This window comes from Microcebus murinus, chromosome X, assembly GCF_040939455.1.
Source record: "Microcebus murinus isolate Inina chromosome X, M.murinus_Inina_mat1.0, whole genome shotgun sequence".
Classification (NCBI taxonomy): domain Eukaryota; kingdom Metazoa; phylum Chordata; class Mammalia; order Primates; family Cheirogaleidae; genus Microcebus; species Microcebus murinus.
In genome coordinates, this window is record NC_134136.1 from 92183945 (window position 1) to 92309104 (window position 125160).

The following is a 125160-nucleotide window of genomic DNA, read 5'->3' on the forward strand; positions in this document are numbered from 1 at the left end:
TTGGAGCCTCTTGTGCTGTCAAGCTGTAATTTTCACAAGTGGAGCCCTAAAGCGCTTTAATATTTTTGTTTGCCAGAATTATTCATTTCATTTCTGTATGTTTGGTAGGTGAATTTTCTGCAGCGTCTTAAAAAATAATGCTGTAACTAGTTCCTTACAGCATTTAAAAAATAAAAAGGCCAAAAACAACCATGAAAAAATTAACTGAATAGATAAAATATTTAAATTAGTATCAGAAAGCTTAAATGTAAGCAACACCTAAGTCATCTCAAGCACATTCAACAAGAAAAATTAAAAGCAAACTAGATAAGAACGTTGGATAATGGGGTGCAGAGGTGGATCCTGTTTTTATTTTAAAATTTGAAATTTTGTTCATTAATTTTTTTATTATGTTTTATTTCTTTTTTAAATTGCATCAAAATATTACTGATCCTTCCACAGAAGTTAAACAGAATTACCACAGGACACAGTAATTCCACTTCCAGATATATACCCCAAAAGAATTGAAAAGAGGTACCCCAAAAATATTTGCACATGGATGTTGTCAACAGAAAAGAAGCCAAACTCTACAATTTAAAGAGGTTTATTCTGAGCCGAATTTGAGAACCATGGCCCAAAGCCACGTCTAAGAGTCCTTGAGCAAGTGGACTTGCTGTGGTTGGGTTATAGTTTCATTTTATACATTTCAGAGAGACAGGAATTACATGTAAAGTTATAAATCAGTACACGGAAGGTGTACATTCATTTGGCCCAAAAAGGTGGGACATCTCACAGGTTATAGGTGGGTTTAAAGACTCTTTGATTTATAATTCATTAAAGAAATGAAGCTTTGTCTAAAGGCTTAGAATGTTTTAAGATAAGGAAGTCTCAGCCTGAGCAAGAGCGAGATCCCATTTCTACTATAAATAGAAAAAAATTAGTCAAACAACTAAAAATAGAAAAAAAAGCCTTCCACTCGGCTGTTCTGCGCAGGGCCGTAGGCAGCCATGGCGCCCAGCCGGAATGGCATGATACTGAAGCCGCACTTCCACAAGGATTGGCAGCGGCGCGTGGCCACGTGGTTCAACCAGCCGGCCCAGAAGATCCGCAGACGCAAGGCCCGGCAAGCGAAAGCGCGCCGCATCGCCCCGCGCCCCGCGTCGGGACCCATCCGGCCCATCGTGGGGTGTCCCACGGTGCGGTATCACACCAAAGTGCGAGCTGGCAGGGGCTTCAGCCTGGAGGAGTTAAGGGTGGCCGGCATACACAAGAAGGTGGCCCGGACCATTGGAATTTCTGTGGATCCAAGGAGATGGAACAAGTCCACCGAGTCCCTGCAGGCCAACGTGCAGCGGCTGAAGGAGTACCGCTCCAAGCTCATCCTCTTCCCCAGGAAGCCCTCAGCCCCCAAGAAGGGAGACAGTTCTGGTGAAGAACTCAAACTGGCCACCCAGCTGACTGGCCCCGTCATGCCCATACGGAATGTCTACAAGAAGGAGAAGGCCAGAGTCATCACAGAGGAGGAGAAGAACTTCAAGGCGTTTGCCAGTCTGCGCATGGCCCGCGCCAACGCCCGGCTCTTCGGCATACGGGCAAAGACAGCCAAGGAGGCCACAGAACAGGATGTTGAAAAGAAAAAATGAAGCCTTTTTGGGACTTTTCAATAAATCAGGAGAGAAGCTGGAAAAAAAAAAAAAATAGAAAAAAAAAAATTAGCCAGGCATGGTGGAGCATGCCTGTAGTCCCAGCTACCTGGGAGGCTGAGGCAGGAGGATCGCTTGAGCCCAGGAGTTTGAGGTTGCTGTAAGCTAGGCTGATGCCACTGCACTCTAGCCCAGGCAAGAGTGAGACCCTGTTTCAAAAAAAAAAAAAAATGACAAGGAAGTCTATTAATCAGACTTCCAGACTTACATCCAGGACCCAAGTGATTTATTATATAAATTGAAGATCTGCAGGTTTGTCTTGTATAACCTTAGGCCTGTTAGTGAGTTATTATACAAAGGATATCTCCAAGAAGGGAGGGGGACATGATGAGGCATGTCTGACCTCCCTTCTCATGGCCAGAAACTCAGTTTTAGGGTATCTCCTTAGGCAAGAAGGGGGTCCATTCAGTCAGCCAGTGTGGGAGAACCTTAATATTTTCTTTTAGTTCACAACGTTTATAGCAGCACTATTTATAATAGCCAAAAGGTGGAAACAAATTATGGTATATGCATACAATGACATTTTATTCAGCCATAAGAATGAATGAAATACTGATACATGCTACAACATGGATGAACCTTGACAACATTACGCTAAATGAAAGAAATCAGATACAAACAGCACATATTATATGATTCCATTTATATGAAATATTTAGAATGGACAAAGCCACGGAAACAGAAAAGAAATTTGTGGTGCCAGGGGGTGGGAGGAGGGGGGAGATGGGGAGTGACTGCTAATGCATACAGGGATTTATTTTGGATTGATGAAATGTTTTGGAAAAACATAAAGGTGGTGTTTGCACAAAATCAGTGAACGCCAACGAACTATTCCCTTTAAAACTGTTAATTCTATGTGAATTTCACCTCAATTAAAAAATACATATACAGGTTGAGCATCCCTAATATGAAAATCTGAAATTTTTTGAACGCCTACATGAAGCCACAAGTAGAAAATCACACATCTGACCACATGTGAGGAGTCAAAGTCAAAAACTTGTTTCATGAACAGAATTACTTAAAATATTATATAAAACTATCATCAGGCTAGGTATATAAGGCTTATATGAAACATAAATCAATTTCATGTTTAGACTTAGGTCGTGTTCCCAATATATCTCATTATGCATATGCAAATGTTCCAAAATCTGAAATCTGAAACATTTCTGGCCCCAACCAGTTCAGATAAGGGACACTCAACCTGTATTACTGATGTTGATTCAGGAATCGAGATTTTTGGAGCCCCCTTAAATTTTGTGCCTGAAGCAAGGGCCTTTCTTGCCACTCCAAGTCTTGGACTTGTTTAATTTTACTCTTAACTGGAAATAAGCAAGGTAAGAAGTTGAAATAATCTTGGGCCACATACAAATCGATGGTTGAGTTCCAAGTAACACAATGACTCATTTTTTTTTTTTTTTTTTGGAGACAGAGTCTCACTTTGTTGCCCAGGCTAGAGTGAGTGCCATGGCGTCAGCCTAGCTCACAGCAACCTCAAACTCCTGGGCTCAAGCGATCCTCCTGCCTCAGCCTCCCGAGTAGCTGGGACTACAGACATGCGCCACCATGCCAGGCTAATTTTTTCTATATATATTAGTTGGCCAATTAATTTCTTTCTATTTATAGTAGAGACGGGGTCTCACTCTTGCTCAGGCTGGTTTCGAACTCCTGACCTCGAGCACTCCGCCGGTCTTGGCCTCCCAGAGAGCTAGGATTACAGGCGTGAGCCACCACGCCCGGCCCACAATGACTCATTTTTGACTTAAAGTCAGTTGCAGCACGTGCCAGGCAACCCTTCCCATACAACATAGCAAAGGTCCAGTTACCCGGATCCTTGCTCGTCATCCTGACATCCTGATACACCGGACAAAACGCAAACACACTTTTTCTCCCCAGTGAGGTTGTTGGAAAAAGTTTAATCAGCTACAAAAATGTGTAAGTAACAAAGGCCACCTCCAGAGGGAAAAGAAAACTACCCCCTTGGTTCTGGTACATGGAAATATGTATTATTAGATTCCCTTTGAGGCTTTTATATATAGCACATGCTCGGTGGAGAACAGAATGACTCTGTAAAGAGTATGGTGACGACTTCAGATAGTTCCTTCATCTTGAGTTCAATTTCTTCAGAGGCTTAAAAAAAGAAAGAATGTAAGTATAAGCAACATCAGAAACTGAAAATACAAGTCTTTACAATAGCTCCAGCTAACCTCTGCCCCATTTTGGCTTGCTCCTGAAAATCTCTTTGTTTGAGGCAAATGAACACGAATATTCCACCCCTTGGTGCAATATGAAGACAGCTCACACTAGAGCCATTATCTCTGCACAAGTCTTCCAGAAGCTGCTGTCTCTGCTAAAGAACAGCCTATCCAGTGCAAGGCCTGCCATAACCCCCAGGGTAATCCCAGGCAATATCTGCCTCTGAGCATAAATTTAATAAAGCTCCCCAGGCTGCTATCCTCTGTAAGAGCACATTATAGAGCCACGGGGAAAATAAGGTGCCCTTGGACACCAAGCCTGTCTCTTGCTTCTTCCTACAAAGAAATAAAATACTACTGTATTTTCTACAAATCCGTGGAAATCTGCTTTTCTGAGTGACCTACACCAGGGGGTCAGCAAACTTTTTGTAAATAAAATTCTATTGGCACACAGCCATGTCCATTTATCTCTGCATCGTCTGTGGCTGCTTTCCTGCTATACTGTTGAGTAGTTACCACAGAGACTGCATGGTCCACAGCCTAAAATATTTACTATCTGGCCTTCCAGAAAAAGTCTGTCAGCCCCTGACCTAGACTATTACAACTCTAAGCACAACAGCCTCCAGGTAGGCAGTTATAGGTGTACTTATATATTTATTCCTGGCCTCAGGTACATTCCATTTTCCCCCAATACTAATTCTTGACAGCGCCATGGGCTGTCCCGTCTGTCCTGCTAACTGTGCCAGTCACTTAAGAGCATCCCAAGGGAGCAGGATCCTGTGATGGCCACCTCTACACCAGTTTGACAGCTTGTCTATAAAACAAACAATACTCGAAGATTCTACCTTACCCTTGCAGGCAGTCCCCATTCCTCCAAGTCGCGTGTTAGTTTCAGTTTATTTCCAACTCAGCTAGCCTTGGCTCTGAAAAGCTGTCATCACTGGCGTCACTGTATCTATCACTAGATAAAAAGAAGAAATAATTTAGCAAGGTGTAAAAATAAACCCCGGACAATTATTCAATTTGCAACCCCAAACGCATTCCATATTAACCCCCACTCAGAGAAAACACTAAGGAATATTCTTTTAGCACTTTCTAGTCACTACGGGAATAGGTTAGTCCAACTACACACAGCAGCTTCCTTCTTCTGGTCAGAGAAACAAGGCATTTGCTTTCATCGGCCATTGGAAGTTACTTAATTCAGAAAATTTTAGAAAGCATTTCAATTTAGATCGAAATTTATAATCTTTTGAAGACCACTGGTCATTTCTAAACTTCAACAAAAGTCTTGACAGCAGATTGCTCTCCTGCCCCCTTCCCTATTGTTTCCCTACCAGGGCTGTTCCATTAACTAATTGATTTAAAATGAAAGCCTTAGTGGTTGGATCCATTTATTTTCTGTGATCTGCTCTTGTCATACTAAGGCCTCAGTCTCAGTCTATATGAGAGATTGAGCATCACCCGGTCCTACTCCTACTGATCTCAATTTGTTCTTAAGTGCAATAACAACATAAAATACTACCTGGATCTTCATTTTATTTTCATTTTTCCCCCTTCTGATGCCAACTGTTTCCTTTGGCAATGAGCGGGTTCGGGACACGCTACCTCAAAATATGGCACGTTGGCACATCCAATATTTAAAGCTGAAGGGATTTGAGAGACAGCATGTGCAGGAAGGCCTCTCTTACCTCCCCCTGCCCTTGCACCCCTGAAGCAGGTCCTAAAGCCTAGGAAGGATTTTCTGACCTTCCCTGAAACAGGGCAGAAGAGCCTCAGGTGAGAGGTGTCTTTCCTAAACCCGGAAAAAAGGAGTGTCCTTATCTCTGAAGACACAGAAGAGAATATGGACAAACAGGCCTTCCTTGGTTTCCCCCAGTTTATTAGCATTAGATCATACTCTTATTGCCCTATCATATTTCTCCATGACTCTCCACTCTTCAAATCTACTATAGAAACACTAGAGTTTACCTGTTTCTTTGAGTCTTCATTCCTTATTTAGACTCCTGTGCCACAGACCACTTATATTAAATAAATGTGTTTGTTTTTCTCTTGTTAATCTGCCTTTTGGGATAGGGGCCTCAGCCATGAACCTGAGATGATCAGAGGAAAAACTATTGTTCCTCCCTTATGTCAACATGAAAGAACTAGAAACGGTAAGCACAGCTGTGTGTCCCTGACTACATTGGTCAAACACTAGCCATTTTTTTTTTCAGCGGCAGGTTGGGTTTTGTCTGTGTGTTTAAGAACCACAGCGTCCCCCTAGACACAGATCGTGCTTGCCTCTGTGTTTGAGGATCATGGACGCTCCTCATCATGGAGGAACTGGTTATCTCAGGCAGCAAATTCCACAGAGGGCTTGAACTTGGTGGTCATGAGGGCTCAGATATGCATTTTGGCTCCAGACCCAGAAAACACCCAGCAGTGCACATAAAAAAAATGTTAATGTACTCTCCAAACTTGCCTTGGAATGCTATCTGCATCAGATCATATATTCATTATGATTTATAGGTCCATGGCAGGAAAGTTTTCCATTCCAAAAACGTTCTCATAGGTCCAAGGGTTTGAGAAAAAATTTGCACAATTATGCAATTCTCAAACTTGGAAATATATGGGGATGCTCTGATTACCTTGAGTCATATACAGTATTCAAGATAGGACTGATTATTGACATACATGTTACCATGTTGGGTTCCCTTAGAAATACACCTTCTCCATGAGATAGCTTTATAATGTAACTTTTGTGATTTAAGCCATGGGCTCTGTTTGGGGTTCCTCTTGCTCAGTTCCAAATAAATCAGCACACTGATCAACTCCACTAGAGCTCTACTGATTTATGAAGATGATATTGCCAGGAGACGTTTCATGCCTGACCTTTCTAACTTTGGCCAAGCTTTTGCTGACTTATAGCAATAAAAGTCTGAATTCCATAACAGGTGAAATTCCTATTTTGTTCTGTTTTTTAAAGAGAGGATAGAAACAACTGGAGAAACCCTACACTAGAAAACAAGCTAGAAAACAAAGATTTTACTCTAAACACACTGAGTGAATATCAGTAAATGAGTCAAACCATAAACTACAATCTATTTTCTGGTTCACACGCTCACTCTCCCCCTGACTTTTGGACAAAATAGTGAAGGTAGAGGGGCACTAGAGTATGGAGAGGAGATAAAAGGTTAAGAAACGACAGAAAAGACAAGATATGTTAGATAAACATATGAAACACATCCTTAAAACCAATCAAGTAAAATATAGCTCCTAGTTATACTTTAGTTCAGAAGCATCACTTCTATTACATAGGAATAACTGAAGAATATTTTTTAAAACCTGGCCCCCAAAATGTTCATATATCCTTATGCACACAGTCTCCCTACTCAAATGTAGAATTCTTCCTGGTTCTATGCAACATTTCATGTCACAGAATTAACAAAGCAAGGGGATTTGGAAGTTGCATTCAACTCTCTCTCTGAGAAGAAATGAAGGTCAAGGGCATTCAAGTGACTTACCTGGCATACAGCTCATTCAAGGTGAGGCCAGAATCCCCATCATACTCACCCAGGCCACAAGTTGGGGTTAAAGCTGCAATACAGCAGGGCAGCAGGACCCAAGGGGGTATGTCCCCTAACACAGGTAACAAGGGTCAAAAGGCCAAGGGAACTTCATTTCCTTGGGTGTCAGATTTTACACCCACTTCCCCCACCACCTCTAAGCCTGGGGAAGAATAGAATGGGCTCATATCTTCCCCCTCACACTCCTGGTTATACTATTTATTAGCCACAGACCTTTGGACAGGTCACTTGACTCCTGAGAGTCTAGAAAAAGTGGCAATAACACTACAAACTAACCAAAATGTTTATAAGGGCCAAAAAGAAAATGCATAAGCTTGCTTTGAAAACTATATAAAAATATAAGCTGTTGCTATTTATGGGGATTACATATTCATAACATGGTATCTCCCAAAAAGTCATGGAAACATAAAGAATCAATGAAAACTACTAAGTGCATGATTTTCAGAATTGTTTCCTAAACCAACTGTAATTTCCTACCCACATTAACAAGTGGGCTTGGGTGGGTCTGTTTCTAACCTAATGGCTGTCATTTCCTATTTGATGGCTGTCTGCCCCAAACTCTGCCAACACATCAAAATGGCACAGGCTGAGTCTAACAAAATGAGGCTCAGCTTGAGTTTATTCATGTCCAAGGTTAATGACTGGGTTCACTAATTGCCTTTCATACGTGTTCAGAGACCAGGGTAGGACAATAAAATACACCACGACACTCAAGAACAGAATTATCAAAATAGGCATCACTGCTGAACTTGCTGATTTTAGGACATTCATCTGCCAGCAAAAAACAAGTGCTAGAAATAAAATGAGGGTTACCATGTGAAGGCAGAACAGCAGTGGCTCTTGCACATGCAATAAAATGTGAGTGCCACTCCGAGCTGCCTGTGACTTAGGGGTTCATTTCTGTTTCACACAGAACAAACAAAAGATGTCATCAGCTAGATTTATCTGGGTGTATTTTCATTCAATTCAAGACATCTCAGCTCTATCTTAAGACTAACCTGTCTTGGCCGGGCGCTGTGGCTCACGCCTGTAATCCTAGCTCTTGGGAGGCCGAGGCGGGCGGATTGCTCAAGGTCAGGAGTTCGAAACCAGCCTGAGCAAGAGTGAGACCCCGTCTCTACTATAAATAGAAAGAAATTAATTGGCCAACTGATACATATATAAAAAAAAAAAAAAAAATTAGCCGGGCATGGTGGCGCATGCCTGTAGTCCCAGCTACCCGGGAGGCTGAGGCAGAAGGATCACTCGAGCCCAGGAGTTTGAGGTTGCTGTGAGCTAGGCTGACGCCACGGCACTCACTCTAGCCTGGGCAACAAAGGGAGACTCTGTCTCAAAAAAAAAAAAAAAAAAAAAAAAAAAAAAGACTAACCTGTCTTTTTTAGTAATATTTTCCACATACATAACACACACACTCAGGCACACAAGTTCTCCCTGGAAAGAATTATCAGATATTAATTAGGGTCTTGCATGTTAAATTTTATGAAGTGCCACAAAATACAGACTCATTCGTGTGTGTGTGTTGTTACACTTGAGGAGGGGAAAGTTTTAAAATTGCACTGTCCAATATGGTAGCCACAAGCAACGGTGGCTATAGAAATTTAAATCAATTATAATCAAATAAAATTTAAATCCATTCCTCCCTTAAACTAACCACATTTCATGTGCTCAGTGTGGTTAGTGACTGCCACATTTGATAGTGCAAATTATAGATTTCCATCAGTGCAGAAAGTTCTATAGGATAGTGATGATTTAAAAACAAATAAATAATGATTTAAAGTAAACAAACTACAGTCACCATGCAATGGTCCTCATCATTTCCTAAAAGGGTTTTTTTTAAAGGTCTGACCACCTATCGTTAATTAAAATCACAGCAAATATCTCTTATGCATGCATGTGCCCCCAAAATCATGGAAACTCTTTTTTAAAAAGCTATTTCATGATACCATTTCTTGCAGGACAGAAATCAAAATCACCAGCAGCCAACACATTGGAATCAATATCCCTACAACACCAGCTCCACTGCTAAGATGTGACCACCATGGTCCACATGCAGTTCTTGACAAGCAAAAGGCTTGTCATAGCCAAGTTTGTTTGTCAAAGACTTCTAATTCCTAATAAATTCTCAATATAAAAAAAATACATATTCCAAGGCGCTAGGGAAAGAGTACAGTAACGCCTCATACATCCCACCTTCTATGCTACCCCAAGGCAGCCATTAAACCATTTCTTGTCCATTAACAGAAAGAGGTGGTTGGAATTTAAAATTTTTGTAATGACACAGTTAGGATTCCCAGCATGCATGAGTTCCTATAACATCAAAATCCATTACATGTGAAAAAGCATGTTTTAAAAACAGGTTGCCATGCACACAGTTTTCCCCAAAGCATTGTTACCGCTATACTTACTTCCTTCGTAAAGGGCCCCTGGAAGCCATAAAATATAAGAGCAACGAAATAAAAACTTAGTTTGCTTTGAATGAGTTTTGCATTTCATAGTAAACAGTAGCATACAACCCAGGCAGGGTGTTAAAAGCACAGAAGTCTGTATTTGCTATTAACTCCATTCCTGGCTGGGACAACATTATCAACTCTGCAGTGAACCATGATCAATAAAGAGCGCCTTTTACCCAACATTTAAGCCGCCAGGGAAGATGTACTCAAATGTGGCTTATTAACAATAATTTCCCAGAAAAAAAAATCTCAAGGTATAGTGTTAAAGTCAAACAATCACAGGGGGAGACTGTTTTAAAAGGTGTTTAAAAGAACTGTTCAAAAAGAAAGCAAAACAGAATCTTTTTTTTTTTTTTCAATTTCCATTCACTTTTGCTTAAAGTGTAACACATTAGGGGAAAGTGGTATTTTGATAGCGCTTTAACACATTAACTGACATGTGAGTTATATTTAACTCATGCTAGTTTTTAACCTGGGGCCTCGTGAAGCATATGTAACTCACCTGTCTCTTGACCTTGGGAGCCAAGGTAATTATTTTTCAAGTTACAAATAACTCACACACAGAAAACAATACAAAATAACAAATTTTTCATTAAATTAGAAAGGATCATTTTGTTTTTAAAGTTTTTATTCTACTTTTCTAATAAAACACCATGGCCCCAAGGAAAAAAAAAATTTTTCTAGCATGGCAGTCAATGTGTTAACGTTTACAAAGCACCACCGAGACTGTTCCTCACAGCAGCCCTAAGGAGGAGGACCAGGCAGTTTAGGCTCAGTGACTTGGATACTACTCAGTGAGTGGCAGACCCAGAAGTCCAACCCATAATGTCTGTTCTACTCATCCATACTGTCCCCACAGAATAAAATATTTGCACTATATATTCCAAGAATGGCCCCTGGCAACAGCAACTCTGCAGCCCAAAAGCCAAAAGCAAGGTGATTCTAAGTTTGAAGCAGTGCTAGAAACTAAATGTTGATTCATGCAGGGGAAAAGAGCAGCTTACTCTCCAAATTCAAGCGAAAGCAGAGCCACCTAACGTGAGATATAGAGAGTGCCTTAGAGAGAGTGCCTTAGAGAGATATAGAGTGTGCCTTAGAGAGAGAAATGCAGCCTCTGGGAGTCAGTGGAGGAAGTGCTCTCACTTCCCAAGCCAGCCACGAAGTCTGTGAACTGGTATCCTAATAGGATGCAGACCCCTATTCCCCTCTCGCTAAGTAGTTCAGGAATGTATATCGACAGCCAAGCAACAAAATGGCACGGGGCGTTCAGGGGACGGCAAGCTGCTCCATATGGATTTGTGTGCATTTTATCCTATAAATCAAGGGAAGCCATTGAGTGTTTTTAAGTACCAAAATAATGTAGGGAGATCATTCTAACAGCAGAAGATGGATTAGGAAGAGGAAAGCTGGAGGCAGAGAGACCAGGTAGGAGGCAAGAGACAAAGGAGACCAGAAATAAGGCAAAATTAACAATAAAAGCATCATCATCATTCCCATTTAAGTTCTTCCCATAGACCAGGCACTGTGCTAAGTGCTTTACATTTTAGTGAGAAACATAACCTCCATCTCTGCCATGTCAAGTGGGGACTTTTATCAGCCCCCTTTTATAAAGAAACTGAAGCACAGAACAATGAATGGGGTCACAGCCAGCTGGAAAATAAAAGAGCCGGTTGGAACTTGGCTGACTTCGATAGAATCCAGACTCCAGAATCTATCCAGGGGTCCTCAAACTTTTTAAACAGGGGGCCAGTTTCAGTGTCCCTCTGACCGTTGGAGAGTGCGCACTGTGGGCCCAGGATGAGTCGTCGGCTGCTAAGCAGGACAGGCAGTGGTAGCAAAAACACCCGGAGGGCCGGATAATAATGGGCTAGGCGGCCTGCATGTGGTCCGTGGGCCGGAGTTTGAGGATGCCTGGCTATGCTCTGAAGCCCAGGCATACTCCCTTGCAGCCTGGCAGAAAACAGGGGGAAGATGGGGTGGATTCCAACAACAGGAATCTCCAAGACCTGCTGACTATGAGCTACTGGGGGTGGGGGGACGAGGGAGGAGGAATCTGAGCTTCCCCACGGGAATGCAGCCAGGTCACACGGTGTGGACCATGGGATCACTTGCAGGAAGATGTTTACCCTGATGTTAGTTACTCCTAGCAACCTGGGAGCAGCCCTTGAGTGACCATGGAAGAGAGAACAAGCTCTAACGCCAGCAGCATTCCCGACGCTGCTAGGACTGTGTGCTTGCAGGTCTGTGTCCTTTCCAAGACTAGGGGTCAGTAGCTGAAGATCCCTGGCAGACAGTCTACGAATGGGGGCGTTGGAAGTATGTTTGGGCAGTTTTCCAGGAAGTAGTCCCACAACTTTCATCACAATCTCGGAAGGTTGACTGTTATCTCCCAAAATTTAGAGAATAATAATATTCCCCGAGGAGTCACCCGTGACAGGGAATGTGTTCCTATTCAACTAGCACTTGCTCCTCTAGCACCCAGCACAGTGGTGGGGACAGAATAAGTTGTAATCCAGGTGCTGGGCGGAGTAAATGCTCAAGTATGCACCCATTAAACATTAGGAACATCATACAACTTGGAAAACTGCAAATGAGGTGTCAAGTTCAAAATACAAGCTTCTGTAATAAATAAGGAATTTATATTGATATTTTGAGAACATATGAATAATATCCTGTTTCCCACAACTATCATCTGGTGGTTTTGGCATCCACCGATGATCGTATTCGAATCAAGTATTACATCAGGGGTTGCTTCTATATATATATTTTTTAAAGACAGGGTCCCGCTCTGTCACCTAGTGTGCAGTGATGTCATCATAGCACACAGCAACCTCAAACTCCTGGGGGCTCAAGCCATCCTCCCACCTCAGCCTCCCCAGTAGCTGGGACTACAGGTGCACACCACCATGCCTAGCCAATTTTTCTATTTCTTGTAGAAATGGGGTTTCACTTTTGCTCAGGCTGGTTTCAAACTTCCAGCCTCAAGCAATCCTCCCACCTCAGCCTCCCAAAGTGCTATGATTACAGGCTCGAGCCACCAGAGGGCCTGCTTCTACATTTTTCATTGGCTTTTTTTCTTTTTCCTTTTTTATTTTCTGAGTATCATTATGGACAGATGGAATTTCAAAAAATAAAATGTGTTATAATCTAATATTATCATTTCTCCTCTTGATGTTCAAATTGCCCAAAATAAGGCCAGTAGGGGCCCTTTTAAGTTGGCTTCTGTGATCTTGGGGAATAAAAAATAAAAAATATTCCCCATTCATTCTCAGCTGCTCCTTGCTTTATTTTATTTATTTACTTATTTACTTATTTATTTTTTAGACAGTCTCACTCTGTCTCCCTGGGTAAAGTGTCATGGCGTCATCATAGCTCACAGCAACCTCAGACTCCTGGGCTCAAGCAACTCTCCTGCCTCAGCCACCTCAGTAGCTGGGACTACAGGCACGTGCCACCATGCCTGGCTATTTTTTCTATTTTCAGTAGAGATGGGGTCTCTACTGGGGTCTCTATGGGGTCTAACTGCTGCCATTCTGTAGGTAACAAGGTGAGCTGAGAATTTGGCTCACTGGCTCTAAATCCCAAAATAATATCCTTATTGCAACTTCACAGGCACTAAAACATAAATGTTCTCCACTAGGCAGAATGCAGAGACTGCAGCTCAGATATACTTGCTCAAAGCCAAGGATATTTACACTCCGTACATGTGCCGTACAGTTGAATATCATCAGAGCCAATTTCTGGGAAAGGAAGTCATTATTCTAGTGTTCATATTCCTTGTCACATTTGTTTAGGGTTGATTACAAGCAGTAATCTTGTTTGACAGAAATACAGCCCCAGCTCAGCTCACATTAGAGCCTGCCATCAAAGCGGTCATTTGCTTTTCAAAGCTCACTAATCCCATGGAGCTGGGCAGGGAGGAGTTGAAGTGCAAGGCTCCTCTGGAATCCTGGTGTCTGTCATTGGATTAATTCATAGTCAACATTCTTAGTTGGCAAACCCCCTGCAGTGTGTCAAGATCAGACTAAACTACATCCATCCTTCCCTGCTACCTGCATTTATTACTTTAATGGGTAATAAACAACCCCTGTGTGAGAAGGAGCCAGGGAGACAAAGATAAATATTAATAAGATGCTGGCTGCCCTTAAGGAATGCACCAGTTTATGGTTGATTCATAGGACTTCTCTCAGTTCCGTGGAAGCCTAGTTGTCAGCTGTAATTCCAATGCCTGCATCAGAGTTTTGTTAGGGGTCTTTCCTTACCTCCGAAATACATTGTATCTTTTTTTAAATTTTGAGACAGAGTGTCACTCGCCCCGCTAGAGTGCATTGGCATCAACTTAGCTCACAGCAACCTCAAACTCCTGGGCTCAAGCGATCCTCCTGCCTCAGCCTCCTGAGTGGCTGGGACTACAGACATGCGCCACCATGCCTGGCTAATTTTTTCTATATAGTTTTAGTTGGCCAATTAATTTCTTTCTATTTTCAGTAGAGACAGGGGTCTCCCTCTTGCTCAGGCTGGTTTCGAACTCCTGACCTTGAGCGATCCACCCGCCTCAGCCTCTCAGAGTGCTAGGATTGCAGGTGTGAGCCACCGCGCCTGGCCAATACATTGTATCTTGCTTAAAAGTCTCTAGCAATCAGTCAGTTTTCTCAGAAACGACTGGGGGAGCTGTACTCAGAGACCGCCAGCCTGCAAGCAGGAATCGGCAGGCCATGCAGCACGCATGTGGGCAGTCCACGCAAACCAGACGGCATTCGTATCTGAGGTGGTGCTTGCAAATAGCCAGATGGTTGAGTGAATTATTTCTCCCAGCCATCTAACTTGCTCTACTGTCACCCTCCTTCTTTCAGTGTGAGAACCTGAAATAACGGAGTCTATAAAGCGGCTGGGGAGGGTCACAGCACACATCTGACATGGGACAACACTGGAATGTCTGATATGCTGTGCAAGCCATGCAGCCTGAGGACACAGGAAGCTCTCCTTCAGAGGAAGTCTCTTATGCAGAAGCACGACACATGGGCCAGATAAAGCGAGCTGCTCCACTGAAGCAGAGAAGAGCCCAGAGCCTCCTCAGCCTGCTCCTCGTGGCGGCCCAGACTCCAGCTCTGCGGGCAGTTTCAAAGCCAGTGCACTAGTTCAAGACTGCAAGCGGTGACCATTAATTCAATTAGACGCACAACATGCAAAATATGTAAAGTTGTTCCCATAAGGAACACACAGCGAAAGGAAATGCTAGAGGGCTGTGCGATTCTCCTAGCAAGTTATGCCACAAATAAGTAGGCTTGTGTAACACAAGTGCACACACACCCCATGCACAGACCCTGGCAGCCCTCAACTGCGATACTACAAGGGTTGTTTGCTAGCATGAGCATTGGCAATGGTAATCTTCTAAACATTTATCTAATTATTGTGATAATAACCCCTACCAGCATCTATGATATTCTGGCTAGTCCTTCCACTTTCGAAGTTATTACATGTAATATTCTTTTTTTTTTTTTTTTGAGACAGAGTCTCACTCTGTTGCCCGGGCTAGAGTGCTGTGGCATCAGCCTAGCTCACAGCAACCTCAAACTCCTGGGCTCAAGTGCTCCTTCTGCCTCAGTCTCCCAAGTAGCCAGGACTATGGGCATGCGCCACAATGCCTGGCTAATTTTTTCTATATATTTTTAGTTGGCCAATTAATTTCTTTCTATTTTTAGTAGAGATGGGGGTCTCCCTCTTGCTCAGGCTGGTTTCGAACTCCTGACATTGAGTGATCCACCTGCCTCGGCCTCCCAGAATGCTAGGATTACAGGCGTGAGCCGCCGCGCCCGGCCCATACAATATTCTTGAATGAAAACAAGTAAAGATAAATTCCCCCCAAACTAATATTTAAGTGTAATGAAATTTCAGTGAAAATCCCTAAGGAATTTTTAAATTCAAATCTGATTTTAAAAATTGTTGTACAGTTTGCCTGGAAGAATAGCAAAATACATTAAAAATGTTAATAATAATGGGAGTAGGGTGGATTAGGTCTTGATTTATAATAATGCTATGATAATGAAAAGGATGGTAAAGGTTCTGATATAAGAGATAAAATTATCAATGAAACAAAACAGAAATCCCTGAAACAAATGCAAATTACCCGATTTACTAGCAATTTCACGGGGGTAGGGGGTGTGGGGGGGTTGTCTGATCCCTACCTCACACATTTCTCTGAAAATAAAGTACATATACTTTATAGATTTAAACTATAGAACAGGAACCACAAATGTGTTAAAGGAAAACACCAGGGTTATTATTTATATAATCTATCCATAAGGCATGATACTAAAGGCAGAATTCATAAAAGATTTGACTACATAAATTTTTAAAAAAACAAATAAGGACTCTATAAAGTCATTATCTAAAACTCTTTAGGAAGAATAAAAACTACCACTAAAAACTTAGAAGAAAAGCAAAATCATTTGGAAAATTATTTGCAACCTAACAAAGGATTAATGTCCTTCCCATAGAAAGAACTTACCAATCAGTAAGAAAAAGAATACAATAACAAAATGAAAAAAGGGGGCATAAGCTGCGAACAAGCTATGCATAAAACAAAGAGCCAATAAACATATAAAATATTCATATATATTTATCAAAGAAGCAACAAAAGAAAATCTCATTTTCTACTTAGCAAAATGACCAAAATTTCTAAAATAATACCCAATGTCAGCATGATTTGGGAAGCTGACCCATTACTGCTGTGGGCATGATTATATTATTTTCACTAAGAGGAAAACAATGTGTTTAAGAAGAAAAAAAATGGATTCTTCACTTTTAAAACACAATTTCTAGTTCTATGAAATTTTCTGAGAAACCTAAGATGGTAGTAACTGTGCATCTTAGGTCATTGCTGGAGCAGTAAGCTGGTTACCTGGAAGAGAGTCTGCAGCCCTGTTGCAGGTAGGTGTTTAGGCTCCCAGTTGCCGCTAGTAACAGCCCCAGGTACGGAGGGGAAGGCTTCAGTGGCCTCGAAGAAAACTCAGGATGGAACTGGACGCCAACAAAATAGGGATGATCTGAAATAAGAACAACCATGATGCGATTGAAACAGACAGATATGAGAACTGCTATAAAGGTCTTCATGTCTTTGAATAAGAAAACTCATGAAAAAGTAAGATGACAATTTAACATGTTATCATCATAGTCAGTTATTTTCATGATCCACTTCTGAGTGGAATTCCAAACTGTAAAACACATCTCCCTTAAAAAGAGATCCGGAAAGTTCACCTGTGGAAGGTGTTAGAGTGAGCAAAGCCAAGCAAAAATTTCTGAATGGCAAGAATTCTGCTTTCCCAAAATCTGCCTGCTTTTCAAAGACACTTTGAAGACTTCCATTGGCTCTATTTCCATGGTATCCCTGGGCCTTTAGGCTAACCCTGGGTCATTATTTCTTTTAGATGGCTATCGGCCATTTTCTACAAGGTCTTCAACTTTCCCAAGGGAAGGGTCCCCTGGGATAAACCAACACAATGCGGACCCACTGGGCTACCCCTGGGGCTACAAGAAAGACAACTGCTTTTCTAAGTCACAGCTTTAAGTTGGATATGAATCAAAGCACCATGAAACAGAGGATTTTTTTTTTTTTTTTTTTTTTTTTTTTTTTTTTTTTTGAGACAGAGTCTCACTTTTGTTGCCCAGGCTAGAGTGAGTGCCGTGGCGTCAGCCTAGCTCACAGCAACCTCAAACTCCTGGGCTCAAGCGATCCTCCTGCCTCAGCCTCCCAAGTAGCTGGGACTACAGGCATGTGCCACCATGCCCGGCTAATTTTTTGTATATATATTTTTAGTTGGTCAATTAATTTCTTTCTATTTTTAGTAGAGACGGGGTCTCGCTCAGGATGGTTTCGAACTCCCAACCTCGAGCAATCCGCCCGCCTCGGCCTCCCAGAGTGCTAGGATTACAGGCGTGAGCCACCGCGCCCGGCCCAGAGGATTTTTTTGATAAAGTGATTCAGAGCAATGAACCATTCATTCAAACATTCTGTCCCCTGGCTATGACTCAAACTAAAGATAATAAAATATAATAAGTTTCATAGGGGGAAGTAAATCTAACTTTAAAGCTTTCAATGAGCTTATCAAATCATCTAAAAATCCAATATGGAATTCAAAATCACAAATTCCCATCACTTACCACTGAGGACCTAAAACTACTACTACAGTAATAAGGAAATGGTGATCAAATAGAAATATCTACTCTCCTAAGATTATTATTTAAAGCTCTGCTTGGCCAGGGGATGGTGACTCACACTTGTAATCCTAGCACTTTGGGAGGCCGAGGCAAGAGGATTGCTTGAGGCAAGGAGCTCAAGACTAATCTGAGCAACATCCTGAGACCTCATCTCTACAAAATAATAATAATAACAACAACAATAATAAAAACAAAAATTGCTATATAAAATGGTAGCCACTAGCCACACATGGCTATTAAGCACATTAAAATTAATCGGGCATGTGCTCAATGGCCACATGTGGCTAATGGCTACCATATTGAACAGAGCAGAACAGTTCAATCATTGCAGCAAATTCTATTGGACAGCTCTGATCTGAGAAAAATCCAGTGTAGAGATCCTCTACATCTAAGAAGCAGCCTTTTTGAATGAGAGGGACACTCAGGTATGAAAGCTTGGTGAAGGGAATGAATGTCACTTTCTTTCTCCCAGGAATGTACCCCCTCAAGAAAAGAAGAGAAATCATCCACACTTAGAAAAGAAATTAAGCAATGTGGCTTTAAATTCAAGATGCAATAAATCTTACAGCATAGCATCTAGGGATGTCTTTGAAAGAAAGCAGACAGTAATTGTGTTTTTGTACCACTACAGACAGAAGCTGAGCAATGGATATGTCACAGCCAGGGACAGAATATTTAAATGAATGGATCATTGCTCTGAATCATTTTATCCAAAAAAAAAATCTTGTATGCCAACGTTTGAGGAGAGCCTAAAAAGTTTTTATTTTGATGATGTTCTATCCGTCAGACAAAGTACCTTTAAAATAATGCTCTTCCTTGCTTTAAACCAAATTCTGACATTATACTAATCTCAGGCTTTGTTGTTCTTCTTAAAACCTTTCAAGAACAGTGGAGATTCACGGATATGCTTCTCAGGGGTACCTAAGATCAAAATCTTCTGGGAAATTTTTCCTAATAAAATGAATTCCCTTGCATTCAGCTTTTAAAAATTGCAAGGTTTTACAGCAGCTCTCATTTCTTTCCAATCCACATGAAATTCGAAAGTATCAATGGGAATCTAAATCCTTATGATGAAAGGAGCTTCTAAGTATTTGCTGACAATAATGAGAACCAGGAGAATTAGAAGAAAATAAGCACTTGAACAAAGCAAACAAATAGTAATTTGCTTAAGAAATTCTCTGCCTTCTCACATGCTAGAAAGATTTAAGAGGGTTCGATACCAAACAGTGATACACACTTTAATTCTAAAGGATGAGCATTTCCATCAGAAATACTCCTGGAAATACATCCTTACTATTTTAATTCAAAACTCTAGGCATGAATTAATCATTTTAGGTGGAGTGTGAAAACAAGAGGAACATAGGCAAAGAATTTATGAAGAAGAAATTAAAACAAAACAAAACAAAACAAAAAAACAAAGAAACAATAAAATTCCACAGGGTTGATGGCAGAAGGAAGGGACGACCTGGGTTTGCTCCAGGCCTGCGAGGGCCTAGCTGAATGGCTCTAGACATGTTACTTAACCTCTTTGCACTCCAATATCCTCAGTAAAGCACGAATAGCATCACCTGCTTTGTTAGGTACATAAGGCATGCAGAGTCTCTAGCAAGAGGTCTACTGCAGGGGTCCTCAAACTTTTTAAACAGGGGGCCAGTTCACTGTCCCTCAGACCACTGGAGAGTGCGGTGCACATTCCACACATGCGCACTGCGGGACGAGTCGGCTGCTAAGCAGGACAGGCAGCGTCGGCAAAAACACCCAGCAGGCCAGATAAATGTCCTCGGTGGGCCGCATGTGGCCCGAGGGCCATAGTTTGAGGACGCCTGGTCTAGAATGGTTCTCCACCAGGGCAAATGTGCCTCCCCCGGGCATCTGACAGTGTCTGAAGATGTTTTGGGTTGTCACTACTTGGCAGTATAATACTGGCATCTAGTGAGTAGAGGCCAGGAATGCTGCCAAATACCATACAGTGCACAGGATGGCCCCAAAATGAAGAATTGTCCCACTCCAAATGTCAATGGTGGCAAGAGTGAGAAACCCTGGACAAGGAGATTGATGGTACCTTAATGGAAGTAATCAAGAGGAAGAACTAATTAGGAGGGCATGTAAATATAGTTTTAAATAACTTGAGAGAAGGCCGGGCATGGTGGCTCACGCCTGTAATCCTAGCACTCTGGGAGGCCGAGGCGGGCGGATTGCTCAAGATCAGGAGTTCAAAACCAGCCTGAGCGAGACCCCGTCTCTACTATAAAAAAAAAAATAGAAAGAAATTAATTGGCCAACTAATATATATATATATATTAAAAAAATTAGCTGGGCATGGTGGCTCGTGCCTGTAGTCCCAGCGACTCAGGAGGCTGAGACAGAAGGATTGCTTGAGCCCAGGAGATTGAGGTTGCTGTGAGCTAGGCTGATGCCACGGCACTCAGTCTAGCCTAGGCAAGAAAGCGAGACTCTGTCTCAAAAATAAATAAATAAATAAATAACTTGAGAGAGAAGTGCCAAAAGAACAGTATTATCCTGGATGGAGCTGGAGCCCATTCTACTAAGTGAAGTATCCCAAGAATGGAAAAACAAGCACCACATGTACTCACCAGCAAATTGGTATTAACTGATCAGCACTTAAGTGCACATATAGTAGTAACATTCATCAGGTGTCGGGCAGATGGGAGGGGGAGGAGGGGATGGGTATATACACACCTAATGGGTGCAGTGCGCACCGTCTGGGGGATGGACACGCTTGAAGCTCTGACTTCTATGAGGAAAAAGCAATATACGTAACCCAAACATTTGTACTCCTGTAATATGCTGAAATTAACAAAAAGAGAGAGGCCGGTCGCGGTGACTCATGCCTGTAATCCTAGCACTCTGGAAGGCTGAGGCAAGTGGATCGCCCAAGGTCTGGAGTTTGAAACCAGCCTGAGCAAGAGCAAGACCCCGTCTCTACTAAAAAGAGAAAGAAATTAATTGGCCAACTAAAAACATATATATGAAAAATTAGCCGGGCATGGTGGCGCATGCCTGTAGTCCCAGCTACTCGGGAGGCTGACGAAGGAGGATCACTTGAGCCCAGGAGTTTGAGGTTGCTGTAAGCTAGATTGACGCCACAGCACTCTAGTCCGGGCAACAGAGTGAGACTCTGTCTCAAAGAGAGAGAGAGAGAGAGAGAGAGAGAGAGAACATCCCGATACAAAAACAGGTCAAGCAGGCACCTGAAATTGTCAAATTCAAGTTAGTTAAATGAAGTGTATACATGCAGGTCTAGGCCAGGGGTTGGCAAACATTTCTGTAAAGGGACAAGTAGTAAATATTTTAGGCTTTACAGGCCACAGGGTCTCTCTCCCAACTACCATCTCTACCATGGCAGCATAAAAAGCAGCCACAGACAATATACAGATGAATGAGTGTGGCTGTAGTCAGGGATCAGAAAACACTACCCCAAAGCACTCTGAACAGGCGAATGGGAGGGTCTGGCGAGCAAGAAGCTCACTCTGACCTACCCCTGCCTTCCTGTAGAAAAGCTGGCCAGAAAGAAATTCTCTGTCCTACTTTTCCAGAAAGCAGGTCATAAGACCCTTGTTCCAGAGGGGTCCTGCCCCACAGTGGGGGGACAAGGAATGCCACACACACAGGCCAAGAGGAATCAGAACTGCCAGGGTTTCTGTCCTCAGACCATTACCATTAGGTCATATGCTTTTTGTCCAATCACATTGCGACACAGCATAAACATAGACAGTTTCCCTGGGTCTCTGGGTCTTCATTTCACAAGACTCCTGTGTCACATAAAACTTTGATTGAATAAATTTGTTACGCTTTGCTCTTGTTGACCTGTCTTTTGTTATAGGAGTGTTGGCCATGACCGTCACATAATGGGCAAGGAAAAGGTAACAGGTAACACCTTTCTGTCCCTACACTGTGTTCTAATAGGACTTTATTTATGGACACCAAAATCTGAATGTCATATAATTTTCACATGTGACGAATGGGTTTTTTTAACCACTTAAAAGTATAAAAATCATTCTTAGTTTATGAGCCATATTAAAACAGTCGGCAGGCTGGATCTGGCGCACAAGCAGTCATTCGCCAACCCCTAGGCTAGAATGATAAGACAAAGAGCCGAGACCAGCTGTGACCACAGACTTACCACGTCCTCGTACAGCTTAATGAGAAAAACTGCCTTCTGTCTTGTATGTAATAAATGTATGCTTTGTGCCTATCTTCCCAAGGCTGTCCCCCAGCCTGGCCACAAGCAACTTCTTTAGTGTTCTTCCCCGGTAGAAGTCCAATGCCTTTGCTTGGGTTCAGTTTGGTCTTACCAAGAGAACTCTGAGGGCAGCAATGAGTGTTCAGAAGCTAAATGACGGGCCCATGCTTGACCTGGAGCATGAATAATAGGGAAAGGGAGGAGGGGACAAGGTCCCTCACAAAACAGACATCAACACCAGTCACCAGGAGCAAGGTTGACACTTGGCCATTCTTCTTCAAAGGAGGAGGGCCAGTAAAGTGCCACTCAACAGTCAGCTGTCTGCCTTTCTCAGAGCACCAAGCCTAGAGGCTAGCACATAGGACAGACCCAAGGGGCTGTAGTAAGGAAGCATACTGCTTATAGAACTGGGAGACTCCAAACAATACACCATTTCATGGTAGACTGAGACTAACAGGCCCCCAAATGATTAGGATCATAAGCTGTCTGCTTTTTTTCATGAACTTTATAGTTGCATACTTATTTCAAAGGAGAGCAGAAAAGAAAGAACACGAACCAATTAGTCTGCGGTCAACAAAAAGATGGTAGCTCACCACGAAGCTTTTCAAAAACAAAGAGCCCACTTACTTGCCAGTTCAATGATTTCCATCCTCTCCCCATCCACATCCTGACCTACGAAACTTAAGTCACTCTGCTCGAATCGGTTGATCAGATTAGGGTTCACCTGGAAAAACAAGAAATGAAGGTCTTTGGACCACAGAGCAATATCAGCGTATGAAGATGTTCATCATCAATTGGGGGGGCTTTCCATTTCAGTGATCCTCTGACTAGAAGCTGTTTTCTATATTCAATGCCCAAAACCAATTTTAAACTCAGGATGAACCTGAGATATAAAGTCTAGTCACAGCACCTAAATTTGGGAGGCCCATCTTCTATCACCCAAAGATGAGATTCAAAAAGTCAGACTGTTACCACTGTTAGTATCACTGAAAAGAAGAATAAAAAATAAAAAAAATAAAAAATAAAAAAAAAAAGTCAGACTGTGACCCAGATATTCTCACTAATAACCTTGAAACTAGCTATGGCCATCCCCATATTGCTTCTTTCGTTGAGTTATGTCTACTTACCTATCTTTCCCCAGATCACAAATTTGCTTGAGAGTTTGAAACTATCTTATTTCCCTGATGACTAACCCCAATGATTGCTATGCATGTAGTTACATAAAAGCACTAAAGAAAAGCTCAGAGATATTTTTCTACTAAAATAACAGTTTGAGATGACAATTTGATGACTTGGCTCATGGTCCCTTGCTGCACTCATCTCATCACTATCCCTTTTCCTCCTTTTCAGCCTCTCCTTCACGAAAAGTGCTCTCCCTGTCTAAAATCAAAGTGGGAGTGGTGGGCAGTGGTGTGTACTTCTAATCCCAGCTACTCAGGATGCCGAGACAGAAGAACTGCTTGAGCCCAGAAATGGGGGTCCAGCATGGGCAACGTAGCGAGACCCCATCTCTACAAAGAATAAAAAAATTAGCCGGGCATGGTGGCGTGCACCAGTAGTTCCAGCTACTCAGGAGGCTGAGGCAGAGGATCACTGGAGCCCAGGAGTTTGGGAGCACAGTGAGCTGTGATTGTGCCACTGAATTCCCACCTGGGCAACAGAGCAAGACCCTATCTCAAAATAATAATAATAATGATACATATTTTTGTTTGAGACAGAGTCTGGCTCTGTTGCCCAGGCTAGAGTGCCGTGGCATCATCCTAGCTCACAGCAACCTGAGACTACTGGGCTCAAGCAATCCTCCTGCCTCAGTCTCCCGAGTAGCTGGGACTACAGGCATGTGCCACCATGCCCGGCTAATTTTTTCTATATATTTTTAGTTGGCCAATTAATTTCTTTCTATTTTTTTTAGTAGAAACGGTGTCTCATTGTTGCTAAGGCTAGTCTTGAACTCCTGACCTAGAGCAATCCTCCTGCCTCGGCCTCCCAGAGTGCAAGGATTACAGGTGTGAGCCACCACGCCCAGTTAATAATAATAAATTAATTTAAAGGTGGGGTCTCACCTGTCCTCTGCAATCTAAACCCCATAGCTTTTAATCTACTTTTTAACATTATGCCAGTTCTCATAATTTGTAATTGTTTTTCCTTTTTTAACAGTTTCAATGAGATATAATTCACATGCTATGCAATTTACCCATCTAAAGTATACAATTATTAATACAAAATTGAAAAATAAAAAAAATTTTTAAAAAATAAAATATACAATTCAGTGAAGAGGTGTGCATCCATCACCACAATCAACTCAAAAATAAACCTTGGCCGGGCACGGTGGCTCACGCCTTGTAATCTTAGCACTCTGGGAGGCCAAGACGGGCGGATTGCTCGAGGTCAGGAGTTCGAAACCAGCCTGAGCAAGAGCGAGACCCCGTCTCTACTATAAATAGAAAGAAATTAATTGGCCAACTGATATATATATAAAAAATTAGCCGGGCATGGTGGCGCATGCCTGTAGTCCCAGCTACTCGGGAGGCTGAGGCAGAAGGATCACTTGAGCCCAGGAGTCTGAGGTTGCTGTGAGCTAGGCTGACACCACGGCACTCACTCTAGCCTGAGCAACAAAGTGAGATCCTGTCTCAAAAAAAAAAAAAAAAAATAGAACCTTGGGCTTGTTCTGGTAACCACCCCACCCCCACATGACCAAGGGGACGCCATGTGTCCCATATACAAGTTTGGTCCTAATTGGTCTAAGCCAAACATGATAACCTGTCCCTCTTGGCAGATGAATGTTGCAAGGACCCAGGTTTAAGCCCACTGACGTTCAGCATTGCCCTGGCCATGGTTACAAGTTCACGGGTGAGCAGGTAATCTAAGTGGATTTCCCTGTCTGGGAGAGAGGCATGTTGCTCCAGTTGCTGCTGGCAGCCATTGGGCAAAGCAAACACACAGAAAAGGGCAGGGCCAAGAGAATCACAGAGATGACAGGAGCCCTGGCTGCACCATGCCTGGAGTTGCCCAGCCTCTGGACTGCCTGTTACCCGAGATAACAAATTTCCTCATTGCTTAGCCTGGTTTGAGTGATAACGGGCAAGGATTTCTGTTGTTTGCAGCCAAAAGCATCCTAATTGACACACTAATTAATCCTGATACAGACAACCTAAATTTCTGGAAACCTATGCTACTCCTGGGGCAAGCTCAACAATTAACTCCTCTTCATCCCTTTCATGTGACACTAAGCCTCAAGCTCGATGTCAATTTCCAAAGGTGCCCAAGCCAAGAATCAACCACGTGATACCAAGGGACACATCCCTATCCCCAGAGGCACTTGGCTCCTTCTCAGAAGATTCAAGTCCCTTTTGTCCCAAACCTGGCATAATGAAGGGCAGAGGCTGAGCATAAGGAACAGGGGACCTTATTTTGGTCTAGGAGACAGCAGTTAGAGTAGCACAGACCCCTGATATTCCCATGTTCAGGCACTTAAAGATTTTGCCTTTGGAAAGACAAAAAGAACATTCTTCCCACCCTCAGCTCCCTCCTCTGGAAGTGGGAAACTGTAGGAAATCTGGCATGCCTTCCCTGAGCCCGATGCATGCCATCTGGCTGGACACCTTTTTCGGAGGGCCTGCTTATAATCACTGGGGTTCCTCCCAGGAAGCACCCATATTCTGCAGTAATTCAGCATGAAAGCCGTACCTCGTATCGATGTCTGTGTCTTTCTTCTATAAAAGGAACATCCCCATAAAGTTTCCCTGTAAAAGATACAAGCATGAGATTAATGCTGGTGTAATCAGCTTTAGAAGCACATCCACGGCATACGTATGGAGGAAACCTCTGGATCTCTCACTATCAGAGGCCTAAAAGTGAACCAGACTACAGGGAGTGATCTAGATTTTCTTCTCATAGAACAGATGTTCTCAAACTACAGCCCTCGGGCCACATGCGACAAGCCCAGGACAGTTATCCGGCCCGCTGGGTGTTTTCGCCACCGCTGCCTGTCCTGCTTAGCAGCCAACTCGTCCCAGGCCCACAGTGCGCATGTGTGGAATGTGTGCCACACTCTCCAACGGTCTGAGGGACAGTGAACTGGCCCCCTGTTTAAAAAGTTTGAGGACCCCTGTCATAGAGCATAGTGATAGCTTCTTTGAAACCCTGAAGCAATTCTCAAGTGAACCATCACTACTGCGTGAAGGGCAGCGCACTGTCACCCAAGTCCACCATGGAATCTGGCAGATTTGACCTCCTTATTTACACTTGCCTGCGACACTGAGATGCTTATGTCTACACCACAGCTCCGGTGCAGATTCACGATAAGGTTCATTTTACAAAAGAAGAAACCAAAACTGAGGGCAGGGCAGGGACTTGGCCAGAGCCCAGCCTTGCTGGGCAGCACAGTCCATTCTTGAACCCAAGGCTTTCTCCATTCCACCAACTGCTTCTGTATTTTCACATGGTACTGGCCAAATTCCAAACGTATCAATGGCCCCACCTTTAAAATGTACCTATACTGGCCGGGCGCTGTGGCTCACGCCTGTAATCCTAGCTCTTGGGAGGCCGAGGCGGGCGGATTGCTCAAGGTCAGGAGTTCGAAACCAGCCTGAGCAAGAGCGAGACCCCGTCTCTACTATAAATAGAAAGAAATTAATTGGCCAACTGATATATATATAAAAAATTAGCCGGGCATGGTGGCGCATGCCTGTAGTCCCAGCTACCCGGGAGGCTGAGGCAGAAGGATCACTCGAGCCCAGGAGTTTGAGGTTGCTGTGAGCTAGGCTGACGCCACGGCACTCACTCTAGCCTGGGCAACAAAGCGAGACTCTGTCTCAAAAAAAAAAAAAAAAAAAAAAAAAAATTAAAATGTACCTATACTTAGTGGGGCTTGGTGGCATGTGCCTGTAATCCCAGGTACTTGAGAGGGTGAGGCTGGAGGATCACTTGAGCCTGGGAGCTGGAAACCAGCCTGGGCAATATAGTGAGACCCTTGTCTCAAAAAAAAAAAAAAAAAAAGTGCCTATCTGTTGACACTATGATTTTTTTTTTTTTTTCAAGACATAGTCTCACTTTTGCTTTTTGTTGCCCAGGCTAGAGTGAGTGCCGTGGCTTCAGCCTAGCTCACAGCAACCTCAAACTCCTGGGCTCAAGCGATCCTCCTGCCTCAGCCTCCCGAGTAGCTGGGACTACAGGCATGCGCTACCATGCCCGGCTAATTTTTTGTATATATACTTTTTTTTTTTTTTGAGACAGAGTCTCACTTTGTTGCCCAGGCTAGAGTGAGTGCCGTGGCATTAGCCTGGCTCACAGCAACCTCAATCTCCGGGGCTCAGCGATCCTACTGCCTCAGCCTCCCAAGTAGCTGGGACTACAGGCATGCGCTACCATGCCCGGCTAATTTTTTGTATATATATTTTTAGTTGGTCAATTAATTTATTTCTATTTTTGGTAGAGATGGGGTCTCGCTCAGGCTGGTTTCGAACTCCTGACCTTGAGCAATCCGCCCGCCTCGGCCTCCCAAAGTGCTAGGATTACAGGCGTGAGCCACCACGCCCGGCTATACTTTTAATCGGTCAATTAATTTCTTTCTATTTTTAGTAGAGACGGGGTCTCGCTCAGGCTGGTTTCGAACTCCCCACCTCGAGCAATCCGCCCGCCTCGGCCTCCCAAGGCCGAGTGCTAGGATTACAGGCGTGAGCCACCTCGCCCGGCCGACACTATGATTTGACTTCTAAGAATTTATCCCAGAAAACAGACATGAGGACAAAGACTTAACTACAATCATGTGCACTGCTGAACTTTTTTTTTTTTTTTTTTTTGAGACAGAATCTCACTCTGTTGCCTGGGCTAGAGTGCCATGGCATCAGCCTAGCTAACAGCAACCTCAAACTCCTGGGCTCAAGCAATCCTCTTGCCTCAGCTTCCAGAGTACCTGGGACTACAGGCATGCGCCACCATGCCTGGCTAATTTTTTCTATATATATTACCTGGCCAATTAATTTCTTTCTATTTTTAGTAGAGACGGGGTCTCGCTCTTGCTCAGGCTGGTTTTGAACTCCTGACCTTGAGTGCTCCTCTCGCCTCGGCCTCCCAGAGTGCTAGGATTACAGGCCTGAGCCACTGGGCCAGGCCTGCTCCATTATTTAATAGCAAACAATTGGAAACAAGCTGAGCATCGAGAATAGAAGGTTGGTGGATTCAATGGCAGCACACCTACACCAACACCACACACCAGGAATGTGCTGCTGGTAACCATCTGTGGAGCTGCTTGAACACACTCACACAGCTGAGGTGCTGCGGCTCAGGGCAACACCCTGGGCGGGGACCTACTAGGAGATGGTCTCAATGACAGCAGTGTCAGGTGAAACGGTGTCGGATCCATCACAAAACACCTGCAAGAACGCCTCATTGGAGCGCGTGGAGAAGCAGGATGTCGCAATGACCGAGTGAGTCCCAGCCCTGGAGCAGTCTTAGGGGACTAGATGCTATTCCCGTAGCCCCAGCCGTCCAAAGGCAGACCCCAGGCACACAGCCAAGGGACAAGGAGATATTTGTGCTGAGAGTCACCCTCAAACTACAACAGAATCAGAAGCAAGCCGGGCTCAGTTCAACAGGCAGGGGATTATCAGACTCTCAAAGACACCATGAGGCTAGAATAGGATGTTTCAAACAAGAAAGACCAAATAAATTCCTTCGTCTCGTTTGAGCTTTTGATTTGGATCAAGGAAAAGCCTATTGGTTGTATTCTCATATGACTCTTTAGGATCAATGATCACAATTGAACTTCTATTTTCAATTCTGTCCACACAGTCTGAGCTCTCTGGTGATGATATGAATGATAGTGGGTTTTGGTTTCTTTATTTTTTTATAGACTGTGTTCCACTTTTTAACCCAGGCTGTGCAGTGACACAATCATAGCTCACTGCAGCCTCAAACTCCTGGGCTCAAGCAATCTTTCTGCCTCAGCCTCCAGAGTAGCTGGGACTACAGGCATGTGCCACCATGCCAGGCTAATTTTTTTTATTTTTTGTAGAAATGAGGTCTCCCTATGTTGCCCAGGCTGGTCTTGAACTCTTGGCCTCAAGTCATCCTCCCACCTCTGCTTCCCAAAGTGCTGGGATTATAGGCTTATGCCTGGCAGATAATGAATATTTAAAATATGTGTTTTAGAAAGATTAGGAATAGTAGGGGCAGGGAACTCTATGGAGAGAACTCCAACATACCAGTTAGAGGGGGGTGGTTCAGGACAGCCTTTGTACTAAAATTATTGGTCCATAAAATTTAAAAGAAAAATGAGAAGTAAAGCCCAATAATATACAACTGGAAAACATGGAAGCATCAGGAAGTTATAGAAAAGAGAAATTGAAAGATCTGGACCTAACTTTGAAAGGATTCTAAGTCTCCTATGGTCTCCAACTTTGACATTGATGCTTTCCTCCTATAGTCTAAAATTTATTTTCTGCATCCTTCATTACAACAGATGACTTAGCAAATCCAATAATAGAGGCAGGCGACATTACCAGAGATGGTGAGGAAAATGGCACAAATCTCCCAATTAGGATATAAGGAATTCTATCTTCGAGTCATAGGGACTAGCAGGGCATTGTGGGAACTTTTGAAACAGCCCAGTTTATGATGGCGGCCTAGCTTAAGGCAGACTTTGTGTTTACTAAAGTATCTCAGAGGTGACAGGAAACAGGAGGGGAGTGTAGTGACTCTGGAGCCAGATGCCTGGCTTCAAATTCCATGACGCCATTTAATGGATGCACACTTTGGGAAAATTACTTAACCTCTATACCTCAGTTTTCTCATCTGTAAATTGGGAATTATGACAGTCCCTACTTCATAGGGTTGTTGGGAGGATTAAATAAATCAAAATGTGTGAAGCACTTAGACTAGTAAGTAAACCATGTAAGTGATTGCTATTGTTATCTTGAGACAAAGAAATCCAAATACAAAGAATGGAGCTAGAACATAAGTTCTACCAAGTAACAAACACAAAGAGTTGTGTCCTCAATTCTTGAGAACAGTGCCCAGCACACAAGCAGGTACTCAAAATTTGCTGAATGAATGAATGAAATATATACATAATAGATATGGTATATAATGAAATATGTTTTCATAACTTCGGAAATTTTCTTGTGGGCATTCAAAAATCTTTCTGGATTACTTCACTCTCTATCAAGGATGAATTTACAGGCCGGGCGTGGTGGCTCACGCCTGTAATCCTAGCACTCTGGGAGGCCGAGGTGGGTAGATTGCTCTAGGTCAGGAGTTCCAAACCAGCCTGAGCAAGAGCGAGACCCCGTCTCTACCAAAAATACAAAGAAATTAATTGGCCAACTAATATATATAGAAAAAATTAGCCAGGCATGGTGGCGCATGCCTGTAGTCCCAGCTACTTGGGAGACTGAGGCAGCAGGATTGCTTGAGCCCAGGAGATTGAGGTTGCTGTGAGCTAGGCTGACACCACGGTACTTACTCTAGCCTGGGCAATAAAGAAAGACTCTGTCTCAAAAAAAAAAAAAAAAAAAGAATGAATTTACAAAATTAATCCATTGCCATATACATCAAAAAGGAAAAACTAACATTTCCTTTAAAACTCTATGTTGAGAGTCAGTTCACAATGATGCCAGTTAAACTCTATTTGAGAACACCTTGAACACAAAATAAAACTAAGAATGCTCATTCCAGGACCCCAGTACCCTGGCACCAGGGATTCTGATTTGATTGCTCTCAGGAGGGCATGTGGGTTTTAAAAATGCACCATGAGTAACTCCGACATGCGTTCCTGGTCAAGAGCCACTGATCCACACTGTCACTGAAAGTGCTATAGAAGGACATTCAATGACAAGGCAAAATGCCAGGTGCTGCTGAAGGCAAAATGTACTTAGAAGTCGAGTAAGAGACTAAGAGGTGGATCCACCCTGTTGTTGGGAGCAGTCCTCTGGGTGGATTTATTTAGCACATGTGCCATACGGTGACCCTTAGCACAAGGGAAATCTCAACAACAATAAAATGACACCGTCTTCTTTTCTGTCCTAGTATCTTTGGAGACAAAAAAAAAAAATTCCACAGTTATTTACTGCATGTAAGCTTAATGCTCACTTAAGAAGTAAATGTCAGGCAAGCGTAAGAGAAAGATGACCCACAGAAGTGTTAGGACCTATAAAATACTCCCACGGTAGGCAGCAAGATACCAATAATGTGTGGAAGAGGGTTATCAGACACAAAACTTTCCCAAATCATGCCATCTCTTTCTCAAAGAGATTGTGTCTCATATGTACTATATTTTTTCTACCCTTTTAATGGCCCTGCCCACCTCCAACCTCATGTGAGTAATCCTAGCAACTGAACCTCATTTATTTCTTTCTCCTTTTTAGAGTAAAAGTCCCCCCCCCACCAAAAAAAAAAAAAAAAAAAGCTATAAAAGGTGGAAGGAACCCAAAATGTCCACTGAGGGATGAAGGGAGAAACAAAATGTGGTACACCCGCTAAATGGAATTTTACTCTGCCTGTTCCGTCATATACTACAACGCGAATGATTCTTGAAGACAAGGTGTTCAGTAAAACAAGCCATTCACAAAAACACAAATACTGCATAATTCAACTTCTGGGAGGTATCTAGAGCAGTTAAACCCATAAAGACAGAAAGTAGAATGGTGGTTGCCAAGGCAAGGGTTATGGGGAGTTGTTTTAATGAGTATAGTTTCAAATTTGCAAGATGGGAAGAGTTCTGGAGATTGGTTGTATAACAATGTGAATGTATTTAACACTATTGAACTGTACGCTTAGAAATGGTTAAGGTGGTAAATTGTGGCCAGGCCAGTGGCTCACACCTATAAAACCACCACTTTGGGAGGCCGAGGTGGGTGGATCACTTGAAGCCAGGAGTTCAAGACCACCCTGAACAATTTAATGAGACCCTGTCTCTACTAAAAAAAAAAAAAAGAAAAAGAAGATGCATTTTATGTGTATTTTGCCACAATTAAAAATGTTTTAGGCGAGGCCTGGTGGCTCACGCCTGTAACCCTAACACTCTGGGAGGCCAAGGCGGGAGGATTCCTTGAGCCCAGGAGTTCGAGACCAGCCTGATCAAGAGCGAGACACTGTCTCTACTAAAAATAGAAAGAAATTATAAGGACAACAACAACAAAAATATATATATATATATATAAATTAGCCGGATGTGCTGGCACATGCCTGTAGTCCCAGCTACTCAGGAGGCTGAGGCAGGAGGATTCCTTGAGCCCAGGAGTTTGAGGTTGCTGTAAGCTAGGCTGATGCCACAGCACTCTACCCTGGGCAATAGAGTGAGACTCTGTCTCAAAAAAAAAAAAAAAAATGTAAATAGAAATAAAAGATATATAGCTGCATTCTTGCCCCCAATGCCCTCTTCTTCTCACTCAACCCTCATTCAAACCCTTCCAGTCCCATCCTTTGCAACCTGGCTTTCGTTTCCATGATTTTACAGACCTGCTCTCTAAAGTCCAGCTGGTCTGTCTGCAGTTGCCACCTGAGTAAAGCCTCCTTCACCTTCTATGACATCTGCTCCTCCGAGCACTCACTCTTGCCCCCTTACTGGCTCCTCACCCTCAACTGGGGACCCCTGCCCAAGACGGTATCCTCCATTCTTCTTCTCCCACATTCATTTCCCTGGAAGCTATCACCATATACTGCCAACACCCATAGCTTCTGATCCTCATCTGGCCCCTGGTGCCACATTTCCTATTTCCAGGAGACAAAAGGAAATCGCCCATATCATCTACAAAAAGGAAAGTCACTATTTGATGGCTACCTTGTCTCTTTTTTCTAGTTAGAACTGCCTTGCTTTTGCACAAACATCTCTTCTGCACTAGTGTCTTCATCTGATTCACTTTTAAGACTGCCCAGAACTGTGCATTGTACAAATTAGGCATTTTAGGAACCAGAGCTCTCTAAGTATGTGCAAAGATTTGCTGGTGTTCGTCTAATTCTAAGACCCTAAGAGGCTGCCAGGGTGCAGATATTTGGTGTGCTTGGCTTACATTATGTTGGTAGACATCCAATATGTTTAAAATGTAAATAAGTTGCCAACACTTAAATAAATCGGGAGATTTCACATCAAACTGCAGATTTCCAGATTCTCTTGAAAATTTAGAAGACTGGTACCAGTGAATCCACGGATCTTCATGCAACTATCAGCTGTAGCAGTCACTCCTCTTTGATGGGGCACATGCTTGCCAATTTTTGCCACAGACCCCACCACTCCCTACTGCCTCACTAACCCTGGGGCCCAGTATAGCTGCTGCTGATTGTTAAGCTAAAGCTGAGGCATTCTCATACCTGGCTGTTTGCATTTACTCCCTGGCCCTACTAGCCTACCTACTAAGTGCAATGCTGATTCAGAGCCCCTATCCCTCCTTCCACCAAACTGATGGTTTCAAGACTGGCTTTCAGAAAGGGCCTAGGGGTGGGGTCTTATGTTCTCCTCCCACAAGACACTTCTGAAACCTGTGGAACCTTGTGTCCCTGCAGCTGTCAGCTATTGGAGCTGTTAGGCTTTTTCTGTCCCTTCTTTGATTAAGTTCCAGCCATTTGGTATAGTAAGGTGGTCAAGGGTCAAATCAGTGACATTCTAACAAATGACCTGGACAAGGGCCTTTCACTTACCTAAGATTCCTTTTTTGTGTGGAAAATCATGGCTAGGCCCTCAGGGTGCTGAGAGGAATAAGTGTAACAATGCAGATGATGTCTTCATTATTGCTGCTGAGAAAGCACAGAGTCCGGGCACAAGCTTTCTCCTTTCTTTCTCACTTTGGGATTTGAATATGTCATTCCTCCCATTTTTATAAAACATCTCAATTCTATGCAGAATCTAATCTTATTTTCATTATCTGCTTTTATCGCAATTGTATAGTATAAAACATCTGAGTTGAAGAATGCGAATCTTCTCTTTTAACTCTACATTGTACTGTTACATTCGTTTTCATCGCTTTCGTCTCTTTTTTTTTTTCCTATTTAGTATTCTTATTTCATTTTTAGCATCTCTTTTCTTAGATGTTATGCATTCTTCTGAGAGTCACATTAGCAGAAGGGGAGCAAAGAGCTAAGAACAGAGGGGAGGGAGAGAACCTTCCAGACAAAGGAGATGCAGGCTCCCCTTGCCCCAAGCCAGCCTCCTCCCCCCGCCCCAGTATCCTAAAGGGACCCTGTTCTTAATGCCAGGTCATTAACTGATGTTTGTCCCTGGCTTTGAGACCATAGCAGGTCAATACAAGAAGCCCTTCACACACCGTCACAATAGTCACACCTGAACAGCACCTTCTCTGTGACAGGCACTGTTCTAGAGGCCCATATATATAACTTATTTAACCCACACAAAAACCTCATGAGGTAGTCACCTTTCTTTTCTTTTTTTTTTTTAATTTTAATTTTTTTTTAAGAGATAGGGTCTTGCTATGTTGCCCAGGCTGGACTCGAACACCCTAGCTTGAGCGATCCTCCTCACTCAGCCTCCCAAGTAGCTGGGACTACAGGTGCATGCCACCATGCCAAGGTAAGTAGGCACTCTTCTTATCCCCATCATTCAGACACAGAAACTAAGGCGTGGCCTGGTGCGGTGGCTCACACCTATAATCCTAGAACTGTGAGAAGCCGAAGCGGGTAGGTCGTTTGAGCTCGGGAGTTTGAGACCAGCCTGAGCAAGAGCAAAACCCTGTCTCTACTGAAAAAAAAATAAAAAATAAAAAGAAATTATTTGGACAGCTAAAAATATATAGAAAAAATTAGCTGGGCATGGTGGCACAGGCCTGTAGTCCCAGCTACTCAGGAGGCTGAGGCAGGAGAATTGCTTGAGCCCAGAAGTTTGAGGTTGCTGTGAGCTAGGCCGACGCACTCACTGTAGCCTGGACAACAGAGTGAGACTCTGTCTCAAAAAAAAAAGAGAGAGAAGAAACTGAGGCCAGGGTAGTTACCCTGAGTGACCAGGGTAACTAGCAACACACAGCCAGGGAATGAAAACCCCTGGTAGGCAGTGGCTCCTGGGACAGGGACCTTAACACTACTAGTTCTTGTCGGTGAAGTGATTAGGACAGTGCCACTCTAGTGCCATCTGTTGTTGGAATTAAAGAAGCTATGTCAGACCTATGACCCGTCCTATCAACAAATGGTTTCCCCAGTAAAAGGCAAGAAGCGACAAGAAGAGAGCCACCTGGTGGCATGGACGTGGACTCAGGGGACAGGTAGGAGGTTCAAGAACTGGTCTACTGCTCTCATGAGGCCCTACCATGCTGTCAAATTTGTGTCACAGCACAATGACAAATTGCCATGGCATGGACTCTCAGGGTCCCTAAGTACCCATGGACCTCTTTTAAACTGTTTTATAAATCAGCTCATTAACCCAGCTGAGGTTTTTTGTGTTGTGTTTTCTATTAAAAAAAACTTCTTAACAATCTAATCGCACCAGGAACTAGACGCTGTTTTTCTATAGCCAAGCTTTGAAAAGAGATAAGAAAGCAAAAGCCATTTTTCTAGCCCCTGAAAATTTATTCTACCTTCTCCCCATTTCTTTCAAATTTTTTGATTTAACCACTCTGCATTTCCAAGGTCATGAATTATACCTGGACACTTCACACTGGGAAACACTCAATACCTTCCTAAATGGGCCTCTTGCCTTGTTCTTTCTGAACAAAACTTCTTTTGTGTTTTACAGTAAAGCAGAACCCAGTCGTTTTAGTCAAGTTCTTCTCCATAATATGAGGAAATGCAGAGAAGTTTCCCGAAACGAATGAAGTCTTTTACCTACACCAGGAGTCCTCAAACTATGGCCCGTGGGCCACATGCGGGCCACCTAGTACATTTATCTGGCCCTCCGGGTGTTTTTGCCACCGCTGCCTGTCCTGCTTAGCAGCCACTGGTCCCGGGCCCACAGTGCGCATGTGTGGAATGTGCACCACACTCTCCAACGGCCCTCCAACCGTCTGAGGGACAGTGAACTGGCCCCCTGTTTAAAAAGTTTGAGGACCCCTGCCCTACACCATTCAATCCCCATCTGCCCGGTCCACACAGCTTTCCTGGGGTCCTACATCCAGACTCGTGTCACACTCCTGCCCACATCACCCTGACCAGCTGTCCCTTGCCTCCTCCACCAGCTGTCACCTGTCTGCATCAAGTCACATGTTCCCCATGTCATCTGCCCTGATGGTGAGGGCCAGCTTCACAGAACTCTGATAGGAAATTGCCACATCCTGATCTCCAGCTGTAGGAACCCCACTGCCCTGGGCTCCTAAGTCCTTCAAGTAAGTTTTATTGTGTTCTCACCTGGCCTGCACACCTGAACAGGTGAGACGGCATCCATCTCACCAAGATCACGTGCTCATGGGAGATCTGTCCCTCCTATGCCTCCTCTGCACCCTTCTACCTTACGGTGTTCCCCTGTATCCATGAGTAAGGGCTCCCCAACCATTTTGGGGGTTGGTTTGGAAGGCATAGAAAATTCAGGGACTTTAAACTAGGTTGATGTTAGCATTCCTACTTAATGCATGTACACCAGATTGTGCAGTATTCAAACATAGGAACTGAATGGTCTGAAAAACATATTCTTTCTAGCAGGTGGCAGTTTGGATTGAAAACCACACTCAGTACAAAGACTTGCTTCCTTTCTTGGATGTCTTGGCAACATATCTTATACTTAACCAAACAAATGAAGGCTGAGGTCTATAATATTTTAGAGACACAATCAAACAACTTGTCCGCTGGCCCCTGAATGAGCTCTGAATCATGTCTGAAATTCTTTCTGCTTCATTATGTTCCATCTCTAGCCACTCCTCATTCTAGAATTCTTACTCTTCAGAGCACCCCACTTAAGACCTACCTGCTCTGTGCCACTTATCCCTGTTTTTCAAGTCATCTAATGAGCTAATCAATCAACTAATGTATCGTTACAAGGAGACAAGCCCTGTAATCTAACTTCCCAGAATAGAATGGGTTTTTATTAAATACAGATACAATTTGCATGCAATAAAATATACAAGTCTGAAGGAGAGAGCGTTGGATGAGTCTAAAAATTGTAAAATGTGGGTTTTAAGAGTTACATTTTAGGCCGGGCGTGGTGGCTAATGCCTGTAATCCTAGCACTCTGGGAAACTGAGGCGGGAGGATCACTTGAAGTCAGGAGTTCGAGAGAAGCCTGAGTAAGAACGAGACTCTGTCTCTACTAAAAAATAGAAAGAAATTAATTGGCCAACTAAAAATATATATGTAAAAAATTAGCCGGGCATGGTGGCGCATGCCTGTAGTCCCAGCTACTCGGGAGGCTGAGGCAGAAGGATCACTCGAGCCCAGGAGTTTGAGGTTGCTGTGAGCTAGGCTGACGCCATGGCACTCTAGCCTGGGTAACAGAGTAAGACTCTGTTTCAAAAAAAAAAAAAGAGTTACATTTTAGAGAGCGATTCATTCTAATGGTGGGACACTGGAGCCAGGGTGGCGTGTTTCAGTAGGCTAGAAAAGAACCCAGGAACAGTGTCCCAGCCCTGGTCTGATTCTCTGGACTGTATAAGACTTCACCTCTTAGCACAGCACTTCCGCAGCTGGAAAATAAAGAGGTTGGATCAAATGGCTTCTTTTTTGTTTTTTTTGTTTTTTTGAGACAGAGTCTCGCTTTGTTGCCCAGCCTAGAGTGAGTACCATGGCATCAGCCAAGCCCACAGCAACCTGAAACTCCTGGGCTCAAACAATCCTCCTGCCTCAGCCTCCTGAGTAGCTGGGACTACAGGCATGCGCCACCATGCCTGGCTAATTTTTTCTATATATTTTTTTAGTTGGCCAATTAATTTCTTTGTATTTTTAGTAGAGACGGGTCTCACTCTTGCTCAGGCTGGTTTCAAACTCCTGACCTTGAGCGATCCACCCCCCTCAGCCACCCAGAGTGATAGGATTATAGGCATGAGCCACCACACCCGGCCCAAATGGCTTCTGAAAGCCCTCTTGGTCTTATTCTCTCACAAAATAGGATATTTCTAGAGACAAGTGGATAAGTCAGGAGATGCTGTCCTTCCACTCTCCCTACGATGGGAATAGTCTCCGCGCCTCAGCCACACACTCCATCCAAGCTACGGTTCTTGTTTAGACCAGGATTCAGCAAACCATAGCCAAGCCGAGAGCCAGATGGGATCCCCCTGACTGTTTCTGTTTGGCCCTCGAACTAAGAATGGGTTTTCAAATTTTCAAATGGTTGAAAAAAATTCAAACACAGATTACTATTTCATGACACATGAAAATGATATGAAATCAAATTTCAGCACCCCAAAATAAAGTTTTATTGGAACACAACCATGCTCATTCATTTACTTATTTGCCTAGATCTGCTTCACATTACAATGGCTGCAAAGCCAGAAATATTTCCTATCTGGCCCTTTATTGAAAAAGTTTACTGACCCATGGTTTAGACCATTCAGAACTTTGCACAGATAGATCTCTATCTTTCCATGTTTCAGTGGTAATGAAGACTTCAGACCTGGGCAGTATACACACAAGTAAATCAACATTTGTGAAGGCAGAAGTTGTCACTTTGTAGCAATAAAAAGAAATGCAAATAAAGTACAATAATAACGAGCTCTTTTTGTTCTTGCTAATAGAGCAAGAAGAAAAATAACACCAGCAAAAAGAGACAGAAGGTGGGACCCGGTGGCTCACGCCTGCAATCCTAGAACTCTGGGAGGCTGAGGCAGGAAGATCGTGTGAGCTCAGGAGTTCGAGACCACACTGAGAAAGAGCAAGATCCCGTCTATACTAAAAAAAAAAAAAAAGAAAGAAAGAAATTAGCTGGACAACTAAAAAATATATATAGAAAAAATTAGCCAGGCATGGTGGCGCATGCTTGTAGTCCCAGCTACTCGGGAGGCTGAGGCAGGAGGATCACCTGAGCCAAGGAGTTTGAGGTTGCTGTGAGCCAGGATGATGCCACAGCACTCTAGCCTGGGCAATAGAGACTCTGTCTCAAAAAAAAAAAAAAAAAGAAAGAAAGACGAGTGGAAGCAGGAACACTGGTACAGTTAACGGCATTATGAACTGGCTCACCCTCTGACAAACCATCTGGCAGAATTATCAGTCATAAAAGTGTTCATACCCTTTGGCCTAATAATCCAACTCCTGGAAATCTATCCTAAGGAAACATTCAAAAGAACAAAATCACTGTGTCAAGATGTCCAAATCAGTGCTCTTCTAATAAAATAACAGAAACAATCTGATATTTTTATCAATAGGAAATGAATCAGCAGATTGTGAATCTTTAACTCAATTAAACACTGTATACTCAAATAATAGACATGAAGACCAGATACATGAAAAGTTATGCTACAATAAAAGACTATATAGCAACTAAGCATGATGAAGTCAGAGGATCATGGATATACAATTAATTAGGAGGTAAAGGGTTATAGATATATAATTTAGAAAAATATCTTATTTCTAGGCTGGGCTCGGTAGCTCACGCCTGTACTCCTAGCACTCTGGGAGGCCGAGGCGGGCGGATTGCTGGAGGTCAGGAGTTTTAAACCAGCCTGAGCTAGAGCAAGACCCTGTCTCTACTATAAAGAGAAAGAAATTAATTGGCCAACTAATATATAGAGAGAAAATTAGCCGGGCATGGTGGCGCATGCCTGTAGTCCCAGCTACTCGGGAGGCTGAGGCAGGAGGATCGCTTGAGCCCAGGAGTTTGAGGTTGCTGTGAGCTAGGCTGACGCCACGGCACTCACTCGAGCCTGGGCAACAAAGTGAGACTCTGTCTCAAAAAAAATATATATATATATCTTATTTCTAAGGACCCTTAAACCAGTTTTGACAATAGCAAACAACTGTCATTAGCCCTTTTATAAGAAAAAGCCTTTGCAGACAAAGATGACACACACATACAGAACTCAGGACAGAAGCAAGACTCCGGTAACACATTTCTTACAACAGAGAAAATGATCATTACCAGTACTTTGGTCCAAACCAATTTATACCTATAATCTCCACTTCAGAAAAAGTAAATCCATAGTTTTCATAACCCCTAAGGGACTAACAAGTAACTAAGAAAAAAAGAGGAACTATTCTTAGAAAAACTATTAATAGAATCACTGTAGTAATCTGGCCATTGTGTCTATCGGTATCTTTAGATTTTGGTCCTATTTCAAGCTATTCTCTTTTACTAGACAACTCTTTACTTTTCTGGTTTTCATCTAATCCAGAACATTGTAAGCACTGCCCTTAAATCAAATTGAAATGAATAGCATAAAAGCTTTCTATCAAAACTACTAATTGTTTTCACAAGCAATGTATGCAAATGTACTTCGTTCATACCATTCTTGCAAAAATGTGCTGACTGGGAAAAAAGCCTACAAAATAAATGTGCCAGCTTAGGGGGGTGGTGAGGAAATCCTACAAAAGGAATGTGCCAGCTTGTATAAATAAATAAGTGAATAAATAAAATCCTACAAAAGAACTATATTGGCGAAGGATAAAAAAAGGCTGCAAAACACTATGGTGCTATTTGTTTTTATATCTTTATGACACTCAATAGAGCCATATACAGTGGTCATATTCTTATCTCTGGTACAACATTTTGTAGAAAACCTGCATGAGACAGTATCATACAGGTAGGAGGGCACAGGTTCATAAATCACATGCTTCTTGCAAACTATGAAGCACAATTTAAATTTAAGGCAACAAAATCCAACAAATTGTTGCCTAGAGACAACCCAAATGTCTAGTGGCTGATGAATGGATAAACAAAATGTGGTATACTCATTAGTGGAATATTATTTGGCCATTAAAAGGAATAAAGTTCTGACACATGCTACGATGTGGACGAATCGTCAAAACATTATGCTGACACAAATGACCACATATCATGTGGCTCCATTTACATGAAATGTCTAGAATAAGCAAATCTATAGACAGAAAGTAGATTAGTGGTTGCCTAAGTTTGGTGACTGGGCTGGTGATAACTATAGAGTTTCTATAAGAAATGATGAAAATGTTCTAAAATTGACTGTGGCCTGGGCACCATAGCTCATGCCTGTAATCCCAGTGCTTTGGGAGCCCAAGGTAGGAGGATCCATTGAGCCCAGAAGTTCAAGGTTACAGTGAGCTATGATTGTGCCACTGCACTCCAGCCTGGGTGACAGAGGGAGACTCTATCTCTAAAAGACAAACAAAAAAATTTTTTTAATTAACAATAAAATAAAATTGATTGTACTGACGGTCACATAACTGTGAATACAATAAACCCAGTGAACTGAACACTACTAACAAATGAATTGTATGGTATGTGAATTATATCTCAATAAAGCTGTTGTAAAAATTTTACAAAACAAGCTTTGGCACTGTATTTAAGATTCATCAAAATCATCAACATGATTTTTATGTCTACCATAAAGAAAACTCCAAATCTGAATTAAGTCCTATTTCCATCAAGTTTTTAAATATATTAGCACAATGCTCTTTTTAAAAAGCTTAGTGCAATTATCACTGAATCTTTTACAGCAGATATAATTTTAGAACATTAATTTTTTTCACTGTTTTTTGTCACTTAGACAATTATTTGAACAAAGTTTCAAAGTATTTCAAAACATCTAAATGCCAAAGAATTGCAAACATCCATGAAGAGGAGAAAAAAATTTCTTATATAGTATTTATACAGAAAAATGTTAGTCACATAGAGAACAATGGCTTCTTATCGAGAGAAAGGAGGGAAATGTATTCACTTTGAAATCTTCCCTTTTTAAATTTCACTCTTGCTAGGAAAAAAACTTTATATTCCTTAGAAGCTTTATGTACATCTTTAAAGCAGAAACTTCTTTTATTTCTGGTCTATCTCTTCCTAGAGTTAAGAAGGCTTTTTTCTAAGGTATTATTATAACTTCACAAGAATGACTGGGACAGCAAGATCCCTGGGCCTTCCTCTGCAATGGCACCTTTAGCACCTGCCCTGCCCCCTTTATCACATTTCTCCCACCAGTTTTGAGGCCCAAGGAGGGCAGGGCTGGTATCTGTCCTGGTCACTGCTATATCTTCAGAATCTAGCATGGTGCATAGGATGGGCGCTCAAGATATATTTATTAGGCCGGGAGCGGTGGCTCACGCCTGTAATCCTAGCACTCTGGAAGGCCGAGGCGGGCAGATCACTCAAGGACAGTAGTTCGAAACCAGCCTGAGCAAGAGTGAGACCCCATCTCCACTATAAAAAAAAAAAAAATAGACAGAAATTAATTGGCCAACTAAAAATATATATAGAAAAAAATTAGCCGGGCATGGTGGCGCATGCCTGTAGTCTCAGCTACTCGGGAGGCTGAGGCAGAAGGATGGCTTGAGCCCAGGAGTTTGACATTGCTGTGAGCTAGGCTGACTTCATAGCACTCTAGCCCGGGCAACAGAGTGAGACTTTCTCTCAAAAACAAAAAAGATAAGGGGGACGGGGTAAGGGCATTATTTGAAACCTTAAAATTTGTACCCCCATAATATGCTGAAATAAAAATTAATTAATTAATTAATTTTAAAAAGATATATTCATTAAATTGAATTCAGGGCTTTGGAGGTTTTTTTATACATTAAGTTATTCTCATATAATATGTTAAGCTATGAAAAACCTTCCACAGAAGTTAGAATTAATCTTATAGGGAGAAGGAAGATCAGCAAATATCAGAAGGCAAGCCACAGCATGCTTTCCTCGCCCCGTGCTGGGACTATGGTCACGTGCCACTGCTCTCCTCTTCAGAAGTTCATTCATGAGTCCCTTGGACCAATCAGACATTAAACAATGAAATGGGGATGGGTTTCAAAGTAGTGGAGAGAGCCATGGATTCAAAAGAACAGCATGTGAATCAGGGCGCTCTATCCAGAAGCATCGGTGATTCACAAAACAGCCCACGGAACAGAGTGGCGTGCAGATCGCCTGTGAAGGGGAGTTCATTTGTGTTCTTCCAAGGCCCACCGGACAGAGAACTTTTCCAGGGCAAGGAATGCCCACAGCAGAGGGTCAGCCAGGGCAGGGAAGAGGGGGGCAGAGGGAGGGTCAGGGGTCCAGAGGCTGTTAGATGAGGCACAGGTGAGCCTCCACCAAGAGGACTAGCGACCTGCACAGTCATGGGAATGACACCCAACACCCGGTAAAGTAAACGATCTGGGAAACTTACTTAATATTGAATTCTCAGTTTTGAAAACAGTTCTTCTTATTCCCAGCCTCATTGTTCCTCCCAAATTGCCAGGGTTGTGTTCAGGCATATCAATCACCTTAGAAAACAAAACAAATCCAGTTTTGCCATCTTGTAAAAATGTAATTTCTTCAAATTCAATTTTTCAATTAGGGAATGATTACTAGGTAAGCATGTTCCCTAAACTGCAACATCAGATCAGACCTTGCGACGTTCCTGTTCGAATATGGCAGTAATGTATACACTCTTCACGCTGGGCTTCATCTCCGTCCCTGCTTCTCATCTTTATAAAAAAATGTATGAGAAGCATCTTATGACCTTCCTGCTGCCTTACTCATACTGGGGCCTCCCACGTGGGTACTCATGTCTCTCCCCCATAATCCTCCTCCCACTGCCTGCTGCATTCCCTAAAGATTTTCCATAAGCAAATCTGTCAGGCCTTCTGGAAAGGTGTACTGAAAGAATCTATTTATAGAAAACTGCTAAAAGGATTCCTTTTAAAAAAAAAGAAAAAGTAGTATCATCCATTCTAGCACATTCTGTAGATCAGAACCCTAAAGGGCATCCCTGATCTCTCCCTCCCCAACTTTGTCAAGTCCTATTGATGTATCCCTTCCAGATTTATCTAGTCCACACTTCCTGCACCCACCCACTTCCCTTCAGCCACTCCCCAGGGTACAGCAATGGCTCACCATTGATGGGCCACAGAACATTCTCGAAGTTCCAGGGCACCCTTGCACACTGCAGGCAGAGTGGTCTATTCAACTGGCAAATCTTACTTAGTGTGGCATCTCTCCTGCTTGAAACCTGTGACAGTGGTTTCACCCCAACCTAACCTAACCCTCCAGTGTCATCTCTCGGCCAGAGCACTGGCTCTTTCAGTTCCTCTAATGCATCTTATTTCCTCCCGCCATGAGGACTTGGCACATGCTTAGAACATCCCCTCCCATGTCCCTGCCCTCTTTTCCCAAATGAACCCATCCTCAACCCTGAGGACTGGGGTTCTCAGCTCAACTATCCAACTTCAGCATCTCTGAAGCTAGTATTTCTAGAAGCCGTAGCCCAGTCAGGATCCTCTGTCTCTGCCCTGCCAGAATCCGGCTCTTCCCCATGGCTACCTGGCCAGTGCTTTGTGTGCAAAATTGTCTGTCTCTATGAGCGGGGCACCTTTATCTTTGATCACTCCAGAGAAATTAATGAACGGGTGATTTTTATGAAAAGCCTCTTCTAGAATCGTAATTCATCTGTTTTCTCAGCTCTGTTCACTCTGATCTCATTGTTTGTTTCATCTTTTTTTCTAAGTTGTTAGAACACACTACACTTGAGTGAGTAAATCTGTTTTTGGTTTTTTTTGTAGAGACAGGGTCTCGCCGTATTGGCCAGGCTGGTCTCAAACTTCAGGCCTCAAGGTATGCTCCCATTTTGGCACTGGGATTACAGGCGAGAGACCCTGCACCCGGACAAAGTCAACCTGTCCTAATGATTACAGTTCTGCTTAAGCTTCTCTCTCTCATAAAATCTTTCTTTTGTTGTTTTTTTCCACACCCTAACTGCCACATAGTGCAATATAGGAATCTGTGACAACTGGAATTCCCTGAAGTAAAAGTTTTCCAAGAAAACGTCTGATCTTATCAGTGCCCCAGAAGAACTTTCGAAGCCATCTGAACCCGGTGACCCAAGGTCTCTCCAAGAGTCACCTCAGGGAAGGAGTGGAGAAAAAACTCAATGACCTCCCTTGTTGGATGGAGTAATCGATTTTGAAGTATTCTTGGCCCTGGCATCTCTTCCCTATCTTTTTCACTTGGCTAATTGTGGCTAGTTAAGTATTGCTGGAGTGACGTGAAATAGGGCATTAGTTTCTAGTTAATGAAGCTGAGCTGGCCTCTCCGTGTATATTCTAGGAAAGGGCAGATAAGACTGCACTACCTGCCACATATTTATGAGAAGTCCTAAGTATATTCGAAGCCTCAATTTCCACTCAAGTTTACGACAACCTGAACCATCTAGGCAGACTACAGCGATAATCTCCCTGGGTTCCTTGTTGGGAGTACACTGTAGAACAAGAGCTCTGGCCCATGCCTGTAATCCTAGCACTCTGAGAGGCTGAGGCAGGAGGATCACTTGAGCTCAGGAGTTCAAGACCAGCCTGAGAAAAAGTGAGACCCTGTCTCTACTAAAAATAGAACAAATTGGCCAGGCATGGTGGCCTATGTCTGTAGTTCCAGCTACTCAGGAGGCTGAGGCAAGAGGATCACTTGACCCCAGGAGTAGAGTTTGCAGTGAGCTATCATGACGCCACTGCACTCCAGACAGGGTGAGAGAGCGAGATTCTGAATCAGAAAAATAAAGGAAAGAAAAGAAATGAACTGTGACTCTTCAGTCCACCCTTCCTTACTGCGCTGGGTCCAACTACCCAGGAAGAGTCTTTAAATGAAGTTTATTCAGTTACTGGGAAGTTTGGTATTCAAGAAATGTTCCAGGCCAGGCACAGTGGCTCACGCCTGTAATCCTAGCACTCTGGGAGGAGGAGGCAGGAGGATTGCTCAAGCTCAGGAGTTTGAGACCAGCCTGAGAAAGAGCAAGACCCCATCTCTACAAAAAATAGAAAGAAATTAATTGGCCAACTAAAAATATATAGAAAAAATTAGCTGGGCATGGTGGCGAATGCCTGTAGTCCCAGCTACTCGGGAGGCTGAGGCAGGAGCCCAGCAGTTTGAGGTTACTGTGAGCTAGGCTGAAGCCATGGCACTGTAGCCCAGGCAACAGAGTGAGACTCTGTCTCAAAAAAAAAAAGAAAAGAAAAGAAAAGTTCTGGTAAGAACCATTGAGACTACAGTAAAATTACTCAACTAAGAACAGGAAACCTACCTTACTGCTTACTTGGGACGAACTTGACAAACACTTCAAGATGAGAAAATATTTCCAAAATTAAAGTGTAGAGGCAGGGAGGGAGAGAAGGAAAATGCAGTAGACACAAGGGCTGCAAAGAGCATCAAACACTCCTCCAACAAAGGGGAGGGAGTCCGAAAAGTCTAGAAAGAGCAATAGAAGTATATGATTTAGAAACATGGTGGTAAATACCAGGACAAAGAGCTAGAAATGTTGAGGGTGGAAGAGAGAGGCTGAGGATTACTGACTTTTCATTACAGGCTTTCCAGAACTGTTGACTTTTCAAACTTTGTACATAGTATTATAGTAATGAAAATACAAGTTTAAGGCACCAAGAGTGAAATGCAGTATTTAGGCCTTATACTAGGGTATTCGTTCACATTATCCCTGCCAATTTCATAAGTGGTAAATATGACCTGCTTCTAGAATGATGGCATACAAAGAAATCCCAAGGTGTAACAGCCATGGTGATTCTCTGATGAAAACGTGCTAGCACAGGAACCAGTAGAGAAGGCAAAAAAAATGTCAGAGAAGAGGTGGGGAACAGGTGGAAATAGGTCTCCCCTCCAAATGATACCCTGAATGTCAGTGTGAAAGCAGAAAAGTAGAGTGAGAATTGGCAGGAAAGCTGTCAAAGGAGGGAGGTGACAAACAACATGGCCGGGCACGAGCTGATACAATTCACACACTCAGGAAGGGGAAGGCTGGGCTAAAGCAGAGAACACAGTGCCTTTCTGCCCAAGTCTGCCACACCAGCTGCCTCGCAGATCCTACAAGCTCTAAAGATGACAGCTGGCTGCCTCTTGGGTTACAAGCCACCGGATTCAACAGCAAAACTCAACAAAAATGTCTTTGTTCCTTGTATTCCTTCCACAAAAAGCCTGAGAAACATCACAGTTTCAAAACGTATTTTATCATTACTGGGGTAGTTAAAGAAAAAAGAACCTCAAGTATGCTTTAGATTTAACCCCAACATTTCCCAAATACCCTCAATTTTGCATTTAAAAGGAAAACAATTCTTCCATTGCAAAAGGACTGCCTTGGTCCCCTCTAATTTAGCCTAAATATTGGCTGTCATCTGATCCCCAGATCTGTCCTTTCTTGGAACTAAGCCATATAGCCTAAGAAAAAAATTTTTAAAAAAGTATCAATAAGTGATAAAGCTTTAGGAGATGTAAAAGCACTATCTAAGGATAAATATGGCACTAATTAACCTTTACCTATATTTTCTGCAGCCCAAGATAAAAGTTTAATGAGTTCAAGACTTTATTGTGTCCCAGGTGCCTTAAAAAACAAAGTCTAAGGTAGTTAGGTTCTCTTACCAACGATGAAATTTCTAAATGGCAGTGTATATGGGACCCACCTGAGTTCCGGTAAGACTGGATTCCACCACGTTCCTTGCCTTTGAATAGTTCACCTGGGGACAGTAGGCAAGCCCACCCACCCCCCAGCAGACCATTTCCAGTCTCTTAGGCAACACACACAGTGATTCTCTCAAATTTTCCAGTGTGTTCCTCAAGTATTCCTTAGAAGGATTCCCCAACCTCTTCCTTTCCTACTGCCCATTAGGGTCTCTGTTCATTTGTTTTCAAGCCTGACTGATTTTGATTCTTTCCGATTCTGCATATTCAAGTTGTGCATGAAGTATGAAGCAGTCTTCTATCAGTGTTGTGCTCCTTGATGCTGGGTGGCACTGCTAGCTTCAGCAGCCTCTGTCGCTGCAGATCAAACCTAACCACCACCCCCAGTGGCTCTCAGGTACCGCCTCATGCAGGGGGGGGGGGCCCAGCCTAGCTGAGCTCCTTATATGTTCTAACCTGTGGTATCTACCACTGCTAGATGGGGCCACTGCCCCACTGCCACTGCTTCTCTGTTCCACTCCATGCCACCTGCTACACACAGACGGCCTCTTCTCAATTTTTCCCAAGATGCCTCTCCCGCCATTCCTTGTGAGTTCATGCCCTAGGGCCACCCTCCATTTCCTCTTGTTGTCCCATAATTAATAGCCTTGTTATGCCCACCCTACCAAATAAATAGCCTATACATTGTCAATCCATTTCCAGTTAGTCTCTGTAGGAGTCTGAATAATGCCCCCCAAAGATGTCCACAGCCTAGTCCCCAGAACTTATGAATCTGTGACCTTACATGGCAAAAGGGACTTTGCAGATGTGATTAAATAAAGGCTCTTGAGATGGAAAGGTTATCCTGGGTTATTGGGGCAGGCCCAATGTAACCACCAGGGCCCTTGAAACAGGGAGGGAGGAGGGTCAGGGTCAGAGATGTGAGGACAAAGCAGAGACCAAAGAGGTTGGAAGATGCTACCCAGATGGCTTTGAAGATGGAGGAGGGAGCCATGTGCAGGCAGCCTCTAGAAGCCGGAGAAAGCAGGGAAACGGATTCTCCCCAGGAGCCTCCAGAATATATTTGGGTTGTTTTAAGCGACCATGTTCGGGATAACTTGTTACCGCAACAATAGGAATCTAATACAGTCCTGTAGTTCACACGGCTTTAACACTCCCTATTATTTCTCAAGTGCATCTCCTCTCACACCAAATACAGGGAAGTCTCCTCAAGCACAAGGATTAGATCTTTTCCTTCTCTATCTCCACCAGAGTTCGGCACAGTGTCAAGTTCAGATCAAGTGCTCAATAATGCAATCTCCTAGTGTTTTTAAGTTCATCAAAAACTAACAGAGGAGACTCAAGGACAGGTTGGTGGGCAGGAGAGTAGCAAAGGGTGTCTGTGAGACCCATGGAGTGTCCCGAGCTGCAGGCAGGTCACTTCAGCAGACAGGAAAAGATGGGAAATGCCTTGCCCGGAGGCGAAGCACACGCTGTGCCCAGGCCGGCCTCTAACCTGAAACAGGACCTTTACTTCCCTGTTTCTGGCTTCCAAACTGTTCTGCTGTGTCACAAAGCAGCCTGAGGATGGAATCTGCAATAAGGAAAGCATTTTGCATCCTGTAAGCCTATATGTACTATCTGGTCTTTTAAGTGTGGGGTTTCTTCTGTTTGTTTTACGTTTTGTTGTTTGTTTTGCTTTGTCCCTCCATTAAAAGAAGGCTGTTCGGGTTAGAATGTGTCCCCCATATTGGAAGCTTAATCCTCAATGTGACAGTGTTGAGAGGTGGCACCTTTAGGAGGTGATAAGGTCATGACCGTACTGCCTTCATCAATAGATGAATGATGTTATTATAGCAGCGGGACCCTTATAAAGGATGAATTCAGGACGGGCCTGGGAGCTCACACCTGTAATCCTACCACTCTGGGAGACTGAGGCAGGCGGATCGCTCCAGGTCAGGAGTTGGAGACCAGCCTGAGCAAGAGCAAGACTCCATCTCTACTAAAAATAGAAAGAAATTAATTGGCCAATTAATATATATAGAAAATATTAGCCGGGCATGGTAGTGCATCCTTGTAGTCCCAGCTACCCGGGAGGTTGAGGCAGAAGGATCGTTTGAGGTTGCTGTGAGCTAGGCTGACACCATGGCACTGTAGCCCAGGCGACAGAGTGAGAATCTGTCTCAAAAAAAAAAAAAAGGATGAACTCAGCCCCCTTCCCTCTCTCTTGCCCATGTGATCATGTGAACCCTTCTGCCATGTGATGACATAGCAAGAAGGCCCTCACCAGATGCCAGCACGTTAATCTTGGTCTTCCCAGCCTCCAGAACTATGAGAAATAAATTTATTTTCTTGATAAATTACCCAGTCTCAGGTATTGTGTTATAGCAGCACAGAATGAACTAAGACAAAGACTTATATCATTTTCATCAGAAAAAGACCATTCTTATACCTCTAGATGCAAATATAACACTTCATATATGTCCTACCCATGGACCTAATGCTAACATAGAACTGTTCTCCTCAGAGGAGCCCTAGTCCTGGGAGGGAGCATGTTGCATGGTGCCTCAACTTGAATCCCAGCTCTACCACTAACCAGCAACATGGCCTTGAGCAGAGCCTTGGATGTCTCTGCAGACCAAGGGTAACAAAAGCATCCACTTGATATAGTTGCCACAAGGATTTCCTGAGGTCGTAGGAGTCAGCCACCCAGGGCAGCACAGTGCCCACAGGAAAAATAAGCCCTCCATGAGCGTGGCTATGATCAGGAGACTTCTAGAAACTCAACCACTGAGGGCAAGCACAGGCAGGCCCAGGAGATGGTGGGACTCACAGCCCAGGCAAAGGCTGGAAATGAACTTTGAGGGTTTAGGGAAGGCAGGTGCCAGTAAGGGGACAGATAAACTGTCCCCTTTAGGGACAGCTGCATTTTAGTATTCAGGATCTCTTTTAAACTTCAGGATCAAAAATAATAAAAACACATGGATAGCATTTCACCCCCATTTTGCTTTGCAGGCAGTGGGTACTAACACTCTCCCCTTTTCCCTAAGATGCTTTTCAGAACACTCTGTGCTATTGATTTCGAGCAGAAAATCCCAGCCATGGAAGCCTGTGGTGCCCAGAGCTTTTAAAATAAGTTACTCCTGGCTTTCCTAGGGAAATATTAAGTCTGTTCAAAGATCAGGCAATTGAACAGCAAGCTGATGAATAACCTTTGCCTCTCCATTTTTCTATTACCAGCCTTGTACCTGTCATTTTCCCCCCTTCTCTAGTTTCAAAATGTCCTCTTGTGAACACACCCCATATTTATCGCTTGTCTCCATATATTTTTAGTTAATGTTTCATGAGAATATCTATTGGTGGATTTTGTGTTTCTGACTGCAGGTTTACCATCACGCTTTTGAGTCTATGGGTAAAGAGAAAAATAAGAGATAAGCAACGTGACTAGCGGAGGCGAGCAAGCAAAAACTTGAGAAGTCCCACTGGCTGTTTTTCACGTTCTGCTGACATTTGCGAAAAGCATAAGTTCTGATGACATGCAGCCTTGGGCCTGTTCTAATCAGAGGCTGTGCCTTGAAACAAGAGATCTGTAGCCTATAAGACTATTAACCAATACTGCTCCAAAAGTTTTTTAGAGATAATTGTTACATATACATACACCATATATGTCGTGTGTGATATATGTCTTATTAGGAACATGTTATGTGTCATAGAATATACAGTTAATAGGATTATATATGGATACTAACATCATTTCTTCAATACAGATGCAAGAAATATAGTAACAGTGTCATTGATTTTAGCTCACAAGTAGCAATCTAGGGGAACACATGATTTAAGATGCTATTTCGACAACTGGGAAGATTTGAATTATGGGCTAGGGTTATGGCATTGTGGTTATATAGGAGAGTGTCCTTGTCCTTAGGAGATAGATGGTGAGGTGTTTAGCAGGGAAGCGTCTGGATGTCCACAACTAATTCGCAAATGGCTCCAGGGTGGGCGAAAGCATTTGTCCAGAGAAAGAGACAGCAAAGGCCGGGCACGGTGCCTCACGCCTGTAATCCTAGCACTCTGGGAGGCCGAGGCGGGTGGATTGCTCGAGGTCAGGAGTTCAAAACCAGCCTGAGCAAGAGTGAGACCCCCATCTCTACTATAAATGGAAAGAAATTAATTGGCCAACTAAAAATATATGCAAAAATTAGCCGGGCATGGTGGTGCATGCCTGTAGTCCCAGCTACTCGGGAGGCTGAGGCAGGAGGATCGCTTGAGCCCAGGAGTTTGAGTTTGCTGTGAGCTAGGCTGACACCACGGCACTCACTCTAGCCTGGGCAACAAAGTGAGACTCTGTCTCAAAAAAAAAAAAAAAAAAAGAGAGCACATATGGAAATGTCGGCAATTAGTGAATCCAGTCAAAAGGTGAATTGGTGTTCATTATACTATTCTTGCCACTTTTCTTTAGATTTGAAATATTTTTAAAAGATATTAAAAAAGAGTTCTTTTTTTTTAAATTTTTTCCCCCAGCATATTGTGGGGGTACAAATGTTAAGGTTACAAATATTGCCCTGGACCCCTTCCCCCCTCGAGTCAGAGCTTCAAGCGTGAAAAACAGAGTTCTTATTATGATTATGCACAAAAGCCTACTTCCTCCCAGGAAAATCGAACCCATGTGTAAAAACACTGGAAATTTTCTCAAATCTTGATCAAAATGCATTGCCAAAATCAGAATATTTTTGTATAAAATCTTACAACTAAGAATAAAATGCTTCTCTTTATTCCAACCATGGAGTTGACACATATTTTATATTGGTGCATACCAAAGTCAAGTAATCTGTAATAAAGAAGAATAATATATACAAGACAACAAAGACACATAAAATGATAAATGCTTAGGATTGGTGGGAAGCTTTTAAGGAATTCTATAAGATTTCACATTTGTTCTCCAATGTAATAAGGCACTAGAATTTAGAGTTGAAAAGCATCAGGGAGAAATACAGTTTAACAGTTCAATCCTCAGTTTGTAGGTGATATAATGCCAGGTCACAGAAAATTCTACAAGTGTGGAAGTGTACAAGTGTTTAAAAGCTGTTAAGTGCTTTTAAAATTGATCTGGAACCCCTTCCTGCGAGTTATAATCAGCATTAGATCAATGTCCCCTAGAAATGTCCAGCTTATTTTATGGAACTCTTTCCAATAGAAATCAGTTTCGTCTCCAAGTTTAAATCATGGCAGTTCCAAAAATTTTCAAGTATTTCCAATTGAATAAAAGTAAAGTTGAGTGTTTTCACAAGTTTTTCGAATGATTAACAAAATATATTTGGTAAGAAAAAGGATAATGAGAGATAAAAAGCAGACATGAGAACAACAAATTATGAAAAAGTTGAAAAATGACATTACTCACTAATCTTGCTTTGCCAAATAAAATCACAAATTATTGTGTATCTTCTTCCCACTTCTTCAACCTGCTTCTGAAGTGATACTTCCATTCATTCATTAATGTATTCAAATATTTAAGTGCCTAATATGTACAAGACGTGAGAAGGACTTTAATAGCTATATTGCAATTTTTTTAAACTATACAATATCGTCCTTTTGTGACGGTATTTTTTTCTGGATATGAAGAAAGTTATTTTTTCAAGCCTAAATACACAACTAAATTGAAATTAATCCTCCATATCTAAACTTTATGAAATGTGAACTGTGAGCAAATATCATAATTCCACATTGGAGGGAAAATATAATCTAAGGGGGAAAAAAAGTCCAAGCTTACTCTTGGGACTCTGAACCATTAAGCAACTGTTGAGGTGGCCCTTTATTGCATCTTGCCCTTAATTATGAGGTTCATGCAGTCTTAAGCTTGGGTTTCAAAAACCATTAATAATTACCCTTAAATGGCAAACAAAAGGAAAATGTCATAATCAGGGTGGTGTGTCTGTAAAGATTATAAAAGTCTCATGATCCTGCTCAGCTCTTTACGCTATTTGATCCTTCTAGCTGCTTCACTGCCGGGCCACCGGGCCACCAGGTCAGTATGATTTTCGTACTACCTAGAGCTCCTCTACTTGAATTAACATAACACTCTGCTTGCTTTTAGAATAGTGTGAAAGAAAATGGTCTGGAAAAAAGGTGAGCTTATGGCATCTAAAAGGTATTAGCTGTCACTTAGAAGCTAGAAGCTGTGGTCAGGTATTCTTCAACACTGTAGCTAAGGCTGGGGCAGAGTGGCTCACGCCTGTAATCCTAGCACTCTGGGAGGCCGAGGCGGGCAGATTGCTTGAGGTCAGGAGTTCAAAACCAGCCTGAGCAAGAGCGAGACCCCGTCTCTACTATAAATAAAAAAAGAAATTAATTGGCCAACTAATATATATAGAAAAAATTAGCCGGGCATGGTGGCCCATGCCTGTAGTCCCAGCTACTCGGGAGGCTGAGGCAGCAGGATTGCTTGAGCCCAGGAGTTTGAGGTTGCTGTGAGCCAGGCTGATGCAATGGCACTCACTCTAGCCTGGGCAACAAAGCGAGACTCTGTCTCAAAAAAATAAATAAATAAATAAATAACATACTAAGACAATTTATTTTACTGGCGCCACTTCCACCCTGAGTCTCTCCTCTCTTCCCCTCTCTTTTCCTTGTTCTCTCATATCTGTGCCAAGGAAATGGCCCAATAACCCTAAAATCCCCCTGACAACTCTCAGCATGAAACTCCACTTCCACTTTTTGGTAAGTTTATTTTCTTCCCAATTTACAGGACACCAGAATGAGTGCGAAAAAGTCCCCTGAAGAACTGAAGAGCATGTTTGAAAAATATGCAGCCAAAGAAGGTGATCCCGACCAGCTGTCAAAGGACGAGCTGAAGCTATTGGTTCAGGCCGAATTCCCCAGCTTGCTCAAAGTGAGTGCGCCTGCCCAGGGCCCAGAGTAACCAGACCTCTGGGTGGGAGGGGAGGGAGAGGAGGGCAGAGGCTCAGGGTGGGAATGGCTCCATGGGGGGCCATTGCTTGAGAGAGGACTCCTGAAGGAGGACTTTCTTCCACACAAGTCAGGCCACCTTTCAGAAAGCAAGCTCCCAGAAAGCAAGGGCCAGGCCTTCTAGCCCAACACCCCCTCCCCACCTCCCAGACTAGCCATAGTGAATGGAAGCGCTGGCCAGCTATGCCTGGAAGACCCACAAGTCACCATGCAAACCCACTAAAGCCCTTCAGCCTGGGTTGAGTATCTCTGTGCCAGGCTTTAGGAAAACAAAGAGGACTGCCCAATAATGTTAGCTGGCCTTGGACATACTTCATTTTTACATGTAAAAATCCCTAAACAAGACCAACACTTAAGGCCAGACATGGTGGGTCACGCCTGTAATCCTGGGAGGCCCAGGCGGGAAGATCGCTCAAGGGCGGGAAGATCGCTTAAGGTCAGGAGTTCGAAACCAACCTGAGCAAGAGTGAGACTCGTGTCTCTATTAAAAATAGAAAGAAATTAATTGGCCAACTAAAAATATACAGAAAAAATTAGCCGGGCATGGTGGCACATGCCTGTAGTCCCAGCCACTTGGGAGGCTGAGGCAGGAGGATTGCTTGAGCCCAGGAGTTTGAGCTGTGAGCTAGGCTGATGCCACAACACTCTAGCCTGGGCAACAGAGTGAGACTCTGACTCAAAAAAAAAAAAAAGAAAGGACAACACTTACGGGGGCTCAATGGATGGAAAATCACTAAGAACAAACATCAGGAATAAGGGGTTTCTGGCTAAAATGCTTGATGGGATTCTTGCTGAAAGTAGGCCAGAGTAATAAAATATAGAGGGTGGTCAGGGGTGGAGGATTTGTGCTAAATTGACATAGCACGATTCCTGCTCAACCTGGATTCTACAAGGAGAAAGAGAGAAGCCCAAGGCTGGGCCTAGCTAAGCAGGGGGCTGCCCACAGGAGCCTGACTAAAGTTTTGGTCAAAGGAAAAGAGTCTTTGTCACTTTGCAACTAAAAACCATCTTCACAATATAAGCAACTGAAAGCCTGTTACATCTGACTAAGTCACTGTTTAGCTCTAATTTCAGAAGAAGGCATTTGCCTCCAGTATCGCTGTTTCATAAATTTTGACCAGAAATATCCTTTCTGCCACTATGGCAGGTGAAAACACTCTGTTTTTAATACTAGAAAGAAAAAAATCTGAATTTAATGACCTTATAATCTGATATTTCCTCATTTTTTTAGAGTAGAAATAGAACCTTTAAAAACTGTTGAAGGTACTAGCAGAAAAAGGTACATTTTAGTTAAAAAGAAAAACAAAAGTTTAAGAAATTTTAAATTCTTAAAAAAACCCTTAAATTTTCCAAAGGGAAGAAAAATAATAATCTAAGGAAAACCTAGGAAATCTATTCAAACAAGTTGTTTTAAAAGGTATCCACCTCTAGAATCCTTAGAAAAGAAAAAAAAATTAAAAAAAAAAAATTAAAAAGTAAGAGTTGGTCAACTTTTCTATATTTTATGTATTTCCTACAAAAAGCACATAAGACTTTATAATTTGGAAAAAGGTAGGAAGATTAGCAGTAAGTTTTGAAATGGTAAGTTTTGAAAGTATACTTACAAAGTCATGTGATTAATGATAGTTCCACAAGGATTACTAAGATTTTCCAGCTATTCTCTATTTACATATCATCATTGCCTTGTATGGTCTAGAATCTAGTAAATGCATCAAGAAAATAGCACTTCATATTTATAAAACAGATGCTGAATAACTAACTTAAAGTTTGATCTTGTGATCATAGCAAAGTGTCAAGTGTCTTTGTAGAAATCTTACGGTTTAAAACACATGTTGCCAGAGAGATCTGTTGTACAACAATATGAATATACTTAGCACTACTGACCTGTACACTTAAAACTGATTAAGATGGTAAATTTAAAGTTATGTGCTTTTTACCACAATTTATACATATACAATCCAATTTGAAACTGACATAAACTAAATGGTTATTTCCATAGGTTTCCTAAGTACTATTTTGCTTCAGATAGACTCCTATCTGAAAGTCCAAGTGGTAATGGCTTTAAGATTTGAGTTTTATGGCAGAGAAAAAAATTAAGTATGCTTAAGACACAACAGAGATATCAGAAGTCAAAAAAACTGAAACATAATCTCATGCAACATCTCAAGCAATGGTTCTCCAAAGCATGGTCCTAGACCAGCAGCAATGGCACCACCTGGGAACCTGTTAAAAATACAGATTCCCAGGCTGCACCCCAGGCCCAGTGAATCAGAGACTCTGCGGGTGTAGCCAGCAATCTGTATTTACTAAGGTCAACAAGCCCATCTGGTGATTCTAATGCATGCTAAAGAGTGTGGTGGAAGCCACTGTTCCAAAGTCATTTTGCATAGCCTGGGATTTGGGAAAAACTGGAGTGGTAGCTAGTTAAGGGGTTTCGCTCTAGAGCCAATGTTTGAACCCCAAGCCCTCTGCTAACCAGCTGTGGGACCTGGAGCAAGTCACTGGCTATCTCTGAGCCTCAGTTTCCTCATCTGTAAAGTGGATCTCCCCTACGGGGTGGCTGGAAGAATCACACAGGCTGTGCCACTAAAGGCCTTGGCACAGTGCTGGCCACCAGAGAGCACTCACTGACTACTGCCTTGAGTAATATGCTGGCCCGAGACCAGGAGCAAGAGATAAAACCAGCTCCCAGAAAAACCTTGGGGCAGGGGTCCTCAACTGTTTGTGGGCCGTGGGTCCCTCAGTAGCCCGGTGGAAGAATGTTTCTAGAGGCATAAAGAAAAGAACACAAGATCACATAAGAAACCAATTATATTATGCATTATATTAAAACAATAAGTGTGTGATATAGGAAAATAACAAGGTAACCAGTTCTGTGACATGAAGCAATAGTACAGCTGAAGCTGGTTTGTCCCCCTCTGTCAGTTGCACGTGACTGGACACTCAAGCTGCCTTCCTGCAGTGCATACTCAGGTCCTCTAATTGCAGAGACTGTGTAGCAATAGATGGTTCATTTTTTCTCCCCTCCCCTATCCCTTCCTTTTTGTCTAAACCCAGGGTCCAAACACCCTAGATGACCTATTTAAAGAACTGGACAAGAATGGAGATGGAGAAGTGAGTTTTGAAGAATTCCAACTGTTTGTAAAGAAGATATGCCAGTGAAGGGAAAAACGAAACAGGATTCCTACCCACCAAAGGAAGCCCGCCTGGGCCCCGCCCTAGCCCATGTGGCATCCCCAATGTCTCTGGTTTAATTCTTTGCAATTATAATGATCTGGCTGTGAGGTCCAATTATTGCTAATAAAGAAATTCTTAGACATGTCTCACCTTGTCAAGTGCTGACCTTCATAACTTAATAGAAGTGAAAGTAACCTTAATAGGATTCATTTAATTCTACAGATTTAAAAAGAGATGGGGTGGGGGCGGGTGCAGTGGCTCATGCCTGTAATCCTAGCACTCCGGGAGGCTCAAGGTCAAGACCAGACTGAGCAAGAGTGAGACCCCGTTCTCTACTAAAACTAGAAAGAAATTAATTGGCCAACTAAAAGTATATAGAAAAAATTAGCCGGGCATGGTTGCACATGCCTGTAGCCCCAGCTACTCGGGAGGCTGAGGCAGGAGGATCACTTGAGCACAGGAGTTTGAGGTTGCTGTGAGCTAGGCTGATGCCACAGCACTCTAGCTTGGGCAACACAGTGAGACTGTCTCAAAAAAAAAAAGGGGCCAAGGCCAGGCCCAGTTCCTCATGCCAGTAATCCTAGCACTCTGGGAGGCCAAGGTGGGAGAATTGCTTGAGGTGAGGAGTTCAAGACCAGCCTGAGCAAGAGCAAGACCCTGTTTCTACAAAAAAAATTTTTAAAAAGCAGGGCATGGTGGTGCGCATCTGTATTTCCAGCTATTCGGGAGACTGAGGCCGGAGGATCGCTTGAGCCCAGGAGTTTGAAGGTGCTGTGAGCTACGATCACGCCACTGGGGATAGAGTGAGATTGTCTCAAAACAAAAATGACAGAAAGACCCAGGGCCCTCCCAACTCTGGCATACAGAGCTACAGGCTCTCAGGCTCTGAGGAAACAGCCTTCAAGTTCCACTTGCTGAGTCCGGCTGGGGGGTGAGGAGGGTGGGGAGTACCAAAGAGGGAGCACAGAAGAGGCAGGGTTACTTTCTTCTACCCCTTACAACATAGAGTTGAAGTTCAAGATGGTCCAAGTTACCATGGGCTTGAGCTGGCCTACACAGCCAGCCACAGAAATGCCTGGCAGCTGGGTCTTCGTTTCCCCTCTATCCTCACTGCGACTCGCCTCCCCTCCAAAATGCACACACGCTAGGAGCACTGGGTCCCACTGCCACTAACATTCCCTCTCAACCTTTTTATTTTTATCATTATCACCCTCTTAAGGAGCCTTGTTAAATGTTTTTCTTCTGATCGCCCCCTCAGTGAAATTTTAATTGCAAAGATGTACCATGTGCATCCTTTTATTTACTGTCTGTGTATCTGCACTTCAGACATGGAGCAAAATCCCCCTCCCACCAAAAAAACAATTGTAACCTAATTGGGAGCAACATCACACACATGCCTTTGAACAATGTTGTTCAATCTTTTTTTTTTTTTTTTTTTCTTTAGGAGACAGAATTTCACTCCGTTGCCCAGGCTGGAATGCAGTGGCACAATCACAGCTCACTGCAGCCTCCAACTCCTGGGCTCAAGGTATCCTCCTGCCTCAGCCTCCCAAATAGCTGGGAGTACAGGCCCATGCTACCACACCTGGCCCATCATTTTATTTTGACCTCATGCTCTAAGAGAGGATGAGATTCCTTTCTGTGATTGACATCAGAAAGCTATGAGATCATGTCCACGTTCAAAATGTAGAAAATGATAATACCGTTTTTTCAAACAACACAAGCCCTCTCAGTGATTATTCTGTATCACCTTACCACGAAGCTGAGAATCACTTCCTACAAAGCACTGCCTTTGACTCTATTTTTTTTTTTTTTCTTTTTAACCTATTGAACGAGAAGGTGTCTGCTGGGTCTATCAATCAAGTTGGCTGCTGTCATTTCCCCAGCAGACTGAAGGCTTTCCAAGGTGGGCCAAGGAGCCCATACTCCCACCTAACCTGCCCATAAAGAGGGCAGGCAGCCGCCTGAGCGGAAGGAGGCCTGTCCACAGGCTGGACAAGGCCAGGTTCATCGCTGGGGAGTTTGATCTCTGAGACAGGGAAGTCTTGGTTGGTGTAAGTACAGGGTGATTCCAGGGAGGCCAAAATGAGCCAGGCACAAGATAAATAGGTAGTAGATAGTGACTGGGAGGGCAGGATGGTAGGAGGACATATATTCAAATTTGTTTGAATATAGGCTAAGAAAACATTTCTGCAGGTACACACTAGAAACTAACATCAGTGCTTCCATATTAAGAAAGGACTGGGCAGATTGGGGGCAGGGATGGGAGAGCCGCTTTTCATTGGAAACCTTATTGTACATTCTGATTTTTGAACCACATGATGTATGTCCTATCAAAAAGAATAAATGAAAATTTTCACTCAACAGAGTACACTTTTTAAATCCTGTGCTGCTGCTTTTTGTGATAAGCCTCTTGGCACTCTCTTACTTGGAGCAACAAGAAAAAAATACAACTATCTAAATGTTGGGAGAAGAGTATAATAAATTGGAGAGATTTGGCAGGAAAGCACATAATTATGGAAGTTTCCCCCAATAATAAAAATGAAATTCAGTCGAAGCCATTTCAAACATTTAGAAACTTAACCAGAGGAAAAGAAAAGTAACTACTGACCCTTCCACCAAGAAACAGAGGAGATTTTTATACACAGTTGAGGGCATGTTTAAATACAATTTGTATCATTCTAACTCAACACAAGAGCATTCTCATGGTGTCAAAACCCTTCAACATTTCTAAAGACTTATTATGTTCCACTGTAGAGATACCCCATAATAGTCTTAACTATTTCCCCATTGTGGGGCATTTAGGTTGTTTTCACTTCTGATTCTTCCCAATGTTATAATGAGTACTTATTCATATTTCTGTCAACATTTCACATTTCCTTAGGAGAATTTCTGAAAAGTAAATGTCTGAGTCAGAAGGTATGGATATTTCCACGGGGTATGAAACGGACCACCCAATTGCTTTTCTAGAAGTGTGTATGGTTCATCTCTACAAGGAGGCAGGAGAATGTAGGCTTCACTCCCCTGACAGCATTAGCTGGTCTCATTTTACCAATTTTATCAGTCACTATAGTGCATATCTTTTATTTGTCGCTGGTTTTATAATAATAGGAATCCTTTACTATTTCTCCATTAAGTTTACTGTTCACTCTGGGTCTGTAAAAGATATTCTTTCTCTTGTTTAAGAAGTACAAGGCTCTTCCTGGTTTGTTATAAGATTATAAGCACCAGGATTTATTTATTTATTTATTTATTTATTTAGCGTACTATGGGGGTACTTGTGTTAAGGTTACACATATTGCCCATGCCCCCTCCCCACTCGAGTAAGAGCTTCAAACGTGTCCATCCCCCAAACGTCGCACATCTTACTCGTTTGGTTGTATATACCCATCCCCTGCTCCCCCCTCCCGACACCTGATAATTGTTACTCTTATATGTCCACTTAGGTGTTGATCCGTTAATACCAATTTGCTGGTGAGTACATGTGGTGCTTGTTTTTCCATTCTTGAGATACTTCACTTAGAATGGGTTCCAGCTCTATCCAGGATAATACAAGAGAGCACCAGGATTTAGATACTGAGCAGGGTTTCTCTCTTTTGTTTAATCAATATGATTTGTTAATTAATTCCTGGGATAAACACACTACCCAGTCATAATCAATTATTCTTTTTTTCCCTTTAAAAGAGCATCAATTATTCTTTAATGCTATTAAATTTAACATTCTAATTATTTTATTTAAGATTTCCACATCCTCATTCCTAACTAACATTAGTCTATAGTTTGGGTTCTTATTATTTGTAGTGCGTGCTTTGTTAAGTTTCTAATGTCTAGGTGAAGCTAGCTTCCCATTTTAGCCTATGTTCTAGGTATCAATTAGCCCCTCTCAGACTAAATACACATTACCTATTTCAACTCCAACGTATAACAAAGTACCTATTATGGGCAAGGCATTATACAAGATAACATGAAAGCACAAATTTCTAGACTGCTGAGATTCTAAGTCAGTTAGTCTGGGATCAGGCCAGAGAAAGAATTAATTGAAAAAGTAGCATCTCAACTGGGATTTGTAGGAAGTACCTTGAAAAGAGCATGCCATGGGCATTTGGAGAGAAAAAATACCGCAAGTCAACGCATTGTGTCCAAGTGCAACGCATTGTGTCCGAGTGCAAGGCAATTAAGTAATCCACATACGCTATGTTTGGGCTGGAAGGCCAGCTATGAGGAATAAAGAGGGCACGGCGTCAGATCATGAAAGTTCCAAGTTGCCATGCTGAAGAGTCTGCCCAAGGTCAGAAAGAGAATAGGAAGGTGTAGGAGTCACAGAGTGATAATATTGTACTTTAAGAAGAAGAGTGGGTCAAGCGCGGTGGCTCACACCTGTAATCCTAGCACTCTGGGAGGCTGAAGCAGGCAGATTGCTCAAGGTCAGGAGTTCAAAACCAGCCTGAGCAAGAGCGAGACCCCATCTCTACTATAAATAGATATATTTTTTTGTTTTTTGAGACAGAGTCTCGCTTTGTTGCCCACGCTAGAGTGAGTGCCATGGCATCTGCCTAACTCACAGCAACCTCAAACTCCTAGGCTCAAGTAATCCTGCTGCCTCAGCCTCCCAAGTAGCTGGGACGACAGGCATGCGCCACCATGCCCGGCTAATTTTTTTCTATATATATTAGTTGGCCAATTAATTTCTTTCTATTTATAGTACAGACGCGGTCTCACTCTTGCTCAGGCTGATTTCGAACTCCTGACCTCGAGTGATCCGCCAGCCCCGGCCTCCCAGAGTGCTAGGATTACAAGCGTGAGCCACCGTGCCCGGCCAACAGAAAGTTATCAATTGGCCAACTAATATATACAGAAAAAATTAGCTGGGCATGGTGGTGCATGCCTGTAGTCCCAGCTACTCGGCAAACTGAGGCAGTAGGATCGCTTGAGCCCAGGAGTTTGAGGTTGCTGTGAGCGAGGCTGAGGCCACGGCACTCACTCTAGCCTGGGCAACAAAGTAAGACTCTGTCTCAAAAAAAAGAAAAAGAAGAAGAAGAGTGGAGAGCAAAGAAGCGTCTGCAAGGGTACAAGGAACACAGCAAAACAGCCGGAACAGCAGCAACACACAGGAAGCGTGTTGGGAAGACACCTTCTCTGACTGCTGACATTTATTGACATCGACAATTGATCATTTCAAGTTAAACCCTCAAGAAGGGTGAAAATAGGCCGGGCGCGGTGGCTCAAGCCTGTAATCCTAGCACTCTGGGAGGCCGAGGCGGGTGGATTGCTCGAGGTCAGGAGTTCGAAACCAGCCTGAGCAAGAGCAAGACCCCCGTCTCTACTATAAATAGAAACAAATTAATTGGCCAACTAATATATATATGTAAAATTAGCCGGGCATGGTGGCGCATGCCTGTAGTTCCAGCTACTCGGGAGGCTGAGGCAGGAGGATTGCTTGAGCCCAGGAGTTTGAGGTTGCTGTGAGCTAGGTTGACACCATGGCACTCACTCTAGCCTGGGCAACAAAGCGAGACTCTGTCTCAAAAAAAAAAAAAAAAAAAGAAGGGTGAAAATAAGTGGAGCATGGGATGTGTACGTGTGTGTGTCCCTTTGCTTGGCCTTCTTGATCTCATTTCCAACATTGATCTGACCTCCCACATCTAACAAGGTCCGCGTGAATTTCCTCTTGAATCAACACTGCCAGCATTTTGTCAGCCACAAAACTCTAACCCTCACTAGAGGCTGTGGGCCCCACCAGGGCAAAGAGTTTATCTGTTCATTGAAGAATTCCAAAGTCTAGATTGGGACCTGGCAAGTAAGATAGGACTCAATAGGTATTTGCTGAATGAATGATTCTTGACTATCCAGTCACTGAATCCTGGTGGCTTTGCTCTATCAGCCAGCTCTTCCACCGTGATGCCTGTGCCAGCCCAGCTCCTTAACTCCCAGACCAAGGATGCCCAACACTCACCCATGTGCCCTGCCTGGCGTCATTTCTCCCCTCTGATCGCCCAAGCCCCCTGGCCAGTTGAACCTTCAATAAGCACTGATTCTAGCCTGCAGGAATGAGCACGGGATTTGCAGGTGTCCCAGTTGTTGTACATTACCTTATTGGTTCCTTAGCGCCTTCAGGATTAATTTTGACACTGACATTCCTGCACTTCCACAAATCTGCACCAGTCTCCCTTACTTCCCTGAAATCCTACAGAAGCGACGTCGCTTCAGCCAAGCTACTCACTATTTTATGATGAAATCTTGGACATTCCAGCCTCACATATGCCTTCCCTCCTTTCTACGAGGTGTCGAAGGCTTTGACAATGTTCCCTTCTTACTCCAACTCACAGTAGTTTTTACTGATTCTGAATTCTTAAGTAACTCTAGTCTATCTGCACTGCCCAAAACTATGGCTACTAGACACGTGTGGCTATGGACATTTAAAATAATTAAAATTAGGCCAGGCTCGGTGGTTCACACCTGTACTCCTAGCATTCTGGGAGGCCGAAGTGGGAGGATCACTAAAGATCAGCAGTTGGAAACCAGCCTAAGCATGAACGAGACCCCGTCTCTACTAAAAATAGAAAGAAATTAATTGGCCAACTAAAAATATATAGAAAAAATTAACCAGGCGTGGTGGTGCATGCCTGTAGTCCCAGCTACTTGGAAGACTGAGGCAGGAGGATCGCTTGAGCCCAGGAGTTTGAGGTTGCTGTGAGCTAGGCTGAAGCCACGGCACTCTAGCCAGGGATCAGAGTGAGACTCTGTCTCAAAAATAAATAAATATTTACCTGAGCAACATAGTTAACTCCTAAAAAAATAAATAAATAAATAAATAAATAAACAAAAATAAAATGAAATAAAATGGTTAAAATTAAATAAAATTAAAGTTCAGTTCCTGAGCCATACTAACTTCATTTCAAGTGTTCCATAGCCCTATGTGGCTAGTGGCTGCCACAGAAATAGGATATTCCATCATGGCAGAAAGTTCTGGTTGGCAGTACTGGTAGCATTAATGAGGGAGTACCCACATACTGCCCATACATCTGGTTAGTGGTTTCACCAATCTATGTCTTGAATCCCCAATTAAGCTGCAAGTGGAGTTGTTGTGGCAGTAGCTCTTTTGTAACGCATTGCATTTAGAAATACACCTAAGTGGACAAGCCCCAAACACACAGTGACATTTTTTTCTTTTTAGTAATCTCTTTCCGCTAGCATTCATTATTTCTATTGCAAAAAAATCTTTCAAGTGGTTGAAATATCTATTCCTAAGGCAATTCCCATCGAGCTCAAGGTACAATAGCTTTAAAATACATTAGATTTGAAGGACTCATTTAGTCACTCCTTTATTGTTAACATTATGAACTGCCCTTGTGATTCACTAAAGGAGGCTCACCCCAAAGAGTCAATTTGGTTCAGGGGAGGAGTGGGAAGAAAAGATATCCTAGGCTCTTAGGCAGCAACCATCATGTCTGCAAGGAAATTTTTCCTTTTTTTTTTTTTTTTTTTTAGTTTTATCGGGATATAATTGACAAATAAAAATTGTATATATTCAAGGTGTACAACATGATGTTTTTTATTTTCTTTGAGACAGGGTCTTATTCTGTTGCCCTAGGTAGAGTGCAGTCACCAATGGTGTTATTATAACTTACAGCAACCTCAAACTCCTGGGATCAAGCAATCCTCTTGCTTCAGCCTCCCAAATAGCAGATGTGGGCCACCACACCTGGCTAAGTTTTCTATTTCTTGTAGAGACGGGTCTCACTCTTGCTCAGGCTGGTCTCAAACTCCTGAGCTTAAGTGATCCTCCCACCTCGGCCTCCTAGAATGCTAGGATTACAGGCGTGAGCCACTATGCCCAGCCAACATTATGTTTTGATATACATAAACATTATGAAATGATTGACACAATCAAACTAACATATCCATCACCTCACATAGTTATGTATGTGTGTGGTGGGAATATTTGAGATCTACTCTCAGCAAATTTCAAGTATTCAATAGTGTATTATTAGCTATAGTCATCACACTGTACACTAGGTCTCCAGAACTTATTCATCTTATAACTGCAAGTTTGTACCCTTTGACCAATACCTCTTCATTTCCCACCCAACCCCCAACCCCCAAGCCCTGGTAACCACCATTCTATCCTCTGCTTCTATGACTTTGATTGTTTTAGATTCCACATATGAGTGAGATCATACAGTATTTGTCTTTCTGTGCTTGGCTTATTTCACTAATAAAGTCCTCTAGGCTCATCCAAATTGTTGCAAATGGCAGGATTTCCATCTTTTTTGAAGCTGAATAATATTCCATTATGGGTGGATCTATTATACACACACACACACACACACACACGCCACATTTTATTCATCCATTCATCTGTCAATGAACACTTAGGTTGATTCTGTATATTAGTTGTTGTAAAATTACGCTGCAATGAACATGGGAGTGTAGATATATCTCTTGAACATATTAATTTCATGTCTTTCAGATATATACCCAGAAAGGGGATTGCTAGATCATATGTAGTTTTATTTTTAATTTTTTGAGGCATCTCCACACTGTTTTCCATATGGCTATACCAATTTCCATTCCCCTCAACAGTGTCGAAAGGTTCCCTTTCAGGAGAATTTTTCTTTGTCCGGGTAAAAACCAGTTATCTCAGCCAACAGCCTAATATCAACTTTAAACCTACCATCCCCACAGAGACAGTATCAATTGACTATTAGGATCCTAGACTGGTCCAAAAAAGGCTATTTCACCCATATTATAACTGTATTCTTTTTTTTTCTATATATTTTTAGTTGGCCAATCAATGTGTTTCTATTTTTAGTAGAGATGGGGTCTCACTCTTGCTCAGGCTGGTTTTGAACTCCTGACCTTGAGCAATCCGCCCGCCTCAGCCTCTAAGAGTGGTGTATTCTTGATAACTGCTTTTACGGGGAAAAAAGATTTTCAGCACAAACTAAAATCCAAATGATTTCTATTAAGATCTTTTCATTAGTTGATAGATGCTTCAACATTCTAAACGCAAATCAGTTTCCAAAGTAATCAAAGTTGCCTAAAAGGTTGCTCTAAGTGGGTTGTCTGGGTTTTTTTAAATACCTCTTAATTTACATTCCATATGAAGTTGTGGAAAAATAATAGAGATGAGGAAAATATTTCAAAGAGGGCTTCAACTAAAAGGAGGAAAATGTTATGCATTAATTATGCTTAATGTATAACACAAATTACCTTTCACCTGAATTGACTTCTAATTATACGTGACAGTTTCACAAATCTATAGCAGATGGAAAATTAATTTTAACTCTGAAAATCCATGGATCAGAAAGGAATAAATTAAGTCAAACCTATGATAAATAATGAAAATTGAGGCACGCTGAGGGAGCAGGATCACTTAAGCCCAGCAGTTTGAGGTTGCTATGAGCTAGGCTGACACCACGGCACTCACTCTAGCCTGGGCAACAGAGCGAGACTCTGTCTCAAAAAAAAAAAAAATGAAAATTGAAATAATATCAAAAACTAAAATCTCAAATATCCATTTGCCTCTTGTTAAAATGCTTTGAATTTCTCACTTTTCCTTACCAATACCAGTATCCAGTGTCCACGTGCTGATGTGTTTTGAATATGAATGTTTAGAACATGAATTCTGTTTTCAGGGTGTTATATCTTATGTAAATTCAGCTTTTTTTTTAAATTACCTTTTTCAATAAACATAAAAGGAATGATTAAAATTAAACACATTCACGTGTCTTTTCTATACATTAGATTGGGATGATTCTTTGTGTATATGCCTCAAAAGCCAAAAACATTCTAAGTATAAAGTCAACAATGCCATGAACTACCATAAACATAAAAGGAATGATTAAAGTTAAACACATTCACATGTCTTGTCTATACATTAGATTGGTATGATTCTTTGTGTATATGCCTCAAAAGCCAAAAACATTCTAAGTATAAAGTCCACAATGCCATGAACTACCCTCCTGATGAACTTGAGCATTCTGAACCTAAATTCAAGGTCAAGGATGTGAGAAGCAGCCATGTGGTTGGTATAGAATTAGAATATAAGTCAGCTACAGCTGTGTTCCTGGTAAGCATCATCTAGGAGCCAGCTGAGACTACTCTGAAGCAGAGTTGCTGTAGAATCATACATATTCTGCAAAGTCCCACAGCCTTCTATTTTACCTTGTGGATTAAGCAAAGAAATGGCACAATAAAATAAATTTTACACATTCTCTCCTGGGTACTCTGAGACTCAGAAAAAGTCTACCTTAATTTAACCCTTGGAGAAAAATCTCTTTCTCCTTTTATGTGTCTAAGAGACACGTCCCCTTAGATCTGTTCTGGATGCCAGTGTCTCTATTGATTAATCCTGCATGCCAAAGGACAATCACAGTGGCCCAAGAAAAGATTTTCATGGCAAATATACCCTAAAGGAGACTGCTGGTTTCCCAATTGTTTACTTTTTTGGCTGGAAAGGACAGGAATAACCATTTCTCACTAAATAATTATTATTTGCTCAAGTTTCAGTGACTCCCCTGGCTTCATGCTTGCTGCCTATGATTCGATCAACTTAGTCTTTTTTTCTTTGAGAAGACTTCTCACCATCAAGACAAATGCTGCCTCTTAAGGCTATTTTTCTCTAACAAACTGAGTGCAGGCCATAAAGATCTTCAATAGCAATTAGGTTTTAGTGTTCTCATCTCACTTATGTACATAGGAGACATCAAAATGTAAAATGCACATATACTCTGACTTAACAATTCCCCTCCTATCTAGGAATTTATTCCAGATGTGTTCATGAATGGGTGCAAGGACACATGTATACCAATACTAATGTGCAGCATGATTTAAAGTGGCAAAATAATGCGTACAACCTATATACGAGACTGGTAAAATAAAAAATGATGTAACCATATAGCACACAGCAGGACAAGCATATAGATGCTATCCCTGCATGTTGATATGGAATGATCAGTACAAAAAGCAAGATGGGAACAGCATCTCAAGTATGCTACCATATGTATTTTTTAAAAAGGAAATATATATCTATACATATGTGTGGGTAGGTGGGTATACACACAAACATACACACACACTCACAATCGCTGAATGAACAACAAAAGAAATAGATAACACATTGGGAGGCAGAGGACAGAGGATATCTTGAGGCCAGGAGTTCGAGACCAGCCTGAACAACATAGCAAGACCCTGTCTCTACAAAAAATTAAAAAATTTGCTGGATCTGGTGGCATATACCTGTAGTCCTAGCTACTCAGGAGGCTGAGGTGGGAGGATGACTTGAGCCCAGGAGTTCAGACTGTAGTGTGCTATGATGGTGTCTGTGAACAGGCATTGCACTTCTAGCCTGGGCAACAGAGCAAGACCCCATCAAAAGGAAGGAAGGAAGGGAAGGAAGAAGAAAAGTAGGAATAAATGGATAGATCAAGGTAGTTGCTTCTGGGGAAGGGAACTGATATGAGGTGGGAACATAGGAGAGGAAATTCTGTACCTTTTCTGCAGGGCTTAACTTTCCACCCTGTGAATACAGTTTTTTAAATGCATGCATGCATGCATGTGCGTGCACATACACACACGTGTACACACACACACACACACACACACACAAAGAACAGTTATCAAAGAATTAACCTTGCCAAGGCTATCTAACAGTGGCACCTACTGGTAAAATCACTTCCCAGCCCATGTTATATCTTAGAAAAGAAAACTCATAGTTTTCCTGGCACAGCCATTTCAGCTATTAGTGAGGAAATATGTTTATATTAAAGGCTCATAAGGAACTCCTCATTGGTATTAGGCCCTCTGAGCATAAGACTTAAAAGTACCATCTGGCTGGTAAGTTATGGTTCATTATGATTTGAATTGCAAGCTATAAAAAAGAGTGAAGAATATTTCTACATCCTTCCATGCGGTGATCTCCAGCATATAGCATTAAGTTAAAAAAAAAAAAAAAAGCAAGGCAGGAAAACATGTGCAGAGTATACTACAATTTATCTAAGAAGAGGAAGGAGTTAAAAATGGACCTACAGGTTTACTTATATTTAAAAAATGGAAAGATAACCCAAGGAAGGAAAAAAAAAAAAAGAATGAATGGTTACCATAAAAAAAGAGAAGGAATAGAACTAGATTTCTCTAAATCAGTGATTCTCAACCCTGCCCCCAGGGAACATTTGGCGATATCTGGAGGTAGTTTTAGTGTCACAATTAGGGGAGATGCTACTGACATCTAATGGGTAGAGGTCAGAGATGCCACCAAACAGCCTACAATACATAGGACAGCCCGCACATACAAGTATCACCTGGCCAAAAATGTCAATAGTGCCAATCATATACCTGATAAGGAGCTTGTATCTAGAATATATAAAGAACTCTTACAATGCCATAATAAAAATACAAATAATCCACTTTACAAATAGGCAAAGGATGTGAATAGACATTTCACCAAAGAAGATATACAAGTGGCTTATAAGCACATGACAAGTTGCTCAACATCCTTACTCATCAGGGAAACACAAATCAAAACCACAATGAGATACCACTACATACCCACTAGGATGTCTATAATCAAAGACAGACAATAACAAATGTTCACAAGGAATTAGGAGCCTCCCGTATTGCTAGTGGGAAAGTAAAATGTTGCAGCCACTTTGGAAAACCGTCTGGCAGTTCCTCAAAGGGTTAAACATAGATTTACCATATGATCCAGCAATTCCACTCCTAGGTAAAATGAAAACATACATCCACGCTAAAACCTACACATGAAGGTTCATAGAGGCATTATTCATAATAGCCAAAAAGTAGAAACAACCCAAATGTCCACCAATGGGTGAATGGATAAATAAAATGTGGTATACCCATACAATGGAATATTAATCAGCAATAAAAAGAAACAAAGTACCAATGAAAGCTACAACATACACAGACCTTGAAAACATTATGCTAAGTAAAAGAAACCAGTCACAAAAAGCTATATGTTATATGATTCCATTGATATGAAATGACTAGAATAGGCAAATCTATAAAGACAGAAAGTAGATTAATAGTCACCTACGGCTAAAGTGATAGGAAACTTGGGAGTTTCAGCTAAGGGGTGTGGGGATTCTTTTTGGAATAATAAAAATGGTCAGAAATTGATTGTGGCAATGGTTGCAAAGGTGTGTGAATGTGCTAAAAGCCATTGGATTATACACTTTAAATGGCTATATTTTGTGGTATGTGAATTATATCTCAAAAAAAAAGCTGTTTAAAAAATCAGTCACAATTGTGAGGTGCATGCCCTATTAGAGGTGGGGGCCTCGTAACCTAGTTGTTGGGGTTTCTTTTCTTATTAAATTTTTCACTGGTTTTATTGCAATTCCAGAGAGATAGAGATTTGGGGCAAGGGGACACCTCAGGCTACATCTGAAAAAACTAGTTCAGATTGTCCAAACATAAAACCCAGAGCATGGGAGGAATCAGGATGTCATGGGATGAATTAGCAAAGCAGGTGGCAGAGTACAATGGCCCTCGGGACCCAGCCAAGAATCCCGGACTGAATATTCGAAGGGAAAAGGGATGGGTGGGAGATGCAGGCTGGCAGCACAGTGATGGACACTTTTGTTCTAGAAAGATAGATGACCACCAATGTGGAAAATAAGCAGACTGGGGACGAGTCTAGAGACAGGACAGCTCATGTATTTATACTACAAGTTATAAGTTGTTGTCACAGCCAATTTAATCCTTTCCTAAACATTAAGCTTGAAAACTGCAGCAAAGAGAAACCGGTACGGGATTGTATCTGTCTTCAAGGCACAAGTGACAAGAAGGACTATTGAGAACAAAGCAGTTTGACATAAAAGTAACAATCATAATAATAAAGTCATATATAACTTAAAATGTTCTAATGTAGTAAAGAAAAAATCATAATAATAGCCCCGTATGAGTTTAGGCAAGGACCAGGAACCAAATGACAATGACTGGACCTAGAAAGATAAACAAGCCACTTACCACAGGAACTGGGGTGTTTGGCTCAAATTCTGTGGAATGAGCATCTGAAGATTTAAAAAACAGGTCAGTAATTCACCAATATTGCTGAATAATATTTGAAGTGATAAAAAATAATTTTTTTAAATAAATGGTTATTAGCAAACCTCCAACTTACCTTTCAAGTTAAGGCAATTTCTGGCAAACTCTATCACTGCTAGTTGCATCCCAAGGCAAACTCCTATTTTCAAAAGCACATACACAAAGCAAATGAACAAATTGTATATTTATTCAGATTTTCTGTTCATTTGTTCCCTGCCTGTCCCCTCCACCTAGAAAGCAGATTGTGAGAGACCAAGACCCTGCCTGGTTTGCTCCCTCCTATCCCCTCAGAAGGTCCCTAGCAGACAGCAGGACAGAAACTCAAACTACCAAGAAGCCACCTAAGGCCTGGAGTTGACTAAGAAGAAACTTGAGGTCAGAAAAGGCAGAAAAAGGCCGGGCGTGGTGGCTCATGCCTGTAATCCTAGCACTCTGGGAGGCCAAGGCACGTGGATCGCTCAAGGTCAGGAGTTCAAAACCAGCCTAAGCAAGACCAAGACCCCCTCTCTACTAAAAATAGAAAGAAATTAATTGGCCGACTACAAATACATATAGAAAAAATTAGCCTGGCATGGTGGTGCATGCCTGCAGTCCCAGCTACTCGGGCCCAACTACTCGGGAGGCTAAGGAAGGAGGATCACTTGAGCCCAGGAGTTTTGTTTTGTTTTGTTTTGTTTTTTTGAGACAGAGTCTCGCTTTGTTGCCCAGGCTAGAGTGAGTGCCATTGCATCAGCCTAGCTCACAGCAACCTCAAACTCCTGGTCTCAAGCAATCCTCCTGCCTCAGCCTCCCAAGTAGCTGGGACTACAGGCATGCGCCACCATTCCGGGCTAATTTTTTCTATCTGTATTAGTTGGCCAATTAATTTCTCTCTATTTATAGTAGAGATGGGATATTGCTCTTGTTCAGGCTGGTTTCGAACTCCTGACCTCAAGCAATCTGCCCGCCTCGGCTTCCCACAGTGCTAGGATTACAGGCGTGAGCCACTGCACGCAGCCGAGCCCAGGAGTTTGAGGTTGTTGTGAGCCAGGCTGACGCCACTGCACTCTAGCCCAGGCAACAGAGTGAGACTGTCTCAAAAAAAAAAAAAAAAAAAGAAAAAGAAAAAAAAAGTCCCATTTCATCTGGCTTCACTGGTACAAGGGCCATGTTTTGCAATTTGAACAAAAGCATTAAAAAGGCCCAACCCTGCCAAATCTTAATGGAGCTGTTCCTGTGAACCTGGATGGTCTTTCTGCATTCTCTTTTCCAGAATGAGCACATGAGGTGCAACTAACTTAAACAGGTTTTCTTATCGGAAAGACCATTGTGGAATTCCATTGAATGGCTCTCTGCTTGAAGTGGTGAGGGCACGGGTTGGGGCGGGAACCTAAGAAGGCAAGAGCAAGTACAGCAGAGACTTCCCCCAGCCCCTGCCACCCTGCCAGGGCAATGGCAAACATTTCTTGTGAAGGGTCAGATAGTAAAGATTCTAGGCTTTGCAGGCCATAGCCATTGCCCTACCAAAGCAGCCACAGACAGTATGCAAATAAATTGGTGTGGCTGTGTTCCAATAAAACTTTATTTATAAAAACAGACAGCCAGCTTGATCTGGCCCTTGGAATATATAGTTTGCTGACCCTGTAGCAGACTATTTGGACCCTGAATTTTCAAACCTGAGTTCACACCTTCACAATAACAAATCTTCAGTATTACCCCTAGTAGGTTTCACAATCTATTAATAATAGGATCAATAAACATGAGTTTTACCCAGAAAAGGAATCTTCTTTGCCCTTGCCCAAGAAATCGCCTGGAGTTTTCCCAGTGTTCCTCTGATTCCAAAGCCTCCGGGCACAAGAATACCACTGAAATCAACACAAGATGAGGGTAAATTTGACTACCCATTATTTTTATTTTTAAAACTTGTGTTTTCAGCCTTTCATGCAATGCTTGGTGCAATCACTAGTGAATATGCTTGAGGTCTATTTTCAGAATCGATTACATGATTTCACATCCTGAACTTTCTTCCTGAATTCCTCCCAATGTTATGAAAAACTTGAGACAATTACTCACAGCTGACTTTGATATGTATTTTCTGATAAGTCTTTGTGGTGCCAGAGCATAGTAACTGGGAAACTCAATTCAATTAAGAATGCCACTGAGAGGAAAATCTGAATAAAAATAAGTGAAGGTTCTTTCAAAGCACTACTATAAAAATGTTAAGATCTCTCACATCATCACAAAAAGTGAAATGCATAAAATCAGCCTAAGATTTCAATTGCTAATTAAGCAGTGGCAAATGAAATTTCCTGGCTAGAAGACAATTTAGAGACCTTCTAGGCCAGGAGTCCTCAAACTACGGCCCATGGGCCACATGCCGCTCACCTAGAACATTTATCTGGCCCGCCGGGTGTTTTTGCCACCGCTGCCTGTCCTGCTTAGCAGCCGACTCGTCCTGGGCCCACAGTGCGCACTCTCCAACGGTCTCAGGGACAGTGAACTGCCCCCATGTTTAAAACGTTTGAGGACCCCTGTCTAGGTAAACACTCTCAGATGAAACCAGGAGAGTAATGCTAAATTCACGACACAATGCTGCCCCCAAGAGTTCTGTTGATTACTTACAAAATAAAACCTGGAACCAAAACATGTGAAAGAGAAAATATACTCAAGACAGGTTATCATTCTTGTACTTTAACTTTTCTTATGTAAGATCTCTGTATCTTTCAGTAGAATCAACACACTTTCCCTACAATACAATACTCCCATTCTCCCCAAATAAAACCATTTCCACTGCACATCCCACCGACATTAACATGGCACGATTCAAAGCAATGCAACACAACCACCTGCAAAGACTGTAACTACTCTCAACTTCCTTTCAAAATGCATGGAAATTAGTAAATAGGATAAAATGAATCATTATGGGAAAAGCACAATGGCATTGTCCTAACTGGTGTGCATGGTCCCTGGTACTCACTCAGCTTTGCATAGCTTCTGCCAAGCTACGTGGAATTTCACAGGGTCCTCGGTTTCAGTGATCTGCTCCAGATCGATGGAGTCTATGTACTAAAAAACAACCAACAGATAAAAAAAAAAAAATTAAGAAAAACAAACACTGAAAAGTACTAGCACAATGTAACTGTGACACAAATACTCATTCATTACTTATTATGCAAACACTGTACTAGGCACTGGGGATAGAAAAACACGATCTCTGTCTTGTGGCTATTGTAATCTTTCAGGAAGATTATGAAACCAATGAACAGGCGTCCACACTGTACTGTGACAATGGCTGTGATGGCAAAGGTGGGAATGCTGTGGAAATAACTAGGAGCCACATCTCATCGAGAACTGGACACTGGAGGAAAGAAGGGAAAGAGTGAGGTCAGGGAGGAGTTCTGGGGAGGTGACATCCAAAAAGCTGAGCCACTAGGATGAGTAGAGGCAGGATAAGCACAGAGGTGCGTGTTGGAAGGTCCCAGGGAACATGCGTGGGAGATGAGGAGAGGTGGGGAAAAGGTCATGAAATCTCAGGCAAAGAGATTTAAGGGGAACCAGTCCTATGAAATCTAAGAGGAAAGGCAGAGCAAGTAGTGGCCACTCTGGGACCCTCAAAACAGGCTCCACTCAGTGAAAGGAAGAGACTTGATTGGTTGGGAGGAAAGGGGTGAGGCTGAGAAGCCATGACACCAAGTTTACACTTAAAGCCCCTTGCAATGCACTGAATGTTTGTGTCGCCCCAAAATTCATATGCTGAAATCCTAACTCCCAAGGGGATGATGATATTAGAAAGTGGGGTTGGCCAGGCACGGTGGCTCACGCCTGTAATCCTAGCACTCTGGGAGGCTGAGGCGGGCGGATTGCTCGAGGTCAGGAGTTCAAAACCAGCCTGAGCAAGAGTGAGACCCATGCATGTGTCTGCTCAGTGTAAAAAAAAAAAAAAAAAAAAAGAGTGAGACCCCAACTCTACTATAAATAGAAAGAAATTAATTGGCCAACTAATATATATACAAAAAATTAGCTGGACATGGTGGCGCATGCCTGTAGTCCCAGCTACTTGGGAGGCTGAGGCAGAAGGATCGCTTGAGCCCAGGAGTTTGAGGTTGCTGTGAGCTAGGCTGATGCCACGGCACTCACTCTAGCCTGGGCAACAAAGCGAGACTCTGTCTCAAAAAAAACAAAAAAAAGAAAGAAAAAGAAAGTGGGGTTATTGGGAGGTGATTAGGTCAAGAGGGCAGAACCCCCATGAATACAGTCAGTGTCCTTATAAAAGAGACCACAGAGACCTCCCTTGCAGCTTCTGCCACACAAGGATAGAATCAGAAGCTGGCCATCTGCAACCCAGAAGAAGGAAGGCCTTTGCTAGAATGGACCCTGACCTTGGACTTCCAGGTTCCAGAACTGGGAGAGAGAAATGTCTGCTGTTTGTAAGCCACCCGGCCTATGGTACTTCGTTGTAGCAGCATGAACGGACTGTAGCACCACTGAAAGGTCTTAAGTAAAGGGATGACAGGAACAGAGAGAGCTGAGTGGTTTTAGAAAGATCACTCTGGTACAATTTGGAAAATAGAAGGAAGACTGGCAGCTGGAAAGCAGCCAAGAAGCTGCTGCAGCCATTCAGACAAGATAAACAGAGACACCCTGTCCTTAACAGGAATATGACAAGGTCATGATTCCAACAGTCCTCAGTAGAAGCTAATGTCACTGAGATAAAGCATCATATACACCAATTCCATTGTACCTAAAAATCTCTATGCAGCTAGATTCTTTCAGTATTTCTTTAATGAAAATGACTATCTGAATATATCTTAGGACACAAAATTTTAGAACCTTTATAAAATTTGCATCATGGCCATTTTTCTAACTTCATTTTCTTTTTTCTATACGAGGGTCGGGGCCGTGGAGGAGTGGGAGGAACAGGAAGTGAACTGTTCCTTGGAAAGCCATAAATAAAAGAGAGAAAGAGGCTAAAAAGGGGAGAGAGAACAGTCAGCTAGGACTTAAGCTAGTGTCGAAAAGGAAGTCACTAAATTTCTTCAACATCTAAATGGATCTTTTTCCTGATCATACAAAGGTTTTGCCATTTGAATCAAAAGGATAAGGCTTGCTTAAACCACGATATATGCGTATCAAATATCATTAAATAAAAATTTGGATATGCACAGCCTAATTTCAGAAATGTGCCTTAAACCTAACACAACAGGCCTCACTGCTGTCCTCAGAAAGGCTTGCTACAAGGCTGGTCCTTGGTTGGCATCTGGAAACTTGGATTTGGGGAGGGGTCCCACCACTCCAAGAACTGGTAAAAGTGGCTCATTATGTCTAAAGTGTTTGTACAAACACCATGATTTACACTGAGCATGTGCTTTCTTGTTGGGAATCTGGAACTTTGGTACATGTTAAGCAGAGGGTGCCTAAGCGACTAGCCCCCCCATAAAAGCCCTAAGCACTGAGTCTCTAATAAGCTTCCCTGGTAGACGGCACTGCACATATATTATCACAACTCACTGGGGAATTAAGCTCAATTTATGAGGCTCCACTGGGCAAGGGCTCTTGAAAGCTTGCACCCGGTTTCTCCCAGATTTCGCCCTGTGCAACTTATCACTTTACTGATTTTGCTTTGTATCCTTTGGCTATAATAAATCTTAGCCCTAAATATGACAACGTGTGAGTCATTCTGGTAAATCATAGAAACTAGGGGTGATCAAAGGAACCCTTCAACACAACCCGCCTCTCTGGAACACGAGATATTGGAGTAAACGACTGAAGCAGCCAGAAGACTAGGCTAGGACTCACCATCAGCTTCAACTTGTGGTTGATGGCCAAGGCTGAGTGCTCCAGGGCTTTGAACACGGAAGCATAGCAGTCCCTGAGCTTGGTGTATTTCCCAACCAGGGCTATGGAGCATGTTTTCTGTAACCTTTCATATCTGGGAAGGAAGACAAGCTCAAAGGTTATATGCATGTAACAGAACTTCACCGACATAACAGTGGCAACCACCACTCTTATTCCAAGGCACTTTTTTTTTTTTTTTTTTTTTTTTGAGACAGAGTCTCACTTTGTTGCCCAGGCTAGAGTGAGTGCCGTGGCGTCAGCCTAGCTCACAGCAACCTCAAACTCCTGGGCTCGAGTGATCCTTCTGCCTCAGCCTCCCTAGTAGCTGGGACTACAGGCATGCGCCACCATGCCCGGCTAATTTTTTATATATATATCAGTTGGCCAATTAATTTCTTTGTATTTATAGTAGAGACGGGGTCTCACTCTTGCTCAGGCTGGTTTTGAACTCCTGACCTTGAGCAATCCGCCCGCCTCGGCCTCCCAAGAGCTAGGATTACAGGCGTGAGCCACAGCGCCCGGCCAAGGCACTTTTTTTTTTGAGACAGAGTCTCACTCTGTTGCCCAGGCTAGAGTGCCCTGGCGTCAGCCTAGCTCACAGCAACCTCAAATTCCTGGGCTCAAGCAATCCTCCTGCCTCAGCTTCCCGAGTAGCTGGGACTACAGACACACACCACCGTGCCTGGCTAATTTTTTCTGTTTTTAGTTGTTTGGCTAATTTCTTTCTATTTTTAGTAGACACGGGGTCTTGCTCTTGCTCAGGGTGGTTTTGAACTCCTGACCTTGAGCGCTCCTTCCGCCTCCTCCGCCTCCCAGAGTGCTAGGATTGCAGGTGTGAGCCACAGCGCCCGGCCCAAGGCACTTTTTAAAACCTTGGGAGCAGACATGCCTTACACTTGATGTACTTGACTGAACCACCCCCCTCTCAAAGAACCAAAATCTGTTTTCCAAACAGATTTCAAAATCATAAGAAATTCCAATGTTGGCTTACATAAGCAGATATAAATCTGAGAAAGTAAATGAGAGAAAAAGTTAAAAGCATTAACAATAAAAAATTCAAAAGCCATCTCCATTTCATAAACATGAGCTGTTCTTAAATTATTATAATAGTTTATAAGGTGACATTGTGTAAGAAAAATGCATTCTGCTTGTCAATAGGAAACATTCCAATATTAACTTTGTAAGGTGACATTGTATAAGAAAATGCATTCAAAGTGTCTGCATTTAAAATTGTTACATTCCCAGCTGGCCCACAAAAGTCTGGTTATTCACGGCAAGCCTGAAGAATGGTGCTAAGAGAACGATTTAAAATATTACAAGCCATTTAGATCATTTTTATGAGAAAAATTCCATTCTACAGAAGACACTCAATCACATTTTACCATTAGAGTACAATCTTTAGTGTTGCTTTTGTCAGGAAATCTGCCCAAAGAACATGAAATATATCTGATCTGGTATTAAGTATGTGGAAATGTCATCTTGGGGCTAAAGATGTTTTAGGGCCTTGAAGCAAACCCTTCCCCAAACACCTTAGAAAAATGTTACCGTGATGAGGAATCTCCCTGTTTCGTATCAACATCTGCAAAGAGTGCAAGAGAAATGGGATCTCAAAACAGGCTGCGCGCAGAAAGACGCGCAAGCAGCTAAGAAGTCAAAAGTGACAGGAAAGGTGACTTTCTAGGAAGGTGACTAAAGAACCCGAGAGGAGGCTGTTCATCCCTATTACTTCATTTTATGTTGCTCTGGAGATACTGCAGCTGCCTGTGCCTCATACCACCCCCCATTAAGGATGTAGGGAACAGAAAGCAAGCTGATAGCAAGCCGAGTATCAGAGATGACGTCAGAGGCAGGCAGTCCCCGTCACACTTGAGCACAGTCAAGGAAGAAGCAGCTAGATGGAGTCGATACTATAGCTCACTCAAGTCCCATCTCCCCAGGTGTGGATAGGACAGGTGAGTCCACTGGGTCCCATGTCCCAGGGAGGCGGGGCGCTTGCCGGAAGGTGCCCTGGGCCCACTCTCTTACTCTTGTGAAGCCTCAGGCTAAGTGCTTTCTTTTAGCTCATGTATATTGCTTGTTTTTAGGAAGCTGGGTTGAGTGGGCTGATCGCAATAAATTTTGGGATGAAACAAAAGGGCAAGCACATGGGCACAAGAGGCCAACCAATCAATGTAAAGGGCAAGCGTGTGGACAGGTTATGCACCTAGGGTATAAAGGGCTCCGTTCTACAGTGCCAGGGTCTTTGTCCCAATAGAGGCCGCCGTATTGGTGCCCTGGGACTTAGACCCTAGCTCGAGCTAGTCAATAAAACTCCTTTTGATGATTTCAGCCTCAGTGACTCTGTCTCTTTGTTCTGTGGTCCTACGGTTTCCTGCTCTAACACTCTCTTTCCCTCTTGGACCCACAGGTGTCTCTCTTATGTGCCCCATCGGCCAGTGGCCCTCAGCTTAGTGTGTGAGGGAAGCTTCAGACACCACTGGGAGCTGCTTGAGGACAAGGAGGGGAGTCGGCTTTGCAGGCCCATCCCCCACAGGCAGAGGTGAAGGGGAGCCTGTCTCAACCTTGACCTCAGGTCCCAAGCAAGCTCCCCAACCTCATGTTCACCAGAGCCCCTGGCCTCTGAGCAGCACTGGCCCTCCATGATGAAGGCTGCTCTTCTGAACTCTGTTTGCCTCCCTCCATCTCTCTACAGGCTGTACTGAGGTGACAGCAGCAAGAGAACGCACACTGCACACTGCCATTACCAATTAACTGCCATTACTGCCAACATGACGCAGAGGGACCAATGTACAATACCTCCTATGCTTGAGGACTATAGTGAGCTGAATGACAGTCTCCCTAAAAAAATTCATCCCCCCAAACCTGTGAATATGATTTTGTTTGGAAAAAGGGTCTTTGCAGGCCGGGTGTGGTGGCTCACACCTGTAACCCTAGCACTCTGTGATGCCAAGGCGGGTGGATCCCTCAAGGGCAGGAGTTCGAAACAAGCCTGAGCAAGAGTGAGACCCCATCTCTACTATAAATAGAAATAAATTAATTGTCCAACTGAAAATATATACAGAAAAAACTAGCCGGACATGGTGGTGCATGCCTGTTGTCCCAGCTACTCGGGAGGCCCAGGCAGGAGGATCACTTGAGCCCAGGAATTTGAGGTTGCTGTGAGCTAGACTGACGCGATGGCACTCTAGCCTGGGCAACAGAGTGAGATTCTGTCTCAAAATTAATAATAATAAAAAAAAAAGAGTCCTTGCAGATGAAATTAAGGCTCTCCAGGTGAGATCATCCTGGATTAGGGCAATCCCTAAATCCAATGATAAGCATCCTCACAAAAGAAGAGAAGAGACAAGGCCGGGCGCTGTGGCTCACGCCTGTAATCCTAGCTCTTGGGAGGCCGAGGCGGGCGGATTGCTCGAGGTCAGGAGTTCAAAACCAGCCTGAGCAAGAGCGAGACCCCGTCTCTACTATAAACAGAAAGAAATTAATTGGCCAACTGATATATATATATAAAAAAAAAAAAATTAGCCGGGCATAGTGGCGCATGCCTGTAGTCCCAGCTACCCGGGAGGCTGAGGCAGAAGGATCACTCGAGCCCAGGAGTTTGAGGTTGCTGTGAGCTAGGCTGACGCCACGGCACTCACTCTAGCCTGGGCAACAAAGTGAGACTCTGTCTCAAAAAAAAAAAAGAAGAGAAGAGACAGAGACAGGAGGGAGAAGGTGACATGAAGACAGAGGCAGAGATTGGAGTGATACGGCCACAAACCAAGCAATGCCAAGCGTTGCCACCAGCCACCAGAACCTAGGAGAGAGGCGTGGGACAAATTATTCAGAGGCAATTCCTGTGGATGCCTTGATTTTGGGCTTCCAACCTCCAGGACTGTTAGAAAAGACATTTGTGTTGTTTTAAGCCACCCAGTTTGTGGTCATCTCTCACAACAACCACAGGAAACAAATATAAAGGCAACACATTTGGCTTTACAAAGCATACAGTATAATTTATAGCTATTCCCAAGAAAAAGAGTTAAAATATTAAAATTTCTAGTGCTTAAAGAGGATCAGCCCCAAACTACTCAGAAAGTTCCTACAAAATGAGTGATTTCATAAGCATATCATGGAGGGCAGGGGATTAATTATATCATCACGCATTAGAGAATCTAACTTTAGAAACTGCACTTTATTCCCAATTCAATTTTTCCCAGAAAGGCTGAAGCATTTTTTAAAAACTTTAAGTGAAGCTGGGTGTGGTGATTCACGCCTTTAATCCCAGCACTCTGGGAGGCTGAGGTGGGAGGACCTCTGAAGGTCAGGAGTTCGAGACCAGCCTGAGCAATAGTGAGACCTTGTCTCTACTAAAAAAATAGAAAGAAATTAGCTGGACAACTAAAAAATATATAGAAAAAATTAGCCGGGCATGGTGGTGCATGCCTGTAGTCCCGGCTACTTGGGAGGCTGAGGCAGGAGGATCGCTTGAGCCCAGGAGTTTGAGGTTGCTGTGAGCTAGGCTGATGCCACGGCACTCTAGCCCAAGTGACAGAGTGAGACTCTGTCTCAAAAAAAACCTTTAAGTGAAAGAGCACAATAACTTCAATTTGATTACTCATCTACCAAGGTCAGTGGTTTTGTCACCATCAAATATGACTTTAATTATTGTGACCAACATCACCAACCAATGCTTAGTGCCTAACTCCATGTTAAATCTTTACATGTTTTCTCTCATAACTGCCGCTAGGTGGGCACTGGTATCCCACATTATATATGGACAGGAGAATAAGCCCAGAGAGGTTAAGTAATCCATCCAGATTCACACAGCTAGTAAGAGGGAGAGCCGGGATCTGAATCCAGAACCTACATATGTAACTGCTGCACCCACTGAGTCTGTCCTAAGCTGCACAAGAAGTTGGGCAGTCTAAGACCGTGCATCACACTTCAACTATGTTTAGTAAAAGAAAACTAGTGATGGGGGTTTCATTTCCATATGACTTCAAATTAGACAAAACTTGCTTAAATCCAGCCCAGTAGGCCGGGCGCGGTGGCTCAAGCCTGTAATCCTAGCTCTCTGGGAGGCCGAGGCGGGTGGATTGCTCGAGGTCGGGAGTTCGAAACCAGCCTGAGCAAGAGCGAGACCCCGTCTCTACTATAAATAGAAAGAAACTAATTGGCCAACTAATATATATACAAAAAAGCTGGGCATGGTGGCTCATGCCTGTAGTCCCAGCTACTTGGGAGGCTGAGACAGAAGGATTGCTTGAGCCCAGGAGTTTGAGGTTGCTGTGAGCTAGGCTGACGCCATGGCACTCACTCTAGCCTAGGCAACAAAGCGAGACTCTGTCTCAAAAAAATAAAAAATAAAAAAAAAATAAAAAAATAAATAAAAAATCCAGCCCAGTGCGGTGGCTCACACCTGTAATACTAGCACCCTGGGAGGCCGAGGCAGGAGGATGGACTGAGCTCAGGAATTCGAAACCAGCCTGAGCAAGAGTGAGACCCCTGTCTCTACTAAAAAAAAAAAAGAAAGAAATTAATTGGCCAACTAAAAATATATAGAAAAAATTAGCCAGGCATGGTGGCGCATGCCTGTAGTCCCAGCTATTTGGGAGGCTGAGGCAGGAGGATCACTTGAGCCCAGGAGTCTGAAGTTGCTATGATCTAGGCTGATGCCATGGCACTCTAGCCCATGAAAGAGTGAGACTCTGTCTCAAAAAAGAAAAAAAAACTTGCTTAAATCCATATGGCTGTCTTAAAACTAAAACCTATCAGGAGTTTTAATAAAGACACTGAATAGTTAATAACTGCAGAATGGAACAATGGCATGGCCAAAACTTCCCATTCAAAAAGGTTTTCTTGGCCGGGCGTGGTGGCTCACGCCTGTAATCCTAGCATTCTGGGAGTCCGAGGCGGGCAGATTGCTCGAGGTCAGGAGTTCAAAACCAGCCTGAGCAAGAGTGAGACCCCCGCCTCTACTATAAATAGAAAGAAATTAATTGGCCAACTAATATATATAGAAAAAAAATAAAATAAAAAAAGTCTGTGTCTCAAAAAAAAAAAAAAAGACAAAAAGGTTTTCTTCAGGAAATGTTAGCCAAATCTTAAAACAAAACAAAAAAAGAAGCCTGGAATATTTGAACTGTTCAAAATATTCAGAAACTATGAAATAAACTAAGAAATCAAAATCCTTCTAGATTTTAAAAAATTCCTTCCAGAATCTGAATTCCTTCAATACATTTGGCTTAAGCACAACAAAATCAAAGGCTCTAGAAATCTTCAAAGAATATAGTAAAACATCATAACAGTGTGCTACATCTTTAGACATATCCAGACCAAAAGGTACACACAACAGAATGCGAAAGATGACATGCCTACTCTTTAAAGTAGGTCTTAGTCCTACCCTCCAATCCAAGAATTCTTAAAAATTACTTAAGTAATTTCTTTTACATACCTGTCAGCCATATTTTTCCACTTGAAAAGCAAATTACTTGCAGAATCACCAATGGGCAGGTCCAATCTCTCTTTAAAATATTTAACAATGCCTTGTTCCTCCAAAAGCACAGGCACTCGGTATGTGGAAGAAACATCATGGATACATATGACCTATTCAATGATGAGAAAACACCATACTTAGATGAATCCACTCAAACATCTCAAACATGCCACAAGAATGAGATTGAAACTCAAGAGAGACTGGCAGTTCATTTACACTGATTAAAAAGAAAGAAAAAAACAAACAAGAAAACCCAGCAACCTAAACAAGAGTCAGAATTAACACATAGTTAGTATGATTTAATTACAAAACTCTTTGATTTCGTTATCCTACTCCTGGAAGCATGGATGCCATGGTATAATAATAAAAAAAATACATATATACCTGGTCTTTGTCCCTAGTTCCTGACAGACCTTCAAAAATCTTCAGCATTTCCTGAGTGCTAGCAGTGTCTTTGTTATGCAAATAGAGACTCCAGGTGGCCCCTATAGATAATTTCAGGATGCAGCTGGTCACCAAAAAAAAGCAGCCCAGTGATTAGAGGGCTGGAATGTTGAGCCATCAACCTGACTTCCGGGGAGGAAAGGGGGGACTGGAGATTGAGTTCAACCAAATGGCCAATAATTCGATCAATCATGCCTACATAATAAAACTCCAATAATACTGAAGACCAAGGCTCAGAGGAGCTTCCCAATTGGTGAATACATTAAGGTGCCTGGAGGGTGGTGCACCCTGACTCATAAAAAGCTCCCGTGCTGGGGACCCTCCTAGACCTTGCCCTTTGCACCTTTTGTAATAAGACAGTCATTGTAAATATAGCACTTCTCTAAGTTTTGTGTGTCCCTCTAGTGGACTATCAAACCCGAGGGGATTGTGGGAAGCCCCAAATTTGTAATCAGCAGGCAGAAGCAGGGATAGCTTAAGGACACTGGAAACTTGTGGCCCATGTCTGAAGAGGGGGGCAGTCTTGTAAGGGATTGAGCCCTTAAACCTGTGGAGTCTGAGGCTCACTGAGTAGTTACTGTTAGAATCCAATGACAAGACCCCTGCTAGTGACAGAGACTTGGTGTTGGAATATAGGTGTTTTATATGTCAATATCCAATACACAAGGCCCCAGGCACCATCTTCTAAGTCTGAGTCAAAGCAGAAGCAGTGAATACATACACCTTGTCTTCTCAATGTGCATATTCAGTTTGTTTGTTCATTCATTTGTTGTTGGGGCTGAAAGAGGCAACCTTGCAAAAATAACAAGAAAATATCTAATCCCACCATTTCCTCAGTAACAGTTAAAGATCAATCCTATGAGTTCTCTCACTAACAGGTACCCTGCAGGAGTCCTGTTTTGCACAATTTCTGAAAAGAGCTGAATAGATGGAAAAGACATGTAAATCTCTCTCTTTTGAAAATTGTTTTTTTGAGAATGCGCATTTTACAGCCTAAAGAGTTCCAGAGTAAGCAGCAGGAGAACAAGCTACAGCCTGGGCCATATCTGCAGGGCAGAGTCACATCTCCTGCAAAGGCAAGGAAACCAACTCTGGGACTTTGACATCCTGCAGCAGCTTTTGTTATCAACTGACAGCCATCCTACTGTTTTCCTCTTCCTCTCCCTTAAAATTAGCAAGCCACTTGGCCTGAATACTGGCACCCCCTTCTCTTTCTTTGGGATGCCAGCCATCATCTCCCCGCTCTCTTTCCCTCCCCCCTTTCACTCTCTCACTCTCTTTCTCTCCTCTAAGAAGACAAAATAAATTTTACTTTTATATATCCGAATCTCTGCATAAGAAATCTTTCTCTCTGCCAGGCGCGGTGGCTCACGCCTGTAATCCTAGCACTTTGGGAGGCCGAGGCGGGCGGATTGCTCAAGGTCAGGAGTTTGAAACCAGCCTGAGCGAGACCCCGTCTCTACCAAAAATAGAAATAAATTAATTGACCAACTAAAAATATATACAAAAAATTAGCCGGGCATGGTGGCGCATGCCTGTAGTCCCAGCTACTCGGGAGGCTGAGGCAGGAGGATCGCTTGAGCCCCGGAGATTGAGGTTGCTGTGAGCTAGGCTGACAGCCATGGCACTCACTCTAGCCTGGGCAACAAAGTGAGACTCTGTCTCAAAAAAAAAAGAAAAAAAAAGAAATCTTTCTCTCCATGCACCATGAGCACCTACCAGTCTTTCCACCCTAACACCTGCTACTGTAGTTGCTTTTGTCTGCAAACTCCTTCCTTTTGCTCCCTTCCTTTGGGTAAATTTACAAGCACAGATTGACCACAGTAAAATTAATTACACCTGCTGGAGGAGACATGCACCTTTGAATACCAGGAGGTGCCTGGCTGGGGTCGTTTTTCACACCTTCTCAAGTATTAATACATCCAAGGGGCTGCTGCTTGCAGCCATTGAAGGATCTTCCATATCCTAAGGAAATGCCAAAACATGTTCTGCCAACTCTACTCTGTTCAGTATCCCCAATTCCTAGCTATAAAATCAAGGGTTCCTGAGCTGTTTGAATATTGCCAACTTGATATTCAGACTACAGTGCCTCACTTATGCGTTCACCAATGCAATTCAAAGTGCAGAGATGTCACTGATAGGCGGGGACTCCATCCCAATTACCCATTAAAACTAAATCTCAGGCGGGCGCAGTGGCTCACACCTAGCACTCTGGGAGGCCGAGGTGAGGTCAGGAGTTCGAAACCAGCCTGAGCAAAAGCAAGACCCCGTCTCTAATATAAATAGAAAGAAATTAATTGGCCAACTAATGTATATAAAAAAAATTAGCCGGGCATAGTGGCGCATGCCTGTAGTCCCAGCTACTCAGGAGGCTGAGGCAGGAGGATCACTTGAGCCCAGGAGTTTGAGGTTGCTGTGAGCTAGGCTGACGCCACGGCACTCACTCTAGCCTGGACAACAAAGTAAGACTCTGCTCAAATAAATAAATAAATAAATAAATATAAACTAATGTGCAGACTGATAGGACAATGCATTCTTCAGAATCTATAGCTATATAGACTCTATATGGTCTAAAGTTTACACTGTATCTTCTGTTTCCAGAGCTCTCAGCAATCCAACTCAAAGAGCTTTATTTTCCTATTTCAGAAACATTGAGCAAGCCATATTTGCTAAATACACACACAAAGTACTATTTACCAATAGGAAGGGTACCAAAAACAACTGAACAAAAACAAAATGGGATGACAAAATACAAATACAAAAAAGTCCCTTTAAATCTGTCATCACATTTTTCATAATTTCAGACTTTCGCACTGACTCTGAAGCATCAGGCAGGGGGCTCTTCATCAGACTGCCTCCTGAGACCCAGAAATCCAATTTGATGGTTTTTGGACTTCAGAGAACCCAGAGCTAATTTGAAGAAAAGGTTTCCGCCAAATCTCACCCTTTTCCTGAGTGCTGTTTCTATGACTCTTTTTAAACTATAGCCAACTCTGATCCCTTGTACCCAAGTGCTTATTGGAAACAAGAGACAGAAATAAGACAAGGAAAGAAAAAAGAAAAGCTAGCTGTCAGAACCCCCAGGGGGAAAGTCCTGCAGAACAGAGGACCTGAGCCCGAATCATGGTACAGTTTCTATGACAATGAAGTGAACTGAGGTTGGTATTGCAATCGGAAGAGCTAGCGTGAATGTCAATGTACTCCAGTGGTTTGGGGTGAGTTAAGCTGTCGCAGGTACAAAGCAGAAATGAGTGAAAGCAATAAGTATCCCCAAAAGAAAGACAGGATTGAGACAGCAGGGAGACTTCACATGGTTCTCCCTCTAGACGTTTGTTTGACAGTGAGTTAAAAAGCCCACCCTGGTTTTGCACCTGTAACTTAAGGAGCAATCATGCAAAGAAAATTACATGCTATCTAAGGAATCAGAAGTGTCAAGATTCTTCACGTAAGAGCGAGGGAGCCATGGTTGGAAAGGAGTTCCCGAACGCTTGCATAAATGCTTCCAAAATTAATACGATAATGGAAGAGATGCATCAGCAGAAGTGCCTGCCAACCAATGAAATCTAAAGAGCAGTACCAACCTGTTCAGGGTTGACGTGACAAAACATAGAAATCTTCTCCTTCACTGCCATCTCGATGGGCGTTGAACTTCGGCAGACAATCTGTCAAAGCCAGTTATGCACAAGTCAGCAGCCAGGAACCCAGCTGTTCAAGGTGCCATTCGTTTTCAGCAGGACATTATATTCATTTCTTTTTACTACAAGAGACTTTACCAAGCATGCACATGTTCACTGTGGGCATTCCACTGTACTGCTAGAAATTGGCCCAAGCGCTAATCTAAGTGAGTATGATCAAATTCAGTACAAATGTACCAATAAGAGCTCGAAACATCAAAAAGTCTCTGGGGAACAAGGCTCACAAGGGTCACTTCGTTAGCTATAAGAAGAAAACTCGATCAGGACTGACAGACTTTTTCCTCTAAAGGGCCAGATGGGAAAATTGTAGGTTTCCAGGTCATGCAGTCACTGTCTTAATCCTGAACTGTGTGCAGTATGAAAGCAGCTACAGACATACATATACAAATGGGTGTGACTGTGTGCCAATAAAACTTTATTTACAAAAACAGGCAGGTCACCTGCTGGCCCTTAATTGCCGACGCCTGATGTAGACTGTTGGCAATGTAGACTATTGGATTACCTGCTATAAGGATACATTACTGTTGAGAATAAAAATAAGAGCATTGGCCGGGCGCTGTGGCTCACGCCTGTAATCCTAGCTCTTGGGAGGCCGAGGCGGGCGGATTGCTCAAGGTCAGGAGTTCAAAACCAGCCTGAGCGAGACCCCGTCTCTACTATAAATAGAAAGAAATTAATTGGCCAACTGATATATATATATAAAATTAGCCGGGCATGGTGGCGCATGCCTGTAGTCCCAGCTACTCGGGAGGCTGAGGCAGAAGGATCACTCGAGCCCAGGAGTTTGAGGTTGCTGTGAGCTAGGCTGACGCCATGGCACTCACTCTAGCCTGGGCAACAAAGCGAGACTCTGTCTCAAAAAAAAAAAAAAAATTAAGAGCATTGATACCCATCCTAGCAGGGTCACAGGAAAAGCCCAAGTCCCCTTCTTCAATCTAAAGGGTCCAGGAATCATATAAATAACAGGACATCACACTTGTCCACCTGTCAATGTGGCCCATCAAATGAGTGCCTGGGAAAGAACAAATGGCCAACTTAAGCAACACTTAAGGATAAAGGAATAAGCCTTCCCTGGCTCCCAGATACAAAAAGCTCATTATCATAGGAACCATTGGAGAGCTACCAAGGACTTACACGATCCTATTAATTAAGAAATGGAGGCTCTGTTCCAAGTGACCTTTGGGATGAATTAATCCGTTGCCCTCAACTCACCAGATCTGGAGACAGGCCTAACCCCCTCAGCGCACGGACACTGTTTTGCGTGGGTTTGGTTTTTTGTTCTCCAGTAGCACTGGGCTGAAAAGAAAGGGGTTCCTATCAGGACATGGGATATTAGCTGTTCTGCATTATTAACGGCTTCCCAGTTTCAAACATGAGATTGACATAGAATATCATAGGAAAACGTATTAAAATTGCTGCCTACATACTTATCTGGAAAGCCCACCTGTGGGACAAGGCTAACATGGATATTACAGAAATTCTCTCTTTTCGCCTTAAACTGGAATTGTCTGAACGCTTCCACGAACGGCATCCCTTCAATGTCTCCAATGGTGCCTCCCAGCTGGGAATGCAAAACAAAACAGAAACACAAGTGACCAAACATCTTCCATGGTACACAAACCATTAGAAAAACTCGTGATAAACAGAACATAAGAACTGAAGTTTGTAAATATGCTCAAAACGATTGAATTGTACGCTTAAAACAGGACACGCTTGAAGCTCTTACTCAAGGGGGAAGGGGGGCACGGGCAATATATGTAACCTTAAGACTTGTACCCACATAATATGCTAAAATAAATATACAAAAAATAATAATAATACGTTAATATAAATGAAACCTCAATAAAGCTGTTAAAAAGAAGAAAATTATGGTACAAAAGCTGGGCGCGGTGGCTCATGCCTGTAATCCTAGCACTCTGGGAGGCCGAGGCGGGCAGATTGCTTGAGGTCAGGAGTTTGAAACCAGCCTGAGCAAGAGCGAGACCCCATCTCTAGTATAAATAGAAAGAAATTAATTGGCCAACTAATATATATAGAAAAAATTAGCTGGTATGGTGGCGCATGCCTGTAGTCCCAGCTACTCGGGGGGCTGAGGCAGGAGGATCGCTCAAGCCCAGGAGTTTGAGGTTGCTGTGAGCTAGGCTGACGCCACGGCACTCACTGTAGTCTGGGCAACAAAGTGAGACTCTGTCTCAAAAAAAAAGAAAAGAAAGAAAATTATGGTACATTTAAGAGGGAGATGCAGTAAAGGGAAGAGAAAATGAAAACTAGAAAGTACAATAAAAGTAAAGAAGGTGAAATAAGAAGAAACGGACGGAGTGTAACATAGTCCAATAAACAGGTAAGCCAGCGAGGCTGACCATCAGGAAGGGAGAAGAAAGCCAGATCATAGAGAGCTTAAAAAAAGAGAAAGGAGGCCCAGTGCGGTGGCTCATGCCTGTAATCCCAGCACTCTGGGAGGCCCAGGTGGGAGAATAGCTTGAGCTCAGGTGTTCAAGATCAGCCTGAGCTAGAGCGAGACCCTGTCTCTACTAAAAATAGAAATTAATTGGCCAACTAAAAATATATAGAACCCCCATAATATGCTGAAATAAAAAATAAAAATATATAGAAAAAATTAGCCGGGCATGGTGGCACATGCCTGTAATCCCAGGTACTCGGGAGGCTGAGGAAGGAGGATCGCTTGAGCCAAGGAGTTTGAGGTTGCTGTGAGCTAGGCTGACACCATGGCACTCTAGCCCAGGCAACAGAGTGAGACTCTGTCTCAAAAAAAAAAAAAAGAAGAAGAAAATTTGAGCACTGAGTGGAATGATCTCGATGTTGGGGAGGAAGGGATCACAGTGGGCCCAGTTCCAGAATCTGCAATCTTCTCTGGCTTCAGCTACCTGGATGGATTCCAAATCTACTTCTAGTCCTGCCTCTCTTCACAGCACGTTTGAGCTTTGAAGCCACTTGTCTTTGACATCTTGGGTGGCTCAATGATTACTCAAACTTAACAAGTCCCAAACTGAACTCTCTTGTTCCCCCACTCCACCCCAGGGCCTGTTTCTCTTGGTGCTTCCTCATCTCAGCAAATAGCATCTCTTCCCACTAACCAATTCAAACTAGAAACCATCCTCAATCCCCACCCTCATCCTCTCCCAACCCAGTGCAGAGGATCGGACCTCCAAAACCTCTTGCCAAGCTCTGCACTGTGCTCTATCTCACCGGCGACCACCCTAGACACCCTGTCAACCACATCTTTTGCCTGTATCATTGTAATAATCTAACCCAGGGGGTGGCAAACTATGGCCCGGTGCCCATTTTTACAAGTTTTTTTTTGTTTTTCTTTTTGAGACACGGTCTCACTCTGTTGCCCGGGCCAGAGTACCATGGCATCAGCCTAGCTCACAGCAACCTCAAACTCCTGGGCTCAAGAGATCCTCCTGCCTCAACTTCCCAAAGCTGGGACTACAGGCATGTGCCACCATGCCCGGCTAATTCTGTCTATATATTCTTAGTTGGCCAATTAATTTCTTTGTATTTTTAGTAGAGATGGGGTCTCGCTCTTGCTCAGGCTGGTCTTGAACTCCTGACCTTTAGCAATCCACAGGCCTTGGCCTCCCAGATTACAGGCGTGAGCCACTGTGGCACGGCCCATTTTTACAAGTTTTATTGGCATGCAGCTATGCCCATTCACTTACATTGTGGCTGCTTCTGCACCACAATGGCAGAATTGAATGGTTGTGACTGATACTCTCTGACCCACAGAGCTAACCATACTACAGGCCCTTTAGAGAAAAAGGTTGCAGACCCTCCAGTCTAAATGTCTCCCAGCTGCCACCCTCCCCCATCCTACCATCAAGCTATTTGTCTCTCTCTAGCAGAGTGACCTTTTAAAAATTCAGAATATGTCTCTCCCACACTTACACCCTTCAGTGCCTCCCTGCTTCGCTACAACATGGAAACTAGTTAACGCAGCCAACGAAAGGCCCTCACGACCTGGCCCTTGCAGAAGTCTCCCTAGTCCTGTCTGGCACCCCTCCCCACTGGCCTCTCCGGTGCTCAGAGGAGCCACGCACTTCCCTCCTGCCCCTCAATTCCGCCCGCCTTCCTTCTAAACCTGCAGCCACCTGCCTTTATCCTTCAGCCCGGGGAATGATGCATCCTCCTCCAAAAGGCTGACGCTGACCACCCACCTAAAGCAACCTGCATTCCACTACCCCTGGTTCACAGCACCCTGTCTGTGCCCATGCTAGGAACAAGTGGCCACTATTTCATTTCTGTCTTTGTTTCCTGTCTTTCTACCCCACCAGGCTGTAAGCCCTGCTAGGACACAAGCCCAGTGCCCTGCACACAGCACTGGGGTTTTAGGTTAGTGCTCAGGACAGGACAGAAAGGTCTCAAGGCTGGGCGCGGTGGCTCACGCCTGTAATCCTAGCTCTCTGGGAGGCTGAGGCGGGAGGATCGCTCCAGGTCAGGAGTTCGAAACCAGCCTGACCAAGAGCAAGACCTTGTCTCTACTATAAATAAAAAGAAATTAATTGACCAACTAATATATATAGAAAAAAAAAATTAGCCGGCCATGGTGCCTGTAGTCCCAGCTACTTAGGAGGCTGAGGCAGGAGAATTGCTTGAGCCCGGGAGACTGAGGTTGCTGTGAGCTAGGCTGACGCCACGGCACTCACTCAACTCACTCTCACCTGGGCAACAAAGTGAGACTCTGTCTCAAAAAAAAAAAAAAAAAAAAAGGAAAGGTCTCAAAATTCAATATAGGCTCTAGGTAGCAATGTCCTAGTACCTGTTATAATAATTGTAATGGAACGAAACACAGTGGTCTCAGGACCACGTTGCTGGGGAAGAAATTATTCTTTTCTAACTTTAATTCAGATAATAAAACATAATTAAAATGTAAGCTTCCTGGAACAGATAGAAATAGATGACCTTTCTGTAAGAGAATGGCAAACTCAGTTATGAAACTCCAAGAAGCAAAAATCTACCACATGCCATCAGGATCTTGGCAGGGGTGGGGAAGTGTAAAAGTGCTCCCTGACTACAATGCACCAGAATCTGATAAAAAGAAATGTATTTCCTTTAAGGTAAAAAAGAGGTCTGCACTTAAACTAAAGCGAATGGGGCCACCTTCAGTTTTTTAATCAGGGTCTTCCATTAGTCAACAGTGAATGCAAAAAAGAGGCCAACTTCAAACGTTATCCGCTTCCGCCCTCCTCTGGCCTGTAGTGGTACTGCATTCTCCCTGCCAATTAGGAAGTTCCGGTTACTGAGTCACAATTATTATGACCACTGTGTTCTGAAACTTTCAGTACTGTTACTATAAGAGTCCTAAGGTGTTTTCCCAAACAACAGGAAAAATGCAATCCATAACAATACTTTAAGATGTATCCAAAGCTGAAATTGAAGCAGCTGCAAATTTATGAGATGTGCAAAGTTGGCTTTGCCTTCAATGAAGGAATCTTCTTTTGGGGGTGAATAAAAGAAATCTTTTATTCCTTTAAGCCAGGCATAAATTATTTCAGGTTCATGCATAGATGGCCTGTACTAGTATGAATAAAGCCTTTCAGCTCCACTGGTGTGAGAAGTTGAGACTTCACCCACAAAAAGGCTTTGGAAGCCAGGCATGGTGGCTCACACCTATAATCCCAGCACCTTAGGAGGAGATGGGAGGGATAGCTTAAGCAAAGAGTTTGAGAACAGCCTAGACAACATAGCAAGACCCTGTCTCTACAAGAAATTTTTATTTAAATTAGGCTGGTGTGGTAGTGAACACCTGTAGTCAATAGGCTGAAACAGGAGGATTGTTTGAGCCCAGGAGTTCGAGACTGAAATGAGCTATTATTACTGTGCCACTGACTTCCAGCCTGGGCAACAGAGCAAGACCTTTTCTCTAAAAGGAAAGAAAGAAAGAAAGGAACGAAAGAAAGAAAGGAACGAAAGAAAGGAAAGAAAGGAAGGAAGGAAGGAAGGAAGGAAGGAAGGAAGGAAGGAAGGAAGGAAGGAAGGAAGGAAGGAAGGAAGGAAGGAAGGAAGGAAGAAAGAAAGAAAGAAAGAAAGAAAGAAAGAAAGAAAGAAAGAAAGAAAGAAAGAAAGAAAGAAAGAAAGAAAGAAAGAAAAAGAGGCCGGTCCAGTGGCTCACCCCTGTAATCCTAGCACTCTGGGAGGCCAAGGCCAGCAGATTGCTCAAGGTCAGGAGTTCGAAACCAGTCTGAGCAAGAGCGAGACCCCATCTCTACTAAAAATAGAAAGAAAACTAATTGGCCAACTAATATATATAGAAAAAATTAGGCAGGGCGAGGTGGCTCACGCCTGTAATCCTAGTTCTCTGGGAGGCCGAGGCGGGCGGATTGCTCGAGGTCAGGAGTTCAAAACCAGCCTGAGCAAGAGCAAGACCCCGTCTCTACTATAAATAGAAAGAAATTAATTGGCCAACTGATATATATATGTAAAAAATTAGCCGGACATGGTGGCACATGCCTGTAGTCCCAGCTACTCGGGAGGCTGAGGCAGGAGGATCGCTTGAGCCCAGGAGTTTGAGGTTGCTGTGAGCTAGGCTGACGCCACGGCACTCACTCTAGCCTGGGCGACAAAGTGAGACTCTGTCTCAAAAAAAAAAAAAAAAAGAAAAAATTAGCCGGGCATGGTGGCACATGCCTGTAGTCCCAGCTACGCGGGAGGCTGAGGCAGGAGGATTACTTAAGCCCAGGAGTTTGAGGTTGCAGTGAGCTAGGCTAACGCCATGGCACTCACTCTAGCCTGGGCAACAAAGTGAGACTCTGTCTCAAAAAAAAATTAAAATTAAAAAAAAAGAAAAAGGGCCGGGCGCGGTGGCTCAAGCCTGTAATCCTAGCACTTTGGGAAGCTGAGGCGGGCGGATTGCTCGAGGTCAGGAGTTCGAAACCAGCCTGAGCAAGAGCAAGACCCCGTCTCTACTATAAATAGAAAGAAATTAATTGGCCAACTAATATATATATATAAAAAAAAAAATTAGCCGGGCATGGTGGTGCATGCCTGTAGTCCCAGCTACTTGGGAGGCTGAGGCAGAAGGATTGCTTGAGCCCAGGAGTTTGAGGTTGCTGTGAGCTAGGCTGACGCCACCGAACTCACTCTAGCCTGGGCAACAAGCGAGTAATGATTATTAAACCAAAATAAAACAAAAATTAAAAAAAAAAAAAAAGAAAAGAAAAAGAAAAAAAATGACTTTGGAGACTTTTCAATAACTCCTACATGCCTAAAACTAAAAGTCAGCTTTGGCAGTCCTCCTTCAAAAACTTAAATAGTACACAGACACAGTTGTTGAAAATGACTTAAAATGAACTAAAAAGGATGTCTGACCTAGTGTCCAATAAGCATCAGAGTTATATGGAGAAGAAGGAGTTTTGTTTGTCAGTTTCTCAATTTCCATAAAATTAAAACTCTAGCTGATGAGCTCCTGGAGAACAGAAGTCACATCACATTTGTCCTCACTTCCTCAGCACCTGTCATCGGGTATACTACATATTAGGTGCTAAATTAATAGTTGTTAAGCTGAATGAGTAAATTAAAGGTCAGAATAAGAAATGAATAAAAAAAATAAGCCACGCATGGTGGTACATGCTTGTAGTCCCAGATGTTCAGGAGGCTGAGGTAGGAGGATCCCTTGAGCCCAGGTGTGCAAGGCCAGCCTGGACAGCATAGCAAGACCCTATGTCTAAAAAAACCAAAAATCAAAAATTAAATATCAAAGACCTAGACATTAAAAAAGGAATAATGTGCCAGGTATAGACCTAAAATGTTTGCTTATTGTTTGTTTAGATGGAAACTTCAATTTAATTTGCTATGTCATTGAGCATTTTTTATTCCACTGCACAAGTAGAATATTCAACTATCACAGTTTGAATCTACAGTATACTGTTTTCTTTGTAAAAAGATAACAAAGAGAGTCAAGTGTACAGGCCCCAGATTGAAATCACTGTGTATTTTGCATTCCTTTTTTTTTATTATTATAATAAGTCTTTGAAGCCTGAGATGTATTTTAAACTCACAGAACATATCAATTTGGACAGGCCACATTTCACATGCTCAATAGCTTCATGTGGTCAGTGGCTAGCGTACTGGGCAACGACGTACCGTACAATAAATAACCAGCATACACCAAAGGTGAGATGCCCTGTACTCTCTGCAGGCTCGAATGAAATCAGTCTTGGGCTGAGCTGTAAGATACTGAAACTACTAAACGGCACCTTCATGTTGACATTAAATTAGAGTTTTTGTAAAAATCAAACAATCGGCCAGGCGCAGTGGCTCACGCCTGTAATCCTAGCACTCTGGGAGGCCAAGGTGGGCAGATCCTTTGAGCTCAAGAGTCCGAGACCAACCTAAGCAAGAGTGAGAGCCCATCTCTACTAAAAATAGAAAGAAATTAGCTAGACAACTAGGAATATATAGAAAAAATTAGCCGGGCATGGTGGCACATGCCTGTAGTCCCAGCTACTCTGGAGGATGAGGCAGAAGGATTGCTTGAGCCCAGGAGTTTGAGGTTGCTGTGAGCTAGGCTGACATCACGGAACTCTAGCCCAGGCAACAGAGTGAGACTCTGTCTCAAAAAAAAAATCAAAACAATGCATGCAGCATACGGTTAAAAATCAAATTGTAGAGAAGAGTGTACAACAAAAAACAAGAGTCCTGGCCGGGCGCAGTGGCTCACACCTGTAATCCTAGCTCTCTGGGAGGCCGAGGCGGGCGGATTGCTTGAGGTCAGGAGTTCGAAACCAGCATGAGCAAGAGCAAGACCCCGTCTCTACTATAAATAGAAAGAAATTAATTGGCCAACTAACATATATAGAAAAAATTAGCCGGGCACGGTGGCGCATGCCTGTAGTCCCAGCTACTCGGGAGGCTGAGGCAGAAGGATTGCTTGAGCCCAGGAGTTTGAGGTTGCTGTGAGCTAGGCTGATGCCACGGCACTCACTCTAGCCTGGACAACAAAGTGAGACTCTGTCAAAAAAAAAAAAAAAAAAAAAAAAAAAACAAGAGTCCCCTGCCCGGTAAATTCCCTCTTCCAAGTCTGGATTTCCCAAGATGAAATGCCTAAAAGTTCTCTGTTGGAGATTTCTTCTGCTGGTTACCTCCATATTTTCAAATAGCATCCAGCTCAGCTCCTTCTAGACGTACCCATCCTACACACCCTCTCGAGAATGCAAGTTGATCTCCTGTGGTTCCCCCAGCCCCAGAGCCCAATCTCAATTTTCTCCTCCCTCCCCTCCGGATCCCTGTATCCCCTCCACCTCTCCAGTCCTATTTTCCAAGCTGGTGACATCTACATCGGCTTTCCTGCCTTCTGAGAGGCATCTTGGGGACCGATCCCCAAAACCGAAAATAAGTCAATAGATGGACCCTGTGAGCTTCCTTCGCTGCAGAGTCAAGCTGACCACTGAGCTTCCATCTCTTTTTTTTTTTAAAGGAAGCAAGCCTAGTTATGCAGGTATGTTCAGTTTGCAAAACTTTATCAAGCTATACACCTAGGATATGTGCACTGTTCTGTGTTTGTTATACGCCAATTTTACAAATTACAGAGGAAGCATTCCTTCTTTCCTCAGTGTAAATTGTGAAGGAAGAAACACCAAGGGAGAGAAAATTTTGTATAGCACACTACATTATATAATACATTTATGTTAAGTTTGTCTACTATTATTCCAGCAATATAATATGTAGTTAATATGTGATAACATAGTATGTTTTTTTTTTCCACTGAGGCATTTTATTTGTAAGTATGTATTACACCCCTAGAAAAAGAATCCCAGAATTTTCCCTCCTGTGTTTTCTTCTTGCTTCTTCATGGTCCATGATGCCAGCTGAAGTTGTCAATACAATGAAACCAAACTGGCAGGATGGGAGCAGATTATTCTGCCATTTTTCTAGATCTTTGAGTTGCACATCGAATCTGGGGCTGATCACTCCACACTTGTTTAACCTGCCTGTGAGGTTCACAACAATTTTCCCAGCTCTGTCATCAGCAATGATTTCAAATTCGCCAATGTAACCATGCTTCATCATCACAGTTAGAAACCGGACAATGACTTTGGAGCACGGCCTTATAAGAACCTGGCGTTTGCCTCTCTTTTCGGCATTGTTGGTGCTCTTAAGAGCATGAGCCAGGACATTCATGCGCACCATTATGGCGGCGCGGAAAGATGGCGGAAAGCAACATAGTACGTTTCTAGTAAGTTTATCAAATCTACTGTTAATAAAATGAATCTTCTACACAGCAGGTATCTGCTAACACTTATAATGATGACAATAACAGCTATTGTGTATTTACTGAGTACTTCCTAAACGCCAGACATTAACAAGTGCTTTCTAGCTGAAAATGTGGTTCCTTAAAAAAAAAAAAAAAAAACAAGTGCTTTCTATTATTGCATTTAATCCTCACAAAAACCTTGTTATTATCACCTTGTTATTATTACAATATTACATTATTCCTATATCATTATAAATATGCACACTAAAGCCGTGAGAAATAATTTGCCAAAAGTCATACAGCTATCTTAACAGTGGCTAATAATTTTAAGGACTTACTATAGCTCTGACACCATTCTAAGCACTAAGTGTAGTCACTTATTTAACCCTCAAAACAATTAGTTAAGTATTATAATTATCGCCACCTAGCAGATGAATAAACTGAGGCACGGAGAAGTTAAGCAAACTTGTCCAGAGTCACCCAGCTAGTTGGGCTACAAACCCAGGCAGTCTGACTCCAGACTCTTTTTTTTTTTTCTGTTGCCCAGGCTAGAGTGCTGTGGTGTCAGCCTAGCTCACAGCAACCTGGAACTCCTGGGCTCAAGCAATCCTCCTGCTTCAGCCTCCCAAGTAGTTGGGATTACAGGCATGGGTTACCATGCCTGGCTAATTTTAAATATATATATATATATTTTTTTTTTTAAGCTGCCCAGCCAATTTCTTTCTATATTTTTTTTTAGTAGAGTCGGGGGTCTTGCTCTTGCTCAGGCTGCTCTCGAACTCCTGAGCTCAAACGATCTACCCGCGTCAGCCTCCCAGAGTGCTGAGATTACAGGCATGAGCCACCGCGCCCGGCCTGAATCCAGACTCTTACCCACTAAGTTATACATGGCCTGGGGCTCATGGTGGCTATTTGAACCCAGGCAGCCTGACTCTAGGAACCAAGTTGTTCATTATTCTGTTCTCCTCCTTGGCAATTAGGTCAACTGGCATTAACATGAGGAGAACATGGATGTTATTCTCATTCTGCACATGAAGAGGAAGGGAAGAAGGTGAAAGCATTGAACAAGTGCAAGTTCAAATACTACTTTCTTTCTTTAAACAGCTGATACTCACTTATCTGAGCATCTGACTTCCCTAACTCAGGGTCTCTCTATGTCAAAATCACTTTGCAGGCTGGGCATGGTGGCTCACACCTGTAATACTAGCTCTCTGGGAGGCCGAGGTGGATGGATCGTTTGAGCTCAGAAGTTCGAAACCAACCTGAGCAAGAGGAAGACCCCATCTCTAGTATAAATAGAAAGAAATTAATTGGCCAACTAATATATATATAGAAAAAAATTAGCCAGGCATGGTGGCGCATGCCTGTAGTCCCAGCTACTCTGGAGGCTGAGCAGGAGGATTGCTTGAGCCCAGGAGATTGAGGTTGCTGTGAGCTAGGCTGATGTCACGGCACTCACTCTAGCCTGGGCAACAAAGTAAAACTCTGTTACAAAAAAAAAAAAAAAAAAAAAAAAGAAAGCACTTTGCAAATAGTTTTCGAATAGAACACACTTGAATGTAGTTTGTCACGTGTGGACATACACATCTGTAAGCCCTTCAAGGCCAGAGACTGTGCCATCCCAGGCTCAGCATAGAAGAGGCCCTAAGGTTGACTCGATGATCACCTGATCTATCTCCAAACACACATAACTGCACACCCATCCCAGGAGTATGCGTGACTACCTGTTTAATGACAATGTTGCCCACTGCCTTGTGACCACAAGGGCAGGAGCCATCTGTGCTGTTCTCTGCTATCAACCCACCTCTTAGCCCAGTGCCAGATGCTTAAAGACCTGGCAGGTTATAAGTTTATAAAGAAAAGTTCCATGCTTGCCTCAATGACGCATATTTGGGGTTCTTCCTTATTACCATCCACGGGCACCTTGGCTTGGTTCATAACCCACTCCTGGACCGCATCGGTAATGTGAGGGACAACTGCAGAAAGAAGTGATAATTAGCAAACCCTTATTCCATGCTCAGGAGAAAGGAATGTACTCAGACCTCCCAAATAACCTGAAAGTCACATGACAAATGAGGCAAGCTACAGTCCTCATGCTATGAACTTCCCTCGTTGAAATCAATATGTACTGATGCAATTTATGTTTAAGTTTAATAATTTAAATGTTAGGTGGGGCCAGGCGCGGTGGCTCATCCCTGTAAACCTAGAACTCTGGGAGGCCGAAGCGGGTGGATTGCTCAAGGTCACGAGTTCGAAACCAGCCTGAGCAAGAGTGAGACCCTGTCTCTACTAAAATTAGAAAGAAAATTAATTGGCCAATTAAAAATATATAGAAAAAATTAGCCAGGCATGGTGGTGCATGCCTGTAGTCCCAGCTACTGGGGAGGCTGAGGCAGGAGGATCCCTTGAGCCCATGAGTTTGAGGTTGCTGTGAGCTAGGCTGATGCCATGGAACTGTAGCCCGGGCAACAGAGTGAGACTCTGTCTTGAAAATAAAATGTTAGGATATTGCTCTTGAAATCCACCAATCCCAGAGACAGAGAAACAGCAGAATGCCATCTTTGATAAAACTAGAAAGTACCCATAATGCCAGCTAAAAACTGTGTAAGGAGGGCAGCCAGCAAACTGAATACGACACTTCATGGGGCAGGAGGCAGAGCAGCCACCAGGAGGACCCCGCCAAGCCACCAGTCCATGGGAAAGGGTCCACTCCAAGGTCACAGAGGAGGCCTGGATGCTGACCAGGGGCCCTGACAGGGTGTGACCAGGCCCATGGCTGCTAATGTCACCTTTAGAGGCCAAAAGGGTACATTTCCGCAGGCACGTAAGACCCAGGGGTTTCTATCATGGTGAATGAGCCCGAACCTGGTGATAAGACAAAAAGGAGACATACCGGTCGGATGGGAGGGACTCAACACATCCTCCTAACTTGATGCATGAAGCAGTAATGGTGGCCTTTGGGAGGCTGAGAGGAAGGAGCACGGCCACCTCCCCCCTATTCTCCCTCCCTTGAGGCAGGAGACAGGCATCTCCCACTGGTGAACTTAGAACCACCCACTGCACAAGCCCACCTAGACCCGGCTTGCTGGGCTCTGCCTCCACCCGGGCAGCTCCAGGGGTCCTTGTCCTCTCCCCATCCATGGGACGTGACAGGTGTGAGGTGGCCACTCTCCCTCCAATAGCTCTTCCCAAGACTTACAGGTGGGGGGAAACTATGCAAAAGCACAGTTGCAGCTGAGATCTAAGAACACTGTCTAGTTTCAGTAGTAGCATAGCTAATGTTTCTGATCACCATGTTTGAACTCCTATGTCTCCTTCTTAGCTGGTCCCTTAAAGGGAAAGAGGAATTATCACCATTACCCCACCATATAGGAACGTATGGATACAAGACTTTACAGGGTCTGGGGAAGGGTATTCCTCTAAGACAAAAGAGAATCATACCACCCAGGGAAAGGGTTGGTGAAGAGTCAGGAATCGGCTGACCATGCCGCCTGCCGCTCCAGTCCCTCCCCAACACTGACATTCTTCAAAGATGAGTAATCATCCATGCAAAGGTACAGGGGAAAAAAAAAAGAGAAAATGAACACACTAAATAATACACAGACAAAACAAAAAACATCTAGGTCCGGCCTGGTGGCTCACGCCTGTAATCCCAGCACTCTGGGAGGCCCAGGCCGGAGGATCACTTGAGCTCAGGAGTTCGAGACCAGCCTGAGCAAGAGTGGGACCCCGTCTCTACTAAAAATACAAAAATTAGGCTGGGCGTGGTAGCTCACGCCTGTAATCCTAGCACTTTGGGAGGCCGAGGCAGGCAGATTGCTCAAGGTCAGGAGTTCGAAACCAGCCTGAGCGAGACCCCGTCTCTACCAAAAATAGAAATAAATTAATTGACCAACTAAAAAAAAAATATATATACAAAAAATTAGCCGGGCATGGTGGCGCATGCCTGTAGTCCCAGCTACTCAGGACGCTGAGGCAGTAGGATCGCTGAGCCCCAGAGATTGAGGTTGCTGTGAGCCAGGCTGACGCCACGGCACTCACTCTAGCCTGGGCAACAAAGTGAGACTCTGTCTCAAAAAAAAAAAAAAAAAATACAAAAATTAGCTGGGCGTGGTGGCTCCTGTAGTCCCAGCTACTGGGGAGGCTCAGGCAGCAGAATCGCTTGGGCCCAGGAGTTTGAGGTTGCTATGAGCTAGGCTGATGCCACAGCACACTAGCCCAGGAGACAGACCAAGACTCTGTCTCAAAAAAAAAAAAAAAAAAAAAAATCTGCAGTCCAATTAGGTAAATGTGATGAATAAATGTCTCTCCACGGATTTTCCAATGCTAAAAGAGAGAGACACTAAGGAGAATAATGGCGTGAGTAAAAAAGACAAAAAGACTAATGAAAATATAATCAGGCACATAGAGGATGAACTTGATATTTTTGAGGAAAGTGAGAAGGAAACGACCTAAAAAGAATTAGAACTTGTAAAACACAGGGACCGTGACATTTTCACTTCTATTTTTGAGCAGTGTGCTGGTGCTCAGCACAGATCATGTTTGTGGAATATAATACCTTGTACTGTTTTCCCCAAGTAATCGCCACGCCTCTCTTTATTGATCACATGCTGATATATCTTCCCGGTGGTGATGTTGTTATCTTTATACAGATTAATATCCAAAAATCTTTCATAATTTCCAAGATCTAAATCAACTTCTCCACCATCATTTAAGACGAACACTTCACCTAGGATAAAAAGGCAATGTAAAAATTCGAAATTTGCTTGCAATAGATTATTTTTCAAAGATGGACATATTTTTATTAAGGAGCTAGTAAAAGATGTATTTCCAAGCCATATTCTATCACCATCGCTTTATTTTGATGGTGAAATTTAACAATTCAATTCTACCGATGAAAATACATCAAAAACCTAGCACTCTGGGAGGCTGAGGCAGGTAGATTGTATGAGCTCAGGAATTGGATACCAGCCTGAGCAAGAGTGAGACCCTGTCTCTACTAAAAATAGAAATTAGCCGAGTGTGGAGGCACATGCGTATAGTCCCAGCTACTTGGGAGGCTGAGGCAGGAGGATCCCTTGAGCCCAGGAGTTTGAGGTTGCTGTAAGCTAGGCTGATGCCATGGCACTCTAGCCAGGACAACAGAGTGAGACTCTCTCAAAAAAAAAAAAAAAAACAAGAAAAAGAAAATACATCAAAACATTCTGGTATGCTATTTATCATAGTATGTTTTTAAATCCTATTGAAACTGTGTCCTCAAGATTTAGCTTTTCCAAACTCATCATATGCAACATTAAAAAAGGACTTTAAAAGAGCAATTTTAAAAACAAATAGCAATTTCCTTCAAAGCATCAGTATCCTGGGGTCTGGAAGAAGCATAAGGAAGTTCTGCTTGATTCCCATCTTGGTTAAAGCCACAGTTTGACAGTAGATGGCAAAGCAGGGCCACAGCTAGCCCACGGGGCAACCTGGTGAAAGGGAAGACAAAGCGAGTGTGTGCCATAAGCCACCAGCACAACAGCACGGTGATAAAGGACATAGGTGTAGACTTCATCGCATAAGGAGCATCCGCCTTGATTACTGGGCACATCTCTAGATCTCTATTGTCACTTGAGGGCATTGACCAGAGTTAAATGCTCCAAAGCCACCTCCTAAGACTCTAACCTCCCCATGATTAAAGAAACTATATCATTTACTCCTACTGCTAGATGTTCACATCAAAAAAGAAGACTTAATCAGAAATATTTTATACCTTCCTTTATGTCTCCCTTATAAGTTACATAACTGGGGTCTGCAAGATTAACTTTAAGGACACAAGAGCAAATTGATGGCCAGGTGCAGTGGCCCACGCCTGTAATCCTACCATTCTGAGGCCAAGGCAGGAGGATCGAGTGAGGCCAGGAGTTCGATACCAGCCTAAACAAGAGTGACATCCCATCTCTACTAAAAATAGAAAAAATTAGCCAGGCATGATTTAGGATGCCCATAGTCGTAGCTACTTGAGAGGCTGAGGATTGCCTGAGCCCAGGAGTTGAAGGTTGCAGTCAGCTATGACGGCACCAGGCGACAGAGAAAGACTTTGTCTCAAAAAAAAGGAGCAAACTGATGAAACTACAATATTTTTATATTTCCCAAATTGCATTTCCAGTTCAAATTCCATTTCCTAACATTAGCCAGGAATAACCCAATCTATGGAAAAGTACTGAGAACCTGTCTCAAAAAGAAAGAAAGGAAAAAATAAATTGAAAGAAAAATTGGTATAACACATGCATTAGTCGATTGTGTTTCATAGAAACCCCAAAATCACAGCAACTTACAAGAAACATTATTTATTTCTCCCTCGTGTTACATCGAGGCTGTAGTCGTTTGTGAGTCTATTCTGTGTCTTCTCATTCCAGACCCCAGGCTAGATGAGAAATCCCAGTACAGAGCAGGCTGTTCTCATAGCAGATAGCAGAAGCACAAGAGAGGCTTAGCCAAACCATGCAGCTGCATTTAAACGTTCTTCTTCAATGAGGCATGTCACATTCACCAATGTCCCATAGGACAAAACAAATTGCATGGCCAAAAAGGGTGACCGACCTTGTTGGTTTTCCCAAGAGTAAGGGACTCAGGATTTTTAGTTTTAAAACCAGGAAAGTTCCAAACAAACCAGGATATGTTAACTACCCTACGCGGCCAAAGTCCAACATCAAGGGGCAGGGAAATGTACTCTACAGAAATATGCCGGGTGATATTTTCAAACAAAAATGTAATCTACCACAGACTTCAATAAGTCATTCACAAACAAAATCAAAATCAAAGAAATCTGGCAGGGCACAGCGGATCACACCTGTAATCCTAGCACTCTGGGAGGCCGAGGTGGGAGGATCACTCAAGGTCAGGAGTTCGAAATCAGCCTAAGCAAGAAAAAGACCCGGCCGGGCGCTGTGGCTCACGCCTGTAATCCTAGCTCTTGGGAGGCAGAGGCGGGCAGATTGCTCAAGGTCAGGAGTTCAAAACCAGCCTGAGCAAGAGCGAGACCCCGTCTCTACTATAAATAGAAAGAAATTAATTGGCCAACTGATATATATATATATAAAAAAATTAGCCGGGCATGGTGGCGCATGCCTGTAGTCCCAGCTACTCGGGAGGCTGAGGCAGAAGGATCACTCGAGCCCAGGAGTTTGAGGTTGCTGTGAGCTAGGCTGACGCCACGGCACTCACTCTAGCCTGGACAACAAAGCGAGACTCTGTCTCAAAAAAAAAAAAAAAACAGAAAAAAGAAAAAGACCCCATCTCTACTAAAAATAGAAAGAAATTAGCCAAACAACTACAAATAAATATATAAAAAAACTAGTAGGGCATGGTGGCGCATGGCTGTAGTCCCAGCTACTCAGGAGGCTGAGGCAGGAGGATCATTTGAGCCCGAGAGTTTGAGGTTGCTGTGAGCTAGGCTGACGTCACTGCACTCTAGCCCTGGCAGCAAAGTGAGACTCCGTCTCAAGAAAAAAAAAAAAACATGTGTAACAGCTAATGTCTTTTTAAAAATAATTAGTAGATATATCAAAATGTTGACATTTATAATAGTTACACGAGGCAATGAGAACTGTTAAGAGAAATATATCACCTTCATGATAAAATAAATAAAACAAAACCCATGTGCAAAAGGTACAATATTCCCAACAGAGTTGACTAATTTGGAATGTTGTAAGTGATCTGAACGATGTATCAATGACCCTGAGAACATTCACATATTCACAAAGTAGGATCCAGCAACCCTGCTTCTGGAACTAGATCCTAATGAAATTACCCAAACTACAAGAAAGAACTGCAGTTTAACCTAGTACTATAAGGGGGAAGTAGTTTTCTTTCGTACCATGTTCATAAGGTGAAAAAGTGCCAGCGTCAATGTTAATGTAGGGGTCGATTTTGATGGCAGTAACTCGGAGTCCACATGATTTCAGAATCGTCCCAATGCTGCTCGCGATGATCCCTTTACCAATGCCTGAGATGACTCCACCTGTCACCAGAATGTACTTCATTGGCAGACGAGTGGCTGGGTGCCAATACCCAGATATAACCTGAAAGGCGACACAATTAAGAGTCAGGGAAGAGAAACATTTTCTCAAACCAGTAAAGCGGAGAGTGCATTAAATGAAAATTTCAAAAGCACACAGCATTTTTCTATCTAAACTAAATACTGGGCCAAGCATGGTGGCTCGCGCCTCTAATCCGAGCACTTTGAAGGCCAAGGCAGGAGGATCACTTGAGGCCAGGAATTCGAGACCAGCCTGAACAAGAGCAACACTGTCTCTCTAAAAAAGAAAGAAAAGAAAAGAAAAGAAAAGAAAGGAAGGGGAGGGGAGGGGAGGGGAGGGGAGGGGAGGGGAGGGGAGGGGAGGGGAGGGGAGGGAAGGGAAGGGAAGGGAAGGGAAGGGAAGGGAAGGGAAGGGAAGGGAAGGGAAGGGAAGGGAAGGGAAGGGAAGGGAAGGGAAGGGAAGGGAAGGGAAGGGAAGGGAAGGGAAGGGAAGGGAAGGGGAAAAGAAAAAGAAAGGAAAGAAAGAAAGAAAAGAAAGAAAGGAAGGAAGGAAGGAAGGAAGGAAGGAAGGAAGGAAGGAAGGAAGGAAGGAAGGAAGGAAGGAAGGAAGGAAGGAAAGAAAGAAAGAAAGAAAGAAAGAAAGAAAGAAAGAAAGAAAGAAAGAAAGAAAGAAAGAAAGAAAGAAAGAAAGAAAGAAAGAAAGAAAGATTAGCCAGGTCTTGGCAAGCGCCTGTAGTCCCAGCTACTCAGGAAGCTGAAGCAGGAGATGACTTGAGCCCAGGAGTTTGAGGCTGCAGTGAGCTATGATGACTCCACAGCATTCTAGCCTAGGCAACAGAGCAAGACTCTGTCTCAAAAACAAAACAAAACAAACAAAAAACAAAACTAAATACTTGAATCTATTGAATCAAAGTCTTATCTTCTAGGAATTTAATTTTTGTCACTATACATAAAGATGTGGATATTTTTTGCAAGAAAAGTGCCTGGCTCTGTTGCCCTGGCTTTCCCAACTGTGTCATGCAACAAAAACAAACTTTATCATGAGAAACTAGCTTTCTCTAGAATTCAGAGGCAAGCAAAAATGTTTAAGAATTCAGACTCTGGGGCCGGGCGCTGTGGCTCACGCCTGTAATCCTAGCTCTTGGGAGGCCGAGGCGGGCGGATTGCTCAAGGTCAGGAGTTCAAAACCAGCCTGAGCAAGAGCGAGACCCCGTCTCTACTATAAATAGAAAGAAATTAATTGGCCAACTGATATATATATAGAAAATTAGCCGGGCATGGTGGTACATGCCTGTAGTCCCAGCTACCCGGGAGGCTGAGGCAGAAGGATCACTCGAGCCCAGGAGTTTGAGGTTGCTGTGAGCTAGGCTGACGCCACGGCACTCACTCTAGCCTGGGCAACAAAGCGAGACTCTGTCTCAAAAAAAAAAAAAAAAAAAAAGAATTCAGACTCTGGGCCCAGGCGTGGTGGCTCTCACGCCTGTAATCCCAAGACTTTGGGAGGTCAAGGCAGGAGAATCGCTTAAACACAGGAGTTTGAGGCTGCACGCAATGAGCTATGATCACACCATTGCACTCCAGCTTAGATGACAGAGTAAGACCCTGTCTCTTAAACAAAAAAAGAGAGAAAGAGAGAGAGAAAACTCACTCTGGAGTCAGACAGATCTGTACAAATTACCTGGGCAAGTTCTTTATCCTTTACTGTGCCTGGTTCTTCAGCTGGAAAGTGGAATAAAGATACCAATCCCTTGTAGCCAGGCATGGTGACACACAACCGTAATCCCAACTACTGGGGAGGCTGAAGCAAAAGAATCACTTGAGCCCAGAACTTTTGAGTCCAGCCTGGGCAACATAGCAAGACCCGTCTCAAAAAATAAATCCTTTGGAATATTATTCAACGCTAAAAACAGACCCCAAACCAGCCTGAGCAAGAGTGAGACCCCATCTCTACAAAAAACAGAAAAAATTAGCCGGGCGTGGTGGCGTGTTCCTGTAGTCCCAGCTACTCCAGAGGCCAAGGAAAGAAATTCACTTGAGCTCAGGAGTTTGAGGTTGCTGTGAGCTAGGCTGATGCCATAGCACTCTAGCCCAGGCTACAGAGCGAGACTCTCTCTCAAAAAATAAAAAGAAAAGGCCTCCTAGCACTTTGGGAGGCCGAGGCGGGCGGATTGCTCAAGGTCAGGAGTTCGAAACCAGCCTGAGCGAGACCCCGTCTCTACCAAAAATAGAAAGAAATTAATTGACCAACTAAAAAATATATATACAGGCCGGGCGCTGTGGCTCACGCCTGTAATCCTAGCTCTTGGGAGGCAGAGGCGGGCGGATTGCTCAAGGTCAGGAGTTCAAAACCAGCCTGAGCAAGAGCGAGACCCCGTCTCTACTATAAATAGAAAGAAATTAATTGGCCAACTGATATATATATATAAAATTAGCCGGGCATGGTGGCGCATGCCTGTAGTCTCAGCTACTCGGGAGGCTGAGGCAGAAGGATCACTCAAGCCCAGGAGTTTGAGGTTGCTGTGAGCTAGGCTGACGCCACGGCACTCACTCTAGCCTGGACAACAAAGCGAGACTCTGTCTCAAAAAAAAAAAAATATATATATATATATATATATACAAAAAATTAGCCGGGCATGGTGGCACATGCCTGTAGTCCCAGCTACTCGGGAGGCTGAGGCAGGAGGATCGCTTGAGTCCAGGAGATTGAGGTTGCTGTGAGCGAGGCTGACACCAAGGCACTCACTCTAGCCTGGGGCAACAAAGTGAGACTCTGTCTCAAAAAAAAAAAAGAAAAAAGAAAAGGCCAGGCGTGGTGGCTCACACCTATAATCCTAGCACTTTGGGAGGCAAAGGCGAGCGGATTGCTCAAGGTCAGGAGTTCAAAACCAGCCTGAGCGAGACCCCATCTCTACCAAAAATAGAAAGAAATTAATTGACCAACTAAAAATATATATACAAAAAATTAGCCGGGCATGGTGGCGCATGCCTGTAGTCCCAGCTACTCGGGAGGCTGAGGCAGAAGGATCGCTGAGCCCCGGAGATTGAGGTTGCTGTGAGCCAGGCTGACGCCACGGCACTCACTCTAGCCTGGGCAACAAAGTGAGACTCTGTCTCAAAAAAAGAAAAAAAGAAAAAGAAAGAAAGAAAAAGAAATGGGCCATCAAGCCAGGAAAAGACATGGAGGAATCTTAAATGCATATTACCAAGTGAAAGAAGCCAATCTGAAAAAGCTACAAACTGTATAACTCCAACTACATGACATTTTGCAAAAGACAAAACTACAGAGAGAGTAAAAGGATCAGTGGCTGCCCTGTAGGAGGGGGGGCGGGATGAATAGATAGCACAAAGGATTTTTAGAGCAGTGAGACTACTCTGTAAGATACTGTAACGGTGGATACATGTCCATTAAACATTTGTCAAAACCCATAGAAGGAACACAAAAGAGTGAACCCTGATGTAAATAAACTATAGACTTCGGGGGATAATGATGCATCACTATAGATTCACCAATTATATAATAATAAATGCACCACTCTTGTGCAGAGGTAGTGGGCAGGCTGGGTGTGCCAGGTGAGCGGGGGCAGGAGGTATATGGGTACTCTGTATTTCCTGCTCAGTTTTGCTGTGAACCTAAAATTGCTCTAGGCCGGGCATGGGGGCTCACGCCTGTAATCCTAGCACTCTGGGAGGCCAAGGCAGGTGGATTGCTCGAGGTCAGGAGTTCGAAACCAGCCTGAGCAAGAGTGAGAACCCCGTCTCTACTATAAATAGAAAGAAATTAACTGGCCAACTAATATATATAGAAAAAATTAGCCGGGCATGGTGGCGCATGCCTGTAGTCCCAGCTACTCGGGAGGCTGAGGCAGGAGGATTGCTTGAGCCCAGGAGTTTGAGGTTGCTGTGAGCTGGGCTGACGCCACGGCACTCACTCTAGCCTGGGCAACAAAGCAAGACTCTGTCTCTAAATAAATAAATAAATAAATAAAATTGCTCTAAAAAATAAAGTCATTTTTTCGAAAAAAAAAATCAATATTCAAATATGCCAACATTTTTAAAAAGCCACCAGTCTCAGTAACTGGTTATGAGGAATAACTGATCACATAAATCATGACTGTGGGATCAGCAAACCGTGGCACACAGCTCAAATCTATTTGTGTATGGTTTGAAAGGTACAATTTTAAATGATCGAATAGTTGCAACAACAGAGACTTTCTAGCCCACAAAGTCTGAAATAGTTACTATCTAGCCTTTTACAGAAAATGTTTTCTGACACTTGACACCTGGTGGCACATAGTAAGGCCTTAATAAAAGATAAGCTATTAGTGCCATTATTAATAATAACAGGCCGGGTGCGGTGGCTCACACCTGTAATCCCAGCACTCTGGGAGACCGAGGCAGACGGGTCACTTGAACTCAGGAGTTCAAGACCAGCCTGAGCAAGAGTGAGACCCCGGCTCCACTAAAAATAGAAAAAATTAGCCGGGTGTGGTGGTGTTTGCCTGTAGTCTCAGCTATTTGGGAGGCTGAGGTAGGAGGATCGCTTGAGCCCAGGAGTTTGAGGTTGCAGTGAGCTATGATGACACCACTGCACTCTAGCCCAGGCAACAGAGCAAGAGTCTGTCCTAAAAATAATAATAATAATAATGTATCCATTGCTTTTTTTTTTTTTAAGAGATGGAGTTTTGCTCTGTCACCTAATCTGGAGTGCAAAAGCATGATCATCGCTCAATACAGCCTAAACTCCTAAGCTTAAGTGATCCTTTCTCTTCCCTGAGCAGGAACTATAGGGGCACACCCAGCTTTTCTTTTTTTGTAACGGAGTCTTGCTTTGTTGCCTGAGCTAGAATGCCCTGGTGTCAGCCTAGCTCACTGCAACCTCAAAATCCTGGTCCCAGCCTGTAATCCTAGCTCTCTGGGAGGCCAAGGCGGGCGGATTGCTCAAGGTCAGGAGTTCGAAACCAGCCTGAACAAGAGTGAGACCCCATCTCTACTATAAATAGAAAGAAATTAATTGGCCAATTGATATATATATATATAAAAGAAAATTAGCCGGGCATGGTGGCACATGCCTGTAGTCCCAGCTACTTGGGAGGCTGAGGTAGTAGGATCATTTGAGCCCAGGATTTTGAGGTTGCTGTGAGCTAGGCTGATGCCAGGGCACTCACTCTAGCCTGGACAACAAAGCGAGACTCTGTTTCAAAAAAAAAAAAAAAAAAAAAAGTCCTGGTCCCATATTTTTCTGCTGTGGCCTCCCAAAGTGCTAGGATTACAGGAGTGACCCACCATGCCTGGCCTCAGCCTAATTTTTTTAAAAATACTTTTTTAAGGACCAAGTCTCACTTATGTTCACCAGGCTGGTCCCAAACTTCTGGCCTCAAGCAATCCTCTGGCCCGGGCCTCCCAAAAGGCTGGGATTATAGGCATGAGCCACAGTGCCCAGCCTAATCAGTATATCTTTCTTAACTAAGCATGTTAAACACTGAATCTTTTTCTTTACCCAGTAGTTTTACCATTTAAACATATCTAAACAGGAAAAAAAAATATTCTGTCTTAAGGAAATTTTATTTGCCTTTTCTGCTGCTGATTCAATCCCTTTTGTTTTACAGGAAGCTTAATAACTTCTTCATTTTCTTTGAATACTCTTGTTTTTCCCTTGAATGTGTACAGGAGCCTTTTGCTCTTGTAATTTCACTATGTACATGAAAGTAGGCGCTTAACAGTATTATATGTGTATTTGTGTAGTCATGGCAGGCAAATGGGCAATTAAGACCAATAATATAAAATTATAGCTGCAGAGAGAGACAGAAAAGAGAAACTAACAAAAGCTAATAACTATAAATGCCACTTTCAATTATAATTCACAATTTTTTTAAAGTACTTGGAAATTAAACACAAATGCATTCAGGTAAGAGAGATTTCAGTTAACCATTTCTTTTCTGTCCTCCTAAAAGGAATGCCCATTCTATTTTGTAGTTTCCTCTGCTTGTCTTTTTTTTTTTTTTTTTTTTTTTTTTTTTGAGACAGTCTCACTTTGTTGCCCTGGCTAGAGTGCCATGGCTTCAGCCTAGTTCACAGCAACCTCAAACTCCTGGGCTCAAGCGATCCTCCTGCCTCAGCCTCCTGAGTAGCTGGGACTACAGGCATGCACCACCAAGCCCAGCTAATTTTTTCTATATATTTTTAGTTGTCCAATTAATTTCTTTCTATTTATAGTAGAGACAGGGTCCCGCTCTTGCTCAGGCTGGTTTCGAACTCCTAACCTGGAGCAATCCACCCGCCTCGGCCTCCCAGAGAGCTAGGATTATAGGCATGAACCCCCACATCTGGCCTCTGCTTGTCTTTCAAAAGGAACTATCTTTTAACTTAAAGGTGTAAAGTTATCTCACTTCAGAGCTGTGAGTTCAACTGGAACTAGCTGACCGTGGTCAGGGTGAGTAAACTAAAGCTATCCAAAACATACATGTTCCATCCCAAACAGCCTCCCTAACTCCCCAAGCCTGCCTTTCTCTACACAACAGTTGATCACAGTCAATGTCATTGCCCCTCTTCCCTAGCCGCCTGCCCACTCACTTACCCAAGCTATATTTATAGCCTAAAAGATTCTCAATCCAAACCCAAACCCCTCCCCCTCTTGGAGATCTAAAATGTATCTGAACATTTATCTTTTTCCACTCTTTCTGCCCCAGGTAGTCACCAAGGTGATGATTTCTTCACAGCCCTACCTTACTCAGCCCACTGTTGAAAATTTGTTCAATTTTGATAAGTGCCTGTCCTTGAGAGTCAGAAAGCTTGGGTTCAAATCTTGACTCTGAACTCAGCTATGACCCTAGGCAAATTCTTCAACTGCTCAAAACCTTAATTTTCTTTTTTGAGACAGAATCTCTATCTGTTGCTCAGGCTAGAGTGCTGTGGCGTCAGCCTAGCTCACATCAACCTCAAACTCCTAGGCTCCAGCAATCCTCCTGCCTCAGCCTCCCGAGTAGCTGGGACTACAGGCATGCCCCACCATGCCTGGCTAATTTTTTTTTTTTTTTTTTTTTTTTTTTTTTTATAATTTTTACTTTTTTCTTTTTTTCAGCTTTACACATGGATAGAAGCTAATTTTTTTTTTGTATATATATTTTTAGTTGGTCAATTAATTTCTTTCTATTTTTAGTAGAGATGGGGTCTTGCTCTTGCTCAGGCTGGTTTGGAACTCCTGACCTTGAGCGATCCGCCCACCTCGGCCTCCCAGAGTGCTAGGATTATAGGCGTGAGCCACAACAATGGCCCAAAACCTTAATTTTCTAAATCCATACAATACATATGGATGATAGTAACTACCTTAGAGAGCTGTGCTGGGATTTACAGAATAAATGCTAAATTAATGTTGGCCATTATCATTTTTCAGAGCTGCCTACTCACTGATTCAGTCAGCTCACAAACGTTTATTGAACATCTATTATGTGCTTAACATGTTCCCAGGTCCTGAGAATATGAGTATGAAAGAAAAGTCAAAGTCCCTGCCCCCTTGGACTTCACTTTTCCTGTGAGATTAAGGGGCAAATAAGTTGCACTCTAATTATTCCTTATTCTGGCACCGTCATACTGTTCAAATGACTCCCCATTTATAAAAGTTAGGAAAATTGCAAAAATGCCATAGAGCTATGATCAAGAAAACTGGAGTACCTTCCTGTGAAGTCACATTATGCCTAAGAATTTTCATATAAGCAAATGTTTACATTACATGAAAAAAAGGATACAAAATTGAATGTAATATTATCGATTATGTTCTTTTAATTAAGATCAAAATCCTACCATGTTAAATTTTAATATATTTAGGTGATTGGGTTGTAGGTGTGGGGACATAGAAAACAAGACCCCAAAATGAAGGTCTTAGAAGCAAAATTTCTGATGTTCTCTTGCCCTCCTGTCTCAAGTCCTTCATTCCCCCCGAAAGCCAAGTCATAGAAACTAGAAGTCCTCTTCCCCAAGACAGTACTGGAAAATAGAACCCCTTTTCCCCCAAAGCCAGCCATAAATCCAAAAAATATGACTCTGATCTCTCCCTCCCCCCCCTTTTTTTTTTTTTTTTTTGAGACAGAGTCTCCCTTTGTTGCTCAGGCTAGAGTGAGTTCCCTGGCATCAGCCTAGCTCACAGCAACCTCAGACTCCTGGGCTCAAGCAATCCTCCTGCCTCAGCCTCCCGAATAGCTGGGACTACAGGCATGCGCCACCATGCCCGGCTAAATTTTTCTGTATATATTAGTTGGCCAATTTATTTCTTTCTATTTATAGTAGAGACGGGTCTCGCTCTTGCTCAGGCTGATTTCCAACTCCTGACCTTGAGCCATCTGCCTGCCTTGGCCTCCCAGAGTGCTAGGATTCCAGGTGTGAGCCACCGCCAGGCCTTCCTGCCAGGCCTTCCTCGCCTTTTTGTGTAACAGCTAGCCATGAAGAAATTAAGACCCTCATTCCAGAGGGATCCTACGGACACCCAGAAGGAAGAATAATGCTACAACAGAGAGGCCAAGAATAATATGGAGAGGCCTTGCTAGTTTTCCCCACTCAGTCTATTTCTAGTAGCTCATCTGTCCCTGCTTCCTGGAACCTAAGTGTAAAACCAGATAGTTTCCCCTCTACCTTTGGGTCTCCATTCGGAAGGCTCCCGTAGCACGTAAAACTATAATTAAATAAATATGTTATGCTTTTCTCTTGTTAACTTGTGTTTCATTAGAGAGCTCTCAGCTGTGACTCTTACAATGGGTAAGGAAAGGTATCACCTCCTTTCCCCACCTACATAGGTAATCATTAGTTTTCTGTTTTTTTAAAAATACAGGAAGCACTCTGGGAGGCGGAGGCAGATTGCTCAAGGTCAGGAGTTCAAAACCAGCCTGAGCAAGAGGGAGACCCCGTCTCTACTATAAATAGAAAGAAATTAATTGACCAACTAATATATACATAAAAAGTTAGCTGGGCATGGTGGCGCATGCCTGTAGTCCCAGCTACTTGGGAGGCTGAGGCAGGAGGATCGCCTGAGCCCAGGAGTTTGAGGTTGCTGTGAGCTAGGCTGATGCCACAGAATTCACTCTAGCCTGGGCAACAAAGTGAGACTCTGTCTCAAAAAAATATATAAATAGATAAAATAAAATAAAAATACAGGCTATCTTTTAAAGTACATTGGCTATTTTAGGAAGTCCTTTTTTAAAAATATAACTTCAGGCCGGGGCCTGGTGGCTCACGCCTGTAATCCTAGCACTCTGGGAGGCTGAAGTGGATTGCTGAAGGTCAGAAGTTCAAAACTAGCCTGAGCAAGAGTAAGACCCTGTCTCTACTATAAATAAAAATATATTAATTGGCCAACTAATATATATAGAAAAAAAATTAGCCGGGCATGGTGGAGCATGCCTGTAGTCCCAGCTACTCGGGAGGCTGAGGCAGGAGGATTGCTTGAGCCCAGGAGTTTGAGGTTGCTGTGAGCTAGGCTGACGCCATGACACTCACTCTAGCCTGGGCAACAAAGGGAGACTCTGTCTCAAAAAAAAAAAAAAAAAAAAATGTAAGGCCGGGCGCTGTGGCTCACGCCTGTAATCCTAGCTCTTGGGAGGCCGAGGCGGGCGGATTGCTCAAGGTCAGGAGTTCGAAACCAGCCTGAGCAAGAGCGAGACCCCGTCTCTACTATAAATAGAAAGAAATTAATTGGCCAACTGATATATATATATATAAAAAAAATTAGCCGGGCATGGTGGCGCATGCCTGTAGTCCCAGCTACCCGGGAGGCTGAGGCAGAAGGATCACTCGAGCCCAGGAGTTTGAGGTTGCTGTGAGCGAGGCTGAGGCCACGGCACTCACTCTAGCCTGGGCAACAAAGCGAGACTCTGTCTCAAAAAAAAAAAAAAAAAAAAAAATGTAATTTCATACCACGGAGATACCTAATCCTTTCTACCTATTTTAAGCAAACAAGTTTGAAATGAAAATTTAAAAGTGCAGGAAATGGGTCCGGTGCGGTGGCTCATGCCTGTAATCCTAATACTTTGGCAGGCAGTGGCCAGAGGATTGCTTCAGGCCAGGAGTTTGAGACTAGCCTGAGCAACATAGGGAGTCCCTGACTCTACAAAAAATAGAAAAATGAGAGGGGCGTGGTGACACACACCTGTAGTCCCAGCTACCAGGGAGGCTGAGGCAGGGGTTGAAGTCAGCTAAAATAAGGGTCTGGTTGTAGAAGCAAAGCAATCCACTTGTAACTGAATGCATATTCTGCCAGCCGCATGTTGTAACATTTTACTACACCCCAGACTGACAGCTATCTGCTTCTGTAAACAGCTTGCTTTGAGATAGTTCTCGGAGCAGGGGCTCAAGGCCAGGCCAGGGCTCTGGCCATCTGGAGAGAACATGATAAAATGTAGAAAACAATACCCTCACTTATGTGCCTCTAGTCACATAAGCCCCCTGTGACTGTGCTTGAACAATTAGATAATTTTTTAGAGTGTGGTTTTTGTCTTTAAAAGGGGCTATTTTTTCTAGCTCATCTCTACTTTTCTGTGCCTGCCACTCTGCAGGACAGGAGTAGTCCTGGCCAGTAGCTAAAGACTCACAATGTGACCCAATTCGGTTTCTAAGGTGGTCTTTTCTAGCACTTTGGACCCTAACAGCAGGAGGATAGCTTGAGCCCAGGAGTTGGAGGTTGCAGTGAGCTATGATGATGCCACAGCACTCTAGCCCTGGAGACAAAGTGAAACTCTGTCTCAAAAAAAAAAAAAAAAAAAAAAAGTGCAGGAAAACGTAGGTAGGCTCTATTTTTGATCACTTTCTCCATTCAGGATGGTTTCCAGTATAAAGAGAAGTTTTTCATTTACTCCCGTGAGCAGAACCCAGTGTTCATAGAATAGGACAATATAGAGTTGTGTTGTCTTGCCTAATAAAAATATTACACAGCCAGGTATGTAATTTTAAATTTTCTAGTAGCCACATTAAAGAAGTACAAAGAAACAAATTAAGTTAATTTTAACAATATACCTTATTTAACGCAATGTATCCAAAAAGTTAATGCTTCAACATGTAATCAATGTAAGAATTTTTGGTGAGACATTTTACATCGTTTTTTTGTCCTGAGCCCTCCGAAATCAGATGTTTATACAAGTCAAATCAGACTTACCACATTTCCAGTATTCAATAGCCACCCACATGTGGCAAGTGGCTCCCACATTAGACCTGGCAGGCCTAGAGCAACAATTAATATAATAAAAACACCAGAAGCAACAAAAGACACCTCAATGATGGCCAATCAAAAAGTTATGTTAGATACAAAAGAGCACTTACTGAATGACCTCATTCTATGAAGTTCTAGAACAGGCAAAACTAAGCTATGACAGCAATCAGAACGGGGGGTGGGGTGCGATCGGAAAGAGGCAAGAGGGGAACTTTCCTGGCTGATGGAAGTGGCCTATGTCTACCTTGGGACAGTGGTTACACAAGTGTGTACTCTGTCACATCCCGTCGATCTGCACACTTAAAACGGGGCATTTTATTGTATGTAAAGTATACATCTTTTTTTTTTAATGTCGCCCCCAAAAAGCTGTTCTGTAGTAGAAGCATAGTTTGGCAGTGTTCGCCCTAACAGCTAACTAATCGGGGAAATGCGAGAGTAGTGGTTTAACGGGTACGCCGGGGCCGGGGAGAGGACAGAAAGCCATGTCACCCGCGCTGATCGCCGCCTCACCCGACCCCTGCTCGGGGCTTCACTTCCGCCAACGCCATCTCGGGGCTCTCCCCGCTGCAGAGGGCGAGGATACATGGGGCTCGGGGAACCGGCGGGGACTGAGAGGAGCGGCCCCAGGCCCCGGCCCGCCGTAGGACAGGCTTCGATGGCACAGAGCACCGGCGGGAGTCCTCTGGTCCCCGCGCCACCCCCGGCAGCCGAGGTCTGGACCGAGGGGTGCAGGACGCGCGGGACTCCGGGCGGGGCTCAAACTCTGCGCCGGAGAAGGCGCGGGCGCCATCGGGGAGGGGACAAAGGTGCCCTGCCCCTCGCGCGCGCCAGGGCTGGGGACGCAACACTGGGGCGGGAAGGTTTTGGGGACGCGCGGTGACCCCGGCGCCGAGACTCTCGGGGTCCGGGGCAGGCCCAAGCGGGGAGTTAGTTACCTTTGCGGCGGTGGCAGCGCCAGGGAGGGTGGCCAGTGGCGACCGCGGGCTCCGCCCTGCGGCCGGCCTGACGCTCACCTGTCTGGCTGGGGAGAGGGCCGCCGCTGGGGTGGCCCGAAGTCGCCACCGGGTCCTTCCCGCCGCCCGCGTGGACCCTGGCGTGCGCGGCGCCCTCCTTGCCCACCTTCCTCTCTCCGCCCTGCTGCTGGCCTCGCTGACTCACGCTGGTGAGCTCGGGGTTTGCACCCGTGTGTGTGCAAAGGTCCAAAACAAACGCCTAAAAAGTGACCCCTCCGGCACAGGCAGCTCCCGTCACCCTCTGCTCTGGACACACTTGGCCCCAGGGCTCCCTCGGCCCAGGCCCTGCTCCTCCCTCCGCTGGCTCACTTTGCGAAGCCACCTCGGGTGCGCGCCTGAACTCCACGGGTCCCGGCGAGCCCGGGTCCTCCGGTCCACTCCTCACCCTTGCAAAGAGCTTCACCCGTCTCCGACGTCGGCGGATCCCCTCCTGCGCGCCGGGAACTGCAGGAGCGCTCGGGAGAGGAGGAAAATTAAACAAAACTCCAGCCTTTGAGGAGCTCCCAGTCTGGTGGGAAGTCTACCCGGGTGTTGGAAGCCGTGTAGGTTCCCGACCGCGAAGAAAAGCTGCGGGGGGTGGGGAGGGGGAGGAGAGCAGAAAAAGGCAATTAAGGCTTCCCTGAGTGACTTTTTTAGAAAGGGTATTTGGACGGTGGTTGACGCTGAGAAAAGATACAGGAGGTTATTCAGGCGAAGGGAAGTACTTAAACAAACCACTGAAGGAGAAAGGAGCTAACTGGGGACAACAGAAGGGTTTGAAGTGAGAAGGAAGGTTTAGGAAAGTGGCAGAAATATTGCATAACCTGTGTGAGACACTAAAGTGACAAGTTAGACAAGAGTCATTGAAGACCTAGTAGAGTTTAGACACTATAATTGTGGTCCAGCAAGATGATGGCTCACGCCTGTAATCCCATTATTTTGGGGGGTCAAAGTGGGAGGATCGCTTGAGCAACAATAGTGAGACTCCATCTCTACCAAAAATAGAAAAATTAGCTGGCTGTGGTGGTCCCCACCAGTAGTCCCAGCTACTTTGGAGACTGAGGCAGGAGGATCACTGGAGCCCAGGAGTTTGAGGTTGCACTGAGCTATGATGATGCCATGGCACTATAGCCCAGGGAACAGAGCAAGACCCTGTCTCAAAAAAAAAAAAAAGAAAAGAAAAGAAACACCATAATTATATAGGGATGTCCAGGTATAATTTTGCAAGATATTTATATCAATATAGATCTTAGTGATAAAAACTGAGTTTTCTGGTTGAGTAGAGTAGGACAGAAGGGTGAAGAAGTGGAAAGCACTGAAAGAATGTGACAACTAGTCATAGGGGACAGGAACCAAAACCAGCAGGGAGCTGACTGACTGGGAGACAGAGGAGATAAGGCCTCAAAGACCAGCACCTCTGAGGAAAGGACTGGCAAATTGGCAGTAGAGACTGTGGCTTTGGAGTTCAAGCCTTCAAAGAGGAAGCAATTCCAGGAGATGACACAGTTTAGGCATGGCTGTTAGAATGGACTAGAAAAGTAAGATGAGCGTCACTGGACTCGGGTCTAGTGCCCCAAAGGCTGGTGTTTTGGAAATCGAGGGCCCCAGAAGGATGGCAGAAGGTGGAACAGTCAGTTAAGGCCAAGGATCTTCAGGGAATGTGGGAGAATGACCCTGAAACTAATAGATGACTGCGACAAGGAAGGGGACAGGGTTGTGAAACGTAAGTCAATAAATTTCTGCAGGGCCCAATGGCTCTATAATCTTAGCACTCTGGGAGGCTGAGGCGGGAGGATTGCTTGAGCTCAGGAGTTCCAGACCAGCCTGAGCAGGAGCAAGATCCTGTCTCTACTGAAAATACAAAAATTAGCTGGGCCTGATGGCATGCACCTATAGTCCCAACTACTCAAGGCTGTGGCAGGAGGATCACTTGAGCCCAGGAGTTTGAGGCTGCAGTGAGCTACAATGACACCACTGCACTTTACCCAGGGACACAGAGTGAGACTTGTCTCATAAAAAAAAAAAAAAGGAATGAATTTCAAATCAAAATGGAGTTTTTCCCCACCAAGGATGAAAAAGCAAAGTCATGGAGGAAGCAGTAAGGAGTTTACAATGCCAACTTCAGGGAAAATATGCTGCTGAGGCTTCACTCAGCAGGGCATCCTTGGGGGAGGCCGGGTTGTGGGGTCCCCATTAGAAAAATAAAAAAGAGGAAATGCCTTGTCAACAGGCTGGGGGAGTTTGCTAATGAAACAAGCCTTCCACAGAGCCTGGTAGGGAGGATGTTTGTGAAAAGGGTTGGTTTGGATGCTGATGCTTAACTGAATACCTGCTGCATTTGTGAGGTTGCCTCCAGCATTCCTGTCTTCCATTTCCTTTTTACAACCTGGACAGTTATTATGATCCCCTTTTTAGAATGAGGAACCTGAGGCCCAGAGATGTGAAATGTCTTCACCAAGGATATGGCAAAGCCAGGACATCAATGCACAGCCTGACTCTGCACCACAGGATGTGGGGCCTCATCCAATTATCTTACTCCATTCATCTGTGCAGCTAATGAATGAAAGATATTATGTAAATACAAAGTGGCCATTGTAACAACTAGTGTACTATTAATCCCAAATGAAAAAAATACTGAGCAGAGAAACAAACTTGATAACAGGGTGCCCCTTGACTAAATTGTGTGGAATAAGGGTTTGTCCTCATTAAACAAGTTTTCATTCATGGCTTGCCACGAGCATAACATTTTGCTGGATCATCAAGATGATTTTTTTAAAAAGGAAACCCATCATTAAAGTGGATTGCTGGCCGGTCTCCGTGGCTCACGCCTGTAATCCTAGCTCTCTGGGAGGCCGAGACAGCAGGATTGCTCAAGGTCAGGAGTTCGAAACCAGCCTGAGCAAGAGCGAGACCCCGCCTCTACTAAAAATAGAAAGAAATTAATTGGCCAACTAATATATATAGGAAAAATTAGCCGGGCATGGTGGCGCATGCCTGTAGTCCCAGCTACTCGGGAGGCTGAGGCAGGAGGATTGCTTGAGCCCAGAAGTTGAAGTTGCTGTGAGCTAGGCTGATGCCATGGCACTTTAGCCTGGGCAACAGAGTGAGACTCTGTCTCAAAACAAACAAAAAAAAGGCCCGGTGTGGTGGCTTCTGCCTGCAATCCTAGCACTCTGGGAGGCAGAGGCACGCTGATTGCTCTAGGTCAGGAGTTCCAAAACAGCCTGAGCAAGAGCAAGACCCCATCTCTACTACAAATAGAAAGAAATTAATTGGCCAACTCATATATATATATATATATATATATATATATATATATATATATATATAATTACCTGGGCATAGTGGCTCATGCCTGTAGTCCCAGCTACTCGGGAGGCTGAGGCAGGAGGATCTCCTGAGGCCAGGAGTTTGAGGTTGCTGTGAGCTAGGCTAACGCCAGGCCACTCACTCTAGCCTGGGCAACAGAGTGAGACTCTGTCTCAAAAAAAAAAAAAAAAAAAAAGTCGATTGCTTATGTTCTTTTACAATCTATTTTTATTTTGAAGAACTTTACTTTTCAGATCAGTTGTAAAACTGCCTTCTGTACCCCACCTCTACTGTAGGAAGGCCCAGAACTGTACTCATTTTGCAGGTAAGGAAACTTAAAGGGCAAAAAGAATGAATAAAAAGTCAAGTTTATTCACCTACTAGATGGTGGAGATAGCCCCCATCCTAGGCTTCACACTCAAATTCTAGGCTTTTTGCAATCATACTTAAATATCCTTTTCTGGAAAGTGTCAACGACTTTCAAATTCTCACTGACTTAATAAACTCTAGAAAGGCATTGGTCCCAAGACATCTACAGACTTTCAAAGCTGAATCAATACTCAGACTCTAAAAAATGAGATGGAATGTCATTAATGCCACTGCATTAACTTAAAATGGTTAAAATGGCAAATTTATGTTACGTATGTTTACCACATTTTCGAATTTTAATAGTGTAATATACCAAAAATCTATACCATTGAATTGTGCACTTTAAACAAGTGAATTGTAAAATATGTGAATTATATCCCAATAAAGCCATTTTGGGGAAATAAACAGGTTGGGCTTGTTACGCTAAAATCCTGGACTTGAATAAAATGTAAATATAATAGGTCAGGCTAGAAAACTGTACAGCAGGGAAATCAGAATTGTAATCACTTCCTCATGTACACAACCCCTCCACCCCCACCCCCACCCGGGTCACCAGGACTGTCCTACTCTTCTCAAAATTGTTGGGGAGTTGGGGAAGGAATCAAGAGTGGTCTTGCACAATAGATCATGGAAATTGTGCTTAGGAAATGTGTTCATGAACTCTACACTCTGAAGGGGTAGTTGTTCACATAGCCATTTTTTTGTTGTTTTTTTACATGTTATTGAGGAAAAAGTTAAAAGTATAGAAAAGTAAATATCAAAGTGTAATCGATGACACCCAGTGTAATCAATGACACCCAGCTTCAACAACCCACGGCCAGTCTTGTTTCATCTATATCCCCACCCATAACCCCCCATCCTGTATGAATTTGAAGCACATTCCAGACCATATTATCATTTATTTGGTAAACATCAATGTGACTCTTTGAAGGATAAGAACTCCTTTAAACACAGACACACACACACACAAGATACCATTACTACAATTTAAAAATTAACAATTCTGGCCAGTGGCAGTGGCTCACGATTCTAATTCTACCACTTCGGGAGGCTGAGGCAGGAGAATTGCTTGAGGCCAGGAGTTTAAGACCAGCCTGATCAAGAATGAGATCCCCCCAAATTAGAAAAATTTAGCTGGGCATGGTGGTGTGGGCCAGTAGTCCCAGCTACACGGGAGGCTGAGGCAGGAAGATCGCTTGAGCCCAGGAGTTGGAGGTTGCAGTGAGCTTTGATGATGTCACTGCACTCTAGCCTGGGCAACAGAGCAAGACTCTGTCTCAAAAAAAAAAATTAACAATTCGTATATCTACCCACTTTCGAATGGATTAACAAAATATGGAATAGTATTCAGTCTTAAAGAGAAGAAAAGAAATTGATGTGCTAGAACTTGGATGAACCTTAAGAAGCCAATCACAAAAGGCAAATACTGGCCGGGCGCGGTGGCTCACGCCTGTAATCCTAGCTCTCTGGGAGGCCGAGGCGGGCGGATCACTGGAGGTCAGGAGTTCAAAACCAGCCTGAGCAAGAGCGAGACCCCGTCTCTACTATAAATAGAAAGAAATTAATTGGCCAACTAACATATATAGAAAAAATTAGCCAGGCATGGTGGCGCGTGCCTATAGTCCCAGCTACTCGGAGGCTTGAGCCCAGGAGTTTGAGGTTGCTGTGAGCTAGGCTGACGCCATGGCACTCACTCTAGCCTGGGCAACAAAGTGAGACTCTGTCTCAAAAAAAAAAAAAAAAAAAAAAAAAAAAAAGCTTAAGAACAAGTTGAATGAAAATGAAAGTAAAAAATCAAAAAAAAAAAAAAAAAAAGGCAAATACTGAATGATTTCACTTATACCAGCGGTCCCCAGCTTTTTTGGCACCAGGGACAGGTTTCATGGAAGACAAGTTTTCCACCCAGGGTGTGGGGTGGCGGAGGGCATGATGGGGGTGGGGGAGCTCTGTGGTCAGCCTGGTCCCTAACAGGCCAGGGACAGGGTGTTGGGGACCTCAGACTTATACCAGGTATCTAAAGCAGTCCAATCCATGGAGACAGAAAGTAGAATGCTGGTTGCCAAGGGCCAAGGTGGGAGGGAGGCAGGAATGGAGAGTTGTTTAATAGTTTCAGTTTAGCCAGATGAAACTAGTTCTGGAAATTGGTTGCACAGCAATATGAATGTACTTAACATAACTGAATTATACGCTTAAAAATGATTAAGATGGTAAATTTTGTGTTAAAATGGTAAATTTTGTGTATTTTACAATTAAAAATATTTTTAATTTCACAATTCCTTGATTTTATCAACTATCCAGTGTCCAAATTTCCCATTCTTATAAGTGTCATACTTTTTTTCCTCAATGTGTTTACTGAATTAGGATCCTAATGAAATGTATGAGTGGCCATGGGTTTCCTTTCTTTCTTTTTTTTTTTTATTTATTTATTTATTTTTTTCCATTTTCAGTTGGCCAATTACCTTTTTTTTTTTTTTTTTAGTAGAGACGGGGTCTCGCTCTTGCTCAGGCTGGTCTTGAACTTCTGAGCTGCAACGATCCACCCGCCTCGGCCTCCCAGAGAGCTAGGATTACAGGCGTGAGCCACAGCGCCCGGCCGGGTTTCCTTTCTTTTTTTTTTTTTTGAGACAGAGTCTCGCTTTGTTGCCCAGGCTAGAGTGAGTGCCGTGGCGTCAGCCTAGCTCACAGCAACCTCAAACTCCTGGGCTCGAGTGATCCTTCTGCCTCAGCCTCCCGGGT

General features: G+C 43.3%; 2 protein-coding genes and 2 pseudogenes across 7 annotated transcripts; 2 read left to right on the forward strand and 2 right to left on the reverse strand.

Annotated features, from left to right (window-relative positions):
* Nucleotides 1-976: 976 nt before the first annotated feature.
* On the forward strand, nucleotides 977-1658 carry LOC142860972 (large ribosomal subunit protein eL13 pseudogene; annotated as a pseudogene).
* Nucleotides 1659-3575: 1917 nt separating this feature from the next.
* CTPS2 (CTP synthase 2) lies at nucleotides 3576-119476 on the reverse strand. Of its 6 annotated transcripts, XM_012784732.2 has the most exons (21): nucleotides 118690-119123; nucleotides 117701-117765; nucleotides 106405-106609; nucleotides 103105-103275; nucleotides 100422-100522; nucleotides 89778-89894; nucleotides 89546-89629; nucleotides 88220-88300; nucleotides 84153-84304; nucleotides 77681-77813; nucleotides 74862-74950; nucleotides 73655-73749; nucleotides 71982-72044; nucleotides 71828-71871; nucleotides 43452-43548; nucleotides 26002-26057; nucleotides 22939-23035; nucleotides 16792-16936; nucleotides 9846-9863; nucleotides 4725-4835; nucleotides 3576-3809 (listed from the first exon to the last, which is right to left on the reverse strand). In XM_012784732.2, the coding sequence occupies exons 2-20, from the start codon at nucleotides 117749-117751 to the stop codon at nucleotides 4766-4768; spliced, it is 1869 nt and encodes a 622-aa protein (XP_012640186.1). In that variant the 5' UTR covers nucleotides 117752-117765; nucleotides 118690-119123; the 3' UTR covers nucleotides 3576-3809; nucleotides 4725-4765. The 6 variants fall into 6 exon arrangements, with proteins under 6 accessions (XP_012640186.1, XP_012640191.1, XP_012640190.1 ...); XM_012784737.2 differs by lacking the exons at nucleotides 117701-117765; nucleotides 118690-119123 and adding an exon at nucleotides 119153-119476; XM_012784736.3 differs by lacking the exon at nucleotides 117701-117765 and having other exon boundaries at nucleotides 118874-119123.
* S100G (S100 calcium binding protein G) lies at nucleotides 54450-57903 on the forward strand. Its single transcript, XM_012784743.3, has 2 exons — nucleotides 54450-54584; nucleotides 57719-57903. Exons 1-2 carry the CDS (start codon nucleotides 54450-54452, stop codon nucleotides 57821-57823), a joined length of 240 nt encoding a protein of 79 aa, XP_012640197.1. The 3' UTR covers nucleotides 57824-57903.
* On the reverse strand, nucleotides 97752-98662 carry LOC105882401 (small ribosomal subunit protein uS8-like; annotated as a pseudogene).
* Nucleotides 119477-125160: the final 5684 nt, after the last annotated feature.

What these genes read in the sequence shown, in the direction of transcription:
- CTPS2 (XM_012784729.3), bottom strand. Translation starts at nt 108,328, where the DNA reads ATGCCTGGCTACAAGGGATTGGTATCTTTATTCCACTTTCCAGCTGAA. An exon ending in ACCACAAGTTGAAGCTGATG is followed by an intron (nt 74,951 to 77,680) that starts GTGAGTCCTAGC and finishes GTTGTTTTTTAG; the next exon opens with TACATAGACTCCATCGATCT. An exon ending in CAGAAGCTATGCAAAGCTGA is followed by an intron (nt 73,750 to 74,861) that starts GTGAGTACCAGG and finishes TGTTGATTTCAG; the next exon opens with TGGTATTCTTGTGCCCGGAG.
- S100G (XM_012784743.3), top strand. Translation starts at nt 54,450, where the DNA reads ATGAGTGCGAAAAAGTCCCCTGAAGAACTGAAGAGCATGTTTGAAAAA. An exon ending in AATTCCCCAGCTTGCTCAAA is followed by an intron (nt 54,585 to 57,718) that starts GTGAGTGCGCCT and finishes GTCTAAACCCAG; the next exon opens with GGTCCAAACACCCTAGATGA.